At 40.2% G+C, this 121,896-nt stretch overlaps 1 protein-coding gene across 2 annotated transcripts; it reads right to left on the reverse strand.

Annotated features, from left to right (window-relative positions):
* Positions 1-27,389: 27,389 nt before the first annotated feature.
* Positions 27,390-120,674, reverse strand: UPF2 (UPF2 regulator of nonsense mediated mRNA decay). Of its 2 annotated transcripts, XM_068560160.1 has the most exons (22): positions 120,600-120,674; positions 115,332-115,708; positions 112,089-112,868; positions 101,141-101,301; positions 97,702-97,899; positions 97,069-97,218; positions 95,716-95,819; positions 90,827-90,912; positions 77,939-78,047; positions 69,712-69,825; positions 67,497-67,613; positions 62,898-63,083; positions 60,576-60,779; positions 59,577-59,852; positions 57,055-57,238; positions 51,667-51,806; positions 45,855-45,959; positions 45,448-45,546; positions 39,924-40,091; positions 35,398-35,539; positions 33,953-34,073; positions 27,390-28,655 (listed from the first exon to the last, which is right to left on the reverse strand). In XM_068560160.1, the coding sequence occupies exons 2-22, from the start codon at positions 115,688-115,690 to the stop codon at positions 28,646-28,648; spliced, it is 3,813 nt and encodes a 1,270-aa protein (XP_068416261.1). In that variant the 5' UTR covers positions 115,691-115,708; positions 120,600-120,674; the 3' UTR covers positions 27,390-28,645. The 2 variants fall into 2 exon arrangements, with proteins under 2 accessions (XP_068416261.1, XP_068416270.1); XM_068560169.1 differs by lacking the exon at positions 27,390-28,655 and having other exon boundaries at positions 33,949-34,073.
* Positions 120,675-121,896: the final 1,222 nt, after the last annotated feature.

A 121,896-nucleotide genomic window follows, 5' to 3' on the forward strand; every position in this document is an offset into this window, starting at 1 on the left:
CCAGCCATACCTGCTGATCCTCTAATGAACAAGCAGGCCTGGAGGGCGTGCCTGCTGGGCTGGCTGCCTCTGGGGGCCTCATTGTGAGTGGGTCCCAACAAGTCATCCTCTGAAACAGGACTTTGAACAAAACCCACCTCGGATTCACACTATTTCTGAAAAAGCATTTGGGAGAAATGCCTTGCTGGGGGTGGGAACAGTATGTATAGTGAAAATGAAAATGGCGCTTGGCCCAGCCCTGCCACTAACAAGCTATTCAACCCGGCCCAAGTCACCTACCACGTCTCCATTTCCTCATTGTATTAGTCAGGATAGATTAGGCTGTGCTGTGGTAACAAATAAACCCCATGATCTCAGTGGCTTAACAAAAGTTTCTTTACTCAAAGTCACTTTGTGGGCCAGGCATCCCTCCTTGTCACGTGGCTACAAAGTCAGGAACACTTGGTCTCCAGGGGCCCCGAGCAGGGAAGGAAGAGGCATCTGGAGGGTCTTGTCTGAAAGTGGCTGACATCACTCCACCACATCACCGACTGGACTCATCGCGGGCCGCACCCCACTGCGGAGGCCAGGAATGCAGCCCCTCCCCAGGAGGGGGAAGCGCACAGAGGGTGCCTTCACTGCTCAACCGTTAAATCCACGGATTCAGTCATCACATTTCGGGAGGGGCCCCTAATATGTGCCAGGCATTGCATCAAGTGTGGAGCTACAGAGATTTCCCTGTCCTTGTGAAGTTCAGAAGGCAAGACGCACAAAAGGATGCAGTGCTACAGTCCCACACAGGTTACTGTGGGGCGAGCAAAGAGGCACCTGGCCCAGCCTGGGCAAGGGGTGGGCAGCCGGTGCAGGCGAGGGTTCCAGGCCAACTCTGAAAAACCGTGTTTGCCGACATATACATATTTGTGTCTGTTACAAATTTAAGTGATGTAAAGGATGTATTAGCACACGATTTACAAATAATGCTTAAAATACACAATACAGGCTCACCTCGGAGATATCGTGGGTTCGGTTCCAGACCCCCAAAATAAAGCGCATGTGGCAATAAAGTGAGTCACACGATATTTTCGGTTTCCAAAAAAATATAGCACATATAAAAGTTATGTTTACACTATACTGTAATCTATTAAGTGTGCAACAGTGTTATGTCTTTAAAAAAATGCACATACCTTAATTTAAAAATACTGTATTGCTAGAAAGCGCTAACCATTATCTGAGCCTTCAGTGAGTCATACTCCTTCTGCAATAGTGACATCAAAGATCACTGATCGCAGGCCACCAGAACAGATATAATAACAATGAAAAAGCTTGAAATACCGCAAGAATTACCAAAATGTGACACAGAGACAGGAAGTGAGCAAATGCTGTTGGAAAAATGGCACCGATAGACTTGCTCGATGCAGGGTTGCCCCAAACCTTTATTCTGTAAAAAATGCAATATCTGCAAAGCACAATAAAATGAGGGCTGCCTGTACCCCACACTGTAAAGTCCACACAGCCACATGGTTCTCACAGGACGCACCCACTGATTTTTGCCAAGCCCTTGCATTCAACCGTGATTCGACAAATGGAATTGCATCCCCATCAGTTCTTTCCCCAATAAATGTATGGTCCTCAAATCTGACATGTGATCTGGTAAACAACGTCTCGCTTTCATATGAGTTATATTTATTAAACCGAAAACTTTATTGACCTGAGTAACTTCTTGGCTGAATCAGATAACTGTTCTCAAATGCTGGGAAACAGTCCCTCCGTTTTCTGTGTTATTCAAAAATGTCATGGCTATGGACACAGTAAGCTTTTCTTTTTTAATTAATTAATTGATTGATTGATTCATTATTTATTTATTTTTGGCTGCACAGGGTCTTATTTGCAGCACTCAGGATCTTCGTTCTGGCATGTGGGATTTTAGTTGCAGCATGCGGACTCTTAGTTGCAGCACGCGGACTTCTTAGTTGTGGCATGCAAACTCTTAGTTGCAGCATGCATGCAGGATCTAGTTCCCTGACCAGAAATCTAACCCAGGCCCCCTGCATTGGGAGCGTGGAGTCTTACCCACTGGACCACCAGGGAAGTCCCTGGACTCAATAAGCTTTTAAGTTTAATCGGTATTGTTAACATTTTCCTTCTTACGTCACCTTCTGAAGTATCGACAACCAACAAAACAATAATTCCAGCCCTGGTGTATAGCGCTGGCCAATGTGGATGGTGTAATTACTCCCACCGTGGACAATCTCCAGCTACCACCCTGACGTCATTGAAGACACAGTCGGAAAGAAATGCAGGAATCACTGAGCCTGTGGTATTACCACCAAACAGACAAAGTGGACATAAATATCATCAAAAGCATAGAAAACAGTAATGTAATCAGGGACTGATGAATTTAGAGTATTTATTACCTTGTTTAATTGTAAGTTCATATCATTTCACTTTAAGATGATGACAGGTGAGGACTTCCCTGGTGGTGCAGTGGTTAAGAATCCGCCTGCATTGGCAGGGGACACGGGTTCGATCCCTGGTCCGGGAAGATCCCACATGCCGCAGAGCAACTAAGCCCGTGTGCCACAACTACTGAGCCTGCGCTCTAGAGCCCACGAGCCACAACTACTGAAGCCTGCATGCCCAGAGCCCGTGCTCCGCAACAAGAGAAGCCACCGCAATGAGAAGCCCGTGCACCGCAACGAAGAGTAGCCCCCACTCGCTGCAACTAGAGAAAGCCTGTGCGCAGCAACAAAGACCCAATGCAGCCATAAATAAATAAATTAAAAAAAAAAAAAAAAAAGGATGATGACAGATGACCTGAAAAAATTCCTGAAAATCTAACAGTCAGTCCAGTCAACCAGGAGAAGCTGGCTGTGGCCCACGACCAGGAGCAGGTCAGGGAAGACAGGAGGTCTGCCTGAGCCGAGTGAAAGCAAGTGTTGCTGGTATTCCAGGAGGAAAAGGAAGGAAGACCATGCAGTCCTGGGGAGGGCATCAGTTGGGTCAGGGTGGTATGAGGTGACGGCACTGGGGCAGGGTGACCCCATAGCCTCGCCCACTGGAACCATCCCCTTTTACTTTCAAAAGTGTCTCGTGTGGGATGAAAATGATAACAGGTGAAGACCTGTAGCCCTTTCGGTCCCCATGTAACTGAGCAGGACCTTCTGGGGCCTTCCTGGGACAGACACCACCACCACCCCCCGCCACCATGCCTCTTGTTTGTAGAAAAACTTTAGCCTCCTAGGCCTTCCCCAAGTTCCAAAGGATAAATTTAATCAGAGAAGTGAGAAAATGCAGAAATAGAGGAAAAGAGTCAAGCAAGACAAAATAATAATAGTTTAGCGAACATCAAGGACCTTCAGTTCTTCCTCAAGGGCTATAGATAATATTCTGAGCCATATCCTTTGAGTAGTTTTACAGATACTGAAACCTCCACCAGGTGGAAGAAGTTAAATGTATGCTGCCCACAAGCACATAGACCTCAGACCAGATAGACCCAGAAGATTGATGATGGTGACTCCTGATAACCTCACCACCAACCACTCAGAAGAACGTCCATGAGCTGATCACACACCCACAACCCTCTCCCTCACCCTGTCTTCAAAAACTCCTCCCTGAAAGCCATCAGGGAATTCAGGCCTTTTGAGCATTAGCTGCCTGGACTCCCTGCTTGGTGCCTGCACTAAACGCTGCACTCTCCTTCCCCACAACCCGGTGTCAGTAGGTTGGCTTTGCTGCGCGCGGGTGATGGGGCCCAAGTTTGGTTCGGTAGCACCCAGAACCTCGGTTTGGAGCAGGAGTCAGCAAGGAAGGGCTGGTGGGCAGAGAAGCCAGGCTGGAGGAGAAAGCAGGAGGGAAGGAGATGGTGGTGGGGAGAGTGGAGGGCACGTGCTGGGGGGCTAGGATGACAAGTGAAGGTGCGGGGCTGGCACCTAGAGACAGTTTCTGTTCGGGAGGGGCTGAGCCCTGAGGCCCCCAGGGCTGGGCAGGCCGGCCTCCCCCAGGGGAACCCGAGCCCGCGTGCCTGTTACTCACTCTTGGTGTCACCAAGCCGGCTGAGAAAGAAGAAGGGTAAATGCAGGTGAAATTCAAGCGTTTGACCCCCAGCTTTCTGACAACAAGGGAGAGGTGGGCAGGACCAGGGGCAAAAGGGGTGCAAATGCCCCGCATGGTCGATCTCCCGTAGGCGGCTTGGAATTCCCAGGGCAGTGACTCTGAGGCTGCGTTTGTGGTTTTTTCCACAAGCCAGTTCATGTCCACCTCACTTTGTTCCCAGCCAGCAACCCTCCCAAGTGCCGAAAACGCTAACCCCTCCCAGGCCCTGCCGTGCTCTCATTTTCTCCCCCATGGAACAGGGGATGGCTGGCCCTTCCCTGGGGACAGAGACAGGAGGCAGCACAGGGCGCAGGCTGCAGCCTCCTGCTCCCCACCCCCTACTACCCGCCAGCAGTGAGCCCTGCGTGTGGCAGGATGTGGCCAAACTGCTCTCTGGGTGAGCAGTGCAGGACGGACGGTTCCGGAATCGAAATGCTCTGAAACCTTAAGAGTCTTTCAAACCTTCCCTAAATAAGGCAAAGAAGTTAGGGAACCATATTTGGCCTTGAAGCAACAGAGGAGGATCAAGGGCTCTTCAGGCTTTGGGACATGTGACTTGTGACTTTCATGGCAGCGTTTTACAAAAAGAGCTTAATGGGGCTTCCCTGGTGGCGCAGTGGTTGAGAATCTGCCTGCCAATGCAGGGGACACGGGTTCGAGCCCTGGTCTGGGAAGATCCCACACGCCACGGAGCAACTGGGCCCGTGAGCCACAACTACTGAGCCTGAGCATCTGGAGCCTCTGCTCCGCAACAAGAGAGGCCGCGATAGTGAGAGGCCTGCACACCGCGATGAAGAGTGGCCCCCACTCGCCGCAACTGGAGAAAGCCCTCACACAGAAACGAAGACCCAACACAGCCAAAAATAAAAATAATAAATAAATAATAAATAAAAAAATAAAAAAAAAAAAATAGAGCTTAATGGATGGATAATACATTGGAGTGCTGTTTGGGGACTCTCTCTGTGCCTTTCTCTGTGTAGATAGATGATAGACAGAGTAGATAGATAGATAGATAGATAGTTGTGATGGATGATGGATGGATGGGATGGATAGATAGAGTTCATAGACAGATAGACAATAGATAGATAGTTGTGATGGATGATGGATGAATGTGATGAATAGATAGATAGACAGACAGAGTTCACAGACAGATAGACAGATAGATAGATAGGCAGACAGAGTTCATATATACGGACGAACTTATTTAATCCTCACGTCAGCCCCGTGGGGTGAGGCAGGTACCACTGGAGCACGGCTAGGTAACTTCCGGAATCCCTCAGCTGGTAACTGTCAGAGCTGAGATTCGAGCCCAGGCAGGGTTGTTCTTCATGACACTGACTGCTTTCCCACCCAGCGTCCTGCGCTGGTCTTTTCTCACCCCCTGGGACTCACAGGAGCTGGAAGTCGTGATGCATGTGGCCTTGGACCCAGGGTAGGCCAGGTGGTGGAGCCCACAGTTTAGACAATCTGGGGGCCCCTCCTTAAGGCAAAGACTATGAAATGGTGATGACTAATCGCACAGGCTTTGGAAGTGGCCATGCCCGGGAGGGGCCCTGGGTTTTCAGCTCTGTTGGCCTCGTGTAAACGGGCCTCTGCCCTGGTGACCTCTGGGGCTGTCAGTCTCCGATTATCTGTGTGAGGGATTCCGGGATTCTTTCTGTCACTGGCACATTGTGTGTCTCTCTTCTGGGAAAGAGAAATGATAGCCCAGGAGGGGAAACCACACGGGGGTCTGAGGGAAAACCCCCAATCACCCGGCACCCCCTCAGCCCACTGCTGAGAGGAGCGCCGGAATCCGGGACCCTGGGTGGGGCCCCGTGTGTGGGCCGCTCTCAGCCATGCAGGCCCGACGCTGCTGGCACCGGCCTGCTTTCAAAAAGCATGAATAGCCAAGGGGAAGATGTGGAAAATTTCCTGCCAGACCTGAAGGTGGTGGGATCATTAAAATGTAACCCTCTCAAGGTCACGCGTGTGGCTTGAAGCCCAGAAGTAGGAGAGGACCAGGTTCTCTCCTGAAGGCTGTAAACGACTCTTCCTGTGAAGAGGAACAGACGGGGTCACAGGTGATCCAAGCCGGAAAGCCTCAGTCCCCAGGGAGTCCATGTGAGGGGTCATCTTTGGTTTCTAAGTCTCAGAAATCGTCACCCCGGCTAGAATGTTCTGTGCTACCAAAGGCTCTCCCTTCCCTCACAATGTCATCCAAGAGCCACAGGGTGGGGCTGAGCAAGGCTAGGTGTCTGTGCAGGTAGGGGGCACAACGCTGGTGAGGAGGAGGGCCACTGTGGGGTAGGTGGTCCAGCGCAGGGCCTCAGAGCCTGGGGGAGGTCGGGAGGGGGTGGCATCCTCGGGGGGAGCGGTGTTATGATGAGAGGCTGGTCACATAACGAGAGTGACCGAGGAGGTCGCTATGTTAAGGACAGTGGGAGCCAGCTCTCTCCCCATCTGAGAAGGTGCTGAGAAAACTAGAAGGAACCCTTTGGTGTCAGGTCGGAATCGGAGATACTGGTGTGCCCTTGAGGTATTCAAGTGATGTCGACAGAAGCAGGAATAAACACAGATGTAACTGTGTGCAGATGCACGTGTGTTTACACACACATATGTTCCTGAGCTCAGTCCACGGACACTGCAGTATCCACGAGTCCACGTGGCGCCCAGGCACCATCGGGAAAGAAAGAATGACTCATGACACTTGTTAGAGATGGGAGGTGAGCCACTCGCTCCTACAGTGGGGGATGAACAGACTCAACTCCACCTCCAACGAGGACCAGTGGCGGCTTATATCCCAGGAGCAGGGTGCGGGTCAGAGGACGGAACATCACTAAGGGGAAACGTCAGGGGTGTTCAGGCTACATCAGCTCAACACAACTCTTGCTGAAGGCAGACTGGGTGATAGGAAACCAGGTTAGGGATGAGGAATTTGATCACATAGTGAGGGTGGCCAGATACCAAGGGGGGCTATTTAGGTAAACTGACCTAGCACGGTTCTTGCTCAAACCGGATTCTCCAAGGACAAAGCGGGAAGCCCAAAGTCGAGCCCAGAGGAGAAGGCTCAGAGGAGCTTTGTCACCATTCATTCTTCACTAAAAAGCGTCAGGGGCTCCTGGGAGGAGTGGCCGGCTCCAGAGCTTGGGACTGGAAACCACAAGATGCGCCTAGAACATATGCTTGTGCCAGAAAGTGAGGAAGTGAGTGCTCAGAGAGTGATGGGGACATGTCAAAAAGACATAGAGGTCGGTTTGAACGGGCTCCCATGGACCAGATCTGGGATGATTTGAGCATCAGGATAAATAATGATAATAATGAGTCATAACCCACTGGATGAAATAGGAAACCACAAGTCCACGTGTATGTTAATTGATTAATTACATTAATGAGTTATATTTACCTGTATATTTAGAATTAATTATTAACCATAATTATTTGATGAGTAACTGGTTAGGTTACATAGTTTCAAAGTATTTCCCCACAAAACACTTAACAATTAGAAACGAAAACTAACATCAGTGGAGAAGCTCGGCAGACAGACCTTAATCAGGGGTCGGGTCGGTTCCATCAGTGATGGAACAAATGGAAAATCGTGCAGCAATGAGAACAGGTACCACTTCCGTTCCTACCAAGATTCAGACCCTGAATCTAAGCATGAGGCAATACCTGAAAACTCAAACTGAGGGACAGTCTATGAACAACTGAGTCTGTGATGCTCAAAAGCGTTGAGATCATGTAAATCAATAAAAGACTGAGGAACGCCTCCCAGGCAAGGAAATCAAAGAAATGCGACCACTAAATGGGACACAGGATCCTGTACTGGACCCTTTTGCTACAATGGACATTACTGGGAAGACTGGATGGTAGGAACAGGACAGACTGACTTCTTCATTTGATGGTGGTGTTGGAGGAGAATGTCCTTGTGTGTAGAAAATACACACTAAAGTATTCAGGGGTATGGCCATCATGTCAGCAGTTTATTCCCTAATGCTTCTGGGAACGTATCTATACCGTACTTGCCACTTTTCTGTAAAAGTGTGAGAGGTTGTTTCTAATGAATCAGTCTTCACAGAACTGCAGGTCTCAGAGATGGCAAGGAACTCAAGAGATCAGACAGTCTGGTCCTTTGCCTGGGGGCTGGAAGGGTTTCTTGCCACCGTTTCGCAGACAAGATGGTTGCGACAGAGCAGGTAGTGCGATGGGCCTTTGGTCGCTCATTCCATGAGTGGGGCTGGAGGAAGAGACAGTGGGGAGAAGAGCGTGGGGCGGCCACCCTGCACCTTTCCATGGAGCCCCGCTTCCACTCTGACCCTGCATTGCACCCTGGAGTCCTTTTCTGACCAGGAAATTGCCACATGGAAAGCAGGAAAGAAAAACATAATAGGAGTTAGGTGTGCACTTGATGGTCAGGGCTCAACCCAGACGGCTGGGGAACCTTCTGCCCGTTTTCAAGGTCCTCCCAGCAAGAAAAGCTCCCGCTGCAGCCCATGGGGGAGGGCTCCGGGGAGAAGAAATCCCTCAGGAAAAGCCTGCTCCGGGAGACAGGTGGATATTACCTACGAAAGGACAATGAGACAAAGACATTTATTTCAGGGGAGGCGTCTCTGGAAGAACCAGGCATGGAGACAGGAGGAGACACACGTGCTGTCCGACGGAGGCTGCCCGCGCCGCACTGGCCCTTGACCATGAGAGACCGTCCTGTCTGTGCCTGGAGGGGTCAGGCCCCACGAGACCGACTTCCCCTCACTGCACCCGGCCCACACGGAGCTGGACGCCAGAGTGCCGGGCTTGTCCTTCAGAAGGAGAAACAAGAAAAGCTGCTAAGGTCTCGTGGCTGGGATGTGATAGCACAGGCGGGCTGGCTCTAGAAACACAGATGTGACACCAGGCTGGAGATTCTTACAGCATTTTCCCCTAAAGTCAAACTACTTGAGACATCAAATCAAAGAGGGCAGTCATCTTTAGAAAAGACAATCTGCCTTAAGCTTGAATAGAGTTTTCCCAGGCAGATGCCTGGGGACAGCAGGGATACTGCCCTCGGAGGCCAGGCTGAGGGGACAGCTGCACACATGCCTGGCAGCTGCATCCCTGCCTTCGTTTTTTGGCTGAGCCACTTGGAGCATCCTTCTGTACGAGGGAGGCGCCATGTGGCCTCAGACACTGGGCATTCAGGACCCCTTTGGCAGAGGCCAGAGACGTGGGAACTCAGAGTCCTGTGTTTAAAAGCCCTGTGGCCTGGAGGGCGGTACAGCACGGCGGTGAACTATACGGGCTCTGGAGTCAGAACTCCTAGACTCCAGTCCCAGCTCCAGCGTTTATGAGCTTGGGCCTGTGGGGGGGGGGTCACCTGGTGTCTCTATGTCTGGGTTTCCCAGCTATAAAATGGAGATCACCATGCCTACGGGACGGGGCGGGAGAGCCACAGCGGGCTGGTCCTTGTGAGCACCAGCCACCCCTACTCCTCCACCTCTCAGGGCCTCCGCTTCCTCATGTGTGTAGGTGAGGAAACCGTTCCCACGCTGAGCAAGGGACATGGAGGGTGAATGTCTTGCATCTCTAGAAGGTTCTCTGTGTATGCGTGTTCTCCTTCGTTTCTCTTCTCTGCTTTCCTGGGTCTGGCTTCTCTACATATAGGAGGGAGACAAATGATTATCCCCACTTGCCCCCCAGAGAATTCACACCAGCTCTCAATCCAGAGATGGGTCTGCGAGGGCCTTACTGGTCTGTGGGGCTTTCCTGCCCTTTATGCTGTGTTGTGGCCAATCGTGACCCACATGACTGACAGAACGCAGCCAAGGACAGAGGGAGGTGGGAAGGGTGCCTAGTGCACGCTAGAATCAAAGGGTTTGGGTGGAGAGCAATAGCCCGGGAAGCCCTTCAGGCATCACGAGGAATGTCATCACCATCAGTCCTGGAGCCCACGGGTGCCGAGGGGCACTGAACGGAGGCACGCTGGGACACCAGGGGATTTCAGGAGGAAAGAGGGGGAATTCCAAAGGGTGACGCCAGTGCCCCCAAGGGCGAGGTCCATCCTTGCCCGGGTTCCAGAAAGCAGTCCTTAACAAAACACTACTGTGTCTATTTCCTTATTCACCCATCTCACCATCAGCGTGATTCATCTCATTCCTCCAACATCCACTGACATTACAACATTGGGAATCTTCAGAGCAATCTCACTGCAGCAAAAGTCATCAGAGAGCAAATATAAACTTTGGAAAACAGAAGCAGGTTCTCTCAAAAGTCAACTGCTGTGGCTTTGACTTTGAGACAGCTGGACTCTAGGGAACTTTCCCCCTTTAGAGATGCGGGGCATATGTGAGGCAGAGGATAGAGGCAGAAGGAGGACGGGGTCCGGGCTGCTGCAGAGCTGAGAGCCTTCACGCAGCCCCCCAACTCTCCCTGTCCAGCTCTTCTGTGTGACCTGCTGGTGGTGGCCCTCTTCCCCAATTTCCAAGCTTTCTCCTTTTTCTTTCATATTCTCAAGTCCACCTTCGTGCTCCTTGTAGTTTTATTTTGTCCTTGTAGCCTGCGCTCTCCAAGGTTTCATGAACAGTTTTCACCTGTGATTGCTCAGAGCTTTACACCTGGTGCAGTCATGTTTGTACTTCTTAAAACTTTTAAACCTTTAAGTAAACACGTGCTCAGAAACACAGGGCAATCTGGTGGATGCCCTAAAAGCTCTGTGTAAGGGTAACATGGGTTTTACACTTATACGAAGTCTAACCCTCATCTCAAAAATATTCTTTAAACGTACAGAGAAGCATGTAAGTCTCGTAGAGCAAGACTTACCAACCTGTCGACAAGATGGTAAATAACCAGGAGGGGCTGTCCTGTCATCACCGATGTTCCCACAGTCCATGGCTAGAGTAATCAGGTGGGAACTGTGCTCCTCCGAGCCGTGAGGAAACAAATTTAACTGCTGCATTTAACTACTGCAAATTTAACTACTGGAGAGTAGACTCTGTTTTGTCTTTAAAATCCAGGCAAATTTTTCCTACTCTATAACACACCTATGTTTATTTTCATAGATAATTGTTTTCTCATCGTCGAATAAAATGGATGTTCCAGGGAGGTGCAGCGGGTTATCCTCTGGCTTTGTCTGCCCACCCCCCGCCCCCCGGAACATCACCAGGTATCCCCAGGGATTCATGATCCCAGTTTCAGAAGCCCAAGACTGAGGCCATGTGGAGCTTGTTAAAAGGATAGAGAGAAAGGGGGGTGGCAGAGCACTGAAGGGCTGCCAGTCATTTACACTGTAGTCTAAATGCACTCCCCTTTCCAGAGGAGAAGTTTCAAGGTCAGGAAAGAGGAGCAAGGAAGAGAGGCCCAGGATGTGTAAGGGCAGCAGAAGGTACAAAGAGGAGGAAGGAAAGCTGGGATTAGCAAAGTCAGCCTTCACCTCTGCGTCTGGCCCAGGGCCAGCCCTGATCCTCTGACATCAGTGAGCAAGCATTTGTAGCATTTGTCACACACCTGCTGGCCCCAGAACATTCCATTCTGAGGCCCCTTGTCAGGAGAGGGCTGCATGGAAGCCCCAGGGAGACCAAGACCCGCTGGGACCTGGCTGGGAGTTCAGGCCACAGTACTGATCAGCCCGGGAGATCCTTTCAATCTCCAGGCACCTCTGGCTCCACATTAATTCTCAGCTTCTGGGCTGCCCAGGGCCCTGCCCTTAGGGAACAGGAGGCCCTGATATGGGGTGGCCAGACCCACCCAAAAGGTGACTTCCAGGCCAGGCCAGAAATGACATCATGCTCCCAGCGGTGAGAATTTACACTTAGGGCCCAGAGGATGGGTTGCCGGAATGTTCCCTGTGCTGTCTTCACTTCCGGCTGCTACACTGGCTGCCAGCTACACACCCAGTTCTCGGGGGTCTTGGGAAGGGGCTCGAGCTGAGATTAGAGCAGCCTGTCCCGTGCATCGCCGGGACCCCAGAAGCCCTTTCAGCTGAGGATGACTTTGGGCCTGTTGGGAAGGGAGGGGGCCTCCCTGACACCCCTTGGCTGAGTTTGTGACGGGAGAGGGCACGGAGTCCACTTATTCGAGCTGAGTTTATTGTTTAGGGCCAACAAGGATCCCTCGGAGGTAAGACTGTGCCATACAGTTTGAGCCTGGACCCCCTCACGTCCAAACGCAGACTCGCTGTCTTCACTGCTGAGTAAGCAGCGGGCATCTCGGCCTCGGGTGTGATTCCACCTCAGGTGGGCTGCGCGCTGACCAATACCCGGCAGGAGTTCCCAGGCTAAGGTCTGGACGTGGGTCACCTTAATTCCTTCTTGTGACAAACTTGTGCAGTAGTTCCTTTATTATCTCTGCTGAAGGATGAGGAAGCTGAAGGTTAGAGAGGCCAAGGTCCAAGGTCACAGAGCCAGCAAGTGACCGGGTAACACTGGGCACAAAACCCATCTTCTGATACCTGCTGCCCCCCACACCCAGTGCCCTGCAGGTGGGATGAGGAGGCTCCAGGGACACACAGGCTGGTGAGGCTGCGTCCCCACGTCCGAGGTCAACTGGCCAGGTCAGGGGCACCACGCAAATATCCTGTCCCCAGCTAGGTAGATGTAGGTCAACGGTTTACAAGAGCTCATTAGAAGGGGTTACAGCCTCCATCCCAGCAGCCCTGAGATCTAAGTGACACATAGAACAGGACCTGAGGGCCAAGGCGAGGTCACACCCTGCTCGTAGAGGCACCCTGACCCCAGTTAAAGGAGAGCCCTAGGATGGGAACAGATTCTGCCGCTTCAGCAGGAAGCAGGGCCTTCCTCCATCCACAGAGGCCCCTCTGGTCTTCAGTGCACTCATTTCTTTAGTAAACCAGGTGCCAGGGAACGAGGGCTACGTGCCCACTGACCGCTCTTCCCAAATCAACAGTCTCCACCCAGGGCTGCCTCCCAGGGCCGTGGGGCCAAGTGTTTGAAGCCGGAACTGAACCAAAACCTGGGTCCCGCCATCACTGGACGTGACACCCCCTCCCTCATTCCCCTCCCCTGCCCACTAAGGGTGGGCATGGCCAAAATAAAGCCAGCCAACCCCACCAGGCCCGGCGGTTCCTCCGCTGGCCAGCAGGTCCATAGGGGATGTGGCGGGGGGGTGGAGCATGGGCGCCACAGAGCATGGTTTTCTCCCAACACAGTAACAGGTGCCAAGAGGTGTGTGTTCTAAAAGTCTTGGAATCTCTTTATAGAGAAGGTGTGGTTTATGTTAGCTGTGGCTGCACAGGCTTGGGGGCGAGCGGGGACCTCAGCAGCAGACAGCAGCCCCCTCCTCCCCACCTCCACCCCACCACAGATGCCCTTCCTGACTCGTCCTTCTCCAGGGGGCTACGGCTTTATTACACGGAGCCAGAAAACATTGCGCACAGGTCGCAATAAGTCTGTACTAAGAGCAGGCCTCTCCAGAGACGGTGTTCTCCCACCACAAGTCAGGAGTGACAGCGCTCAGAGAGGCAAATGCTCTTTTTGTTACCCTACAGGGCAGGTCTCAGAATTCCCTATTTTCCTAAAAATGGCACTTGTGGGTCTGAAAGGGATTGCCCAAATTCATTTTTCAATGAAGACATCATTTTCTCAAAAAAAAAAAAAAGCCTTTTGGGTCTGGGTCAGTACAGAACGCTGTTATCAGGGGTGGGTTGTGGAGAGATTAAGAGAGAGAGAGGGAACTGACACAGAGCAAGCAGGCCAGGAGAGCAGAAGGTGGACAGGGAGAGGATGATGGGCCTCTCAGCCGGGCTGCGGCCGCTCCTCCCCTCCCCCAGCCCCAGCCTCAGCCCCTGACCTCGAGCCCAGCCGGCTTCCCACAGCTCCTCTGCTCCGGCCTGACCTTGCCCACCCAAATGCTGGCCCCGCCTGCAAACACAAACAAGGCCACTTATCTGCATTGCCTAACCAAGGTAAACAGCCCTGCAAGGGCCCAGGCCCTGCCCTCACCCCCAAGGTCGGGCTGCTGGGCCAAAGGTATGCAGAGGGAGATTTTTTTCCGTGACTATTTCCTGCTGGCAATACTTTTGGATTCAAGTGGTTTCGGTTGAGTAGTTCCCTAATTGTCATCAAAGAATCCTAAGTCTAGGAGGAGCTTGAAGCAGTTATAAGTCCGTTCCCCTGCCCCTCTGCCCAGCTTTCTGCCACTTTCAGAGGAAGAAGCCCCATAACTGCCACTGGCCATACTTGGCAATGACTCCCCACTTTTTCAAACAGGAAGCCTTTCTGAGGTCTGAGCTAAATCCTTCTGGTTTTGGGTGGGCCTATTCCCCTCTGCTCCTGTCTCACATAAACAGAGGGCTGGTTCCGGAGGGCACGCCTCCGCAGGCCTCACCACACACCCTCAACAGCTAGTAGACACTGTCCCTGCCCCCACACATCTGGAAGATGATGGGCCTGACTTCCGGTTCTGGCTATGCTGCCAGCCAACTGTGTGACCTTGAGCAAACCACTTAACCTCTCTTGAGCCTCAGTGTCCTCATGGGTTAAAATAAGGGGGCTGGACTAGAGGGTTTCTTAGGGCCTCTTACAAGTGATTTATGTCCCCCTAAATTCATGTGTGGAAGCCCCCAATGTGACCTTATTTGAAGATAGGGCCTTGAAGGAGGTAACCAAGGTGAAATGAGGTTGTTAGCATGGGGCCCTGATCCAACAGGGCTGGGATCCCTATAAGAAGAGGAAGAGACACTAGAGCACCCTCTCTCACTCCCACAGATGCACACAGGAAAGTCCGTGAGAGGGCGGCTGACTGCAAGCCGAGGAGAGAGGCCTCACCAGGGCCCGGCCCTGCCGACATCTTGACCCTGGACTTCCAGCCTCCAGAACTGTGAGAAACAAATGTCTGTGGGACTTGGTTATGGCAGCCCAGGCAGACAGGCCCTTCCCCTCTGCCATCCTGGAGTCAGTAAGATGGCTGGAACCCCAGTGGGAAACTCAGCAACTCCCAGTCCCTGCCTCTGGGGGTTACAGGGGCTCTGTCTTCGATGTCATCTCTGGCAGTGAGTTTCTGCTTCCACAGCGTTCTTTCAGGAGTAGATCTTTGCCATCTTTCACCTGCCCCCAGACACCACCCCAATCTCTTCACTAGTAAAGGCCTCCAGACCTCAGAGGGCTCCTCAGAGCCCATGAGGAGCTGAAGGGATGGGGTATCAGAGAGAGAGGGGGAGAGAGAGAGGGGGGGTGTGTGTGTGTCTGTGTAGGGGTGGTGACTCTGTTTGGCAGTGTCCCTCTCCTTGTGTCTTTTCTCTCCCTCGTCCCCACCTCCAGCTCACCTCTATGCCGAGCACTACTGCCATGTCCGTTTGGTGACCTCCTTCCCAACCTTGCTGGTTGCGTCTTTTGGCCCAAAGAGGCAACCAAGGCCTTTGGCTAACAGACACCCATCCTCTGGTTACGATCTTAAGTAACACTCCCTTGGTCCACAGCCGGCCACAGTGCTCTAAAGCCAGGTCTCTGGCTCCCGCAGCCCTGAGACCTCTCTGTGAAACTGAGCAGGACCCAGTGGAGCCCTCCCGGGTACAAAAACCCCTCCATGTACCCCGTTTCTTGTTTGTAGAAAAAGGCTTTAGTCTTCTAGGCCTTCCCTGAGTTCCAAAGAGCAAACACAAGCAGTTACTAATTAGGGAAGTGAGCGAATGCAGAAACAAAGGAAAAGCAGATAAGCAAGAAAAGTAATGACAAGAGTTCAGCTATGAAACAGAGTCCTAGTTCCTCCTCAAGGGATACACATAACAATCTGATGCACATCTTCAAGTTGTTCTGCAGAAACTAAGACACACCCAGCCCCCGCCCCCAACACACACACAAACATGCAGACCCCAGACTGGCCGGAACCAGAAGGCTGATGATTAAGATTCCTGAACCATCACTCTGTTACCCCGCCACCAACCAATCAGAAGAAAGCCCACAAGCCGCAACCCTCACCCCAAACGTCACCTTTAAAACCCCTCCCCTGAAAGCCATCAGGGAGTTCAGGTTTTCTGAGCATGAGCTGCCTGTTCTCCATGCTTGGAGTCTTGAAATAAAGGCTGTACTCTCCTTCACCACAACCCAGTGGTGAAGACTGGCTCTGCTGCACCCCAGGCAAGTGGACTCAAGTTCGGTTTGGTGCCATCTGGAGCACCTCTTGCATACCTGGAGCCCGAGCAGCCATAGCAGCATCTCCCTGCCTCCTGCAGGCCCCATTTAGCACCCTCTCCTCCACATCCACAGGTTCTCCTCTAGCCCGTCACAGCGACACCCCCAGCACCCCCTCTTCTGCCTCCTGGTGGAGGTCGTGGTCAGCTCCCCACATCACCAGAGCCCCGGGTGGTCCCCACTCGGCTGGCCCTTCCATTTCCCTCTCCTGCTCAGTGGGTTACAGCTCTGGGCTCTGGAGCGCAGCCGACTTGGCTTCATCCAGGCCCCATTAGCTGGATGACCTCAGGCAAGCCACCAACCTCTTCAAGCCTTGTTTCCTCATCCTTACAGAGAGGACCCCTCCCAGGGCTACTGGCCTGTGTAAAGAAAGCACTGAGCACAGTGCCTGGGCACATAAGCATCCACAGACTCCAGTCACGGTTACGGTCTCTGAGAGTGGGCCCTGTGCTGTGGCTGACCACACCCTACCCATTGGGAGACAATCCTCAGAGAGGTGGGGAGACACAGCCTGACCTTGGGCACCTGCCTAAGCTGGTTCTCCAACCTTCCCATCAGTTCTGAGAGCCATCTCAGAACTAGTCCCATCATAACCAAAGCTAGTCCCTATTGTTTGGTGACCAGGGACCCCACTGCACCTCTGGAGCCTCCGCTGGCTGAACACCACACCCCATCAGCCCCAGGCTCACAGCCGTGAAACACAAGCACCACACACTGCCCGTCTCCGGCTTTTGCTTGAGTGTCATCTCTGGCAGTGAGTTTCTGCTTCCACAGCGTTCTTTCAGGAGTAGATCTCCCTCTAACCGGGAGAGCCTAACTGGACTCTTCTTTATCCAAGTAACTCCCACTGCTCTTCAAAAGCTCTCAAGGGTCCCCTCCTCAGGAAGCCCCTCACCCACCCACTTCTTCTGTGCTCACATAGCACCTGCACACATAACACAGTTCATCAATCCCACTGGGATCCCTGCAGGGGAAAACTGGGTCTTCTCCATCCTTCCCCAGGGTCTGGAGCATAATATGTATCTAACAAATGTAAGCAGATGGTGGACAGATGTTGGGTAGATGCATAGATGGGTGGATAGATGGATGGGTGGGTGGGTGGATGGATACATGGGTGTATGACAAATCACTGTCCCTCTAGTTGCCCCTGCTCCGTCTCTCCACTGAGTAATTTCCGGGCTAATCTTCCTAACAGCCGGCTTGGTTCATTTCATGACCCAAATACCTTCAGAGGTTGTGCACTGCCTGCCAAATACAGTTCGAACTCCTCAGCCTGGAATCTGGCCCCCACCTACTTTTCCAGTTCTGCTCTCCTTCCCTCCCACTGTTCTCCAGCCAAATCATACCAGACGTTCTCTACACTCTTGCGACTCAGGGTGACCCTCTGACCCGCGCATCAGCCTCACCTGAGAACTTGTTAGAACTCTCAAGTCTTTTCCCAGACCCATGGAATCAGAATCTGAATTTTCACAAGACCTCAGGCGAGTCATGTGCATATGAGAGTTTGAGAATCACAGCTCTAGGATGTCCCCAAAGCTCCTGCCAGTCATCTGTCAAAATCCTTTACATCATTTAGGGTTCAGCTTGCCTATGCCCCCCCTACTGGTAACAACTCCCATCCCACTTGCCCTAACCACACCCCCCTACACACACACACACACACACACACACACACACGCTGTTTCCTTTCTCCGAAAGACCATAGCACTTGGTTTATGCCTCTCTCATCCCAGGGATCACATTGTTTCTAAAGTATAAGCATTTGAGACTCATCCCTCTGTTGTAAATTATAAGTGTCTGGTGAATAAGGACCTTGTTAGTCTATTTCATGCCATGCCATGACTCAAAAGATGCCTTGCACCTAGCAGGTATCAGACAAATGCATTAAATAAATGAATGGATTAATGAAGGTCAGGTTCCTAATATGGGATGAAGGTCTGCAGGATCCCCACTGGTGGTAGCTGCCCCAGGCATCCTGGGGCAAGAGTTTCAGGTGCTTGGTCCTGCCTTTCTTCCCTGGAACATTTGGGAGCCTCTCAGTTTGCCTGCCCCTGCCCCTCTGGAGTGACGGGGAGTGAAATGCAGCCTGTGAGGGCACAGGACCCTTAGAGGCCATCTGGCTGTCTCATTCATGGGTGTGGTGGGGAGGGAGAGGAGGTCGACCTTGTCAGGGAAGCATAGCTAAGCCTGCAACAGCATCAGCAGTGCTGAGCCCGTCCTCTTCAGCTGTCAGTTCCCGCACTGGAATGTTGGGACAAACTCACAGACTTCCTGACCTCAGTGAGCTCATCTTCCTCCCAACCCATTGCCTTGGGAAGCAGATGCCCTCACCCACCTCCCATCCCCCTCTCAGGACCCTGGTACTTGGTCAGTATGTGGTGCTCTCTGTATTATATTACACAGTTAAAAACAGAATGCTTTCTCCTAAGATGAGGAGCAAGGCAAGGATGTCCGCTCCCACCACTTCTACTGGTTACTATATCAGAGATTCCAGACAGTGCAATCAGGTAAGAAAAAGAAAAGACATCCAGATTGGAAAGCAAGAAGTCAAACTGTATTTGCAGATGACATGATCCTGTATAAGGAAAATCCTAAGGAATCCACTAAACAACTACTAGACCTAATTGGGTCAAACAACATCACAGGATACCAGACCAGTGTAAAAAAAACAGACTGCGTTTTCTAGATATTAGCAATAAAAAATCTGAAAACGATATTACAAAAACAATTCTATTCACAGTAGCTCAAAAATAATAACGCCAATTCCTATGGAAATCCCAGCAAGATATTTTTGTAGACAGAGACAAGCTTATTCTAAAATTTATATGCAAAGGAACTAGATTAGCTAACAAGCTTGACAAAGAATAAAGTGGGCGGAAATCACTCTACCTGATATCAAGGCTTACCATAGAGCTCACCAAACAGTAATACAGTGTGGTATTAGCGAGGCGACAGACCCAGAGATCAATGGAGCAGAATAGAGAACCCAGAAATAGACCCACACGGTAGGTTTTGTGGTTTTCTTGACAAAGGTGCAAAAGCTACCCAATAGAGAATGACAGCCTCTCCAACAAACGGCACTGGAGCAATTGATCATCCATAGGCTAAAAAAAATCCTAAACCTCACACCTTACACCAAAATTAACTCAAAATGGATCATGGATCTAATGTAAAACGTACAACTATCAAACTTTTAGGAAAGAAGGACAGCATAAAATCTTTGATATCTAGGGCTAGACAAAGAGTAGAGTTATCAGACATGATAACAAAAGAATCATTTATGCAAAAAAAAGATAAGTTGGATTTCATCAAAATTTGAAACTTTTGCTGAGCAAAAGACCCCTTTAAAAGGATGGAAGGCGTGCTACAGATGGGGAAAAATTATTTGGAAACCACATATCTGACTTATATCTAGAATCTGTAAAAGAATTTAAAGAATTCTCAAAACTCGAAAACACAAATGCAATAAATACACAAATGTTTGGCCCTGCTTCTAATTAAATTAGAAAGGCAGAAGACATGAACAGACATTTCACCAAAGAGGATATATGAATGGCAAACAAGCACATAAAAAGGTGCTTAACATCATTAGCCATTAGGGAAACGCGAATCATAACAAGGAGATACCAGTACACACTGATTATAGCAGGTAAAATTAAAAAAAAAAAAACAGTGATAAGACCAAATGCTGGCAGCAGTGTGGAGCAACTGGATCTCCCCTACATTGCTGGTGGGAACGGACAATCGTATAGTCACTCCAGAAAATAGTTTGGCAGTTGTTTCTTAAGAAACTAAACATGCACTTACCACATGATCCAGCAATTATACTCTTAGGCATTTATCCCAGAGAAGTGAAAACTTACGTCCATACAAAAAGCTGTACACATGCTAAATTATACACCTAAAAATGGTTACAGTGGTAAATTTTATGTATATTTTACCAAAATTTTTTTTAAAACTTGTACAGAAATATTCATAGAAGATTTATTCAGAATAGCCTCAAACTGGGAACAACCCAAACGTCCTTCAGTGGGTAAGTGGTTAAACTCTGGGACATCCATACATTAGGGTACCATTCATCAATAAGAAGGAACCACATGCACCGACTTGGGTGGATCTCAAGGGCATCATAGATCCATCATTGATCCATACTGTGCAGTTTCATTTACATAACACTCTCAAAATGACAAAACTACACAGATGAAACCAGGTTAGTTATTTCCAGGTATGATGACTAATTTTATGTGTCAACTTGACTGGGCTAAGGGATGCCCAGGTTGTTGGTGAGCCATTATTTCCGGGTGTGTCTGTGAGGGTGTCTCCAGAAGAGATGAACATTTGAATCAGTGGACTGAGTGAAGATCCTCCTCCCGCATGTGTGTGGGCATCTGCAAGTCCACTGAGGGCGTGAAGAGAACAACAATGTGGATGGAGGGGCACCTGCTCTCTCTGCTCGAGCTGGGACGTCCATCTTCTCTTGACCCCAGACATGGGTGCTCCTGGTTCTCGCCTTCTGACTCAGAGTGGGTCTCAGGCCTTCAGACTTGGGATGAACTGAAGAACTGACTTTCCTGCTTCTCCAGTTTGCAGATGGCAGACCGTGAGATATCTGGGCCTCCGTAATTACAGGAGCCTACTCCTATTATAAAATATCCCCATATACATTTCTTTTTATCCTTTTGGTTCTGTTTCTCTGAAGAACACTAATACACCAGGGGTCAAGGAGTAGCACACAGGAAGGAGTTCCTTTGTGGTGCTGGAACATTTCTGTATCTTGATGGTGGTGGAGTTACACAAATCTACACATGGAATCCCATTCTGTAGAAACACACACACACACGTGCTTGTGTAAAAACTTGTGGAAACTGAATGAGGTCTATAGTCTAGTTACCAGTATTGAACCAATGTCGGTTTCCTGGTTTTGATATTGTACCATCATCATATAAGATGTTACCCCTGGGGGAAGCTGGACCAAGGGTTTGCAGGACTCGACTATTTTTGCAACCTCTGGTGAGTCTGTAATTATTTCTAGATAGAAAGTTTGTAAGAAGTAAAATGGGATTAGGGATTCTGTAGTTATTTTAGAATTCCTCTCCCCGTAACACCCAGGGTGGCCTGGCTTTCATGCACTGGCTCTCCATGCTTGTTTGCAGGTTAGAGCAGCAGGCACGGGACACCGCGGGAGCTGGTGCAGAAACCCCAGTGGACCATGGAAGGGGCAGGACACCAAAGTCACACGTTGTTGGCTCTAGGGACCTCAATACACAGATCTTCTCTCCCACCCTCCGCCGCTCCTAAGGGAGTGACCAGATGGCTTCCTCCCGAGGGGGGCCGTGTGGGCCAATGGCACCTCCCAGTTCCTACCGCAGCGGGCGGTAGAGAGGAGGGAAAGAGAGGCCCAGGGTGGGTGAGGTCTGCCTGGCGCTGAGGCTGCGGGAAGCTGGGGGCTTGCAGAGGAGGCCCGGGCCTCTGGGAGGGCCAAGGGGAGGCTGCGGCCAGGCAGCCCCAGCCTGATCTGGGTGTGCAGCCACCAGCCCTGGCGCCTCGGGTCTCTCTCCAGAGTCTCTCAGAAACAATGCAAAGCAAACAAACAAAAGTCAGATTAAAAGGAAAGGAAAATCCAGGTCAGGCAGAACAGAGAGACATCCGTTTACAGTCGGCCCCATCCCACCAGTCTGCATGGGCCCGGCGGGAGGGTCCCCTCGCTCCTCACCCGGCCCAGGCCCAGGGCCTGCGCTCCAAAAGCACAGCTGGACAGCACTCCTGGAGAAGAGGCCCCGAGGCCCCCCTCCACTTGCCAAGGGCAACGTCACGGCCTCAGCTCTCTGGCCGAGCGAGACCTTTGCCTGCCCACCTGCAGACAAGGAAGTCTCCAGAAACCAGGTCCATTTAGCAGTGGCCATTTTCCCCGGCAGCCTGTGAAAACATCATGCAAACCCTCGAAGGGAGGTGGGTGGGAGCCTGCCGGCAGCTCCAGCTCCGTGAATGACAGCACCAGCTCCGTGAATGACTGACAGCACCTGGGGATGGGCCGCACCCACTCCCTCCCTCCCTCCCAGGCCCCACCACCACAACCGTGCAGGCCAGGACATCCTACCCGCTCCCACACCTACCCATCAGGCAGCCCTCTCCCCTCTACTTGGAAATCTGCCCCCTCTTTCGGCCACCACCCCATCGTCTCTTGGCCAGGCCCTGGCCATACCCTGCTCCCAGGTCTCCCCAGCTCTACTTTAGCCCCTACAATCTGACCTCCACTCAGCAGCCAGATGATCCTGTGAAGTCAGAGCAAATCAATCGTATCACACCCAGAAGAAAATCCACGTCTCCCTCTGGCTTACGAGTCCTCTCTGATACGGGCCCTGCCTCTCAAAGCTCTGCGTCCACCTCTCACTGGTTTTTCCTTCCATTCCTCAAGCAGGCCATGCTCGTTCCTCCCTCTCTGACCTCTTGTCTGGAATGTGTATCTTCCAGGGGCTGATCCTTGCCATCTTGGGGGGTCAATCTCGAGGGGCCACCAGTCACGGCACCTCACCCTGCACAGCACTTGGGCTGCAGTCCGGTGTCAGGAAAGCAGAGCCTGGGAAGACGGTTAGAGCACACGATGCTCATTAGGGAGCACGCTTGGGACCAACGGCCGTGGAGGGGAGCCAGCAGGACGGGCAGAGGGGCAAGGCGGCTGTGATGTGGGCTTAACGACAGCTGGACTGGCCCTTGGGTTGTCTGACTTGGGCCGAGGATGCCAGGCCTTCGTGCTCCTGCTCCATCAGCCCTTTCACGTGGGCTTCCGCAGGCCCCCCCTGCGCCTACAGCTAAGTCCGTCCCAGAAAAGGGCCTTCGGCATTGCAGTATCCATCTCAGCTGCTCTCATTTTGGTATTTTTCTTAATTTTTCATTCCGATGTGTCTCTCCCTCCAAGAATGGAAACTCCATAGAAGCAGGATTTGCCTCGTGTGTCACTGGGACGTCAGCCTAGCACGTGGTAGGTGCTGAGTGAATGCTTTACATTCACGACCACCCTGGAAAATTCATCATTTGATCCTCATTGCACAAATGACATCAGTGAGGCTTCGGTTAAGAAACTTACCCAAGAAGTGGCAGGAGCAGAACCCCGGGTCGCTCTGTGTGGCTCCCCCGCCAGCGCCGCCCACCTCACCAGAATCAAGGCAGGGGCAGCGCCATGATGGCCCGGGGCTGACATGGGAGGCTGCACATTCTGTGCATGGCTTAGAACAAGATTATAAATTACTGGGGGATTTGGGCCATTCCTTACAATCCCTCCTAGGCTCGGTGTTCAGTCAGTGGCCCCCATGCACACAGAAGTCATAGTGAACCAGCCCTACGTGCCCTTCTGCTACACACACAAGCAGGTGGTCAACCTGATTAAGCTGAGGACAACTCTGCTTCCTCTTTTCAAATCCGCTGCCTGTTCTGCTCTGTCCGCTTCTTCTCCATTGCCAATGCCCCCTCAAAGAAGCCTGGCAAAAAATCCCACCTTCAAGCACGGAAGTCCTGTTGCAGACACGGCAGGGGAGGTGTTTGGGAACGTGGCCACACACACTTCCTGGGGTGGAGCAGACTCCCTGGAATTCCCGTAGTTCGGGGGAAGCACGTGTTGAGCACCTCACAGGGTCCCCCAGTCCTAGCCTGGTACTCCTATCAAGGGGTTCTTTCTGCACGCCTCTTGCAGAACAGTCGCTGAGCACCACCCTCCAATTAACCTCATCCCCCTGCCAGGGGCAGGTGGGCAGGCAGAGGTCCCTTTGATGAAGCTCAAGGAAAGCATCTAAATTAAATCAGGGATGAGGGGACAGCAAGGTTTCCCAGAGGAGGAAGGCCAGTAGCACAGCCGGGCAGTAAGGAGCGGACATTTCTGGCAAAGGAAACGGCATATGCAAAGGTGTCATACTAACACTAGCCACCATCAGACAGACCCTTCCTATGTGCCACGTGATGAGCTAAGCACTTTACAGATACCATCACTTAATTTCACAGAATTTTTCACATTTCTTGTCTGTCTCCCCTACTAGAACATCAGTCCCACGGGGGCAGTGATTCTTTCCCCACCTCTGTATCCCCAGTGCCTGGTATACAGAATGGGGTCAATCAATCTTTCTCTTCTCATGGTCACCAAGTATTCATCTAAATGTTTAAATCCATGAATCTAATCAGACTGACTATACAGTATCAACAGGAAACCAAAGACAGGGTAATAGCATGAGCACTTGTACACATACATGCACACACTCAGCAGAATCTGAAATGCTTTCCCCAGTAACTATAAAACTAGAGCCGCTTCCAAGGAAACAAACATTTGAGTAATAATCCAACCATTTCCAAAGTTACTCCTCCAGAAAGAAGAATTTCTACTGAGATAACAGAAGATGGCTGACTGTCCCTTGTACTTCGTCCAAAGGTTTAAAAAAAAAAATTGCATATAAATAAAAATGCCAAAAACATGATTTTACTTATAGCATGCTAAATATTTTTAAATTGATTCTACCTCCATTCTGTTTTCATTCAAAACAAGTCTAGGGAAGAGCACTAGACAGAGCTGGGGCAGCTATACCCTGGTGCCAGCCACACAGAGTGAAAGAGATGCTTTAATGAGAGGTTGTACAGACAAAACATTTGGAGTTCTTTAAAATCCAAACTTTAGAAATAAACGTATAGCTATGTGGAAAACCTCATGTTTAAAATCTGAGAACCCCAATTATGGATAACTGAGTGTAGGAAGTGCCCCCCACCCCAGGTAATTCTTAAGGCTCCTGCTTGAGCAGCTATGGTTTCACAGAACCTGCCCCCTTGACCACAGATCCAAGGATGGACCAGCAGATCTGTGGGTATGCAGACTTCGCTGCACTGTCCATCAGGTTGTTTCTGTAGCTGCAAGATTTAAAACTCAGGAGCTGTTGGCAGCCAAGTTTACAATGAGCGTTATGGACTGAACTGTGTGCCCCGCCCCCTCAAAATTCATAGGTTGAAGGCCCAAGCCCCCATGTAACTGTATTTGAAGATGGAGCTTTTAAGGAGGTAACTAAGGTTAAATGGGATCAGAAGGGTGGGGCCCTAATCCAATAGGACTGGTGTCCTTATAAGAGGAAGAGACACCAGGGATGCAGAATAAAGGCCATGTGAGGGTGCCAGCTGCAAGCCAAGGAAGAGAAGCCTCACCAGAAGCAGTGCTTGGGCTTCCAGCCTCCAGAACTGTGAGGAATAAGTGTCTGCTGTTTAAGCTGCTGCTTTGTGGTATTCTGTTAAGGCACACCTGAGCAGACTACAAAGGAGCAGAACGCACACACACTGGAGGATCCTGATTGCATTTAGGTATCTTTAAAGCCCAACAATATTCTCATGTTGGTTTCAAACTTTAGGATCCTTACAATAATCTCCTGTGAGTTTAAGTGAATTCAAATTGGGTCTCTTTCATTTGCAACTAAATGAAAGAGGCTTCTGGATAGCTGGAGGTTTACCCCCATCCCCATCCAAGCACACAAAATTTTAAAACCATTTTAGAAGGGAACCTGAGATACATTTCATCTCTGCTTTTTATAAGAAGATACTTTGTCTTAAAAAAAAATTATCCCAGGTTTTCCATTATGAGTATTCCAAAGATATTCTATGATATGGCTGGAGTTATTAGGAAATCTGAGGTCTACACCTCTCTTTGCTGTTGGCCTCACCACTCTGGGCCTATTTCCTTTCTACAACAAGTTATTTCTGCTAATCACAAAAATTCTGATACCGCCAATGACTGATCTCACTACGCTGAACGTTAAGTCACCGCACTACTCAGGATGACTCCCCATCTGCAAACTGAGTGTTTCTTCCAGGACTAACATTCTACATGTTCCAGGATTACTACCCCACCAGGTCTCTCGGGGTCCTGTGCCATGTTCTCCTCTTTGGTATTGCCGTGTCCTGCTTATTTGGTTTGCCTTTTCTAGTCTGGCTCCTTGTTGGGCTCTTCCAGCTGCTGTGTGCTATCTGTCCAGCCCCTGGGTCTCACACGGGTCAGGTACTGTATGGGGTATGAGCTCACAGGGCCTGGGTGGCTCTCATAGGCAAGTGCAGAGACTCACCGGGAAAGTGACCCTTGGGCTGCCCAGAGGCCTTCTCAGCTTATTTGTTCCCCAAAAGGCATCAAAGGATCAAAGGGAGAAGTCTGACAGCAAACATTAGGTTTGTTCACATCTTTGCTTACCTTTGGTGGATCACAAGGTAGGGGAAAGAGGCCAAAAGACTGACCACATATGAGAATCAGTCTTCTCCAAAGGCCAGCAGGCTTTCCCCCTTATTTATGTTTTTAAATATAAGCAAGCTCCTTGGTGGTTAAAACAGAACCCATCTTACGTGTCACTAATCTTTCGGTCACCAGTAACCTCTCTCTGCTACAGAAATCTAACGGAATAAAGCACAGTGCTGCACACCATCTTATTTGGTCTACTTTCTTTATGGTTACACCCGCTAGTGACCTTGTTTCTTCTAGATGAAAGATGAAAAGTGAATGAAGGTGAATTATCACAGCTGATTTTCAGATATTCTCTGCCTTGTGCATGATACACAGCAGAATTACCCCTGGTTCCCTCTAACAATTTAAACTTGGAAACAATATAAACATGACAAAACTTGTAAACCATTCTCCTCAACACCGAATAGCAAGGAATAGTACACAGGTCAGCAAGGAAGATGGCGATGAGGGTTGGAAAATAGGGTTAAGAGAATTAAGTCGAGTTTTGAAACTTCCTTCACGCCTTCTGGATTGTCTCAGCCAGCCTTGGAATAAACACCTGGAAAGAAATTGAAAACGATGGTTCTCGCAATTCCCTTCTGAACCGCCTGCCTTACAGAGGGGTTTATCAGCCCTGCGGCACACACGTGGGTAAGATCATAAACACCACCCCAGGCTAGACTGTGCTGTGCCAGCATTTTCCATCATAACCAGCTTCAAGCCTGCTCTAAAAATGTTTATTCTATTGGACTCCACTGGCTACTTTTTTTACTGACCCCAAAGGTAAGCTAACTCAGGAACCCAGGAAAACAATGCAAATAACAGATGCTAAAGGGAGAGCAACAATACTAGTGAAATGCTAAAGAAATCGTCTTTGAGACTATTTTATAAAGAACAGTGATGACCGTGGAAGATACTGATTTACCCATTTAATAGGTTTCCAAAACCCAAACCAAATAAAACACAACCACACCAAATCTAAATTACAACACTTTATTGCAGCATCGGCAAAGGTCAGATTTCTGAAGCTGGTGAAGATCGGGCAGCATTTCCATGTGAAATGTTACAACTTTACAAGTTTTGTTTCTTATTTAATTCTACATGCAGAAACTGAAACATTGTAAAAGAAAAAATGCAAAATAGCTAGAAAAAAAGATGTAATCAAGTTGTAGCATACAGATGTGCTCTTCAACTAAATTTACTATGCCTATTGGAAAGCAAACAAAAGACAACTATCCTAATAAATTAACAGATTGCCAGAAACAGACTAAGAATGCTCATTTCTACTTAGTGGGGGGAAAACAAAACAAAATAAAAGAAAAACAAAAGCAAAATAAAAGCTCTACTGTTTCCATACTTTGTTTAGAGACAGAGGCTGTAAACCCATGAAGGTCAACAAAATCTCCGGATCCCCTTCTCGCTGTCCTTCGTCCATCTTCTGTGACATCTGCCTGGCACGCTGTCTGTTTTCAATGATACTTACAATGGGCTCAACTATCCCTGTTCTTAGGCTGGTGTCAGACTCCCCTAAGCCATCTGGGTACATGCTTTGTACACTAATCGTCTTCACATTTTCTTTTTACCCTAATAGGCAATGTTACATTACTGACTCTGATGGATAAAACTGATTTTTCTCCCTCATCCCTTGTTCCTCTTGAAACAAATTCCTAAACAAAAGCCTTCCTGGTGGATTATCTGGTATCTGGATATCTTTCATCATTTTGTTGTCCTGCATGTAAGTTTCCACTAGAAGATTTTACTGCTTGCTCTATACTTTGCTACTATAGTCCTGGAGCCCCCAAATGTATCTTCTTCCAACTTGGGATGTTCAATTCAGAGACACTGTAACTCAAATCAAGTTTAAACTCAAGTTCATTTCCCCCATACCATTACCATTACAACCGTTTCTTCTTCGGCTCAGTCATCTCACTGACGCTCTTCTTGGTGTAACTGCTCAGGAATCAAGTCAACCATCTCATTTCTTGACTGCATTCTCAAGAGAAGATGAACCCTCACGTGATTTCCATTACAAAAGGCCTTTTCTGCCTTATCTGGAAGCGTCGGCTTGTTCCGGTGTTGGCAGAGGCTGCTGTTTCTGCCTCATGGCCCCAGCCTGTCCCAGGTTTAGATTCGCAACTCTCTAGACCGACATGCTGAGATGTGTCCACTGCTCTCATTCAATTGCTGGAGGACTCCACTATCCACAACATCAGATACAGGACCTAATGAAATGACACGTGCTGCTGGATCAACGTCTCCTAGAGGCACAAACAGGGCAATGTTAAAGAACCAGGACTGAGGCCGACCCTCCAGCAAGAAAAGGCCCCTAAAAAAGGCCCCAGCCACTATTCACTGACGTCTGCAGACAAGTCAGTGCTTTTTAAAGAGCACACAAACTCCTACTGGACTAAGACACAACAGGGGCCAGAGGGGCACTAAAAAGAGCAATTCTGATGCTGATCAGAAGGGGGTGGTCCCAGTAGCTCTCCTGTAACTACTTTCTAAGATGCTGAAAATTCATGGTTTGTGTCATGGTTGAACGGTGTACCCTCCAAATTCACATGTTGAAGTCTAACCGCAGTACCTCAGAATGTGACCTTATTTGAAGATAGGGTCACTGCAGGTGTAATTTGTTAAGACGAGGCCGGACTGGAGTAGGATGGGCCCCTGATCTAGTGTGACTGCGTCCTCGTAACAGGAGGGAACCCGGACACAGACACACACCCTGGGAGAACGCCACGTGAAGATGAAGGCACGGGTCAGATGGTGCTGTGGAAGCCAGGGGAGGCCAAAGATTGCTCGCAAAGCACCAGAAGCCAGGAGGGAGCCTGGAGCGGATTCTCCTCTCAGCCTCAGAAGGAACCAACCCGGCCCTGACCTTGGATTTCGGCCTCCAGAAGTGTGAGGCAAACCGTTCTGTTGTTTAAGTCACAAAGTTTATCATGCTTTCTTTTGACAGCTCTAGCAAACTCATACAGTTTGTCTCTCACAAGGCAAGTTGCATGAGCAAGAAACTTTCAAAGAATAAAATGCAAATACGGAAAAGTCTATTTTCAGCTGGATACATCCGTAAGTCGTGCAGAACTGAACTGAACGGGAAAAGGTCAGTAAAAGAAGTATTCTCTGAGAGAAAGAAACAGTTTCTCCCCTGATGTCAAGACAAAGCAATGGTCTAAAACAGAATACTTTAGATAAACGCAATGAATGACAGGAAAAGCGTTCACAGTCTTTGATAAATAAGACACACTTATTATAACCCCTTGCTACTCAGAGTGTGGTCCACACTCCAGCAGCTTTGACATCACCTGGGAGCTTGTTAGAAACTAATCAGAACCAGCAGTTTAACAAGAGTCAGGATGGTTAAAATAGGTATTTTAAAGTTTGAGGAGCGCAGGTATAATCCACACAAATTTATAGCATATAAACCGTATTAATATTAACACTTGCCAAAGATGCTGAGTTTCACAGTTTATTCAACACTCACAGGGTAGAAGGCAACCCTGTCCTGCACTACAGAACACCTTGGTAACTGTGTTACTTAGAGTGCTACTGCCATTTTAACACATTATGAGCAAATGTTTATTCCTTGTTAGAGCATTCCTGCCCAGGGAGAAGGACTGAAATTTTAACTTACAGCCCTATTTCAATCCTGATTAGAAAATATAAAAATCATTATAATTAATGTCTGGGAGCCTTATCAAAATCTACAGGTAATAAAAACTTAAAACTGCTTTAATAACAGTTTCCAAGTAAATTTCCCTTTATCTGACATATAATGTCAACAATTTAATAACTTTTAAAAAAAAGTACTAGCCAAGTTAAGAGTCAAATTGAAAACAGTTTCTCAGACCTCACTCACAGAACCTCCCTCTGCCTCTTTCTACAGGACTTCAGCACGCAGACACCCGAGGACCACGGCTCTAGATGCACAGGTTCCTACTGAGTCTGGCCCAGCGTTAAAAATAGAAGAAAATAAAGAGGAGCCAAACTACCAAAAGACACCACCCCATCATCTAACATTCTTCCACATGACTACATTTCTTCACTTAAGTTTAAAAAATAGCAAAGAACATTTGGTACTTGAAAGGCTCAAAAACTCACTTTTACACATTTGCTTGTTCCTCTACAATGTTCATCCGAACCTGCATTTTAAGAGCACTGGCTTTGAGAAGACTATAAAACCATAAGACTTTACAGAGGGTCATTTTCAAGAGTGCTGGACAAGTTAGGATTTATTTTTCCAAGTCATTATTTTAGGAAGAGATTTAAAATAGGTAAAGCAAGTAGCTCAAGAGTTGGGAGTCTCACAAAATCAGGAAAACAAAAGGGAATGACGGTGCTAGGGAGCATAACACAGGAAGAAAGTTTATTAAATGACTAAGCATAGATTCTCTTGAAGTCCCTCTGTTCATTCAACAAATATTTACTGGGCATCTACTATGTACCAGGCACCAAGACCTATGGAGGAGATAAAATGGAAAGCAAGATAAGGCTTCATGTCTGCCCTGAGTCTTCAATCTCCTGGGGGATGGAGACAAGCTAGCAGGTGACGAAGCACAACAAGGTCTGGGGAAACACAGTGAGCCAGGGCAGCAATGTCAGGCTCCCGAGTTTCAAGGGGAGACCTGACGGAGGAGCAGGAGTTATCCGGGGAAGAGTCCGAAAGGGTTCCAAACAGAGGGAGGCAAAAAAGGGCATAACTAGAAGAGCTAAAAGACCAGCTGGGCGGAAGTAGGGGAAAAAACAGCAAGAGGTAAAGCCAGTAAGGGGAGTGCACCCCCATCATGCAGGGTCGTGTTAACCAAGTGAGGCGTTGGGACTTTATCCCACAAGCCATGAGGAGCCACTGAAGGGTTTAAGCACAAGAGCTCACTGCTGGTCAGATGGCAGGTTTGCACTTGAGAAAGAACACTGTGGGGAGAGCAGAGAGGATGCATTGGAAGGGGTTGAAATTGGAGACTGAGAAGCATATCTGGAGGCTGCAGGCAGTAATCCAGATGAGAGGTGACAGTAGCTTGATCTAGGATCTCCGTGGCGGAGGTGGAATAAACAGGGCCAGTGTGAGAAAGCCATTTACCAGTAGAATCAGAGTATTTGTTAATTAACTACACAGAGAGACTGATGGAGAGGGAAGAGTCAAAAACAAAACCTCCTTTTCTAGTTTGGACAACTGCGAGGGCAGAGCTTCCGTTCACTGGGCTAGAGAACAGAGGAGGGGAGAGGATAGGGAGGGGACACGCTGAAGTCGAAGTTCCCGGGAGACGTCTAGGTGGTTGTTCAGAAGACAGCAGGTGCACGGTCAGAAACCAGAGTGGAGGCTTGGGCTGGAGACCTGGCTGGTAACAGAGCCACGGGAGGGGACACCTCCTGCGAGAGCGCTCGGCGTAAGCGAGGAGGGCCAAGGACCAGCCTGAGGGGCACAGGTATTTCCAAGAGGAGGCAAGGCCACCCTGGAGTCAGGAGACAAGCAGAGGAGGCAGGGAGGGAAGAAAAAGACCAGAAAGGACAGCAGAGCCGCAGAGGTCATGGGAAGAGAGTGTGCCGACAGAAGAGGGGGGCCCACGTGCAGAGCGCTCCGAGACAGCCACCCAGATGGCTGAACGGAGCACTGAGGCGGCCCAGGCCAAGGCCAAGGTGTCAGGGAAGGGGCGGGGAGGCAGATGCACAGTGAGTGCGAGGTGAGAGACAGCCAGCGTGGCCAGTTCCAAGTCTGGCTGACTGCAGGGCTGGAGGGAGGGAAGGAAATCAGAAAGGTAACAAAGAACTTTGAAAAACGACCGAGTAACTGGTAGCAAACTAAGAAAGGCACATCTCTGTGTTCATATACACAACTATAGCAGCATGTTTAAGTTGATATATCTGCTTTCCCATATTTTTATTCCATACTCCTTGAGAAATGCTTGGTGCTTAGACTCTCCATCAATGATTTTTTAAATAAATACATGACTAGGGCAAAATTAGCTGTCAAGTACCTGGACCTGGTTTCTCAACTGGACTATAAGTCTGAGAGTAAAGTCTCTGTCTTCTACTTCTGAATTTTCCACAGTGCAGGACTGAACCCATGGAAGGTGCTGGATGAAATGTAAGCTGAGGGGAGCAAATCCTACTGCAAATAGTAATTATGTAGCAAATGTCATATTTATTGATTCTGTAAAGTCACCCAAACATTGAAAAATTAGGAAACGATGCTACAGTTACAATATCTAAACTGAGAAAGGATTAGGGATTAATAGAAACAATGCTGTTCAGAGATGTTAGGCTGCAATACGGCCGGTGAAGTTGATGAAAAATGTCAAGATAAGAAAGAGGGAGCAGACATTACCAAGAACACAATGGTATATATTTAAAGCTACTCTAAGAAAATGTAAAAGGAGAAAACTAAAATTTCCATGGCCTCTTTCTTAACCTAGCCGGTTCCACATCTTAGCACAATAAAAGGTATTATTAAAGGACTTTAATGAAGGTCGGGTAATTTAAAATAACCTAGTATCTTATGCCTATTGTACATCATTTGTCACGTGGATTTCTAAAAAAAAAAACAATTACACTCAATAGCTGTTAAAAAACAGATCCCTAAACTGTCAATGACAAACCAATTTCCTAAATTGCAATTTGATTAGAGTTGTCTGAGCATATCGTTCAAAGAAAAATGTTACCGGGAACACAAATATACTCAGTGAGTAAAGACACAGGCTGGAACATCTGCGTTTTCTCCAATGCTACTACTCTCCTCAGTGGACCATTTCTCTATCCCAGCACCTCTTTTCTACACCTGCTCGCCTGTCTCCAACAACAAGGTGACAACATTTGAGGGCTGCTGTAGAGCCTCAGTCTAAATACTAATACCCCAAGGAAGACCAGCAAGAGCACAAAGCCTATGTCACTTTTGATAATAACCCAAACACAAGACAGAAAACAAAGTTGATAGGTACGGGTCTTTAGATCAGATCCCAGCAAAACTTTCAACAACTTTAAAAAAAAGATGAGTGAGGTCTTAGGCAATATCTAAGAAGATATTAGGCAATATCTTCTATATGAAATACCTTACAGAGTTTTAATTATTTCACATTAAGTAACTCAAGTTTAAGAAGAACTGGCATAGATCCCAGTAGGATATTTTATGATTTAAAAACAAACAAACAAAATACCTCAAAACAAACTCAATCTGCATGACTGAAAGTCTAGTAACAGGTTTTGAGTTTTTGTAAACATTATGATTACATAACACTGGCTTGAGAGATTCTAACAGAAAGCCTGTGACTTCTCTCAAACTAATCTATAACTAGTCCTCAAAAGAGAAAACTAAAAAATCCAAAGAAGTCCACTCAGAAAAAGTGAAAGCCAAGATTGGTGTGGCTGAAATTAAGATTAAAAAAAAAAAAAAACAAACTATTTCATAAATATGTTTTCTTTACTCAAATATCTACAACTCAAAGACTTTTCTATTTTGCTAATCATTGGGCTTTGATCATTAGGTATAATCCAGAACTATCTAATTTGCTCACATGGACACCATGAAAAATAGCTAAGGCAGAAATAAGAGAGACCGTCCTACCTCCCACCAGTCTTAAAGATTAGATCTGCATTAGGTGCTCCCTTTGGATGTTGGTAACGAGGCCGCCGCTCCCGATTGGTGTTTGCTGGAGCCGGGCGCTGGGCAAGAGACTGCAGCATTTCTGGAATTAGGAGCAAACAGAAAAGGCATTTAACGTTGGTAAATGTACTCCCAAGAAGCAAATAAAACCCTATGGAGATGAAGTTTATTAGTACTGTCAGGTAGCTGACTAAAGAATAATAACCATTATATGGACTAAAATGATTAAGAAGTACAAGAAGAGCAATCAAGAGAGGAGACATGCTCTTGAGTATCATTTAACATCCAACGCTCCCTTTACAGTCAATGTGGCCATGACGTTAAGTGTCGTGAGGCAGTGAAACAGCGTAAGAAGCAGTTTAGTACAACAGCTATGGGCATGGCGTTTGGAGCCAGATAATATTAGCTCAAATCCCAGCTCTGCCACATACTAGCTATGCGACTTTTGGTTCAGTTTCCCGAAATGTAAAATGGGAATAATAATAAGCACTTATCTCATAGAATTGTTATGAGGATTAAGTGATTCAATAAAGTACATAAGTGTCCAGCCATAGTAAGCACTTACACTGAGTGTTACCTACCATTATTTATTATTAAGAACACTGGGTATCAACTGAATTGGAAGAGAAGATTCTAGAAGTGGGATTTAAAGATAGAAACCTGGGACTTCCCTGGCAGTCCAGTGGTTAAGACTCCACGCTTCCACTGTAGGAGGCACGGGTTCGATCCCTGGTCGGGGAACTAAGACCCCACATGCCACGAAGCGTGGTCAAAAAAAAAAAAAAATTAACAAAAAAAAAGATAGAAAACCAACTATTTATTTATACAACAATCTCTTGCACAAAAAGCAGTCTGTGAGTATAGCACTATACAGATAGCCATGTTATGGCTCTAAAATCTGGATGCCAGGGGAATGACAAAAGGCTGACTTATGAAGTGTCAGTGGACTCTATATGTAAAGTTCCAGTTAATCCAAGTGTGCTGGGTATGTCTGCATAAAACCGGAATCCTAACTTGATGCCCGCAAATCTGAAGGAACAGAGGGTCCTCGAGACCAGGATTCTCAAGTAGACAAAAGAAATGACATTTGTTGAATAATAATTTGCTTACAGTTGACTGGCAGCATGAGGCAATTAAAACTTGGTATTATATCACTTGCAAACATAGCTCTAACAGTATACAACCTAACTGAATTATGGGGGAAGCAAAATATGATGAAAATTACATTAGTGTTACTTTACAAAATAAGTGAGAGAAAAATAAAGACAGAATGGAATATAAAAAACAATCAACTTCTCAGGCTAAATATATACAAACATGACATGAAAAGGTGCAGAATAAAAACTTTGATGTTCTGTACTTTAAAAGCCCAAATTTCCACTTCCATCCTGAAAAAGATTTGATACCTTGATAATCTTCTTGTTCTTGCCGTTCATTGATATCTAGTGTGAGCTTTTTCATTCTCATCCTCTCTTCCTGTTCTGCCTGTTGCTGGTTCCAATGATTTGCAGCAAGTTGGGAAGACATGGGTACATTAAGGATCTTAAACTGAGAAAAAATAATAATAAAGAAATCACAAATGGCTTGAGAAAATCAGAGAAAAAAAAGATTTCAAATAAATTAGTAAGTAGAATTAAATGAGTTTAGAAAAATAATAATCTTTCCTTCCCTAATAAGTCAATAAAGACAGCATCATCTAAGAACGTAAACAGACAACAGTGTTACTCTACTGGAGACAAACCCATTAGGGCTGGATGGGAAGTGAAGCCATCAAGTTCAACCTCCAGGAAAAGCAGACGTTCCTCTTTTTTGCACCCTGTTTGGGAGCACACATCTAAGCAACAGGGGATCATTTTCCACTGTACAGGCCCTATTACATATGGCTAACTATCAGAAAGGGTTTTATACAGCAAGCTGTAATCTGCAGCCTTTTCATTTCTACCCTCTGGAATCAGTTCTGCCCTCCTGAACTATATACTCTAGTCCGCCTTCAGGCTTAACAGACCTTCATATTCCAAAGATAGCTGTGACACTGGAAAAGAGAAAGAGTTAAGCAATTGACTGACGAGATCTATTTCTCTATTATGGGGGAGAGTTCTTATCTACGGAATGGTTTGTTTTTAGCAGGATGTCCCTGTTTCAGGACTGTTAACAAGTATTAAACTATAATAAATATATTGTGCATTTGTTTAAAACAATCAAAAAGTTCTTGAAAACATTACATAATGGCTCTATTACATTAAGACTTTTGCTTTAATGATCAAAACATTTTATTTCAATTCATTATTCTAATTCACAGACATTTAAATATAGAAAGAAACTATCAACAGTATTATCCTTTCTTTTCAACTACTTACTTCATTGGTGCAAATTTTTCTTTTCCTACTGACTACAGAAGAAAGTTATTTCTGGGCACAAATCTGGTGCACAAAGAGATCTTTCATTTAAAAACTAAAGATTCCTATAAGGCTACACATTTCACATTTCTAAGAAAACCATTGCACCAGAAGGGCCAACGCCCAAAAGTCAAATAAAGAAATAAAAATCAGAACAAAATATACTTTCTTCTTCAGACCACAAAATAACAGTGATGTTTCTTCAAATAATGTTCCTAAAATTGAACATTTTCCAAAATTCCAAATAATGTTTATGAGTTGAAAATTTACTTAATAACCAAGTACTCTGAGCTCTCATTTCATGTTTGCTAACATTTTAAAAATAAAGTTCAATAAAAATGTTTCCTTAAACAAAATTTCACGTTTTAAGAAATAAGGACTCACTCCTCATTCTGAAGCTATATAGGTTACACACTATATAATCTATCCACTTTGAACCAAAAATATTTCTTCTAAAACACAGACATATGGTCCTATGTTGACCCATACAATTTAGAATTCAGGACAGCTGAAATGAATTTACTTTTCAAAGCTTCAAAGTTTCTGAAGGTAGGTTTTAATTTTATGCCTACACGTTCTGAAAAGATCAAATGGGGTGTGCAAATTCACAGGTATAGTGAATTTTCATGTGTGCCTCCGAAAAGGGAGGGATGAATGAAGAAAACTGATTATTTACTGTTGTGTAATTTGATCTTCACAGAAAGATATCCCTAAGGCTCCTTTTAAATAAGAAAAATCAAGGCTCAAGAAGTGTGCCAATGTAGTACAAATGTTCAGGAGCTGTACGGGAATAGGAACCAAGGCCTACTGAACTGACGTTGCCACGTACTGCCCTTCACAATTAAAAAAAAAACAACCTTCCTTTTTGTGCCAAGAAATCTGGTGATGAGGGGAGAGCGAGGGAGTGGAAAGGGGAAGCTGAGAGCTTTTAAAGAAAAAGAAAATGAATCAGACCTACAATGTGATGACTGAAATAGAAAAGTCTACTCAGAGTACTAAGTCATCCCTAGAAAAGAAGAGAAAAGCAAAAACTCTGGGCTTTGAGAATCCTGGTAACCATGGTGAACTAGCAGTTCCAAGTGCTGAGAAGAGCAGTTTTACAAAGATCTCACTCCAACACCAAGTTTAGGGTCTTGATCAAAAACAAACCCTTATTTTTCTAGGGACTGGGTGGAGGATGAGGGAGAGGGGAAATGTGAGGGCTCATCTCTGGCCTGAGGGTGAGAAAGGGGGGGAACTTTCCTAAAAACTTGATAACCCTAGAACCTGCGACGGAGGAAAGTCCTATTGACTAGAAAGGAATTAGTAAGACAGTGTCTGAAAAAGATACAGCAGTGCTCGGAATCGAAATCAAAGTTAACTATTTAAACATGACTCATGATGGAAACCCTGTTCCCAGCCCTCCATTCTGTGATCCTAACTGGTATTCAGTTTTCATATCTCAAGACTTATTTGCACTACAGCAAAATAATGGTATACTGTACAACTTTGATCTTTTGAGTAACAAGATATTACCTGACCAAAGCAGAGATAAAAAATTAAGGTAGGCATCATCTCCTGGAGGCTGTGCTGGGAGGGAGGAAACAGAGCATCCCTGCCCTCACAGAGAACACCTCATTCCCGGTCTTCTCCGGTCACTCCCGCAGCGGCTGTCTCCCTCTCATAGCCTCCTCCTCACCCGGTCTCTTCTATCTTCTTATCTTGCTTTATTTTCCAACACAGCACTGTCTCCAACCTGACATTATTTCTTTATTGTTGCCTCTCAATACTAGAATGAAAGCTCCCAAGAAAGGAAGGACTTGGTTGACTCCTGCATTTCTGCACATGGAACAGTGCCTGGTATGTGGCAAGTCAACAATAAGTATCTGTTAAATGACTATTTAAATGAATGGGGGAGCCAGGTGCTGAACCTGTCTGTGATAAGCTGTGGTAGCCACTGTATTTCATAGACACTTCCATTAATTATAAGATGCACCATTATTTTACATACCACTAAAACAGAAAAGAATGCTGTCAATTATCCCAAGAGTCCACCAACTCTAAGAGGCGGCTTGATTTCAGAAATATTAAAGTGTGGAATTTTTTTTACAGAACTGGTAATATATGATGTATCCTAGAGTTGTATCTGAGAGCCAGGCTCTATTTTCTTCAGGGCACTTTTCACTATCTGCAAATATATTATGCTGTCTCTCTCCCTCAGCTGGGTTGTGCATTCATGGGGCCAGGGGCTGCATCTTGTTCATCACTGTAGCCTCACACTTAGGATGGTATTTGGCACATAGTAGACAATTAATATTTGATGAGTGAATGTATGAATCAAAGTGATAGCTTAGTAGTCAGGGAAATGATTTTGAGGGCCATCTGTGAGATAAGGGAAAGAAGGAAGAGGTAATTTAAGGAGAATGGAGGAGAAGGATCAGGGGTCAGAAAACAATGATTTTTGTTTTTTTCCCAAGAGAAATCTTGGCAAGTGAGCATTTTCTTGAGATTATCTGCCCTCACTCTCCTTTCCTTTCCCACCCTGAGCTTACACATGAAATCCTTCTACTGAAAGTCAAGGTATTTATATCTTCTAACAAATACATATGATTTAAATTTTATTTTAATTTATTTATTTATCTGGCTGTGTCGGGTCTTCGTTGCGGCACACAGGATCTTCGGTGAGGCATGAGGGATCTTTCATTGTGGCACACGGGCTTCTCTCTAGTCGTGGCATGTGGATTTTTTCTCTTCTCTAGTTGTGGCACACAGGCTCCAGGGCTCGTGGGCTCTGTCGTTGTGGCGTGCGGGCTCCAGAGCACATGGGCTCTGTAGTTTGTGGCACGCAGGCTCTCTAGTTGAGGCGCTCGGGCTTAGTTGCTCCGCAGCATGTGGGATCTTAGTTCCCTGACCAGGGATTGAACCCGCGTCCCCTGCACTGCAAGGCAGATTCTTTACCTCTGGACCACCAGGGAAGTCCCTGATTTAAATTTTAAATGTCCTTTCCATTAAAAAATATCCATTCCATAGAAGTCAGATGTGTCATTTGTACACATAATAGATAAAATTATTTCTACCACTGAATATTTATTTATTTATTGGCTGTGTTGGGTCTTCGCTGTTGCATGCAGGCTTTCTCTAGTTGTGGCGAGCAGGGGCTACTCTTCGTTGCAGTGCGCGGGCTTCTCATTGAGGTGGCTTCTCTTGTTGCAGAGCATGGGCTCTAGGTATGTGGGCTTCAGTAGTTGCAGCACACAGGCTCAGTAGTTGTGGCCCGCGGGCTCTAGAGCGCAGGCTCAGTAGTTGTGGCACACGTGCTTAGTTGTTCCGCAGCATGTGGGATCTTCCTACACCAGGGCTCGAACCCGTGTCCCCTGCATTGGCAGGCGGATTCTTAACCACTGGACCACCAGGGAAGTCCCTATCACTGAATACTTTAAATGTTTCCAGTCTTTCCCCTTGTAAGCAAAAGAGAATTTAGAACCTATAAAACAAAGTTACTGCTTACACTTGATAACTAACAACCAACTGTGAATACACGGCAGACAGATTCTTACCTGCTGTTTATTGCCTTTTCTGGTTAACATGACAAACGGCATCGTATCTGCAGACTCTGCCTCTCCCTCCCCACCACCGAGTGGGGGCCCTTTCCTCAGCTGGCTTTTGAGATGCAAGGGAATGGCAACATCAAGTTGGTGCACTTTAACAGATTCGCCACTTCGTTGCTTAAAGACAGAAATGAAAAAATGTAAATAGCCCAATACATTGCAAACAATTCCTTCAGTGCTATATTTCTTAGAGCCAAGTCGTCCTTCTGAAACCACAGAGTCATCCCCCACCTCCAAACCCTTACACACGCCTTGGAAGAACCATATGATTTGGCTCCTATTGATGGCTCCAGCCTCTCCCAAGCTCAAACAAACAATGCTGTAGGTTCTCCTGTTTCCCTGTTCCTTGAGTGCACTTGTCCTCTCATTCACATTCACAGCACACATCTTCCTTTGTAGTTATCATAGGCCATAACTGCCTGCTTATCCATGAGATGTCCCACCTGACTGATGGGGTTCATCACTGAACCCTTTCCCTGGCATTCTATGGTGGTGCTTTACATACAGCAGGTGCCCAATTAATATTTAAGAGTGAATGGAATCTATTAATGTTCAGATTAACTTCCTGCTTATTAATATCAATTATTTTTTAGCATTCACACTGCATTTATCAACCAATTATTTAAACAAACCTTCACCAATGACTTACTACATGTTAGGCTTGGAGATACTAATATTAAAAAGACAGTCTCTACCCTCAAAGAGCTCATAAACTTGTTAAGTAAGAGAGAGAAATAAATTAATTACGATTCATCTGGGTTGTGTATAACGTGTGTTGGGGATGGAGTGACCCCATAAGCCTAGCTGAGAGTGGGTGGGTGCTGAGATTTCACAAAAGGTTGAATGAAAATGGGACATTTGAGAACATTAAGACTTCACATGACTTCTTCCAAGCAGATGGTAAAAGAGCAGTTTGAGGGATATGGAGGGAATTTAGGCAGGGGAGGAATAGGTGCAAAAGCAAGGATGTGAAACAGCAGTTGCATTTAGGGAACTGCAAATAATTTTCTAAGTCTGATGAATGGAGCACGAATGAGAAAAGAGCGGAACATGACTCTTCAAAGCTAAGAAGGTAATGCGGAAAGGCCATGAAGGTGTTAAAACTGCTTAACGCTATTTAAATAGTCTTTTGATATAGGTGCCATATATGCAAGAGACTTGCAAATCAAGCAAAATGGTAATAAAGGTGTAAGGTTTTATTGTTTTGATTTCTAAGTTCCAATTTCTTAGAATTTGCTTAAAGTTCTCCCAGGTTCATAAGATTTATAAAGACTTTTTATCAATACTTAAAATTTGAAAGAATCATGTTAGATGAATCTTGATTTGTAAATTATCTTTCTTTCCTGATTACAAAATTAACATACTCTCTTCGTAAACTATTTCAATACAAAAATATATTACCGGGCTTCCCTGGTGGCGCAGTGGTTAAGAATCCGCCTGCCAGGCAGGGGAAAATGGATTCGAGCCCTGGTCTGGGAAGATCGCACATGCCGCAGAGCAACTAAGCCTGTGCACCACAACTATTGAGCCTGCGCTCTAGAGCCCGCAAGCCACAACTACTGAGCCCGCGTGCCGAAACTACTGAAGCCCACGCGCCTACAGCCAGTGCTCCACAACAAGAGAAGCCACCGCAATGAGAAGCCCACGCACTGCAACGAAGAGTAGCCCCCGCTCGCTGCAACTAAAGAAAGCTTGTGCACAGCAAAGAGCCAACGCAGCCAAAAATAAAATTAATTAATTTATATATATATATATATATATATACACACACACACACATATTACCAAGTGCGTCCATACCAATCCCTCCAGCTACCTCCCTCAGCCCGACTCCAAGATGCAACAACTATTAACAATGGGTCATGTCCTTCCAGATTTTTTTCTTGCATATATATACATATATAAACATATACTATATACACATATAAACAGGAGCAACCATGATGCATATTATTCTATACTAAACATACATGTTTTTCTTCTTTTTGATTCAATATCTTGGGCATCTAGTTGAATATATATACAGAGCTAATTATAGGGGTGTGTCTTATTTATTTTATTGGTCCTCTATTGATAGACAGTTTAGACTTTTTTTCTATTACAATGTCACATCTTTGTGACATTATATTTAACTTCATGCACTTGAGAGACTATTATTAAGGGTACTTTTTTAGATCAAATGGCATGCCCATCTGACAGGTTTACCAAATTTTCTCTAAAAAACACTGGACTCATTTACACTTACCAAATATAGATGTTTGCCCACACTTAACCACAATAGATACTGTCAGTTTTTAAATCTTAATATCTGATGATCTGATAAAAAGGCCCTTCTTAGTTTGCTTATCTTTTGATTATCAGTGAGCTTTAGCACGATTTTGCATATTCTTTCCAACAACAACAAAATGAGTCATTCATCTTTTCTCGTTAGTTTGTACGATCTCTTTGGTATAGTAGAGATACTGACTCGTGTTGTGTCGGCTATAGACTTTTCTCCCCCCTGGTTTGTTATTTCTTAAAGGTTTTTATGGCATTCTGTGCTGGAAAGTAATGTAACAAATGGTTGATAAGAGACTACACCACTCACTACCCTTTCACCTTAAGCAAGTTTTTTTGTCTTTCCAAGCCTATTTCTTTAAGTGAAACATGGGAATATGAACGGCATCCAACAGCACTGTATGAAGAATAAATGTAAAGTCTTAATGCAGTGCTCAACAGTTTTCACAATTATTAAGATTTTTTGAGAGATTTGCAATTAATTCTGGTGTGGAAATAAAACAGAAATCCAGCTTTATTTTTATTGACCATTTGTTGAATACACCATTTTCCCTCAACTGATCTGAAATGTTAACTTCATCATGATTAAACTGCCATGTTCTGAGGTCTATTCTGGACTCTCCTCTGTTTGATTAATCTATCTATTCCTGCAACAACCTACTACTGTATGTTTAAAGTGTTTTAATATCTTGTATCTTGACTCACTCTTCATTTTCTACAAGTCTCCTAGCTATTCTGTTTGTTCTTACAGATGCTTTTAGAATAATTTTGTTAAGTTCACTCTGCATTCACGTCCCTGTTCTTCTCTCCCCCCGCCCCCACCCCATCCCCAAATGCCCCCCATGGGACAGAATTAGGACTGCATGAAATTTAAGGACCTGATTCATGAAGAGTCAATGTCTTCACGATACTGCATCTTCCTATGATTTTTAGCAAAAGGAAGACATCTGTACAACTGTTCGTTTGGGGTATTTGATAATGATTTAAAATCAGTGCCTAACAGAGGATGAAGTTTTCTCCAGTACATAAACACAAATGCAAAAATGTGAATTCAAAGTTTCCTCCTCTCTGATCACATCCTCCCATCCTTCCAGATCACTTCTTCAAGAGTGCTCAATAAGCAACAGTCACTAGACCACATCAAAAGCTCCCATTCCTCTGACTTCCTCAGCTGTTCTACCTCATTTCTAAATGCTGGGTTCCTCAGGGCTCAACCCAGAACCTGCTCCTCTTCTGTCTCCACACTCTACATCTGGGTGAGTCAGTTATTGCCATGGCTTTAAATATGCTCTAACAACTGCTCCGTTTATGTTTCTCTTCTGATCTCCAGACATTTCCACTGACACCTCACAGGCTCCTCAAACTTAACAAGTGGAACTCGGGCTCACTCTCCCGTTCCCTGTCAGAGACCAGCCAGTGGCCCAAAAGCTAAAAGACTTGAGTGTCGTCTTTGACTCCTTGGGCCCCACACACCGCTATCTAATCAAGCACCAAATAAATCCAGTTCATTCTACCTCCTTAACAGCTTTCAAATCCAGACTTCTGTCCATGTGCTCTGCCACTCTCCTAGACAGATGACCATCATCTCTCACCTGGGTTACCACCACAGCCTTCTAACCACCCCCCTGGTTAGTCTCCCTGCTTTTAGTCCTATCCCAGTCTGAACCAGCTCCTTAAAGGACCGGGCCACTCCCAATTACCTGTTCTCATGCTGTGACCCACCCACAGACCGTGTTCTATTAATACTGGCCTTTTTAAAGTTTTTTCAAACACAAGTTCTTTTCTGCTTCAGGACCTCTGACACACTGTTTTCACGTTACCCTAATTTTTCACCCAGATGACTCCTCTGTACCTGTCTTGTCTAAAAGTCATGCTCTCAGAGATGCCTTCTCTGATTATCTTATCTAAAGGAGGCCCTTCCTTTACTCTACCAAAGCATTCTTTTAGTTCCTTAGCACTTATAATTTGAAATTACATATTTGTGGTTAAATATCTACCTCCCCCAAAAAGTACATTCTCTGAGAGCAGGAACCAGGTCTGTTTTTATTTACTACTTTATACTAAGCCTGAACAGTGCTAGTCACACAGTAGGCCCAATAAATACTTGCTAGACAAATGAATGAATGAGTAAATCGCTACTGACTCATGTAAGATAGGAAAAACTTCTTTAAGGAGTAAACTGTTTATTACCTCATCAAAGGGATTATAATGATTATGTTTTATTTGATGATGTGTGCTCCTAAATGACGTGACTATAAGGTTTGTTTCATAAAGTAAGAGTTTTCTAGATGTATGAAGAAGCAAATTGGCCTGTACCGCTAATTTATACATTATCATAGCTTCTGACCTTATCGGCATCAATGAAAGTAAGATCCAGTATTTCTTCTCGAGAGGATTATTCCATCGGCATCTACTCCATAACATCCTCTATCTTAAAAATAACCCTCTTTTAACTCTGACCTTCTCTAGCTACATCCCCATTTCTCTTCCCTTTCTAGAAAACGTCTCAAGTCAGCTCTACCTGTATCCAGTATTTTCACTTCCTCCTTTTCCATTTCCCACTGAGCCCACACTCCATTGGGCTTTCACCTACCATTCCAACAAAAGCCCTCTTCTCAAGTCACCAAAGGTTAAAACAATAGCTATATATAGGGCTGAAGTAAACAGTCCATGGGATTTTCCCTCTAACTACAGAAAAACATAATTACCTAAATCACCGGGAAGATGGAGCTTTTTATAAAATCTAGTATCTTAATATCATGAATACATTAAACAATTAACATTTCTTTAAATATCAAATGACCAATTTCCTCTAGATATTTATATACAAGTTATTCAAATTACAAATCAAACTTAAGAATTTACTAAATTAAATTTCCCCAAATATTTATCTTCTGCAGTTTGACTCCTCAACAAACTGCAAGTGAGGGGTTTTAGAAATAGAGATATGACTTCAGAGAGAAAAGGCGGAGGGTGATACAATGAAGTCACTCTGTTCCAAGTCTTATTACATTTTTTCCATTCTATTTTCACAGAAATGTGGCAAATCAGGATGTGGGATGCCAGAAGTATTGGCAGCTTCAAACTGTCTAACTTAGAAAAAGCTGCTGCAGAGGTAAATGTTTAGGTAGGAAACACAATCAAATGTGCTGCAGTATTTTGTATGGAATATTTTGGATTAGAGCAACAGTTAATACCTGAAGATTTTCTAGCATCATTTTATCCAGAGCTTGAATGAAGTCTTCATCTTCTACACAAGGTACATGTTTGAGTCCACCTCCTTTAATCATTACCTCCTTATAAAAACAGAAGAGAAACAAGAATTCAGACCAGAAATTCTAACTGTAATATCTTGTATGGCAGAACCTTTTGTGCTGATAACTTTTTCAACATAACTCAAGGAATGAGTGAGCAATATAACATTATTATATATTCAAAGAACTTTTTAATAAAGAAAAGTATTTAGATAGGAAAACAAATTAAAAATGAATTTCCAAAGAAACATTATTTCAATTATCACAAAAACTAAAACTTCAGTGGCTAAAATTGAAATACTATGAAAATAATGCACAATTTCAAAAAGCGAATTTTCATCCATACGTACAGTATTTTCTTCATCAGTTTCATTCTCCTTATTTGAATCCGTGAGGTAATCTGTATTCTCTTCCTCTTCTTCCTCCCCTTCATCGTCATCATTATCAGAACCCTCCTGAAATTGTTTAACATTTGTAGAAGATTAAAACATTTTGAAAAACATTACTAATTTTACATGCCTTAAAATGATGTTAAAATTTCTGTATAATTGTTTATTATTCTCCGATTTCAGCCTTTTATGCAGTCTGGCTAGAATGGTAGGGCGAAGTCAGCTGGCAACATGTACTACATACCGGTAGTTGAAAACCCATTTCACATTTTCCACTGATCTAGTAATACAAAGATCCTTTGTAGAAACTCTTCCTTGAATTCCACAAGGAACGAGTTTCCTGAACCTTTTGTTATTTTTCTCCTCCCTAACTTGAGATTGATTTTCTCATAGTAGTTCTAATACCCATCTAACTCTGCAATGAAAGCTGACAATTCAAATTTAACATCGTTACCATTTGAAAGCAATGACACTACATTTTATAAAGCACCTCACTGTATAAAGCACCTCAGTTTAGAAAGTGCTCTCACAGCATTTTGTTTGCTCTACCTAATTCTGAAGAAGGATGGATAAGCTTTATGGTCCTCATTTTTATATGTGAAAAAACTAAGGCTCAGAAAAGTTAAGTGACTTGCCCAAGGACACGTGCTTTATTAAGCAGAAGAGATAGACATTCTGACTCCCCTTGCTGGTGGCTTTCAAGTACTACATCTCTCCATCCTCTCCTGTCAGTCCCCCCAGCATCCTCTTCTCTCAGCCAAAATTCCTTTTCAAACGGAAGATTGGGCAGAACTCCAGTGAATTTTCAAAGAGGCACAAAAAATCCAAAACTATAACCAAAACCAAAACCAAAAAAAAACAACCACACAGGGGCAGCATTCCATCTGAGTATCCTTCCAACACAATTCACTCCCACTCTGTTCCATAAAAGTTTTTTATAAAAAGACTACACTAAACCCAGCTGCTTCTCATTGTGCCAAGAGAAATAAAGTGAATGAGAAATAATTCCTAAGATAAAACAAATGATTTAAATTTGTTATAACACTTCTAGTATACACAGCAATTGATTTTAAAAATCCAAACAGTGCATTATTACTTACTATAGAAACATTTGAAAACTTTTAGAATTTCTGAAGTGGAAATAGTTGAGGAAAATACAGAAAGGCATTAACTTTTTTTTTCAAATGCATTAACCTTTTCTGACATAATTCTATAATTCAAATTTAAATTTGCAATAGAAATGCTCTTAAATTGGCCCTTGGAAAAAATTAAAAATTTCTTAACACTTGAAAGATGCTTCCTATTCAAAAACTAAGCTAAAACCCATTAACTCTTTTCTTTCACCATTTTTTATATTGCTCAGGCAAAATAAAACGGATTAACTTTTGAAATTAAAACGCTGAACAAGAATCTCCCTGTCCTAATCCCATGGTCATAATAACCTGTGAGGTGAGGAAGTCACCAGACCACATGAGCTGGTAAGGAAAGCAGGTGGTCAGCACAGCAGAAGTCAAACTGTCCAAGTTCAAATGCTGGCTTGCTAGGACCTGGGCCAAATTATTAACGTATCTGGGCCTTATTTATAACCTAACTCACAGGGTGCCAAGAGAAATGGTAATATGAACACAGTGACCATGCTCAATAAATATTATTGCTATTACAATAATAAATCTTGTACTTTCTCTAAAATGCTGCAGAAAATTAGAATTTTAGCAGAAGAACATTTACTTCATCTTTAAAGTTACTTTTAATTTACCCAGCTGATACTGAGAAGAAAATATTCTAGTTGTTATGTGCTAAGAATAATTTCAAAAGGCCATATGGAGCTTGGAAGAGTTGTGGACCAAGATGGAAAAGAAGAGTACAACTTTTCTGAAGAGTTCCACTCCAGCCCTGTTCTTTCTCAGTCAAGGCAAATATTTATAGAATATCCGACATTGTTCTTACTACTTTATAATCGACCCATCTTCTCTCTTTAAAAATGTTCGCCTCCCTATGTTTGGAGGGTACTGGTGGAAAAGGATGGTCTCGGGTGGGAGAGCAAACAATTCCAACTCCATTTCCTTAAAGTAAACCAACCATTCCCTTCAATTCTCCTCCCAGACAAGGCTCATGAGTCATCCTATTGAACATTTTGTTTTTCCACTTAGCAAGCACACATATATTATGTATAATATCCACTTCACAACCGGAAAAGAAATAGTTAAAAATGATACAATTTTAAAAATTATAAAGTTCACTTTTGAAAAGGAGAAAATGCATTTAGAGGAGAAAATATAATACATTACAACTATTCAAATGAGAAATTTATAGGAAAATGAGTCACTCTTTAATGTCACATTTACTGAGGATGTTTAATTTATTAGATTCTTTACCTAATTAGTGTGGTAGCAAAATCCAAAGACAGCCATAAGATTACTCTAAAAATACAAAATGGAAATACTCTCTCATTTCCTTTTGTTGTTATAAAGTACTTAATAAGCCAATTTAAATTATATAATTGAATGTTTCTACGACAAAGTCATTTTTTAAAAAAGCAATATAGGGACTTCCCTGGTGGCACAGTGGTTAAGAATCTGCCTGCCAGTGCAGGGACACGGGTTCGAGCCCTGGTCCGGGAAGATCGCACGTGCCGCAGAGCAACTAAGCCCATGTGCCACAACTACTGAGCCCGTGTGCCACAACTACTGAAGCCCACGCGCCTACAGCCCATGCTCCGCAACAAGAGAAGCCACTGTAATGAGAAGCCCACACACCGCAACAAAGAGTAGCCCCCGCTCGCCACAACTAGAGAAAGGCCGCGTGCAGCAACGAAGACACAACAAGGCCAAGAATTAATTAATTAATTAATTTTCTTTTTTTAAAAAAGCAATATAGCAATGTCCATCTCTTACACAGAAATCAATTATAGAAACATATTCCAGTCCTAAATTTTTATCAATTTATTTATATCTACTTTAGGGGAGTGGTCAGGTTGGAAAGAGAAAGTGCTGGCAATAGTGTATTGTATATTTGAAATTTGCTAAGAGTAAATCTTAAAAGTTCTCATCACACACAAAAAAACACATTTATAACTATGTGAGGTGATGGATGTTAACTAAACTTATGGTAATCATTTCCCTCTCTCTCTCTCTCTTTTTATATATATGTGTATATATATATATATCTCAAATCATTATGTTATATGTACACCTTAAACTAATAAAATGTTATATCAATTATATCTCAGTAAAACGGGGGGAAAAAAGTGGTAGCAAAATAACACAAAGGTGCATTTCTACTGCCTATAAATGCTAACCAATTATAAAAACCATACATTATTATTTATGCTGCACTTTTACACAATAATTCATTTTTAACTAACAGCAAAGCTATTTGCTATGTAGTCAAATCATACGAAATGTTCATTAATAGCTACAGACCTTCAGGGCTAAAAAAAAAAAGACTTAGGGATTTCTACTTCTAACTGTAGAAAATCTTAATTACCTTAAATTATTGGTCATTTTTTAAAATTAATTAATTAATTAATATTTATTTTTGGCTGTGTTGGGTCTTCGTTGCTGTGTGTGGGCTTTCTCTAGTTGCAGTGAGCGTTGTGGTGCACAGGCTTCTCATTGCAGTGGCATCTCTTGTTGCAGAGCACGGGCTCTAGGCACACGGGCTTCTGTTGTTGTGGCACGCAGGCTCAGCAGTTCTGGCTCGCGGGCTCTGGAGCACAGGCTCAGTAGTTGGGGCGCATGGGCTTAGTTGTTCCTTGGCATGTGGGATCTTCCCGGACCAGGGCTCAAACCCGTGTCCCCTGCACTGGCAGGCGGATTCTTAACCACTGCGCCACTAGGGAAGTCCCTATGGGTCATTTTTCTTTCGTGCTAAATGAAGCTTTTTAAAAATCCAGTTTATGAATCTCTCTTATGAATGCCTTAAATAATTTACATTCCTTTATACATTAAACAACCCATATCCTCTAAACATTTGTATTCTATTTACTCAAGTAAATCAAAACTTAAAAATTTAATAAATTCAATTTCCACAAAACACTTAAATATTGATTATAAACTTTTTCAATATTTAATTAAAATCATACTTCTAAATTATCACACTCTCCTAAATGCTTTTAGCACCCGAGGGACACAAAGAAACCATACACATGATATAATTATAAGCTTACAAGGTGAAAAAGTGCTAATTCCATGGTTTAAATTTTATATTCATCAGTATTTTATTGTTATTCTTATTCATCCTGCTTTTTATTTTCTTAACTTTCTAATTTAAATATATATTAATGTAGACAGCATAGCATAAGGAACCCTTACCCATTACACAACAATTATTAGCTAATGGTCACGTTATAGTTTCTTGTATATCCCTAACTCAAAGCCCAGTCTACTTCCAGGTTATGAAGCAAATCCCAGATACTCTATTGTTTTAGGTGGAATTTTTAAAACTTAAGCAGCTTTAGAAGAAAAAAGGAACGAATTAAAACTATTAGGTTGAATCATATGTGAAAATGACATTTTGGTAGGTCCGAAATGGTAGAACAGTCATTTCACATGGTTTGGCCTAACAGAGTCGTAAAAACAAAAGGGCACGCTGATGATTATGGTACATGATGATTTTCAGATTTCCTATACTATCAGATCTGGGAAAAAGCAAAGTTATTAACATCTAGTCTGCAATTTTTTCATAAAATCTACAGGTTAAAAAGTCCACACTCAAAAGTGAGATTAAGGGGACTTCCTGGTGACCCAGTGGTTAAGACTCTGTGCTCCCACCGCAGGGGGCACAGGTTCAATCCCTGGTTGGGGAACTTAGATCTCACATGCCACACGGTGTGGCCAAAAAAACAAAAGTGAGATTAAGATGCATAGCAGATCGGGACTTTCCCAGTGGCGCAGTGGTTAAGAATCTGCCTGCCAATGCGGGGGACACGGGTTCGAGCCCTGCTCCAGGAAGATTCCCACATGCCGTGGAGCAACTAAGCCCGTGCGCCACAACTACTGGGCCTGTGCCCTAGAGCCCGCAAGCCACAACTACTGAAGCCTGCGTGCCTAGAGCCCGTGCTCCACAACAAGAGAAGCCACTGCAATGAGAAGCCCGCGCACCGCAACAAAGAGTAGCCCCCGCTCGCTGCAACTAGAGAAAGCCTGCGCACAGCAACGAAGACCCAACGCAGCCATAATTAAATAAATAAAATTTTAAAAAAAGAAAAAAGATACATAGCAGATGAAACAATTTTTTGTCTTCAAATTGCTTATTAAATAAAAATCCTAACCATAATGATGGATACATGTCATTATACTTTTACCTAAACCCATACAAAGTACAACACCAAGAGTCAACTGTAATGTAAATGATGGACTTAGGGTGATTATGATGTGTTGCTATAGGTTCATCAGTTGTAACAAATGTCCCACTTTGGTGGGGGATGTTGATAATGGGGGGAGGTTGTGTGAGTAGGTACGAGCAGGTGACATATGGGAAATCTCTGTACCTTCCCCTTAATTTTGCTGTGAACCTAAAACTGCTCTAAAAAAGTGGTCTTAATAACAGTAATTTTTAAAAATCCTATGATCAGTATTTTCTTACTTGTAAAAGAAAAAAAAACCTCTTAATTAATCCAGCAGTTTTATAATAGATATATACTACTAGTTACATGTACTCTAATAAAACTAAAGAGGAAATCTTATTTTATACATTAAAGAAAGTCTTGGCTCATGTAATCAAAATACTCTTTTACAAATGTACCTATTTTGCTATAAATAAAAGTCATCACCTCTTCCTCTGGCTCATTCACTTCACTTTCATTTCCAGATTGTTCCTCTGTTTCAGCTCCTCCTTCTTCTTCTTCTTCATCCTCTTCAAGATTCTCTCCTTCTGTCATAGAATCTTTTGAGTCTTTGTCATTTACTAGGCCTTGAAGTGAGGAGAAAGTAGAAAAAAACAAAAAAAAAGATAAAGGCAAGTTTTCGACAGTGAGTATTACACCACTTAAAGTATGTATTAAGATAATTCAACAGCCATTTGCTCAGAATAAAATATGAACAGAATTTAAAGCTATTTTGAGAACCATTTAAAAAACTTCATTAGATCTTTATTTCAACAAAGGAGCACTGATACATTTCTTAACCACTAGCCAAAAAAAGAAAATTTTTCTTTCCCTTTCTCAGAGCTTCAAACTGTTTATCTCAGTCTCAGATGAACAAAGGCAAACAGTAGCAGCACATAAGGTGCAGCTTCAGCCACATACAATGCAACCGTGGTCACACTTTTTATCAAACGATATTTCAAGAATCTCTAAAAACTCAAGGATATAATAAAATTATATCGCTTTAATGGAGAAGTCACATTTGACTATCAATTTGAATGTCTGCAAATTAAGACTGAGGGAAGGAGGCAAAGCTATATGGTGACAGATCTAACAGCTGTGTCACCAAAGAGCTTGTTTTTTTCTTCAGTAACAGCGTGTTCCTCCAAAGGGAATTCCCTGGCTTGAATCTCTTTTCTCCTCCTCATGTTCATCCACATTTTGCTGCCTAGTCAACTCTTCTTTATTATCATTTGAGTTCCAAACTACTCTCTACTTTCAAGATGCACATACTATGGCCTCATCTGATCCGACTTTTCCCCACGCTCCCTAGTCCTAATCAAGCCTTTTCCTGTAGTTGGGGTAGACTCTTCTGTGTCACAAAGTACACTACCTTGCGTTCGTGATCATCAAATTGCTTCTCCATATAGAATATCGTTCAATATGCACTTTCAAATCCTATACATTCTTCAAATTCAGTCTAAGTTTCACTTCCTGCATAAACTCACTGAGTACTACTTTTCCTCCTACTTACTCTAAAGCACTTGGAGAATTGATCACAGCACTTTACATTTAAAGATACACCATGTAATGGTTTTTCTAATGATTTCAATACATGTTACATCAGATTGTAAGATCCTTGAGAACAAAAAACTTTTTTTATATATTCAAAACTCATTAGAGGCCATATATTGATAAATACACAGTAGGTGTTTAGTAAATACTTGTTTATTCACAGAATCTTAGACAATTAGAGCAGACAGAAACTTTAGTGACAATGTGATTTAACCCTTTCATTTTATGAGGTATACTGAAGCCCAGAAAGTTTGAATAACTAACACAACCAACAAAAACAAAAAATTACTCCAGTGTCTGAAGTCTAACCAATTAAGAACTGACAAAAACACAGATGTATAGAGTGATGAAAGTAGGTACATTCAAGTTTGGAAATTAAAAAAAAAAAAAAAATTGAGAAAAGATGGATAAAGCTCAGAGAGATCTGTTTTAAAAGAAAAATAATACTGAAGGAAAAAATTGCTTATCTCAGATTGAGATACCATTAACTTACTATTTTATTTATTTATTTATTTGGAATTTCAGAAGCAATATATTGGGCTTTTATGTTATCAAAGGCAAAAAATTAAAAGTCAGGACTATATAAATCTAAGCACTCTCAATAAAAATATCACAGTGCTGATAAACTCACATGGCCTAATATACCATTATACCTTTTTTATACCCACTTTAAAATACGTGTCATGGGAAGAACTCTAATGGATAAGTAGCTTTGTTTTGATAGCCGTACATCTAATTTGTAAGGAAAATACTACTATTTCTAACAAATTTCATTTGCATTGCAAGTTAGTTTCAAAAGCAGTTTATAAATATATTTTGCATTTGCTAAGCTGTAAAATAAACTGCTCAGTTGCTGACCTCTAGGACACTGTCAATCTAAAATAAACAATGCAGATAAAAATGTACAAAGGACATATGGTTAATAAAACGTAAAATCTAAACAGTAAAATATTTAAAATGTGGGTCAGAATTAAGTGTACTTGGGGATCAAAATCAAATACTGTTCTCTTGAATTTGAGCTGCTTGGTGCCTCAGTTTTCCTGCTCATAACAGACAGAGTAATAATTGTAATACTCCCTTTCAAATTATTTCTCTGCTCACTAGACATGCTGAGCATTTTCCCCACATACTTAATATGTCAGAAGGAGCACAGTCTTTGAATTCTGGCTCGACTGTTAACCTAGTATTTTGATTTGGGCTTTACGTAACTCACTTGTCAAATATGAACAACATTACCTTCCACTTTAATTTTGGCAAACTGGAAGTACTCAATAAAAATACGAACTCTTCCCTGCCCTCCCTCATTTGATTATGTTATGTTCATCTAACTATTGTGTATCAATTTGCCTGTGCTCTTTATGTAAGTGATAATAACCTGGCACAGAAATTATTTTCACTTCAATCTTAGTTACTTCTTTCATTGTACTAAAGTTTTAAACACCCAAATCTGCCAACATATGTGTGCTTTCTTGCATCATTTTAAAATTTAGGAAAATTACCACCTCTCCAAATATCTGATGATCAGATCTATTTTTAACTTTTAAAAAATAAATATTTAACTCCTCAATCCATCTGGAGTTTGATGACATAAGATGTGGCTCTATATCAGTTTTCCCCCCAAATGCTCACCTGTTGTTCTTATCCTATTTTTAAGATTCCTATTTTGTCATACACTAAATTGTTTTGTATTTAATTGGGGCAACTTCTGGGCTTTTATTTTATTCTACTGATTTTATTTTTAATTTATGAAATACACTGTTTTATAAGTAATTTATTCATATGACTTTTCTTTTTTCACTTTTATTCTTCCCATTTCTGTTCCTTTTATAATATTTTAATATAATCTAGAACTTCCAAACCAGAATTAAATTACATTGCCTATTACCATTTTGGTTTTGTTCTTAAAGTGTGTCTTACTAGAGAATGGACTTGAGGACATGGGGAGGGGGAAGGGTAAGCTCTGACAAAGTGAGAGAGTGGCATGGACATATATACACTACCAAACGTAAAATAGATAGCTAGTGGGAAGCAGCCGCATAGCACAGGGAGATCAGCTCAGTGCTTTGTGACCACCTAGAGGGGTGGGATAGGGAGGGTGGGAGGGAGGGAGATGCAAGAGGGAAGAGATATGGGAACATATATATATGTATAACTGTTCACTTTGTTATAAAGCAGAAACTAACACACCATTGTAAAGCAATTATACTCCAATAAAGATGTTAAAAAAAAAAAAAAACAGTGTGTCTTAGAGCCAATAATTCTCTCTATCCTGAGAAAACCAAGATACACACAAAAGTAACATAATAATGTTATTTATAGGGGTGCAAAATTAGAAATAACGTGTCAAACAACAGAATTAACACATTCATACAAAGGAAAATAGCCAGTTTTGTAAAAAATTACATATTTAGAAAAGTATTTCATGTCAGGAAGAAATTTCATAATATATTCGGTAGAAGAAAAAATCCAGTTATAGAACTGCAAACACGTGAAGAAATTTTTTTTAAATAGAAGAACATATATCAAAATGTTAACACATGACTCTCCGTGCATATGAAATATCAGTGATTTCTGCCTTCTTGGCATTTTTCAAAATTTCTGCCATGAACACTTCATTACTTTTAATAATAGTAAAATGGTTTTAAAAATATAAGAAAATGCTAACTATTAAGTTAGCATTGGGTAGCTATAAGATTGAAATGATAATGAATTTGCAAGTGCTTGAAAACAAAAAACTACCAAAAGCAAGATGCTATATTATCTTATGGTTTATCAACAGGAAACAGATTTAATATAGATTTATTCATGTATATCTTCTCTATGATATTTAGACTCTAAAACAGAAGGAAAATGGGACGACTTGGGAGCATATTGATTCTAGCTGCCACCATCCTTAGAGTGGCATTGGCAAATGGTGACCTATTTTTTTCCTTTCCATATTCTAAACAAGGACAGACTCCTCAAAAGAAGCCCGAAGTCCTTTAATCTACTCGTTGCTAGATAAAGGATAAAGCATACTGCTCTCTTTACTGCTACCAAACTGGGTATCCAACTAGTATTTCCTCATGCCCACTATACAGAGAGAGCCATTCATAAAAGTCTTTGGGAAACAAGGCTAACACTATTTCAAAGCATATAAAGTAAATGAAATAAGTACGTAGATAAATAAACACTCTACTTGAAACGATCATTTTATACAATTAGAAATCTGAAAAGGAAAAGAAAGTAGATAATTTGGGACAAAGTTCAAAGAACAAAAAGAATCACATATGCCTTTATGGGTTGAGAATTAGGAAAAGTGAATAGTTGCATAATCAGTAGCACCTTTCAAATAATGCTCAAATACATAACAGCAATCGAATTCTCCAAAAGAGGATTTACCTTGGAGAAAGAAACCCTATTAATATGCTGGATGTAATATGAAAAAATAGTTTTAGAGGAAAAGGATCACCAATGCCTTTGCCATGAAAAGTGGTTTTTCAGATATGCAACATAGTAAATTTATACAATCAGTATAACTGGTCACGGTAAGGGTCTCCTAATAAATAATCTCCTAATAAAATACCAGCTTCATAGGCTGAAACCATATGTCACTTTGAAATGACTACAATACAACATGCTAAGAACTATCAGCAAGCAAACCAGACTGGTAAGGCCCCACCCTGTTCCAGTTATTTCCACTGGCAAGGCTAGTCGGCTCCTACAGTCCTTTAGGGGAGCCATTCAAATGCTACCTCTTCTTCCAGAACAATCTCAGAAGGATACTGAGGAAGTAAAGTGACCAATCCTCCTGTAGCACGTTTCTCACATGTTCTCTAGTCTTTAGAAACAGAGACAACTCCCCCAGTGACTAGGATCTAAAATTTGGTGGGATACTTTCAAACTTCTAACTGGCACTCCCCTTATATAGTGTCAAGCCTGCACTGTCTTAGGAAATAGTGTTATTGAAAATATATACTGTATATGAGATGCTTTAATCAAAAGTAGGTTTTAAATTAGCAACCTAAAATTCTAAAATTAAGAGAGGCTGACAGGATTATATTTTTTCCATCATTATCATTTGCTTCAAGTTTTACATGACTGTTTTCCTCCAATTTGGGATTATTTAATGAAATCAAGAAGTAAGTCACCCAGGTCTTACCTAACACTATTATGTAACACTCAACATCGAAAAACAGAAAGTATACAAAAGTAAATGCTAACTGAAAACATTATAAAGCAAATTCTAGAAACGATCTGCCAAATACCATCTTTATTTTCTCTCTGTAATTAATTGCTTACCTAGTTTTATTAAGAATTCTCGTTCCAAGTCGTGTACCTGCCTGATGGATTCTTCCAGAGAATTACAGAGTTTGATCTTTGGTCTTAGCAGTTCTAGTGTGTCACTGATCATGTAATCTATGTCAATAGGAAATGGATGGTCTTTTGTCCAAACCTCCAAACTTTTCTTCCACCAAACATAACGCTGATAACAAATGAAAAATAAATTTAGCTATAAGAAATTAATAACAAAATATTTAAAATAATCTGTATCGTGACATCACCTAGTTATAACAACTAAGCTAAAGAGTTGTACAAGACACCTACCATTTTTATTAATGGTCAACAGCAATGATCCTAGCACATTTATTTCCCTCCATCTATATAGTTCCTAAGCCATCTGGTGACTTTAATTTAAATATATTTTTTATTGTTAACTGTCATAACCTTTTTTTAAAGGCAAGGAAAAATTATAAATAAATAAAACAGCAAATAAATTTTCAGGTACTGAAACCAGGCAGAAACTCCACTCCCAAATCCCAAATAGGGCTTAAATATTTAATTTTACAAAAACAACCAAATTCAAGGCAACGGTTTTGATAAATTATAATTATTTTCTCTATACTACCTGCTCTGATTTTTTTAAAGAGTCAAAAGTATCTGAAGATAGGGTTTTTGAATATATTAAAATCAGTAATCAACAAGCATTTATTGAACATCTACTGTGTATATGGCACCATTGAGATATTTTCCCTCGTCTCCTAGCTTGGCTCCTTCATTCTATTTTGTACTTGTAATTCTCAAGTTTAACTAAAAAGCACAACCCCTGAATTTACTTGTATATAAACAGGTGTTCCTCTGGGTGTTTAATCTTCCTGTCCAGTTTCTTCTAGGTCTTTGCTACTCAAAGTGTGGGAACTCAGAGCTTATTAGACATACAGAATCTGAGACGTCCCCTACCCTAGGCCAACTGAATCACAGTGTGCATCTTAACAATATAGCCAGGTGATGTGTGTACACACTGAAGTTTAGAAGCACTGCTGCAGGTGAGCCTTTCTATCTGCCTTACAATATGTAACTGGACACTGTGTTACAGGCAGCACACACTGACTGCATCTCCCAGGCCTCACTCACTTCTTACTCCCGTGCCCTAAGTATATCCCTGCTACACATTCCTGCTATTAATCAATGTGGAAAATACTTTTGTCTCTTTCTACTCCTGAATATTTCTGAGTGGCTCTTTTCTCTCTGCCAGTGATGTCAGAGTGAGTGCAAATAAGAACACTCTTCTGAAAGGGATCCTGCTTTAGATGCTGATAGTGATAACTGATATTCTGCAGCAAAACTTTGGTTTTAAATACAGGCAGTCTCCGACTTAAGGCATTTCTTACATGCAACAGAGAATCTGAGTCTCAAATCTTCAACACCCCTTCCCCATTTTTGGCTCATCAATTCAGAAAACAGGAGAGTAACAAGTTACCCTCTAAAGCAGAGATAAAGTAATAGGAGAAGGTTACAAACAGCTCTTCCCCAAGAGTAGTTACCCCCGCTTAACACCAGCTACTATGTGGATGTATTTTTGACACCTCAAAGTTGTAGTTTTAAATTTATTTTCTTTGTCAATGGGTAAATGAAAACAACATAACAGATTAGCTAGAAAGGAATGATCAAATAGAACTGAATGGTACCACTGGTACTTTCAGTAACATCTGGAGAATTTGATAGTGAGCTATTCCCCCTAACCAGTACTTGTAACATTGTATTTGATGGGAAATAATGATTAGGTTCCAGACAACCAAGCTACAGCTAACTTTTGGAACATGAACTGTAGAGAAGCTGTAGAACTGTCTCTGTATTTGTATCTGAATTTAATTTATACTGTACTTGCTCTAAACCACCAGTTTACAAAAGGAACTTAAGATACGGAAAGCACAACCCAAGAGTTTAGCAATGAATGAACAAATATTTCTTTCAGTGTTAATGATGGGTTTTTTTTTTTTAATTTAGAAACAAGAATTTTAGATATAAAACCACAACACAGATGAGTGAGAATATTATCAAATGTATAAATACTACAAGTAATTTGATTCATGAATTACTGTACCAAATACAAAATAATCCATACTATACCAAATTTATAAACTGCACCAAAATAATTCCCAAAATTAATGATCATCAATTATAAAACTTAATGTAATCAGAATGTTTATGATAGAATTCATCATACATATATTTTTTAAATTTTTCTTTCCTTTTTTTGGCCATGCCGTGTGGCATGCAGGATCTTAGTTCCCTGACCAGGGATCGAACCTGTGCCCCCTGCAGGAAGCACAGAGTCTTAACCACTGGACCGCCAGGGAAGTCCCCATATCATATATTTTAAAACCTCTAAAGCTAAGCATACTTGCAAGAAGAATAAATCTCACCTAACTATGAATATATCTTATACATAATATATGAATGCTACAGGGTTTCTTCTCTAATATTTTTGTAACACAAGCAATGCATTAAATGATGCCAACTGCTTATTTCAATTTATATACCTGAAAATACACAAGGAAGCAATCGAGTTTTCGTTTACTAGAACCTCTGTCAAAGTACTGGCCACAGGTATCCAAAATAGTGCACACTAGTCTAATCCTGAAAAGGTGCTCGGGAGGGTCCAGTGAACTTGGAGAGCCATCAGGGTTAACACCAAATGAAGTAAAAGAATAAAGAGTTCTAAAAATAACAGCCGATTCCACCATTCGGTAATTATAAAGTTCCCCTAAGAACTTGGCACTGCTGATACGTCTCTGATTAAATTTAGGTTGATTAACCTAAAGGGGGAAGAAAAAAAAAAGCAGATTTCCATTAAAGAATAGCAATGTGTTTGAGAAGAGGTAAAATTCCCCTGTGTCACTTGACAACATCACTCACTGAACAGAGAAAAAATAATGGGTTCTTTTCTTCCTTTCTAATAGGTAGTCACTTCTGGGTGTCCTTTTTCTCTCTCTAAGAAATGTCTACCATTAAAATGTTTTAATAAAAAGAACATGTTAAGTATTAAATTTAATATTAAGCTATTGTTAAATGAATTAATAGTTTATGAAACAGTTAAAATGTAATTCTCCCTATCAGCCCTCTGTAACTTATTTTCTCTGAAATCCATGAATTAAGGAAACAACAAGCATATAGAAAGAGGGAAATTCTTACAGAAATTCTTATCAAATGATTACCAATTCTCCTAATTAATAAATTTATGAATTCCTGTAACACGAATGACAATAGTAACCAGGAAATAATAAAAATTTACTATACTCTTCTAAAATAAGCTTAACTGGACTTGAAGAAAAGGCAAAAAATACTTCAGCATTAGCCTGAGAGAAGACTAGGAAATCTGACACAACAGGGTTTATTAAGAAATCACTATCTTCAAAAACGTAATAGTAAATGACACCATATGGGGAAAAGAGGGTTTTCAAATCCTTATTTTTCAGTAATAGGACTTTAAGGCTGTCTAAATTGTCCACAGATTCCAATTTGCTGCAGGTCTTTGTTACCTCCATTCCTAATCGAATATCTTCTAAAACTCCATCCACAACATGGATTCCAACATCCTCCTGGTAGAGCACTAGTCCTGCTAAGAGGTTGGCTACACAATGAATGCTGTTATATTTCACATTCCAGATGTTTATCATACAACAAATCACATAGTCTTTCACTTCTTGGTCCTGCCAAGGCAACTTTCGCATCTGTCTCAAAACCTAAATGAAGAGAATTTTGTTTAAATTACTAAGATAAGCACTAAGTAGTCCAAAATACCCTATAATACAAATATTTTATTATGATTGTACAGTCACAGAACTTTTGAAATGGAAAATACTTTAGAGATTCTCTACCAGCCTCTTCACTTTAGAGATAGGAAAAATAAGATTTTTCTAATTATTGGTAAAATTTATTCACATTTTCCCTTTATCTTTCCATAACGCCCGTAAATTTCCTAGCGTTTCCAGGACTTCAATCAAGCTAAGAGTATACACTCATACTCAGGTCACTGAAAGAAATACCCAAGATTTAACAAAAATAATGTTTTCTTTTGTGCATGATTTGATGTAAATAACCTCAGACACTTCTTTTTATAAATGAAAAATTTCCAATAAGGAAATAAACCCAAGGTCAACTGGTTAAAAGATCCCTTAAGATGGAGGACACAGGACTTCCCTGGTGGTCCAGTGGTTAAGACTTTGCCTTCCAGTGCATGGGGTACAGGTTTGATCGCTGGACGGGGAGCTAAGATCCCACATGCCTCGAGGCCAAAAAACCAAAACATAAAACAGAAGCAATATTGTAACAAATTCAATAAAGACTTAAAAAAAAAAATGGTCCACATCAAAAAAATCTTAAAAAAAAAAAAGATGGAGGACACAACAGCAAGACTGACATCACACAGTTTCCTTGGATGTAAAGGGGGGATGATAGGCACTTACTCCATAAGTCTGGTCTAAGGGTTAGACAAGTTAAAGTGCGTGAAGTACGTAGGAATGTGTCTGGCGCATTACAAGCACCCCATAAAAGTTAGCTATTACTTTCAAAATCTCTACTGGTAATGAGATAATCAGCAGAGATCTAGTCATCATCAAGTTCTTTCCGTTTTTATTCTGAAAGAAAATGGATACTGCTGGCAGAATGTAAAGCAGTCCTTTCATCTCTACTCTATACCCACAATCCACCTTTCAAGCACTTAATATGTTCTCATATCAGCTTCAATGGAAATGTTAATGTCATCTCAAATGCATAAGCATTCCATACTTTTCAAACTTTTAGCCAATTCTAAAACAGCTTTCAAATCCTGTTGTTTTAAACAACTACTGTCTCTGGATCCCTGAAGGTGGCTTCAACTTTCAAAGTTGCGCTCATTCGTCATCACCTTCTACCCCGCCCACCCATGACACATGTATTATTCCATGCCTCTTATCCTCCCCATAGGTTTCCTCTGTCCAGAAGTTAATTTGCTTCAATTTTTTTCCTGAAAAGAAAAAAGTTCCATACCATGTTGTTTCAACTTGTAGAGTTGACCAAGGAATGTTTACTCAACATGTCTTACTTAAAAGTGAAGATTCTAACAAGGTAACTACAATAATTAAGGTAACAGGTCGGTGGTTCTTAACCTTTTCTGGAAATTGACCCCTGCTGAGAATCTAAAGAAAGCTACAGACCCTCTTCCGGAAAAATACAGACAGGCCCAGAGATTCAAAATCATGAAGTTCCAGAGGATCACGGGCCTCTTAAAGCCTACTTAAGGTTAAGAACCCCTGTACTGAAAGCAAAATATTTAAAGGCAAATTCATTACAGAACATCAGAGACAAAGTAATAGTTTCAAATATACACACAGCATCAACATCAAATTTAGAAGAATTACCATTTTAATTAGAATAAGAAGTTACTATCATAAAAGGAAAATAAAACGTATGTCCCATACATTATGTATCATCATATGAATTCCTTCTTGTGATGACTTGTATGGAATCAATCATAATGGAACTTGGGATCTAATCCTACCTCTCCTAAACTCCACTGCTGGGACTTTAACAACTCTGCTTCAATTTCTCCATTTACAAAATGTGAATAATGCAAACTACTTACATTTCCTAACTATACTTTGTGGGGCACTGAAGCAATTGATAAACAAGCTGATCTAGGAAAACTGAAATATATGTCCCTGACCTAAAACAATTTGGTGCAGGGCTAGAAGGAAAGTGCACTGCAATCAGTACTATTATCATTAGGACGAAAAAGAATTAATTTGGTTGAATGTTATATAAGCTTAGCACTACCACAAATCTCAAGTTGACTGCTGTTCTACGATTTCATTAAGATTTACCTTCTCAGTGGTAACCTTGGAGAGATCCTTGTACAAAAGTTTCCGGACATATTCCTGGAGAGGAGGACGTTTCTTTTTCACTGTTTTTTCAGCTGGAGGTGGGTTGCAGTAGTAATATGCATTCTCCACCATTGTGACATATCTTGCATCGAGATGCATGGCTTGTTTCTTTCTCATCATTTGTTCCTAAAATAAAAAGTCTAGTCAAAATACTTTCATTCTAAGGTTTCTTTCTTCCTAACTAAAGTTCTACTCTCAGTGATAAGATTTCAAGATAAAGGGCTAGAAAAGGGAAAAAACAATTACTAGGTATTTCTAAGAGTATGCAAGCATACTAATTGTTATATCACTAATCATGTTTTTAGAACAAATTAGTCCATAACTGCTTGGTCTTAGGCCTTGTCCAATAAAATACTCAGAGAACTCTGTTACAAATATAACTTGACTTATAACTCTGCCAAACTATATGAATTCTACGTAAAACAAGGCTTATATACGAGTGACTGAAATTAAGGACCAACAATATAAATAAAGGGGTGAATGCCTCTGGCTGTTCCACACACAACAGCTGAGAATAACTTTACTCTGAGAGCCTGCGCCATCCAATGTTGTACCTGGTAAATCTGACATATCTCTACAGACAAGAAAACTAAAAGCCCCCAGTGTCACAACTTGTCCACAGCCCTCAGCATCAGCTCCAGGAGGTGATTAAAAACAGTCAATCATCATCTACTTCAGGATCCTCAACCTCAGCACTACTGCCGTTTTGGACGGGATAGTTCTTTGTCGGGGTGTGTGGGGGGAGGGTGCTCTGTGCACTGCAGGATGTTTTGCAGCAACGTTCACCTCTACCCACTAGACACCAGTTGAGAACCACGGACTGACCAGTTGAAGATCTTCAAACAGTACTCCTAGTTCTTAAAACAGCACCACACTAAGTATTAAGATTACTGAATTTATTCAGCCATTCAACATTTTACTTGGCACTTACTATGTGCCAGGCACTACGCTAGGTGCTGGAAGTCACCAGTGAACAAGACGGACGTGGCTCCTACCTTCATGAAGCCTAAGAGTCTGGCGTAGGAAGACAGAATAAACAAGCCAACAAATAAACTAACAACCTTTTAAATACTAATTGTGAATAGTGTTATGAAGGAAAATAACAAGGCCCTAAGATGGAGAGTAATGAGAGCCCACTTTAGTCAGGGTGGCTTAGGGACAGCCTCTCTGCAAAAGTGACATTTGAGTTGTGCTCAGAAGGATGACAAAAGGTTGAGAAGAGACACAGAGAGAGCACCTGAGGCAGAAGCAACAGCAAGACGAGAGGCAATGAGGAGAGAAGGCTCTGTTACAGGAACTACATGAAGGCCAGTGTGGCGCCAGCATGGAATGGCGTGAGATCAGCTCTAAGGAGTGAGGAGAGGCTCGGTGAGACCAGATTCTGCAGACCGTGGTAACAATGCTGGATTTGAAGCCTGTAGAAAAGCACTGAAGAGCTTCAAGCAGGTGTCTGGACTGGGGTGGCAGGTGGTGGCAGGTGGAGGCAAGACTTCAAGCTTTGGAAAGAAGGCTGTGTCTGCAAGCTCAGGGAGGGCAGGGGCTGCAGCATGTTCACTGCTGTAAACCCAGCACGTAAAACAGTGCCTGGCCTAGCACATGAGAGGCCTGCAATTAATGTTTATTAATATACAAAGTAATGAATGAATTTTTTAAAACACATTCAAATCTTTCCCATGGTCTGCCTTTCCATACACGTAAAACCATCGTATACTGGGGGGAAATTCTGCTCTTTCATAAGTTCAGTTATGGGTATACCAAGTTTCACAATTGTTTCTCTTGTCTATGAATCTGCTAAAGTATACAGGTTGTAGCCTAGCTCCTCTCCTGACATCTATTTTATAATTTGTGAATGCTTATTAAATGTTGACTCTTCCAGACAGAGAGAACAGTTCCATGTTTAACAGGGCTAGAGATAATGACCTCACCCTGTAAGTTCTTTGGACAAAACATAATGCAACACTTAACTTTTCATTTGTACATACATAACAGTTTTAAACCAAGACTAGTTTCAACCTGTTATGTAGACCACTTTAGAACCTTTTCCCCCAACACACACACCAAACAACTTTCTTTTTTCTTTTCTGATGTAGACCAATTTTAAAGTCTTCATTGAATTTGTTACAATATTGCTTCTGTTTTATATTTTGGTTGTTTTTGGTCTGGAGGCATGTGGGATCTTAGCTCCCACACCAGGGATGGAACCCACACCCCCTGCATTGGAAGGCGAAGTCTTAACCACTGGACCGCCCGGGAAGTCCCCACACCAAACTACTTTTAACATCAGCCAAGAATAATTTTAAATGCAAACCAGTTAAAAGGTTATATGTGTTCCCAAACAAATATGGATATATTTTAGATCATCCCATAAGCGTTCGTGTGCTTCAAACCAAACTCTCCATCTCTTCCCTCCTCCTACTCCCTCATCTCTGTGACTGGCACCATCATCCTCTCAGATGCTCATGCTGGAATCCGGGGTCTTATCTTAGGTCCCTTTCTCTTCCTCGTCCCTAGTATCTCACCATCACATCTCATCAGTTCTGCTTCCTAATATTCTTCATACAGCCAGTTATTATTCCCCATCCCCCCATCCTTACCATTTCTTCATTGTTTTCCCCGTAGGTTTTGAAAACAGCCGTTTCACTGTTCTGTCTACCTCTGGCCTCAGCCACCTCAGTTATCTCCTCCACACCGATCTTTCTAAAACCATAAATCTGATCATACCTATCCTACCTGCTTAACATCCTTCAATAGCTACTCTCTACCACTGCGGGAAAACCCTCGTTCCTTAGCACAGTGATCACACTCGGGGCTGTGCCTACGTCTCCAGTCTTACCTGCAGCCTCTTGACTCAGTGTATCTCTCTTCTCTGCCTTTGAGACTCAGGTTAGTCTCTAAAATAAACACCATTTTTTCCAGGAAACCTTTCCTGACATACCAAGACTAGATTAAGCGCCTCTTCTATCTATACACATAATACCCTATGCTGACCCACAGTATTATATTGCATCCCCCTCCCTGTGTTCCAATTGTCCATCTGTCTGAGTTATTAGACTGCAAATTCCATGAGGGCAGGAACTATCTTTCTCACTTTTACATCCCAAGGGTCTGACAGAAGAGTCAGACTCAATAAACACTCAATAAACACTGGGAAGCTGTTAGGGAAGATCTCTCCTGACTCATTCAGTCTGGCTTAAGTACTCCCTCCATGAGCCCATAAAATCCTCGGCATACCTCTCTCTGTTAAAGCACTTAAACGCTACACTGGAATTAGCACTAGATATGGACCACTTTGAGTATGGCAACTATGTTTCGTTTCTTTGTACTAACCACCCCCAACCAGCCATAACATCCCTGCAGAACTGAGTTCAGTGCCTAACACATAGGAGGAGCCCCAAAAGCGTTATATGATAAACAAGGCTCCTATCCAGAAAGCAAGACAATCAATGATAAAGGCTAGCTGCTTTCGCTACAAGAGGGGGAAAGATCCGCTGAGCGAAGAAAACCAGACGGGCAGGAAGAACTTTGGTTTCCAGCAATGGGATAAGCATCCACACCACCACAACTAGTAAACTTTCCCTAGCAAAAAGTAAACATAGAGGGTTCAATATTACAAATAAAATATAGACATTTTTAAAACCTAAGCTTTCTTGGCATCTCTATTACATTTTCATATGCAGTGTCTCATTTAACCTTACCAGCTTGAGCCAAAGAGGAGGAAGAATTTTTTCTGTGTTACAATAAAAATTTGAACTTGGAATGATTATTATATGAATAAGCCTAGAGAGAATGTGGATATAAAGTCCATGTGATGGCCTTCACATTAATATTTTTGTTTACTAGAAATACATTCCCATTTTTTTTCATTTTAAATATTGCCAGAGAAGTATTCAAGCTTACAACTAGATTCTAAAAAATAACACACCTAGAGAAAACGACACAATCAACACGTCCGTAAAAGCAACACTGATGTAATGACAGTCTCTTCCCGGGGAGTCCTAAACCAGGGCTAACACTGACACCCTCCCCCACCACACTCTCTCCCCTGCAAAGGCTGCAGTCGAATGCATGGGTATTACCAATAAGCGTATTAACTTAACTGCTTAATAAACTTGATGGCCATGCTGGCATCCTAATTAGCTTAAGAAATATCTTCTCCCCCAAGTTAATTTTTCAAGCTTATGTTTTATGTTTTCCAATTTAAAAAATTTAAGCTTTATAATTTATGTGCTTATGGCACAGTAACGATGTACCAAGAACACCCACAAAGAGGGCTCTAACACAATAGTATTTAGAGTACCTGCTCCTCTGCATCATTTGTAAAAAGTTATCTGGAGCTGAATTTAATCCCCCTTTACAATAGTGTGAACTCACTGGCAGTCAAATGAGAAAAATTCCTACAGCTCTCCAGGAACGGCTGGAGTTCTAGTTTAGGTAGAAGTGTTTAAATGGCAGAGCGAGATAAAAGGCACTCATCAAAATTTTTAACCCCTGGAGTAAATCAAGAACCTCAACCTCTTGCTAGGATCCTCAAGCCCTTACCAAAAGTACACTGGTCCTCAGGTGAGATTCTGGAGATCTGAAAAGAAATCTTCCACATGTTTCTAGTAGGGTACATGCCATTTCAATATGGTGATGGGAAAAGTCTGATAGAAGCATCTGTAAAAATAATAATGATGAAAAACCACAAACACAACATTTCAATCCTATTAGAGAAAGAAAACATTATGCACCTAATGTGTGCAACAAGTTTTAAAATGTCACTGTAAAAAGAAGAAAAGCTAAACACAACATTGTAAATCAACTATAATTCAATTTAAAAAAAAAACCCAGTCTACTTTAGATGCCAAGCTTCATCACTGGGTATCTTTGTGTTAGGCCATAGAATTTTATCTAAAAACTTCAGGATATTTAATGTCGTTCCTTTTAGATAGATATATGAAAACTAATTTATCAAAGCCCGTTTTATATTTATCAGGAGATGCTATGTATTTAAGCAAATGCCACAGACATAGCTAACATTTTCTAAATAGCTTTTTGGTTTTGGTTTATATGACATTTACCTTTAAACTTCTGACAACAAAAGCCTTACTGTATGAAATTTACAAACACATTACCACATTTTACTATTTATCCCCCCAATATTTTTCTGTGCACATTTTCTAAGCCAAAAAAGATTTACACATATCATTTAATAATTTGGTTTTCTTGGGCTAACATGAGTATTTTTCCACGTCCTTATTATCCTTCTATGGCATGATTTAAAGGGTGCATAGTACTTACAATATGAACTATACTAAAACTTAACTGATTCTTATTTATGGGACATCCAAATTGTTTACAATTTTTTGCTACTATAAACAATGGTGTGACATTCTTGCAGATAAATTTGTGCACGTTTATGATTATTTCCTTAAAACAAATGTACAGAAATGAACCTGTGTCAAATAAATGTATATTTTTCCTATATATATCAGTAATTAATATAAAGAAATATACTAATATGTCTAAGTTGTTCATGGCATGACTCCTTTCAATGACAGCGTTGAAGAAACTTTCACAACCTCTCTTAAAGTGCTGTCCAAAATTCCCCTAACGTACTTTGTAGTCTCCTGAGATGCTTCAAGTAGGTTTAGGAGACTTAACCCCTTGAATATTTACAACGATTATTAATATTTTAAATACTCTTAAGAAATCATGCAGTAAAGAAAGTTGTTTAACTCAGGGTTTTCCAAATGTATTTGAACCCATGAGAACCATTTTGTGTGACATACCTAGTGATATCTTAAAGAAATCAACCTGATAAAAAATTTGTTATTGTTAGTAATGACCAATTCCAAATGTAGAAGAATTATTTCATCTATGCTGCATCAGCTTTACCACACGAAACTAGTTACTAATGAATTTCTACCTTAATTCTATTGTGGACAAAAAAAAATAATCTGAATAATTTCAATTTTTTTGAACTTGCTGAGACCTTCTTTTTGGTTGATTTTGGTAAATCATCCATGTGCATTTGAAGAGGTTATAAATTCTGATCCTGTTGGGTATAGTGTCAATTAGATTAAGGTTGTTAACTGTGTTGTTCAATCCTGAATACACTTACTAATGTTGTCTGCCTATGCTTTCAGCTACTAAAAGGTGTTTTCAAGTCTCTCACTGTAATTGTGGATTTACTTCTCTTTCCTTGTCGATTTTTTGCTTTATGTATTCTAAAAATACAGTACTGGATGCATACTGATTCAGGAAGGTAACACACTTTCCTATTCAAAGGACCTCATCATCATTATGAACTATGTTTCTTTATTTCTAATAATGCTTTGTGCCTTAAAGCCTACTTTGTCTGATAATAATAAAACCAGGTGCTTTTATTTATTTATTTATTTTTAGTGCTTCCATGGTCTATTTCCCCCATCTTTTTATTTTAGGCTTCCTGGTGTTAATATTTAAGGGCATCTTCCTTGTAGTCAGCATATAATGTTGTTGTTTTAATCAAGTCTTACATTTGTAAGGCTTTTACTTAATGTATTTTGTCCTTCTACATTTCATGCAATTACTGTTATACTTGTATTTGTATCTACCATCTTATTATTTGTTCTCTATTTTGTTCATCTGTTTATTGTTCCTTTTTACTCCTTGTCTTCCTGTAGATTAATCAAATATTTCTTAATTACATCATTTCCCAGCATTTATAAACTGAAGCATTAAAACTTTAGATGTGTCTATTAAAAAATATTTCAAATGATTCACCACTAACCTTCAAACAATGCAGTGTATCATTTTTTGTGAACATCTTAAACTTAGTGAGTTCTCCAATAAAACGAACAGTTTTGTTCTTTGTTTCAATATTGATCTGGTCCTTTTTTCGTACCTACAAATTAAGAGAAGAGACATTGCTTAAATAATTAACACTTTGAAATCTGTGATAAGAATTGTTATTTTAATAAGACTGAATTCACTCTAGATATTTTAAATAAATTTGGGCATAATTTCTTGCCATATTCAAATTATCTTAAGTTAAAGCAAAATAAGCTCTGTGGAACACCAGTGCCAGGACATGCTTTGCAAAACTGTTTCATGGTCAAATAATTTGGGGAAACAATGCATTTCATCAGCCTTAAGAGGCTCTCAAATAAAGAAACCTGTTTAACTTAATTTAATTCAATGTTTCTCAAATTTATTTGGCAATATAAACCCCTCTTTTGAAATGGTAACAATGACTAGTTTGTTAAATTAATATTATAAGGAATACACTTTAGGAAATGCTGCTTTAAAAATAATAAACACCAAGAGCTCACTTAAGCAAAAATATTAAGGCTCAGTTAGTGTATTATAATTATGAACTATATACATTTTTTATTGTAAATTCATTAGTACAATGAAATTTCCAATACAATCACTATTTTTTATCAACAGTCACAGTCGTATATCAAAGTTCAAATCCTTTGCAAATATAAGCCCTCTACTTAGGCACACATTTCAAGCAATATTGAACATAACAAAATCCTATTACGACAGTACCATGTGAACAGACACGTCACGATAAATGTAACTGGATTTAACCTCAGAATTACATTTTCACCAGAAAACCAAACCTGTAGTCTAGAAGCCTTTTCTGTGAAAAACAATAACAATAATACGGTAGTGCTTTTAACTAGTTTAGTGTTCCTTATTTTTTCAGAGTACTATCCTATCTTATTTGTTCCACATAACAACACCCTGAGAAAGGAGCAAAAGCTGTATAATTCTGATTTAATAGTTAAAACAACAACAGTTGAAGAACACAAAGCTGTCAAATGACCTGACCAAGGATCAGTACCAAAACCCCAGACTCCAAACTTGTACTTGAGAATTCCACTGCTCTATCATGTGCTGGGATTCAAAATAAGTCCAAACCTCACCCGCACCTGGACAATTAGTAACAATCTTTTACGTAAGTATTAAACTTCTACATAGACAGCTTACAATTAATGGAATTTATCATCTTCCTTTTTAAGGACCTACTTTCTATAGCAAACAGAGGTAGGTGTTTAGACTTTTTAGATCTTCAGTGATAATTTTTGAACAAAACCATGCTTACTCACTTAAATCAGAGGAAATTAGAAACTCACTATAACTATATTTAATCTAAAGCATCAATAAAACTGCAACTAAAAATAAAATCACAAAAACTCAACTTACAGAACTTTAATCACGTCATTCAAGCAGACAAAATAGCTTTGAGATTAGAGACAAACAGAAAAAACTAGAACTAGACTCTACTTTAATTAGTCTATAAAACAAAGTAATATTGAATAAATTTGACTATTTATTCTAGCCTTGCAATTTAGCCTTCATAAAGGTGTTTTCACAAATAGGTGTTTGATAAGTACTGCATACAAAAAGCTCCTCTTGGGACTTCCCTGGTGGCACAGTGGTTAAGAATCTGCCTGCCAATGCAGGGGACACGGGTTCGAGCCCTGGTCCGGGAAGATCCCACATGCCGAGGAGCAACTAAGACCGTGCGCCACAACTACTGAGCCTGCAATCTAGAGCCCACGAGCCACAACTACTGAAGCCCGCACGCCTAGAGCCCATGCTCCACAACAAGAGAAGCCACCGCAATGAGAAGCCCACGCACCACAACGAAGAGTAGACCCCGCTCGCCGCAACTAGAGAAAGCCCGCGTGCAGCCACGAAGATCCAAGGCACCCAAAAATAAATAAATAAATTTATATATTAAAAAAAAAGCTCCTCTTTTAATTTATCTTATTTTGTGAACTCCGAGGCAAGTTTCACCTACACTCTAGATTAAGAGGGTAGACTCTGGACCAGATCTGCTAGGTTTAATTCCCAGCTTTATCACTTACTGTTACTTAAACTCTGTGCCTCAATTTCCTCATCTGTAAAATGGAACTAATGAAAGTAACCTATATCATACAGTTATGAGTCTTAATTAAGTGAACTGATACATACAAAGCACAATCAATAGTGACTCAGACCACGAAGAGTTCACTAAGTATTAGCCATTATTAATATTATCCACATTTGTACATTGTATCACTAATACATTGACACAAAATCAATGTTCACTGAGTGAACAAATTAATGAAAATGCTTAATGTTTATATACATATTGCAGTGACGTGAAAGACTAAAAGATCTACAGTCACAACACCTGAGGTCCTGTGGTCATTTCATGCCATTTGGGGTGGGGGTAGGGGTATATAATCTTGAACAATTCATATAAAACTCCCTGAACCTACTGGCTCACTTGGTAAAATAAGGATTAAAAACAAGGATGATGATGATGGGGCAGTAATGATGATAACTATACTTCACTTGATACTAAGCAATTAACGTCTAGGACAAAAGAGTATACAAACTTTAAAATGATGCTTGAGAAGTGTTTTAAATGATGCTGTAAAATACTTCTGAGTGAGAAATAAAAGTGGGAAATTGTACATAAAATACAAAAGCATCCATCAAAAACTACAGAAGAAAAAAAGTAAAGAAAACATACTAAAATATTAACAAGGTTTGCTTTAAGTGATGATATTATGAGGTTCCCCCTCCTTTCTTTCTTCTTTATATATTTTCTAAATCACCCACACTGAGCATGTATTTCTTTTACAGTTAAAGAAATGTAGAAATAGAAAAAGTATAAAGAAGCATTTGAAAAATGATATACTGAAGGCTGAATCTTTAGAGGGAGTAGGGCTGGGAAATACATATACATGTTTTTAAAAATCTCCCTGGGTGATTCTGGATGCACAAGCTCTTAACAACTGTGCTGTGGAGATCATACAATTTAGGTATTACTGAGCATCACAGTTTACAAAACACATAACATAGTGTATCATTCACAATTATTCCTAAATATTATTGAGGTTAAGGAGGTACAATCTAACTAACATGACAAGATTGTAGAATTTTTAAATGAAGTATTAGAAATCAATTATCTCACTCCCTCATTTTCAGATGAAAAAAACTGAAGGCTTTTCAAAAGACTGTGACATAAAAAACAGACTTATTCTGACTTCTCATTTAATATTTTCCAATCTCATTTGTTGACTCTTTAGGATCAAATGGTATGTCAAACACTTCTGCAAAAGTAAATACAGATGAATTAACAATGTAAAATTTTCTATATATTTTTAGTTCAATAATGTCTCAGATTTTACTTACATAATCAAATTTAGCAAAAATGCTGCTTACAACTCATTTATTAATAACAGCTGGAATTGAGATTACTCAAATAACTAAATTCATACACATTAATAAAAACTCTTCAGATATGTCAAGATACAAAAGTAAAAATTTCCAAGGCCTATCATTCATTATTCCCCTGGAGGAAGAACCCTTTGCCCCAAACCGGCCCCTCTATAACTTCACCCAAATATTATATTTTCTGTCCTCCATAATTTGTTCATTTTGTTTTACAGAAACATTCAATCATTCAACTAATTTTTTGGAAAATCCACTACACTCTAAACACTAAGTAGGCACTGGGTTTATAAATAAGTAAATTTGCCTTCAAAGAAACTTATTTATTTTATTCTAGGGACCACTGATCTCCAAATAGGGAGGGCAAGACTCTTGATCTACTGGGGTGTGGGGAAAAAGAAATGTTGAAACATCTATTTATGTTTTTGTTTTTTATCTCATACTTTTAAAGTTATTTTTGTATGTTTTATGATATACATAAAATATCTGGTAGAATTACAAATGCATATAATTTATAAATAAATATGCCTATACTGGGATATGTGGTCAACTTATTTTACCAACAGAGAGGCTTGATCAAAAAAGTTAGAAGATCACTGATTTCAAAAATGTCCATCAGTGAGGGTGATATGGCTATATTTAAATAAAAGTTGTCTTCTCCATTATTAAAGAAATAGGCCTTGCTAAAAATGTGGAGGACACACAAAACTAGAAAGGAAAAAAATTTCGCATAACCCCACTATCCAAAGACAGCCACTGGTAGCATACTGATATACAATTTTTTCTAGTCTTTACTTGCCAAGAATTTTAACATAACTATAAATTTATTATGTGTAAGATTTTAGAGCTTGCTTTTTTTCCCCTAAAAAAAGCACTTTCGTAGAGAATGGACTTGAGGACACGGGGAGGGGGAAGGGTCAGCTGGGATGAAGTGAGAGAGTGACATGGACATATATACACTACCAAATGTAAAATAGCTAGCTAGTGGGAAGCAGCTGCATAGCACAGGGAGATCAGCTCAGTGCTTTCTGACCACCTAGAGGGGTGGGATAGGAAGGATGGGGGGAGACGCAAGAGAGAGGAGATATGGGGATATATGTATATGTGTAGCTGATTCTCTTTGTTATAAAGCAGAAACTAACATACCACTGTAAAGCAATTATACTCCAATAAAAATGTTTAAAAAAAAAAGCACTTTCTCTATGATTTGAAAACTTTTTGGTAAACAAGACTTTCAATGGTTCTATATCATTTCAGCATTATGATTATATGACCATTTTCTTAATCCATTGTTGGACTTCTAGATTAGTTTCCTTTTTTTCCCTATTACAATTCATGATGTGAATAAAGCTTTCTGGGGTACTTAGAATTGTTTACTTGGGACAGATTCCCAGAGTTGTCCACTGTATGAATGCCTCTAAGGATCTTGAAACATGCTGCCAAATTCCTTCTCCAAATTCCAATCTCAAGTATATGTGATGGTTTCTCATTGTTATTACCTTCACTAACCTGTTAGTCAAATTAGCAAATCCGTTGCTTTAACTAGAATTTCTCTACCAGGTGAGATTTCATACTGTTTTGCTAAACAGCGTTATTTCTCAGGTGAGGTTCTTAAGCACGGGACAAATAGGATCAATTGTGACAATATGTTGGAGCTGGATAGAAGCCAGAGATGGGAAACCTGGTGAAACAGCTATACTCCTAATTCAAGCTACAGAGAGTGAAAGACAGCAGCACTGGGAATGAAGGAGAGACGCTAGCCTTGAGGAGGTGTTTTAGCAGATATATCAATAGAATTTGGCAAATTTGGCTCCCGAATGTCAGAGGGGTGAAAGTAGATGTACTTCCCTCAGTGATTAGATAAAATATATTGCAAATTTATAGGGAGAATATAGAAGCTGGTATAAGAAAGTGAAGGATAAAGACATTTTTGAGAAGAAAATGAGTTTTATGGATGTATTTAGCTAAAAGTACATGAGAACTTATTAAGCACCAGGAGAGAGGTTCTGGCAAGAGATATATACGTGAGGCTGCTGGGAAATAGATGCCACCTGAACCCCAGGTAAACTGTATTCCATCATAAAGGAGGGTGAAGGAAGAAAGTCTGGGGAAGGAACACCAACATATAAACTCAGCTGGAAAAAAGAGCAAAGGATATTGAGGAGAGCAGTCATAAGTGAGAAGCAGGAGAGAGTGGTGGTAGAGAAGAGGTAATTATTATTATAATGACATCTGTGTGATGAGCTTTATATGAATTATCTCGTTTAATCAGTAAGAACAATCACATTTAAAAAGATACAAATTGGGACTTCCCTGGTGGTGCAGTGAAGAAGAATCCGCCTGCCAATGCAGGGGACACAAGTTCGAGCCCTGGTCCGGGAAGATCCCACATGCCACTGAGAAACTAAGCCCATGCACCACAACTACTGAGCCTGCACTCTAGAGCCCGCGAGCCACAACTACTGAGGCCACGTGCCACAACTACTGAAGCCCTTGCGCCTAGAGCCTGTGCTCCGCAACGAGAAGCCACCGCAATGAGAAGCCCGCGCACCGCAACGAAGAGCAGCCCCCGCTCGCCGCAACTAGAGAAAGCCCACGCGCAGCAACGAAGACCCAACGCAGCCAAAAATAAATAAATAAATAAATTTATTAAAATACAAATTATCCCACTTAACAAGCCAGGAAATCAAGGTATGGAGCACTTAAGTAACTTGGCCAAAGTTACAATGCTAGTATGTGGTAGAGTCAGAATGAGTTTCCTAAAAGGCAGGGGAGTCCAGCAATTCAGAATCTGCAGGGACATCAACTAGGATGAGGCGATTAGGAGGACACTGGTGGTTTCTGCCAGGGCGCTATGATGGTAAAACAAAGGGTAAACGTCAGAAGTGCAAGAGACACGTATACTCTACAACATCAAACAAGAAGGAAATGAAAGAGGATGGGAGGAGAGGTGCAGTTGAGGAAAGTTTTCCTGTTTTTATTTTAAGGATGGGAGAGTGTTGAGCACATTTATTGCCTGATAAAAAGTCAATGGCAAAGTCTGCAGATTTGAGGGTGGGAAAGGCTAGACCCTGGAGGAAGCAGAGGTGATCGATGACATCAAGTGCCCTCTCTTCTCTCCCCTGAGAACAGCAGTTCCCAAATATACTCTGGAATCCTGATACTCTTCTAGTTGTAATGAAACCTTACAACAATAACAAAAATGCCAATTCCCTCAACTCTCACCCCAATTTTCAAAGATGGGATGGGAAGTACACATGAACAGAATTTTCTTAATTTTAGGTTTCTCACCAAAAGCACTAATTATGCTTGGTCCAGCAACTCATGTTTTGTTTGACTGTAGCTTTGGTGGAGGGGTGTACACATGTAACTCATACAATGCAGTCATACTGCCTGCTAGTAAAACAGTGTCTTGTCTGTATCTGTATGATGGGATTAAAATACCAACAATATGACTTCAGACACATCTGCCCCCGAACTAGCAGCATGTAAACAGTGCGTCTTTTGAGTGACTGTATATTCAGCCCCTTCCAGAAGGCTCACAGTGCTCATTACCCTATTAAAGCTTTGAGAATTCTTACCATAAAACAAAAGCAAAACGGTTTAACTTCCTGGATCTCAGTGTTTCCAAACTTCTCTAGACATAGAAACCTGTCCTTGATTAATATTATCTATGAAAGTCTGAAACACAAAAAAGCTGGCCCAGAAAAATCTTACCCACAAATCTCAGACTAACAAATTAACACCCATGGCAAGAAGCCTTTAGAGGCCATTCCACCCCTCACACAGACTTTTGCTTTCTCTGGACTCAAGGCACTGACTCTCCAACAATTCATTTGGCAATTAAGCATGCACTTCCTTATAATATCAAATTTATTTAGGGTTTAAATTTTTATTTCACTCTTGCTTTTATGAGTATTTATGCCTTATCTTCCCAATTACATCATGAGATTCCTGACCTCAGGAATTATGTCTGTTCTGGTGCTCAGCCATACTACCGATTTGTGTATAGCTAGTGCAGTGAAATGCATATTGAGCAGAGCAAACATTTATTTGCATTCCAAGCAACTTGCTATATAAAGCTAAATTTTACAAACACAATTTTTCCATGGGCATACATGAACACTTGCGTTTCATGTCTTTTCAAATTCTACCAATGTTCACTTTCAGTCAACGCTAAGGTATCCTTTTACTCCTTTCAAGCCTGTATCCACAAGATGGTGGGGTAACATGGGTTTGGGAGAACCACTCATGGGCACTCTATTAAGAATCTTTCTTCAAGCTAAAGATTCTTAAGGCAAGAATCAATAAAAACATGGTCTATGACAGCATTCACTGAGATCAAAGCATTTACGCAACTTCGTGTGCCCCAAACGTTGGACCCCCAACACCTAAATAGGCATCCTACAGGCACTGTGTGCCCTGACTTGTCATGGCCAATCCTACATTTCTTCTGGGAACACCAATGAGGCCTGCTGGCTCTCTTGACCTTGGAGAATGTTTTTACTTTACAAAAGCAAGAAGTGCAGAACCTACAATGGGAAAACAAGGTAGCAGCAAGAGCTCATCTCCAAATTGGAATAGCATTTATCAATTTCAAGCTTTGTTGAGTAGATTTACATTTTAAAAATTTAGAAGTCCATACATTCTGAACTGTTATACCACTATCAAGTTTCAAAATGTGCTTACCAATAAAATAATAATATTTTTAAACTAAAGAATCCTCACTCATAAGTGTGTATATATATATATTACAAAATAAATGCTTAAATACATACATGAAATCTGAAATCCCCCCTCAGCATGGAACAAAGATCCTCTGCTACATCAGACATGCAGGGATGCAATGTAGCAACCAATCTTGCATAAAATGGTAGCAAATCCAACCTGCAAAAGTTATATGTGATATGTGTAAAAGGAAAGGCACACCAGAAATAACTCATTTTAAAATTTAAACTTTCTCAGATATATTCACACATTAAATGATTATAAAAACTAATAATAATCATACAGACATGCCTATGTATTGCCATCATAATGAAGTATTTGGAAATTCAATTTGCCTTGTGAAAGTTTATTAATAATCTGGTATTTTCCATTCAGTACATTTACTGCACATCTGCAATTTTCATCAAGTACTCAATTTTGATAAAATATGAAATACCAAGCAAAGAAAACATGGCTTAAAGTTTTAATCACATAATTACTGAGTAAATAAACAAAGATAACTTAAACAGTATAAAACAATCCTTTTAAATCATTTCCTTCATTTATCCATGGATAAGTTATTTCAAAACCTCAATGTAAAGTAAAAGGGTAACCAATAACCAAAAGGGTATCTAAGAAGTCAAAAAAAAAAAAATCACAAAGCCCACACACTAACTTATTCTACCCATTATAGAACCCACTCAGATTCTCACACGGGGCTTCTCGATTCTTACTCAGGACAGTAAACGCAAATCTGCATTTCCTCATGCTGCTGTCCCCTTTCATCATCAGAGCACTTTCTCATCAAATTTGGATGCAACTCCAGATTCCAGCACTCCAGGCAGCCACTACTAATCAGAATCAACACACAAGCTAAAAATTTATTTTCCATTCCTGCCACAGACATTATTTTATAAAACTTGATTATCCAATGATTCAACACTCAGCAGACCAGACTCTGAAGATGAGAAGCCGTGAGGAACTAATATAAGCAGCTGCACTGACAGCAGCAAGTAATGAGAGCTGACAGGGAGGAAGTAAGCAAAAAACTAGAAAAATTCAAAGCAAGAGCTCAAAAACTACGACAACCCGAAGCCATTTAGAACAGACAAATAATTCTACAAGTCTTACATATCCCTGAATATATCACTATACTACAGAACATGAAAATGGTGTGATCATCAGAGAAAACTCTGCCTACCATGAAAGGCTGAGAATTAGACCTGGAAAACTCAGAAGGGACATAGTGAAGGAAGGAAGAATGGACATAAATTTGAAAGGTGGAGTCAAGGAGAGGAAAGTGCTCAAATTCATGCCTAAGGAGCCTCAAAATCTTTGTATTCCTCTTTGACCATTATAATTTCCTTTAAAACTTATCACGTATTTCTTCTTACCAATGTGCCAGGCCCTGTCCTAGGCATCCAATATCCATTATTTATCTTGTTGATCCTAATAACCACCCCATCAGGTAGACATTATAACCACCATTTCAGAAATAAGACTACAGAGGTTGAGAGAAGTCAAGAATATGGTGGCTCTGTAAAAGTACCTCAAAAAATTTTAAATGCATTATACCCTTCTTTAAAGAAATGAGAAGTACAGTCCGTTATGTAAAGAGCTGAATCAAAACATTTAGTGTTAAGCTTTATTTTAAATGTTTCTTTAAATTATTTTAAAAGTTTTATCAATTGAAGGTTAAGTTCCTGTCACACAGAAAATGCACACATGTGGGTCACATTACTCCTTGCTGATGTTACAAAAAAGAGGTATCCTGTAAGACACTCTCACAAATATGTAATAATTTTCCTAACGTCTGCTAGTGCAGGAAAAAAAAAAAAGCCTAGGGCAACTGCACACGTAATTTTCATGCATAATAGATGGATTCATACTAATACCAAATTTACTTTCTAAATTTTCAAATTTTAGTTAGAGTATTATATTTTAATATATTATATTTTAGTTGGAACATTAGCTTTTCCATATCCACTTTAGCAACAAATACTTTTTTTCTCAGTTCATGATCAATTACAAATATAGAACTTTAAACCTATGCCCCAGGTTCTACCCCTCCCAACTGCCACAACTACAGGTCAGAAAAATAAGACTCAAGAGTTGAGGTCATGGGATAACAAAGAGTAATGCATTGGGAGTCGGGAGGCTCAGGTTCTAATTCTCTCAAACAGCACTCTGTGACCTCATGAATTGACCTGACCTCATCTCCTACTATTCTGTCCAGTCTCACCAGACCCCCAGTAATCCTCAGAGCCTCAGCACTGGCTCTTCTCAGTAGCTGGAGTCCGCTTTCCCCAAATATCTCCGCCACTTACTCCCTCACAAAGGTCAAGTCTTAGTTCCAATGACACCCCCTCCATGAGACCCATTCTTAATACACCATTGAAACTGCAAATCCATCCCACCCCTAGCCCCTTACCCTGCACTATTATTTTTTAAAATAGAGTTTATCACCTTCTAACGTATATAATTTACTTACTTGTTCATAGGTGCTTGATAGATATTTCTTAGATACTGTCAGCTTTTATTCTAAAATATTCTTCATATTAATGAAGTATCATCCAATTTTTATAAGAATAATATTAAATTTGATCAAGTTTCATATTTTATCAAACAAGCACTAGTTTATCAAATATCTTTTTTTTAAATTAATTAATTTATTTATTTTTGGCTGAGTTGGGTCTTTGTTTCTGCGCGCGGGCTTCCCCTAGTTGCAGTGAGCGGGGGCTACTCTTTGTTGTGGTGCACGGGCTCGAGGCACGCAGGCTTCAGTAGTTGTGGCTGGCGGGCTCTAGAGTGCAGGCTCAGTAGTTGTGGCACACGGGCTTAGCTGCTGCTCAGCATGTGGGATCTTCCAGGACCAGGGCTTGAATCCATGTCCCCTGCATTGGCAGGCGGATTCTTAACCACTGCGCCACCAGGGAAGCCCTATCAAATATCTTTTATGCAGTCAATGGGATAATCATATAGTTTATTTTCCCTACTGCTGTTACATATATTAATAAGTTTCCTGTTTAAAGCAGCTTTTCATTCCTAAGATCAATCCTCTTTGATCATGCTGGATGTTTGTTTTTAATATACTATTAAATATAATTTGTTAGTGTTTTACTTAGAATTTTTTTTTTTTTCCCTGTGAGAGTGATTCTTTTTACTTTTTTTTTTAATTTAATTAATTAATTTATTTATTTTTGGCTGTGTTGGGTCTTCGTTTCTGTGCGAGGGCTTTCTCTAGTTGTGGCAAGCGGGGGCCACTCTTCATCGCGGTGCGCGGGCCTTTCACTGTTGTGGCCTCTCCCGTTGCGGGGCACAGGCTCCAGACGCGCAGGCTCAGTAGTTGTGGCTCACGGGCCTAGTAGCTCCGCGGCATGTGGGATCTTCCCAGATCAGGGCTCGAACCCGTGTCCCCTGCATTGGCAGGCAGATTCTCAACCACTGCGCCACCAGGGAAGCCCTACTTAGAATTTTTATATCGACATTAGAAAGTGAGACTGGTCCACACTTTTAACATCCTCGCTCTTTTTTTTGTTAGGATTTTGCCTATTTCTTCATATTATGAAATGGGAAGTTCTCCTTCCTATGCTCTGGAAAAAACGATACAGCAAAGAAATTACTCTGATAACTTTTTACATTTTCTTCCATAATCACTGGTCTATTTAATTTTGTCTTGATTGAATCAATTTTGAAAATGTGTATTTTTTCCAAAAAAATTACTTGTTTCACTGAGGTTTTCAAGTGGTTTTTTAAAACTTCTAGTATATCATCTGGCTTATTCTTAAACTTTTTAATGTTTTCTTTATATTTTCTAAATGGTTCTCTACCTGGATTTTTTTTTTTAAGAATTAGCTCCTGAGTTTACAAAATTAATATTAATCTTTATTGTCTTTTTCAATGTATTTTTCAATAAAATTTGAGATTATAACATGTAGAAGCAAAAAATTTTAACCAAACTATGTCATTTCCTTTTTTCTTCTTTTCCTGGGCAAGTCACCTATACTTTGCTTCATTTTTTTTATTCTTCCAATTGGCTCAATCTAGTGATACTTCAAAGCTTTTTCCCAGCCCCAAAAGTAAGGTGGATAGAGCCACCCATTTTAAAGTAAAGCAGCCTGTGCTATCCATGCAGAGTAACATCAGTAAACTAAGAACACAGGTCAACACTTTCAGCTTCAACAGGAATTTAAAAATTAGTTTAAGGATCCCCGAGAAGATCTTAACTCTTTTAATTAAGCCTTTCCAGGGCTTCCCTGGTGGCGCAGTGGTTAGGAATCCGCCTGCCAATGCAGGGGACACGGGTTTGAGCCCTGGTCCGGGAAGATCCCACATGCCGCAGAGCGGCTAGGCCCGTGAGCCACAACTACTGAGCCTGCGTGTCTGGAGCCTGTGCTCCGCAACGGGAGAGGCCCACGCACCGCGATGAAGAGTGGCCCCTGCTCGCCGCAATTGGAGAAAGTCCTTGCACAGAAACGAAGACCCAACACAGCCAAAAATTAATTAATTAATTAATTAATTAAAATAAAATTAAAAAAAAAAGCCTTTCCAAGTAGTTAGTAATCCTAGTTTTTGTTTCTTTCATAATTGGTCATATGGAAGTAAAGCCAGATATTCCATTTTCTCACAATCCTCTACTAATAAACTCACCAAATCCTTCTCAAACTAAGAAATCCCTAAAATTCCTTTTTCCACTATACTTTTTACAATTAAATGGATAGTTGATACTAAATGTCATCCTGCCCCACTTAAATCTTCCAAGTTCTGTGAATGTTCATTCCTTACTTCACAAAATAAGATCTCCTATGATGCAAATAATACAAGAAATTATATATTTTTTCAATGTTAGTCCTATTTAAGTATGTTTCTGTCTTTTCCACCTTCCTACAAATGCAAGCCCAAAGGGAATGGAGTGCTAAATGCTATATCAATCACATGAAAGTTATAAAACACTTTAATCAACATAAAAAGCAAATTTCTGTGTTAAATTTTAAGCTAGATATATAATTTATTTCATTTGACTTTTCTAAAAGTGAACTAGAAAATAAACTTAGATCCTTCCTTTGAAAACTGAATTTTATAATCTTCAGAGAGTGATAATTATTTTTACCAACAATTAATGAGTGAACCATTTAAAAAGAATGTTTTTTTCTTAAATAATAATAAAACCTTGCTTATACTTTCAAGGTCTCCTAAATCACACATTTAAGTATCCTACAAGCAGTTAATGATCATCAAGTAAGTAAACATCCAGTTACTAACTACAAGTAAGAACAGGAAAGCAGGATAACATACTTTTGCTCCTGAGGGGGAAAAAAAAGGAATCTTAAAGGCTTTTATTTTGTAATCAATCAGCTTTCAAAAAAAAAAGTCCAGCTTTTTTCTGTCTCTTTAAAATCTAAAGAATTTAACTGTTGAAAGCTATTATTTCTGTGTTCAAAAATGTCTAGAAAAAAATTAATGTGAAAGAACACTGTTACTGTTCAATTAAAGAATACAAAGGTTTTTCTTCATAGGAAACACCAAAGCAGATGATGATTTTAAAAAGAGAAAATATAATAAAAGATTGGGATCATTTACTCTGAAATAGACAACCAAATGCTCCGATGACTTTTTCCACAACATTCACGTTCCCAATTCAACAGTGCCATCAAGTGGTACAACATGCTAACAGATTTCCCAAAACTCAGTTTCTCATTTTTTAGGAAGGGGAGGTCCAATTATAAAGTCTCTCACAAAAACTCCAGCAAACGCTCCTAAAAGCTGGAGCAGGAAAAGCTGTCCAAGACTTAAGTGAAGCACTTCACCTTTGAAGAATATTCTGTTTATATTAATGTAAAGAGATTCTGAACATACATCCATCTGCTAAAACATGGCAAAATCCATATGGCTTCAAAGTCACTAAAACCAATACCAGGTCCATCTATATTCAAAACAAGGAACTAAGAGATGCTTAAGTACGTTCCCTGATTCTGGCTGACTTTACACCTGAAAGTTTGCTTAGGTGAGGGAACCTCTGGAGGGGCTAGGAGTGTTCTCTATATTGATCTAGGTGTGGATATACACATATACTTAAGATGTAAGCACTTTATGTCATATGATCCAGCAATCCCACTGCTGGGCATACACCCAGACAAAACTATAATTTGAAAAGATACATGCATCCCTATGTTCATAGCAGCTTGTACAATAGCCAAGACATGGAAACAACCTAAATGTCCATGGACAGATGAATGGATAAAGAAGATGTGGTACATATATACAGTGGAATACTACTCGGCCATTTGCAGCAACATGGATGGACCTAGAGATTATCATACTAAGCGAAGTAAGTCAGACAGAGAAAGACAAATACCATATGATATCATATGTGGAATCTAAAATACAACACAAATGAATACATCTATGAAACAAAACACAAACAGGCTCACAGACACAGAGGACAGACCTGTGGTTGCCAAAGGTGAGGTCAGGTGGGGGAGGGAAGGGTTGGGAACTTGGGATTAGCAGATGCAAACTAGTATATATGGGATGGATAAACAACAAGGCCCTACTGTATAGCACAGGGAAATATCAATATCCTGTGATAAACCAGAATGGAAAATATGAAAAAGAATATATACATGTATAACTGAGTCACTTTGCTGTACAGCAGAAATTAACATTGTAAATCAACTATACTTCAATAAAATTTTTTTTAAAAGATGTAAGCACTTTATGTGAAATTTCAATTATATGTGTGGACAGTTATACTACAAATTAACTGTAGGATGATATATAAATATATAATTAAGGAGGTTTCTAGTAGATTTCTTTTCTGTGGATTCCTTCAAATTAACAGGCTAAGAGATATAATGCCAGCCTTTTGAGATTTTTTTTAAACTATGTATTTAATGAAGGAAGAACACAACTGAAAGTTAAAACAGTGATTCACATCAGATATTTAAGAACTGTAAAGATGGAATAAATCAATTTTTAAAACTTTTGTGCTGCAAATGATACCAAGAAAGTGAAAGACAACTCACAGAATGAAAGAAACCATCTGCAAATTATATCTGATAAGAGACGTGTACAAAGTATATATAAAGAACTCATACAACAATAATAAAAAGACAAATAAAACAACTTAAAAGGAGGTAAAAGATTTGAACAGTTTTCCAAAGAAGACATACAAATGGCCAATGAGCACATGAAAAAATGCTCAAAATAATTAGCCATTAGAGAAATGCAAATCAAAACCACAATGAGGTAAGATTCCACTACACACTAAGATGGCTATAATCAAAATGGGGACAATAACAAGTGTTGGTAAGGATATGGAGAAACTGGAACCTTCATACACTGCTGATGGGAATATAAAATGCAGCCACTGTGAAAAACAGTTTAGTGGTTACTAAAAATGTTAAACATAGTTACCCTAAAACACAGCAATTCCACTCATAGGTATATACCCAAGAGAACTGAAAACATAGACCACACAAAAACTTGTACACAAAGAGTCACAATAGCATATTCATAATAGCTAAAAAGTGGAAACAACTCAAATGTCCGTCAACTGACAAATGGGTAAACAAAATGTGTTACATATCTATACAATGAAATATTATTCAGCCTTAAAAAAGAAGGAAATTTTAATACATGCTATGATATGGATCAATCTCGAAAACCTACTAAGCGAAAGAAGTCAGGCACAAAAGGCCACATATTTTATGATTTCATTTATAGGAAATACCAGAATAGGTAAATCCATAGAGACTGAAAGTAGATTAGTGGTTTCTTAGGATAGGGGAGAGAGTGGGCAGGGAGGGAATGGAACTGCCTGCTAATAGATATAAGGTTTCTTTTAGGGGGACGAAAATGTTTTAAAATTTTATTGTTGTGATAGTTGAATATATTTAAAACACTGAACTGTATACTTCAAATGGGTGAACTGTATGGTTATGTGAATTATATTCCAATAAAGCTTGTTTTTTTTGTTTTCTGCTTTTTTTAAAGAAAAGAACTGTAAAAACCTTAAGAGTTATCGAGTTTAGTGCTTCCTAAACCAAACTATACAAACTAGGTAAGACAGCTTAAATTCTCTACCACATACACACACATATAAAACCTTCGGGTCCTCACAGTCATAGGCACTCAAGTAACTATTAAATGATTCATTCTGGTTTTTATAGTCGGCTCAGGCTGGAGGGGCTACACGGATAAAGGAGGGAATCCTGGCCATAGAGAAGAATAAAGACATTCACTAGGATCCATGTCCTTTGGGGGAAGGGGAGGGAGATGCCACACAAAGAGAGAGGTGCCCCTTTTTCCAAAAATGTTTGTGGAATGTTCATGAAAACTGACTACATAAAAGGCCGCAAGAAAATTTCAAAAAATTCCATAAAGCAAAAGTAACACAGTATTCTCTAATCACAGTGTAATAAAAATATGAATTATTAACCAAGCCAGAAAACAAAACAAAAAAGTCCCACTACCTGGAAATTTCAAAACTCTCTCAAATATCTCCTTAGGTAACAATGGAATAACAAACTGAAATTGGAGAATTTCCAGAAAACATAAAAATAGAAATCACCACATGTCAGAAGTAAGAGATACAGCTAAAACCAGGGTCAGAGGACAGCAATATATAATATTAAATGCCAAAAAAAGGAATAAAATGAATGAAAGAAACCAAAAAAAAAGAAAATAAAGATAAAATCCAAAAATAATGAGTAAGAAAACAGTAAAACAGTAGAATAAATACATAGACAATCTAGAGGCTGGGTTTTGTGTGTGTGTGTGTGTGTGTGTGTGTGTGTGTGTGTGTGTGTGAAAAAAACTAAAATGAATAAACCACTAGCTAACATAATGCAGAGGAGGAAGAAGAAAGGAAAGGTATTATACAACTACAGGATTGTTTGTAATGGCAAAGACTGGAAGTCCAAAGTGGTTAAATACAGTACATTCATAAAAAGAAACACTGCAGCTTTAAAAAGAACAAGAGAAATCTTTATGTATTGACATGAAAAGATTTCCAAGATATACTGTTAAGTGAAAACAGTAAAGTTCAGAACAATAGGTATAATAAGTTGCCCTTGTGTAAAAAAGCAGGAAATATAAGAATGTTTGCATGTTCTTGCACATGCAAAAGCAACTGTGGAATGATGCAAGAATCAAGACAGTGGTTTCCTACTGGGAGGAGTAGGAATTGGGTAGATGGGGAGACAAGGATAGGAAAGATATTTTTCAGCACCATGTTTTATACTTCAGTGTTTTGAGTCCTGTGAGTGCATTACTATTTTTTTAAATAAAATTTTAAATTTGCATATGACCAATATTAATTCATCAAATATTTTCAAGCCCTTACTGTGTATCAAACACTACACTTGATGTTGTAGATGTTCAAAATGAAAAGATCTAGTCCTCTTTTAAAGGGTCCATATTTTTACAGTTTCATAGGGATACAGGCACAAACCAACACTGACCCAATATGCCTAATGTAATGTGCCGAATTCTTTGTATGTATGAAGACATTAAGTCGAAAGTCTATTAAAGAGCACCTATATATACGTAAGGGAAATAAAGATGGTTGTTCAGAGAAGATAACTCTTATGCTAAGAGTTCAAGACTGGAGATTTTCCAGTGGAAAAATACAGGATATCCCAGATAGAGCAGAAAGCAGAGGCTTGGAAGCAGAGAACAAAGGGTATTCAAGAAATCATTACAGATCATGATTTTCCAAGAAGAGTGGCTAGAATGACGACTGAAGAAGCTGAAAAGAGGCTAGATGAGAAAGGGCATTGTAAATACCAGGTTACATAATTTTATCACCTTCTGTCTGTGAGGCATTGTGCTCAGCGCTGAGGATAAAGAAGTAAACGTGGCCTCCCTCCTGCAGCTTAGTCTAGACAACAATGTCCAGGGAAACCAAGAAACAGGTTTTTTCAGTAGTCTGATGCGTGACCCTTCCTGTCTCTGGTTCTGTTGCCTCTATCAGAAATGCTTTCTACGTTCCCTCTCCTCATCCATCCCTCACCTAGCTCATTCCTTTCTCAGGTCTCGGATTAAATGACCCTTGTTCCAGGCAGCCTTCTCTTACTGCCGAGACTAAGTCAATCAGTTCCCCGTGTTATATACTTCAAAGCATGCTGGGATTCTTCCTGTCAACTGCACTTAGAATTCTCTTTCTTCCTCTCGAAACTGTAAGCTGCATGAATACGAGTTGAATCTGTCTTGTTCACCACTGTATCTCCAGCACTAATCACAGTATAGAGTAGACCCTTAGTTAATGAATAAATTTTAGAACATAATTTAACCTTTCCTGATCACTCAGGCTGAATATAAGAAACCTAAATTATTATATTTATATATTTCAGGTATATAAGACTATGTGGTCTCTTCCTCATAGCTCCAAAAGGATATACATTTCAAGTACTTGTATCTTTATTTTTTTCTCTCCTCTCAAACCATAAATTGTCACTTCCTATTACTTTCAAGTCTGTTTCTAGAAGATTCCAACTACTTCTAATTTGCAGCTAACTGCTGAGCTAAGCACATAAATCCAGTTATAAAGAATGTAACTGGCATAAAACCAAGTAATAGTATATAGTTTTTCAGGAGTTTTCTCCGGGGTGGGGGAGTGGGAAGGAATGGGGATAAAGGGAGACAAGATGCTCTCTTATCAGTAAACTATTTAATATTACTGCATAATTTCTTTTGTTAACAAAGCCTTTTATTTTTGCTAAATTTGGTTCATTCTATGCTAGAAGTCCAGATAATTGTTACTACGTTTCTTCATTCAAAGAAACAGTTGAAAAGACAACTATGAAAGTAAACACTCCACTGTATAGGTAAAGAAAAGAATCACTTTAAAAAACTGGTCCAAAATATTAAGGAAAAAAATATTTGAGTTTGAAATTTTGAGTTTGAAAGTAGAATGTGTCTCACAATCAAAGGCTTAAAAGTAACTGGCAATATTCTTTTCTTTCTTAGTTGTACATGAAATAATGATGCACCTCATAACTGATGGCACCTAAGATTTGATGAAATGCAGTACATAATTTTACATAATAAAAATAATTCGGGCTTCCCTGGTGGCGCAGTGGTTAGGAATCCGCCTGCCAATGCAGGGCACACGGGTTCGTGCCCCGGTCCGGGAAGATCCCACATTGTTCATTTCAGACACTTGTGATTTGTTCCATGCAACCTTGCCAAACCATGATGATAAAGGTTTTGTTGCCATATTGAAAACGCTTATAATATGGCCGGCAACCAAAAGCATAAAATAGAAGATTTGCCATGTAAAGTGTGCACACATACGGATATAGGTTGGGAGTTGATCATGGAGAAATAAACATGGGGTCTCCTAAGTGACTGTTACTTGTGTATGATTTTTCCTCTATCACAAATCATACATTGTTATAATCATTTGATAATAAAGAGCTGGAGATTAAAAAAAAAAAAAAAAAAAGTGAGTGAACTTTTTTTTTTAATAACAATGATTTTAATTAAAGTAAAATACTAACTTGAATACTTTTTATTGAAACATTCTATTAAAATAAACATCATGTCCAAATACTTCCCAGAAATGAAAATGGCCCTACTCTGATGAATGGGGAAGTCTATAATCTTTGATATACATAATACTTTAGAATATTCAAGGTTAAATGATATAATTTAAACTATCTTTCAAGTATTCAAATTCTTAGTGACTAACGTCAGAACTATTCCATTAAAACTTCCTTTATTTCTAAAGAAAGATTATACAGATTTAAAGCGGCTGGGCCCGTGAGCCACAACTGCTGAGCCTGCGCGTCTGGAGCCTGTGCTCCGCAACAGGAGAGGCCGCGACGGTGAGAGGCCCGCGCACCGCGATGAAGAGTGGCCCCCACTTGCCACAACTGGAGAAGGCCCTCGCACAGAAACGAAGACCCAACACAGCCAAAAATAAATAAATAAATTTATTTTAAAAAAAAAAACTAATAATAATAATAATTCATCTATGATTTTCTCAATTAGATAATTCTGAATTATCTACTCACTATATTAGCACATTCCATCTCCCTTGTCCCACTAAAATGAAAAAACAAATGCTCATTAATGCTGCTGCTGACAGGAGATAAAAACCAATATAAAGGAAAAAAGTAGTGATTTGGTTTCACTGAGAAATGTTACCATTTAAGAGACCAATGAATGAACCAAATTAAAATTTTGCTTAAGAAATATTTAGTGAAGTCCCTCAGAATCCGTATCTTCTGGGGAAAGTATCTATCTTAGCTATGATCTATGTAATCATGATAATAGTTAACAAAATCCTTTAATTATTCACTGTTGAATAAACAGAAATGGATCTCCTCCAGGTTCCTAAGGTCAACAATCTATGACCTGTTGTGGTCCTAAAATATGCGGGTGAAGTAGGGGTTTTAATTTAGTGTAAGTTAGAGCATTAGAATTCTCTACCAGCATTATGAAACGGAATATGTTTCTTGAATTACCAGCAACATAATCACTAATGTGACTTCCAAGTCCAAACTAGCATAATTACAAAAAAAAAAACTTGAAATTTTTCATTTAAACACAACTCTTAAAAATTAGATACAATCAATTTAGTCTGATCTTTCCACAAAATAAAAACTCTCCAAAAAAAAGATATACCATTTATTATTTTTTCTCCTCAGAGGCAAAAGTGCAAACAAGTTGCTTCTAGCAATGATTAAGTTATTTAAGTTCCTATAATTCTTAAATTTTTTCTCTCAAAATAACAGGAAAGCATCAGAAGAAATATTCCCACTAGAGCTCATGAACAAAAATCAATGAGAAATAAGTTCTAGAAAATATGCTAACAACAATGATAATAAGTTCTGTTGACAAGGGATATTTTCTAAGAGATAATTAAATAAGAACTTAGACCTTACAATCATCATTGCAGGGTAAAAACACTAAGAAATTACTGTTGTTTTTTTTTTTTTTTTTTTACCTACCTTTGTCTGGGAACTATAAAGAGCGCCCGGACCAGCTTCTTCCTATTTGCTTTTGTGTTCATGTTCATGCAAAAATCCATTGCTGCCTATAGGAGAAAAAGCAAACTTTTTTCTTAAAAAAATATCCATTTAGCTACTGAAAGCAGAAACCCTGCATGCTACAATGGATTTCTAATAGTTCCTAAACAGTTCACAATGGTTTTAAGACACTAGTATTATAAGCATATCCCAAGCTTTAAAGATCACTAAGCTTAAACTCCTCTCTCATTTTATATCTCAAAATATATGTTTCATAAACTTTTTAATTGCAACCTAGTGTTAGAAACAGAACTTCAAGTGAGTAGATTGAAGACCCACCATGACATGTTTGGCAAATAACTATATGAAATGTGCAATCCATGCTTTTGATCTCATAAATCAATGTTAGTATCAGGAAAGTTTTCTGGTAAAATGTACAAAGTAACAAGAAGCCAGGAACCAAGAAAATTACTAATGCTAATAAGGATAACCAAAAAAGAATAAAGACCAACTATGTATGAGACACAGACACAGATTATCCCCAGAAACATGTAAGAGTTAAGTGCTTCAACACTGAGTAAAAATGTTTACTGTCAACAATCAGATCTGGTAACAAACTAAAGAAACCACATCACAGGACTACAATAAATATCCATAATTATTATTTAGTATAGCAATCCACTATTCTATATTTTAATAACAAAAATGTGTTCAATATTTCATCAATATGTCTAACATCTAATATAAGTGTAGAAGAAAAGCTACGAGAAGTGTATGTTCCGGGAAGCCATTAGAAAACAAAACTATGAGTAGTTGGTATTTTTTAAATACAGGTATATATATTTTTTAAACATTAAAGATTTTCAATATACATGGTTTAAGAAAATAAAAAGTTTAAGTTATACTTTAAAAAGAAAAAAACTATTATCAAATATCCTTTTGGGTATCTCAAGTATTTTCCTTCCATAGGTTCACATGATTATTTTATCATTAATCCCAGTCTTTAGGTAGATTTGAGAATCAGGTAACAAAGATCCTCAGATTTCCCTACAAAGGGTTTCAACTCTTCAACAATACACTCACTGAAACACCTCCCATTTGATTAAAACTTTTGCTGAAAAAATGACACAACTAATGGTGATTAGATTCAAACCCAGGAAACTAACTCACATTGAAAGTATTCACCAAGATTGAAACTGTCACTATTAGTCAAAAGTAAAACCAATGTAAATTTTTTCTTCTGCTTGTAAAGGGAGTATAATAAATTTCATTAAAGTTTATATTTTATAACATTAAAGCTTCTTACAGCTAATTAGAATAACAAAGAGAAAAGGTGAAAATATACTAAAGTTCCTTCAAGTAATTCACCCATATGAAACACTGAAAATTTCTGGACTAGTATAATAAAAATCCCAAAGGTCATGTACTCAGAAAAGAAAATTGGTTAACACTGGAAAACTTCACACACACACACACCCCCCCTCAAATCAACATTTTTTGAAAAATATAAAGAAAAAATTTTAATGGCTAATAATGGCCTATGTTTCAACATAAACTAGGAAACAAAAAATAAGATGTACTTCAATAACTATTTTAGAACATTATCCTTTAAAAGGCAATAAACACTTTTCCTACCACAATAACCAAAGGCCAGTTAGATGGAAAAAAACTACAATGCTCAAAACTCTGCAAAGATTAGGAGTTCGTAAAACATGTAAATGCCTGGTACACATAGTGGTGGCTCAATAAATATGTAGAATAAATGAATAAAAGACTACATGAAAACTGCCAGAATTAATAAATTTGAGGAAATTAAAAAGAAAAAAAAAGCTTCATATGTATATTAATTCTTAGATTTAACCAGCCCTGCCCTTTGGGGAGAAATGAAAGCAAAGGAATCACTGGGGTGGTGTCTGTCTGCCTGGGTTACAAGTGCTGCCTGACAACTCAACAAGCAGTTTTTGAAAACCTGTTTCAAAACGTTGTAAGTAAACGAAAGACAGTTCAACAATCATTTTTTATTTTTTTAAGTAAAAATAAACTCTTCTGATCATCAAATGCATGCAGAAATAAGCATCACCATGAATGACATTACCTGCAGAAGTCACCTAAAAGCAATCTTCACTTCGGGTTATCTATTGTTACATAAGTATTGAATTCAAAAGAATTCTTAGATTTTTCTATTTCTCAACTACTTTTCCCTCTTAAGCCATTTGGACCTCTGCCAATATAGATGGAAAAAATTCCTTTCATGAGGAAGCTGACTCCCAGGAGGAACCCACTGGGGTCCAACAGGGTAGGGTAAACTCCTATTTTCCATCTGAACCTCCAAGAGCTAACCCAGAATTTAACATATGGTCATTACTGAGCTGGGCACTGCAGGATACTTTCCAATACAGATTCACGTGAGATCTTCCCACTCAACTTTCAGGATAGCACTCAAAATGGCTGCAAGGGTGTGGCAGGCATGTCAAGGTATCTCTCATCCTGCTGATAGCCAGTGAATATATGAAAATTTAGCAGGGGAAAAAGTCAATCATATCCCAACCTTAGGAAAATAAGCAGTTGTTTAAAAGGTAGTCTCTGCTATATTCTAAGATGAAAGAAAAAAAGACACTATCTCTTCAGAAAACAGAAATAAATGCTGTAATTACTAAGTTTTTGAAAACTGTACATTGACCTAATTACTCCAAGAGGTGATTAGCCAATTTGGAATTTTTTTCAAGCCTATTTGATTATATGAATAGTTACTGAAACACATCTAAATTATTTGTAGAAGAGCTAAACAAGCTGAAAGTCAAAAAACAACTTGATGTCTGTAGTACTCTATAGGGAACCCTCAATACATTATGGGGAGAAAAAAGGATAAAGATTACATTACACCTTGACTTAAAAATGATTTAAAGCAATGATTTTCAAACTTTGGGTCTCAAGAGTCTTCTACACTCTTAAAAATTATTAAGGACCTGAAAGAACTTTGTTTTTGTGGGTTAATATGTTTATCAGCAGTTACTGTTTTAGAAGTTAAAACTGAGAAATTTTCAAAATATTAATTCACATAAAAATACCAATAAATCTATTAGTTGTTAACATTTTTTGGAAATTTTTTTTTAATGAAAAAAGAATTTAGTGACAGAAGAGTGGTACTCTTCTAGAAGATACCTTAAATACTCATATCTATAGATTCTCGTATCTATTTATGCACTCAATCTGTTGTGACATGTTGTTTTGGATGAAGTATATGAAGAAACTCCAGGGACTTCTCTGGTGGTGCAGTGGTTAAGAATCCGCCTACCAATCCAGGGGACACGGGTTCGAGCCCTGGTCCAGGAGGATCCCACATGCGGTGGAGCAGCTAAGCCCGTGCACCGCAACTACTGAGCCCGCATGCTGCAACTACTGAAGCCCGAGCACCTGGAGTCCGTGCTCCGCAACAAGCCCATGTGCAGCAACTAGAGAAAGCCTGCACACAGCAACAGAGACCCAATGCAGCCAAAAATAAATAAATAAAGTTATTAAAAAAAAAGAAAAAGAAAAAGAAACTCCAGTTTCACACACATATGTAGCTGGAAAGGGAGGCATATTTTAATATCATTTTCAGTAATTATAGATATTCTTTGATACTTCACCAAAACTTGACAAGTGGTAGTTTCTTAACCGTTAGTTGCAATGTGAAATCAATGCAATGTGTATCAACTTCTCATGCTCTGCTAGATTAAAATCCATTGGTCTATCTTGCACTGAGTGAATTTTTAATATCCAATCAAGATTTTGTTGACCTTATGTACTGGTAATTCAGAACAATGGTTCACTGAGCTATGCAGATCTTCCAAACACTTACATAGTATTTTTAAATTACATTATTTAACATCACCACTCAGCTTATCAGAAAAGTTTCACCAATAAAGCCTCTTCAGAAAAGAAGTGGGAAGATGTCAAGCTTATGGTGGTGGACATAAGTTTTCCAAAATTCTAATTTTTGCTGGAAACTCAAATTTGTCCACTGGCAATAAATACTTTTAGTTGTTTCCCTTGAAGTGAGAGGCTCACCTGTTCATGTTAGAAAAATGTCTGCTAAACACCCACATCTGAATAACCACAGTTTGTCCATCAGTTCTTTCAAGTAAAAACGGTATTCTATGTAAAAAGCAACTAGTTTAGCTTGCAACTCAATCACACAAGTGATTGAGGCAACCTTTTCTTGAGGCAACCTTGAGATAGTATATTGAGATAGCATATGTGCTTTACACGTCCTTCTTATTTTATCAAGTTAAAAGGAAGTGTACTCAAAGACTGAAATGAAACAAAATTACTCCAATTTTTATGGATTCATCAGAGATTCCTAAGTGAAAGGAGCATTGTTCTTTTAATTGCAAATGCACGGCAATGGCTACTAGTACATTCTGCTACCCATGCAGCTTGATTCGTGTTAAAATGCCAGCAGCTTTACCCATCATCACTTTTGCAAATGTCAAAAACAGTGAAAAAGTGGGGAAAAAAAATCCTAGTATTAGTATGGAAAGAGTTTTGACCTTACAGACCCCCTGTAAGTGCCTCAGAAGATACCAGGAATCTACAGAGCATACTTTAAGAACTTCTGGACTAACACAGTATTTCCCACACTGAGGAATCCCTATGTGAAGGGGAGAGGTGTCAAGCTAACAGGATTCTAGAGACAGTTCCACCCCCAAACACAACATCTACAAACTGGCTGCCACTGTATGTGTTTATTTTGAATTCCCATATTAGATTCCATTTGAAGAAATGGTTCATTCTACAGCCAAAACAGTCCAAAAACCATAGACGTTCCTAATTAGAGCTATCCTACAAGGTCTACGTGCTTGAGTGAAGTCACACAGAGGCAATCATACCTTGTCTATCAGATCACGGTTGACACAGTTGGGCAATTGCTGGAGAAAAGCATCTACTATGAGCTTGAGATGAGATCCAGTGCTGGCTTCTTCATCCTCTTGTTCTAATATGAAATTGGTTTTTAAACAGGTTTAAATATATATATATACATAGACAATATAAGAATAAAAACATCCAGTAAGAAGTTATCTGGGGCATAGATAATCTAGAGCACTTTTCTTACTCATGAAAAAATGAAGCATTTTTTGAGATATTACCCTAGAAAGTGTGGGTATCTTTAGAATCATAACCCTAAATCACTACTGTCTTTCAGATATCAACTATAAAAAGGCAAACTTTTACATGAGAAGTCACAAGTTGCGTGTAGTTTTATAGTAGATCTGCTATTTTTATCTGTCACGCATCCCTTCTCCCATGTCTTCAATTAACAGTACGATCATCGCTTGCCCTCGAAGGCAATCCATGGGATTCTGATGGGGAAGGGTGCTGCCCAAGCACAGACACCACCACTCCTCTCGGCCACAGGCAAGCAAGACACAGGACTAGCCAAGTCCTTCCATGAGGCTTATACACAGACAGTGGGAGAGAAGCCCTCTTTTCTTCTGATGTCACTAACTGGTTTGAGCCAAGGGTAGCCTCCAGCCATGCCTCCCTCCCTTCATGACATGGATAAACAGAATCTGCAGTAGGAAACAATGAAGCCCATAGAGAGAAAGGCAATACTGACAGAAGGTATCTTTCTAATAAAGAATCCTAACTAATAAAGAAACTTGACGGGAAGTATTCAGGAAATAATTAACAATGTGATATTTTTATTACTAAATATAAAACATTACTCAATTATAAAGACAGATAAAATTACATCAGATGAATTGATATACTAATTGTCTTGTTATCTCTCAACTTTCAAATATACTTATGTTAAGACTGTAAAGATTATATCAGAATTAAAATACATTAAGGACAATGCTAGCAAGTAGAGAAGTGTAAGAAATATCTATTAAGATTCAGATTATCACTAAAGTTGGACATGTAGTATTTCTGTTCCAAATCAAATTCCAAAAAAGTGATGGCCTAGAAACAACAGGAAAACAAGGAATAAAAGAGTAAAGACCCATATTCTCAGGCAAGGGCTTTGTGTAGAAACACTAATCCAAACTTGGGAATTCCCCGGCGGTCCCGTGGTTAGGACTCCGTGCTCTCACTGCCGAGGGCCCGGGTTCAATCGCTGGTCAGCGAACTAACATCCCACAAGTTGCAGAGCGTGGCCAAAAATAAATAAAATAAAACAGACGTTTTAAAAAAAAAAAAACAACTAGTCAAAAATTAAAATTTTTGGCAAAAGTGTTTACCTTGCTCATCAAGAAGTTTCTTTGTAAGATCTTCAGCTTCATCTCCACCCTCTAGCTCCAAAGTGTCATCATTAATCTCTAGGTTCTCCAACTCAAGCTCCAAATCATCAGGACTTGATACCTCCTTATTATCCTTAGGTTCCTTTGCCTCTGAAATCAAAGAATCAGTACCTCTGAATTAAAAGTCATATTGAAATCCTGCTGCAAAAAATACAAAGACTCACAAAATCTGCATCATTTGTCTTAGAATCTACATTTATACCTGGCAAGAAATTTGATATATTCAGATTTTTTAAAATACATTATGCTCATTGAGAACAAAGACCATAACTTCTTTGATTCTGTATGCCATCTGTTCACTGAAGAAATGAACAGATGGATGGATTGATGAATTGATGAATGGAGACATACATGGCATGAGGATCTGTGGTAAAGATGAGGGGAAGATAAAGCTGATTAGATAAAGTGGACTTAAATTAATTAAGATGTCCATATTATTCTGTCATTCATTTAATCTAGTGACTCAATGTTCGTATTACAAAACTAGTAAATAAAAAAAAATTTTTACAAATATTATTTTGAAACTAATTTTATAGCACTTTAATATAAAAAAATTTGTCCTCCAGCATTTACCTTTGTAATCATCCTTGTTGGACTCTTTATTCTGACAACTTTTTTCATTATCTTTAAACAAGATGGCTGGAACAAAAGCTTTCAAATCAATGAGGTTCTCATAAAAATTCCGAGCATCTTCATCTTCCCATATACCACCTTCCAAGTCATATTCTCCAGGTTTACCAGGTGTAAATATATCAATTCCAGGCCCATGCTCTACAATAAAATAAATCACAAGGAATTAAAGCCAATGAACCTTGAATGTTTTGATTAACAGACGCTTCTTCAATCCACAAGCACTCTGGACTGTTCATGTAACCATCTTTACCAGAAAATCACAAACTGTGTTTTAAGTAAAGCTCTAAACCAGGACAGACAAGAGGAAAACATAGGATAAAGATGCATTTCTCTTAAATGTTTTAGGCAACTGATATGAGATTAAGTAGCCATTTGATATATTAGGCCCACCTTCATAAAACCTAAAACCAATATAAGAAATATATAAGCCTGGTCATTCCTAAACATCCAACTTAAAGTCCCACCTCCCCTATGAAGCATTTTTTTAAGACTCGCAACCCTCTGTACAATTTATATCATAATTATCATCACAAGTTTATGGTTTATCTTACCATAAACCCTTAAAAGCAGCCTCTTTTGGTATTAACTTGGTATAAGACAGATTGCCATAAATGGTCAATTGATAAATAACTGGAAAGGAAGGGAAGGAATGATGAGGAAATATATAGATATTTCAGTAGAGAGTGGAAAACCATGTATAACACACACACACACACACACACACACACACACACACACAGTCTACCTTACATACAACTACACTTTCTTAAACTCACAACATTAAAAGTAACTAATTTCCTACTTCATGATCATGAGACCATTCATGATTATATCTATCCTCACTGTACATCTCTCCAAACTAGAGAATGATCCTGCAGATTAAAATTCACCCTGAGGGGTTCCTTGTTGGTGCAGGGGTTAAGAATCCTCCTGCCAATGCAGGAGACAAGGGTTCGAGCCCTGGTCCGGGAAGATCTCACATGCTGAGGAGCAACTAAGTCCGTGCGCCACAACTACTGAGCCTACGCTCTAAAGCCCGTGTGCCACAACTACTGAAGCCCGTACACCTAGAGACCATGCTCCGCAACAAGAGAAGCCACCGCAATGAGAAGCCCGTGCACGGCAAGGAAGAGTAGCCCCCGCTCGTCGCAACTAGAGAAAAGCCCACGAGCAGCAACGAAGACCCAATGCAGCCAAAAATTAATCAATTAATTAATTAATTTTTAAAAAAAGACTCTAACAGAGCAGAAACCAGAATTAAAAACAAAACAAAACAAAAAAATCCTGAGAGGGACTTCCCTGGTGGCGCAGTGGTTAAGAATCCGCCTGCCAATGCAGGAGACACGGGTTCAAGCCCTGGTCCGGGAAGATCCCACATGCTGTGGAGCAACTAAGCCTGTGCGCCACAACTACTAAGCCTGCGCTCTGGAGCCTGCGAGCCACAACTACTGAGCCCACGTGCCACAACTACTGAAGCCCGCGTGCCTAGAGCCCGTGCTCTGCAACAAGAGAAGCCACCGCAACGAGAAGCCCGCGCACCGCAACGAAGAGTAGCTCCCACTCCCCGCAACCAGAAAGCCCACGTGTAGCAACAAAGACCCAACGCAGTCAAAAATAAATAAATAAATAAATAAATTTATTTAAAATAAAAAATAAAAATGATGGCAGAACTTTGTCAACTTTGTTACACAGCATTTACATTTACATGGTATTATAAGTAATCTACATGATGATTTAAAGTATATGAGAGGATGTGTGCAGGTTATATGCAAATACTAAGCCATTTTATATGAGGGACTTGAGCATCGTTGGAGGTCCTGGAACCAATCCCCTGCAGATACCAAGGAAGGACCATAAATGTATTCACAGTATACAACGCGTATTTTCTTATTGAGGATGTAAAATACAAAATAACTTCTTGTATTATAAAAGGACACTTCATAAATATTTCACTTTTAAGATTTTTAAGTAAATAGGATTTTCAGATAGTTTTAAGATTAATAATGTATTAACATTTATCTACCGAAAGTAATTTTTCAAGTAGTTGGTGTGATATGTTAGAATAGTATATTAGGAGCCTTACCAAAAAGGAAGTTTAAAACACCTTCGAAATAATATGGAAAGTAACTCATCTTACAAAATGATAAACAATTTATCTTATAAAACTGCAAAGTAGGCTTTAGTTCTAAGTAACAATTTAAGATAATATACCATTCAAAACAACTAAATTATAAATAAAAATAAGCACAGAGGACTTCCCTGGTGACTCAGTGGTTAAGAATCTGCCTGCCAATGCAGGAGACACGGGTTCAAGCCCTGGCCTGGGAAGATCCCACATGCCGTGGAGCAACTGGGCCCGTGCGCCACAACTACTGAGCCTGTGCTCTAGAGCCCGTGAACCACAACTACTGAGCCCACGTGCCACAACTACTGAAGCCCGCGCGCCTAGAGCCCGTGCTCCATAACGAGAGAAGCCACCGCAATGAGAAGCCCGCGCACCTCAACGAAGAGTAGCCCCCGCTCGCCGCAACTAGAGAAAGCCCACATGCAGCAACGAAGACCCAACACAGCCAAAAATAAATAAATAAATAAATAAATTAAAAAAAAAAAAAAGCACAGAAATATTAGTATCCCAAATGTCCAATTCACCTTATTACCCATCCAAGATATAAAGTAAATCTTTCTGTAACTCCAACTATGGTTTAAGACAGGCCCCTGTTAGACACAATCTAAGGATATCTATTACAAAAGAACCTGAAGGGACTTCCCTGATGGGGCAGTGGTTAAGAATCCGCCTGCCAACGCAGGGGACACAGGTTCGAGCCCTGGTCCAGGAAGATCCCACATGCCACAGAGCAACTAAGCACGTGTACCACAACTACTGAGCCTGTGCTCTAGAGCCTGTGAGCCACAACTACTGAGCCCACGCGCTGCAACCTCTGAAGGCTGCGCACCTAGAGCCCGTGCTCCACAACAAGAGAAGCCACCGCGATGAGAAGCCTACGCACCACAATGAAGAGTAGCCCCTGCTCACTGCAACTAGAGAAAGCCCACGCACAGCAACGAAGACCCAATGCAGCCAAAAATTAAATAAATAAGTAAAGTTATTATTAAAAGGAAAGAACCTGAAGAAATTCATCATATCATCATATGAGTTAATTATTATTCTCTAAGTGCAAAGCCTTTTCCATTCAGAGAAGCATTTCAAGTAGATTTTCAATGTTCTTATTAGGTCTTAATACTACTTCTTCATTTAAAAAATTTTAAAGACATTTCAAAACATCCATTTTCAATATTACACATCTGAGAAGACTAAAGATATAAGTGATTAGTGCTTACTAAAAAAAAATCACAATGTTTGCTTTTAAGGATATCTTACCTTCTGGTGTTGGTTTGTCTTGAGGAAGATCTGGCATATTTTCATCCAAAAGGTCTGCTAAGGATTGAGAATTTGCCAGCAGCTTCTGATAAGACATAGCAAATTCCTCATACTGTTTATGTCTATCTTCGCTTAGCTCCCCTTTAGAATGTAGAATACGCCTATAAACAAATGATGAAATAATCTGATAATCTTATCAAAATAGATGGGATCATGTATTATTACATTGGGAATGTTCTATAAAATTTGACTTTATCACACAAGCTTATTAACACAATCTTATTTAACAACTTATTTTTAATACTTAACTTTCAAGACGTATCTGAAATTAAAACTTGTACATCAAATTCACCTGAACAATTAAAATTTTTTAAACAATTAAATTTTCACATTGGTTCTTCAGAAAACATGAAGTGTGATTAACAATTATGCTTGCAGAAATATAAAATTCAATAGTATGGGGGCTTCCCTGGTGGCGCAGTGGTTGAGAATCTGCCTGCCAATGCAGGGGACACGGGTTCGAGCCCTGGTCTGGGAAGATCCCACATGCCGCGGAGCAACTGGGCCCGTGAGCCACAACTACTGAGCCTGAGCGTCTGGAGCCTGTGCTCTGCAACAAGAGAGGCCACGACAGTGAGAGGCCCACGCACCGCAATGAAGAGTGGCCCCCGCTCGCTGGAACTAGACAAAGCCCTCGCACAGAAACGAAGACCCAACACAGCCAAAAATAAAATAAATAAAATAAATAAATAAATTTTAAAAAAAAACAGTATGCCACTAATTTTTAGTATTTTGTTACAGCCATATTCCCATCAGACATACAAGTTGGTTTTCAAAAACAGCACGTTATAGAAAGAATCAGTATCTTTAAACTTTCACAGTGATTTGATTCGAGATTATCTTGAAAAAGCCTACATCTTCTGTGTAGTCAATTCTCAAGCTACTGTGCAAGCACTCGTTATTTATCCATTTAACAAATATTAACTGAGCAAACCCACTTAATCAAGGCCAGGCTGCCCTGAGGAGCAGAGGACACAAGTACTCCTGCACTCTGCAAACAGTTCACTAATAAGCCACCCATAATTAGAAATGTAAAACTAATGAAAAATTTCAAATTGTATAAAGTAAAAATTTTACTGTAGTAGTTTAGATGGTTGAAATGTCTATAGCTGGACCCAATTTTTCTACAACTAAATATTTATGTAGTAGTGTAACATCTGAAATTTATCAACCTTAATACAAATACAATATGGATTTCAAAAAGTCAATTATAAATTGTAAATTAAGTCATTTTCAAAAGTAATATTTAAAAGTATTTTTTATTCCTTGTTTTGAGTTTCCTTATGAACAGTGAAGAAAATGAGTTAGAGAGTTTTTTGTGTGTTATCTCCTTAAAAGTTATAGAAAATGAAGTAGAAAATCCATGCCTACACTTATTTATCCCTGCTTATTCGGAACAATTTCCAAAGTTTCCCATCTTATCCCATTCTTATCCACAGAAACTTTTGTTTAAATGCTACAATATTCCAAATAGCAACATTTTCTATTTTTAGGAATAGCAGTTCCCATTTACAAGCACAAGATAGATCAATAAAAAGATCAATTATTATTCATTAAATCCAATTCTTTTTTTCCCCAAATCTGGCCTATTAGGATCTAAAGTGAGAATTTTTCACTCATTTTCTTGTGATTTAAATACACATTAGACAATATCGTTCTACAAATAGATAAGTAAAATGCCAAGATAGTTTAACCATAATAATCCAGGCTAAAAAGTATTCCTCTAACAACACTGTCACTAAAGAACAGTTTCTTTCTCTCTTCTAACATATATTTCAGACTAACTTTACAGGCAAGAACAAAGTTTCTTTCAGTAAGTTTTATGAAAGAATTTTTTTAATTAAAGCAAAAACCCAAGCATATAAAAATATTCAAGCCATGAAAGAAATGACTGACATTACTTTAAATGAGCTTGTTCGAACTTTTAATTAGAAGTCATGTCATTTTTGAAGTTAAAAAAGCCATTAAAATTAAATAATTTGAATAAGTAATACTCAAAGGCAGGCTACTCTAAAATGTTCTACAATTATTAGGAAAAATGTTAATTAATAAAAACTTGAGTTTATTCAGAAACAAATTATGTTAAAAGGGATAATAATAGTTCCAAGGGATTTCAAAACCTCTAATGACAACTAAGATGCAAAATTATTTCAGCTTGAAACGAAACTGGAAAATATCTCAAAATACCATGAACCTGGAACTTTATTTCTCTAACAAGTTGACATTCTGGTCATCTGAAGAACATACACCCAGTTTAGGTTATATAATATTCACTAAGGATTTATGACATACAAGCTGTAGCAAGGTGGTGACTATTTTATATCAGAACAGAAAATGAACTCTTTTTTCCAGTATCAACTTCATTTTCAAACTTTTGCCTGGGACTTTGCATGGGTAAATTAAAAGTGACTGAATTCTATGAGGGGTCCCTTTGTATGCATTCAATTCCTTTCCATTTCTCCTGGAACCAGTCAAAACTTTGAAGCTTCAGAGATATTCCTCGTCCTCCCAAAACCTCAATTCCACGATTAAACTTTTAACAGTACTAATTTACCTAACTACTTAATTTATACGTGTTTAGGTTATTGTTTAACGAGACTAGTGGGGGGGGGAGGGTTAGATTTTGGTTGACTGGTTTTCTAATCGAATCTTATACTACGCGCTCAGAAAGCAGTACAGGATACCAATGAAATGGCATTAGAAGAGTTCTGTTATACACAAAACTTATATAGTCATATGTACTTTTTCCTTACCATTTATTTAATATACATTTCCTAAACATCTGACTAATCCTACAGCATGTAATAAGACTATAGACTTCAAGCAAAGAAAGAACCCATCACAGGTACCTGAAAATTCAAAATCCCTAGTTATTTAGAGGTTCTAATGAAATTTAAATGAAACAGTTTCTAGTTAATGTACTATATAAGTCAGTTTTTATAAGTTTATGAAGTCCATATGGAAGTTTTTCAGTTTGATTAAATTTTAGACCTGTATGAGGGAACTATCACAGCACCTTTGACCAGAGTACCTTTTCTGTACATCAGTGTAAATCTCACCAAAATTTCTTATGAAAATTCCATGGGAATATATCACTAAACAAAATCAAGCTGAAGATATGATTCATCACATACCACTTTAATTACAATCTCTTCAGAAACACATCTATTACACAAAGCTGCTTTGAAGCCATTATTCTGAGACTGTCATAAACCAGAGGTCAGCAAACTTTTTCTGCAAAGCGCCAGATAATAATTATTTTAAGCTTTGCAGACCATATGGTCTTTGTTGCGACTACTCAACTCTGCTGATATAGCACAAAAGTAGCCACGGACAATATGTAAACAAATGAGTGTGACTATGTTCCAATAAAACTTTATTTATGGACACTGAAGTCTAAACATCATATAGTTTTACTATTTCACAAAATGTTCTTCGATTTTTTTGAACCATGTGAAAAGGTAAAGACCATTCTTAGCTCACCGGCTGTACAAAAACGAGTGGTGGGCCTAATCTGGCCTGCAGGCCATAGTTTGCCAATCCCTGTCATAACTGGAGATAACGGAGTATCACTGTTAAATATATTATAAACAAGTTCATTCTCTCTCCTGGTATCACTGAACGATAGGGAGGAAATGGTACCATAAAGATATGAAAAGTAAGCAATGAAAACAAAACTAATTCCAAGTCTTATTCACTGTAATAAAAAAATAAGAAAGTAGACCTCCTTCACCCAAAATATGAGCTATCACTATCTGGGAGGACCCCCTAAGGTACATCAATCCTTGATTTCTGGAGTGTTTTTTATATTACATTTAATATTAATTTAACTTAATATTGTAAAACTGACAGAAAATTTCAAATAGTCCATTCTGGAATCAAGCATTATATCTCATAAATAAGAAAAGCCACAGATGCCTCAAAAAATTCTAGTATTGAGACATTCGGTTTTCTTTTTTTCCATATTTTTCATTTTTATTGTTATTGCCTGACTTTCTTGCTATTTCTTTAATTTTGTACAGTGTTTATTCTGTTGTTTTGTATTGTTTTTAAAAATGAATTTTTAAAATAACCCATGAAAGTTTAAGAAGTTTAACATACAAATTTTCAAAATCATAAAAAGGCACAAAGAGAAATTCTCATTCAAAAACCTTTCTGAAGGATTGAGCAGGCAATATACTGTTAATGGTGAACTAACATTTATTGAATACTTACAATGTGCCAGATACTGTTATTAAATGCTTTTACACATATGAGTTCACTGCATTGTTCACATGTACCTCAAAGGTAGAGTGCTACTGTTATCCCATTTTACAGAAGAGAAAATCAAAGCACAGAGATGTGAGGTAACTTGCCCAAAGCTACAGAATGAGTAAATGACATCTAAAACTTGAACCCAAGCAGTCTGGCTCCAAAGTCCATTCTCATAACTACTGGATTATACTGCCTCTCAAATGAAATTAAAATTATCCACTTGGTACCTTATTTTGAATTAGGATGTCTCTCAAATGCATGTATCAAAGGCAAGCCTTCCCACATTGAGGTTCTTGTTTTATATTCTCTTTTGGGTCCTTCTTTTGTTTGGATTTGACTTTGTAAGTCCTCAGTAGCTAATGAGTTTACTAGACACCTTAAAAATAAGTACTAGGACTTCCCTGGTGGCGCAGTGGTTAAGAATCTGCCTGCCAATGCAAGGGACACAGGTTCGAGCCCTGGTCTGGGAAGATGCCACATGCCACGGAGCAACTAAGCCCGTTCGCCACAACTACTGAGCCTGAGCTCTAGAGCCCACAAGCTACAACTACTGAGCCACGGGCCACAACTACTGAAGCCTGCGCACCTAGAGCTCGTGCTCCGCAACAAGAGAAGCCACCACAATGAGAAGCCCGCGCACCACAACCAAGAGTAGCCCCCGCTCACCGCAACTAAAGAAAGCCCGCTCACAGCAACGAAGACCCAACACAGCCAAAAAAACCCAAAAAAAACAAAAAAGAGTAGCCCCCGTTCGCCACAACTAGAGAAAGCCCACGCACAGCAACAAAGACCCAACGCAGACAAAAATAATTAATTTTAAAAATATATAACATTAAAAATAATAATAATAAAAAAATAAGTACTAAATGCAGATGAAAATGAGTACTATGGAAGATGTGAAAAATACAGAATGAAAAGGTAGGAAAGAACCTGATTCTATCATTTGCTATCCAAGTCACACTGGGCAAGCTCTTTAATCCCTAAATCGGATCTATCACCTTCAAAATACAGGTATTTCTTTCAAGGGTACTGTGAGGATCAATTGGAATCATACATCTGATGCACTATATCAATGTAAAACAATATTTTCGTGGAAAAAAAAAAAATGCCAGAGCTCACTGTAGAAAATGCAAGAACTTCAATGCCAAGTATTATTTTGATCTTCTATTAGCCAAGTTAAAAAAGAAAAAAATCTTGAAAAGACCACAGAAAATCCATTTTAGCTTTTTTCTTATGCAGTCATGCAAAACAACATAGAACACATGGCCAAATCTTGAAAAAATAACCATGAAGCAGACCCATGAAAAACTACTAGGTTTCACTTTTCATCTCCTTTAGCGCTCTGTCAAATTCTCATGAGAACTTGAATTTTCTTGTGGTTTCATTTTAGAATTTGGTTATAGATGTTGTACAATCTTATATGAAAAGAGACTAGAGCAATAGTTAAGCATAACTGTACCCAAATATTTATTAACCAACTATGTCAAAGTCATTGACTCAGAATTAGAAAATATCTGGAAGGAGGTAACAATTTTGAAGCACTTATAAAATTGTTAAAGCCTCTGTAAGTCTAAAGCACAGTGATATAACATTTTAATAGTGCTTAAATATTACTACACAATTTATTAAACAATCTCCCTGTAAAGGCAAGGTACAACTTATCTGGAAAGAATGTGAAAGGTAAAAGCAACACTATTTAATTTCAGGTTGATGTGTTTTCAGGTTTCAACACTATTAAAGTAATGCCTCATGAATTTACAATAATAAAAGAAACCTCTGGTGGGGGAGGGGAGGGCGGTGATGAATTGGGAGATTGGGATTGACATATATACATTAATATGTATAAAATGGATAACTAATAAGAACCTGCTGTATAAAAAAATAAAATAAAATTCAAAAGTTCAAAAAAAAAAAAGAAACCTCCCTGGTTTTATTAACAAGGGAAAAGCCTACATTCTACCTCCATTTTTCTTCCTTACTAAACTTTAAATCATTTACTGCTGTTGGACTGAGCATGCAATCATGAAGGTCATAATTCACCAGTACTGAAAAGAGAAACATACCCCCACTCCCACCAACTAAGAAGAAAAAAAAAGAAATTAAGACACTTCAGAATTATTCAAGCAAGAATTCTGACTTAATATCTGAATTCATGATTTCACTATACTGCTAGAAATGAACTGTTACATAATTAACATTAAGTTACATCTAATAAAATTAAATCATTTATTCACCCAATTTTTATTAAATGCCAAAAAAATACTAGGTTATGTTACCTTAATGAGAATAATATCTCAAAGTACAAAGCATTTCAAGTATAAAGAGCACTGAACATAAAAAACAAAGCAAGAAGTAAAGCTATTAATTCTAAATTGGCAAATATTACTAAATGATCTTTTAAATGTGTAAATATTAATTTTCATTCCCCAGATCAAACACTTAACCAAATGCATTTTAAAAATAAGATTTTGTACTTAAAGTATGAAAAGCTTATAAATTCAAATTTATTAGAATTCACCCAACGCTAGGGTCAATTGTATTGCTGGCTGACAATTGTAAATCCCTCAGGGGGCTAGAAACAGAAGTAGCTATCTAAAATCTATCAGCCGAGATAACAGCTGAGATTCGATAGGTCTTATTCAGTCACCTTCTTCATTCATTCATTACAGTGTTTTTAAGAAAACACCAGAGATTTTATTACTCTATTTTTTTAAATTGGTTAAATAAATTTTTAAGTAAAGACTTTAATGAGTACAGACTAACACTTCACAACCCCTAAGCACAGTGCCATCTCCCAAGTTAATTAAAATGACCAAGAGCATTTATAATCCATAGACTGAAAATACAGTCACTTTTTTAAAACCATCATTATTGAGATATTGAATAAAGGCTTAAAGTATTTCAACTATGTACGAGCATTAAATACTCACTAGCTTGGCACTTAGATTTCTAGCATTATCATGCGTAAGAGAAACCTTACTGGGAAAAACGATTGCCTATGATTTATTCCTATGATACAGAAAAACTTCACAACACCTACTGGATAATGATTGGGAGGGAGAAACTTTTGGAAACTGGTCATTTTAACTGTAATGTACCCTCTTAGAAGTAAGGAGACTAACATTAGGCCAAGTAGGGACTCTGCACTAACCAATTCCTCATGTCTTCTTTGCTCAGTCAGGCATTTAAATCCTCACTACAGAGGCTGCTCAAGTTGAAGCTATCCTAAGGCATGAGTGACTTATTAAGCTATCTGCCAATTATCTTCTACATTGTGATTAAGATTCTCACATTCCCCCAAATTATTACATCTAATTGGACAGTCTCTGTGATAAAATAACTGCTACCATGCTAAGGTCAATTTACACTTAGTAAATAACCTCCTCTAATAACCAACCATAGTTAATAGTTCTGTATTAAAATGAGTAAGTTTCTAGGAAAAGGCCACAAAGCTGTGCTCTCAACACGAGATCCTGTTCAAAATTTTCTTGCGTGACTTTAATAACAAAAAAAAAAAGGTCTGCTTATCTAATCTAAATGTGACCAATGCATAAGTCCAATTAATAATATACACATCATTGGGACTTCCCTGGCGATCCAGTGGTTAGAACTCAGTGCTTTCACTGAAGTGGCCTGGGTTCGATTCCTTGTCGGGGAACTAAGATCCCACAAGCCACGCAGTGCAGCAAACACACACACACACACACACACACACACATCGATTATCATTAGGCTAACATAATATGCCAGAAGTATCTATATAAAGTTTCAAAGAGGTAAGTCTGTATTAGGTATAAAAAAATTATTTCACTAGTTCAAGGTGAAGAACTGGCTGGGCAGCAGTTCCTCTGAGAAATTAGTCTTTAGGTGTAACAAAGAGTCAAGACTGACAAGGCAGCTATAAAAACTAATGGAATTGTAGGTCATAAGCAGATAAGAAGGCATCCAAAACAGACGTCCTAAGAACAGTGAAGTGTCTGGAAATCATGTAGCATACTGAGGGAACCAGAGGTATTTAGCCTGGAGAAGATGAAAGGGAAACATCTTGGCAGTCTGCAAATATTTGAGACATCCTGGTGTAAAAGAAGAGACATGTCACATGCCAGTGTTTCTCAAACTATCTGCCATAAAGGAATAATTTTCTTTCCAATCACAGCACAGCTATAAAATACAGTGACAATATCATGGCAATGGAGAATTGCTATCAAAACGTCTAAATGCTTAGTCTAAAGTTTCTCAGCTTAATTCATTGTGAACAGGTAAATAGTTCATGGACCCCCACTCTGAGTAGCTTTATTCCGTCTGTATCAGAAAAAAGAAGTAAATCAAAGGGAACCATTATATGGGGCGTTAAACATCAGCTTGAATTCCTAGCAAATAGGTGTGTCCAACAGTGGAATGGCTCAGAGCACTAAGCTCGAGAAGTTTTCAGAAGGATAATTTGTCAGATAATCTATAAAATGGATTCCATTTTGCATTGGAAGGATGACCGGATTAAATCATTACAGACTCTCTACCCTATAAGCTTCTGTGAGGCCAATCAAAAACACACACACAAAACCCTTAAAGTAGCCAATAAAAAGTAATCAAAACATACTTTCAAAATCAGCTGTGATGTATTAGGTAGGACACACGGGAAATGGAAAAAGTAGAAAACTTGGGGAAAAAAAGAAAGAAAAAAAACAAAACCTTGGGGCTCCCCTGGTGGCGCAGTGGTTAAAATCCGCCTGCCAATGCAGGGGACAAAGGTTCGATCCCGGGTCCAAGAAGATCCCATATGCCACGGCGCAACTAAGCCCATGCTCCACAACTACTGAACCTGCACTCTAGAGCCCGCATGCCACAACTACTGAGCCCATGTGCCACAACTACTGAAGCCCACGCGCCTAGAGCCTGTGCTCCACAACAAGAGAAGCCACCACAATGAGAAGCCCGCGTACTGCAACGAAGAGTAGCCCCCACTTGCCGCAACTAGAAAAAGCCCGCGAGGAGCAACAAATACCCAACGCAGCCAAAAATAAAATAAATAAAATTTAAAAACGAAACGTTAAATATGTGAGAATTAATAGAGGACCCTACTTTCCTTTTTAACCCATTACTGGCTATACAAGTATATTCTGAAGTAGCCTCTTCAAAGTTTAAAACAGTCCTTGCTAGGGCTTCCCTGCTGGCACACTGGTTGAGAATCCGCCTGCCAATGCAGCGGACACGGGTTCAAGTCCTGGTCCGGGAAGATCCCACATGTCGTGGAGCAACTAAGCCCGTGCGCCACAACTACAGAGCCTGTGCTCTAGAGCCTGCGAGCCACAACTACTGAGCCCGTGAGCCACAAATACTGAGCCTGCGTGCTGCAACTACAGAGGCCCGTGTGCCTGGAGCCTGTGCTCCGCAACAAGAGAAGCCTCCACAATGAGAAGCCCACGCACCGCAACAAAGAGTAGCCCCCGCCTGCCGCAATTAGAGAAAGCCCGTGCGCAGCAACAAAGACCCAACACAGCCATAAATAAATTAATTAATTAATTTTTTTAAAAAAACAGTCCTCGCTATTCAAAAGCAAAAAAAGAGGATGCTTTTTTTTTAAGAAGCATTAAGGAGCACCACTGCCATCTTAAATTCTCACCTCTTAGTGATCTTCAGCCACCAAGGATTTATCCATATAGTCTCTGCACCTATCTTACCCCTGACCTAACTGAACTACTGGCATATACTATGGCAGTCTTTTCTGGTTGAGTCAATCACCTTCTAGTGGTAACTACTTAAACCAGTCAGTCCTCCCCAACTACAGGCTTATAGGAATAAGTGTTCTGACCCTTACATGCACTTTAAATAGCTGCAGAGTATCCAACCAAAGGCTACTGCTGTTGCCTCCTTTCTGTACCCCTTCAGCCCTCCTCCAAATCCAACCCTCCATAAAGTTGACCTAATACCCACCAACTGCATCAACTTTTAGCTTGTTGATGCCTTCTAGGTGCAGATGCTACACAGTAGTCTACAGTATCTTGTAACTGTCAAAGGTGGCCTAAATCAGGGACACACATTCCTTTAGAATTTTGAATGGATGTCCCCAGGAGAAAGACTCCCATAAATGCAGAGTTGCACTTGAAGAATTTTTTCACAGCTACTTTGGTACATTATTTGCCAAATTTGTAATCTAAAATATCACTGATAATGAATGACTTGTTCTCTTAAAAAGCGAGTATCAACAGTGACATCAATAAACTAAAATACAAAACAATGAAAGCAAACCTGTTATAGAGACGGAACAGCAAAACACACAGAAAAATAGCAGATAAGTTAAAGTGACAGAAAAAGAAAACTTATCCCTCAACATTAAGAAAACTTATCCCTCAACATTAAGGAGTTTTTTAAATGACAGGAAGAAAACAGATCCACAAAGTAAAAATCACCACATACTTGCCGGATTTCTTTTAAAAACAGAAACAAAATCTATCGAAGACTCACATTTAAACATGAGTACTTAGATTGTTACACTGTGAAATTTTCCTGGAATGTTAAGAAATCACCTGCAATGAGCCCTTTTCCAAAAGTTCTTTCAGTGGCATGAAGACTTAAAAATTTTTTAAGTATGAGCTCCAAAATAAATTCTCATTTCTGAGAAACATTTGAAAATCACCTGTTTTGTCTCTCAGTATTCTGTAGCTCCCTGTGGTCCCTTTTCAGGTGTTTGGTCAAAGACGTAAAGTATTCTTTTAAAAGATTCTGGAAAGGTTGCTGTTTCTCTGGACTAATTATCTCACTAGGAGGAAAACTCAAATTAAACTTCTCTGCAGCACTCTTTACTTTCCTTGGTACAAGTCCAGCAATATCATCTCCACAATGTCGACAAAAACTAATCACCACAGAAACATGGGTATGGGATTCCCGATCAGCATTAATAATATTTTTTAGCTGTTCATAGATTACGGAAAGACCTTCCTTGTCAGTGAAAATCCCAACTATTGTCAATTCTGCAATGAAACGCAAATCAGTTCTTAACTTGGTAATGTTAGGTGTTTTCTCTTCTTTCCTTGCTTCAAAATGTTTTTTCCAAACCTGAAGAAGTGATGGGGCAAAGTCGGCGTAACGCTGGTGAAAGAGAGAGCATAAGTGCACAGCACAATTCACATCAGATATTTTTAGCTTTGCTTCCACAATAGAAGCTACAGCCTCTGCAATGTACTTGCTTAAATTTAGGCCATTAAAATCATGGGACAAGGAGTCTCTCTGTTGTTCCGTAATAGTTTTTAGTTTCTTGACAAAAGCGGTATTTTTCTTCAAACTTGAGTCTAGTCGGCTAAAGAAATTTTCCTCTGGTCGGTTGTCTGGAGCATTTTGGTTTTTGCTACGAAGTTCCTTCCTTAACTGATGTCGTTCCCAAGCCTCCTGATGAAGCTGAAGGGATTCCTCTTTCTCTCTATATAAAAAACAAACAAACATGTAAGTACAATACCCTGTATGTTTTGAAGCATCACTGATGAATCCTATAAGAGTGAAAGCCAATGAAAAGGTGATCAGAAAAGCAACAGAATCCAAGAGGAACAAAAGATGCAAGAGGCCCTTTCACTACTTTAAAGACATCTGATTAATAACTTAAGATAATGAGAACCCATTCTACTGATAACACCAAAAGTGGCAGATTGGAGGATTCTGAATAACTAGATTAAAAATCATTCTGCCAACTGGCAAGCTAAATGGATAAAACACTTTTGTCAACTGTAACTCAATAAAGCTGAAAAAAATAAATAAATGGATAAAACACATGATGCTTAATATGAAAAAACATAAAGTAATACGTTTGGGAAAGATATAAAACCTAAAACAAATAAAAGCATTGGGAAAACAGAAAAACAAAAAATGTCCACAAAGAATATTTTAATTAAAGAATAAACATTATAAAAGAATGCATTAAAATGCTTTGAGATGTTAAGTACCATTTCGCCATACTTCAGCATTAAACAAACCTTTATTAATAAAAGTACTTGCTAGGTTTAGGTCTTAAAATTCAAGTGTAATTAAGAAAGCTTGTATAGGAACCAGAAGAACTATAGGATAAAAGCACTTTAATAAAAGGTTAACAGACTCAGTGTATTCTGAAAAGAATAATTAAAAACAAATCTACCTATGTTTCCACTAAAAAGATGGGACATGTTTAAACTGTAGAAGTAGTAAAATAACTTGGGCAGGAGTGGGAGAGTGGAGACAATCTGACTTTGAGGTTTCTGAGATACCAAAATATGTAACTTTAAAATATGAATTTCTAATAAAATAGATTTTCATCTTTCTGAGATAACCATCCCTGAGCTACCCTATAATTCTATGATTTTTCCACTAACAGCCACAATATGTTAACAGAGAGTTGCATCTACCACTGGGAACAGGGACATGTGAGTATCTCTTGGAAGCCTCCAGCCAGAGAAACACAAGATGAGCAGTGAGAGTACACGTTAAGAAAGCATAACTCATTACGTATATGCACTCAAGAACTCCATTATCATCTTTATTAGAAACACTTTGATATATAATGAATATACACACACACACACACACACACACTTAAGGTATTTATTTATTTATATTTATACATTTACAGGTGAAATAATGTGATGCTTTAAAATACTCCAAAGGAAAAAAATGCAAATTGTTGATGCTGGGTAGATGGGGAGGGGTGGTAGATCATTTCATTCTACTTTTTGCACCCTTGAATTTTTCCCAGTAAGAAGTTGGGGTTTTGGTTGCTGTTGTTTTTTTAAGCTCTTTGTATAGGAGGGGTGAGAGAACAAAACTTACAGTGAAATTAAATATCCTTGTGAATTGTTTTTTTTAAAACTAAAATAGAAAATAAGCAAGAAACTCTCAAGAATCATGGTTCTGAATATTCCAAAACAGGTCACTACTACTGCTTTTCAGACCCAAGGCTCCAGTTCCTCATTAAAAATAGAGGTACAAAAGAACTTTGGTAAGAAAGTAGGTAGCTGAGCTGTTCTAGAGATTCATGAAAATTCATGTTTACAAACAGCTTTTTAAATTATATATATGAAGGGAAGAGCTCCTGCACTATTCAACAACTGTCATTTCTGCTACATCCTGGTAGTCTTCCCATGAGGACTACCTCATTTTTCACCAGTTCATTATATCACTTGCACAGATTTACATGGTTAAGAATAGATTTAGATAAAGGGAAGAATGGGAGGCATTATGGAATTGTACTTAAGGACAAAGGTTTTAAAGTCAGCCCAGCATAGGTTCAAATCCCAGCTGCTCTACTGCTTACTGTGACCTTAGGCAAGTCATTTAACCTCTTGAAGCTTCATTTTATTAATCTGTAAAACGAGGATCACAAAGCTTACTTCATTAGACTGCCTTGAAGACATGTACTGATACAATCGTAGTGCCTGGCATATAATAAGAACTCAACAAATAGCAGCCATTTAGAACTGAAGATTTTCGGGAATTCCCTGGCATCCCAGTGGTTAGGGCTTGGCACTTTCACTGCCAGGGGCCGGGCTGGATCCCTGGTCAGGGAACTAAGATCCTGCAAGCCCCATGACGCGGCCAAAAAGAAAAAAACAAACTAAAGATTTTCAACTTAGAAAGATGGCATAAGGTACCATGAAAAAAAGCTTTTTTAAAAAACAAAAACAGCCCAGATTGCCCCACACCTCAAAAAATACTCGTTAAAGATGACTATTATTTAACTTAAAGAATGAAAGCACTGTAAGCATGCCGCTCAGTAAAACTAACAGAACAAGTAAATTAAGATACTCCCAACTCTCAAGAAACCGCACCCTGGACGTTTTATTTCAAATAATCACTGTTTTTCCAAAACATTCCAATCTTCCCATTCCTGCATATCAATAGTTAGAATAAACGTTCTTACTTCAACTGGGCAGCCTCTTCTTCCTGCTGACGTTTCGCCTGCTCTTCTTGCTTCTTTCTCTCTTCTTCATGCTTCTTTTTTTCTTCTTCCTCTTTTTTCTTTAATTCCTCCTCTGCCTTCACCTTTTCTTCTTCTTTTTTCTTGCGTTCCTTGTCTTCTTTTTTCCTCTTATCTTCTTCCAGTTTCTTCTTCTTATCTTCAGGGACCTTAATAACCTCCTTCTTGGCGGTAAGCTTGATCTCCTCTTTTGGTTTCTCCCTGCTGCTCACTGGCCGCCTTTCACTGCAGTCTTTTTCCTTGCTGTTTAGTAAAGATTCTTTTTCTTCCATACTTGCTGGCTTTTTACGCTCAGCTGGCATTATGTTACCCAGGACAATCTGTAAGAGTAAAAGAATGTCAGCATTGTAGACGCAGTGATGTTTTTTAGTGACGTGACACTATTTTGTTAAGCAGAACATATTAATGCAACTTGGCAATTGTGAGAGATTAAATAAAATGCATGCAAAACGAATACTATTTCAGTGATAAAATTCCATAGTCTATCATTATTAGTCATGCCTATGTCTAAGTATTTTTTTTCTTTTTACTTTTTATTAAGGAAATAATCAAACACAAACAGAAGTGGAGAGCACAACATAAGGAACTCCATGTAACCATTCCCTAGATTCAACCACTGTCAACTTCAAAACAACATATTTAATCATAAATACTTCGGTATGTATCTGAGAACATTCTGAATCAGTTTTACCCCCCACACTTCACAACCATTAAGAAATGCTGGTGACACTACTTCATACAATATTCAATACAAGTATCTAAGTGGGAGCATAAACGAGCTCTTGCCTCCTATGAAGACTCATAAATTTCACCTCATTGCTCTAACCTTATCAAACTTTCAAATACAAAAACTGTTAACGATCCCAAACTGGACTAGACCTTTCATCTCTTTATTAGTATCAGTCAAAATTAGTTTATAAATAAACATAATAATGATTATAAAAAACTGTATATTCTCTTCTATATCGGCCAATACAAGGGCCACCAGCCCAGGGTTTCTCAGCCTCAGGACACCTTGGGCAAGACAATTCTCTGGATGGGAGGAGGGGGACGCTATCCTGTGCACTGCACGAAGTTTAAACGCAGCATCCCTGCCTTCTATCCAGCAGATGCCAGTAGTATCTCCCCAGTTTTAAAAACCAAAAATTACTCTGGACATCACCAAACGTCCCCTGGGGGGAAAATCACCACCAGTTGAAAACCACTGCACTAGCCACATGTGGCTACTCACATTGTAAATTAATTAAAATTAAACAGAATTTGAAATTCAGTTCTCCAGTCACTATCAATATTTCAAGTGCTCAACTCCACATGTGGCTAGTGGGTACGGACAGTGCAGATATAGAACATTTTCATCATCACAGAAAATTCTTTTGGATAGCACTGGTCTATAGTACAGGCTCCATACAGTTAACCGGAAATAAACTCTGCAACAAAAAATGTATTCCCCAGCAAAATTCATGATTTTCTTTTCTAAAAATACATCTCTACTTAGAACTTAATGTCCTCATATAATTTCTTTTATGGACAGTACTTCATGTTTTAATTCCTAAATCATCTGAAAGTTGTACCCAAGAAAATCAAAATACTTTCCATTTAAGAAGTATAGAATTACTTAACTACCTAGTTGTTTTTTTTTACAAGCTAAAGACAAACACAGTACTCTTTATTTTCAAATATAGGTTTTAAATTACATCAATAAAAACTAGGTTAGCAAAGAAAACATTTGCAATAATATTTTATAAACACAAAGCATTTATTTCAGCCCTCTAATAAAATATTACCGCAGAAAGACAAACTAAGCCACCAGAAGCACTTTCAGTAATTTTTGGAGGCACATGTCATAGTCTGTACCTTCTCTCAGCCACCTCTTCCTTTCCCTTTTTCTGTTTTTACTCTTACTCTCCTCCACTTCCATGTTCTATGCATTTTTTTTGGACAATGACACCCAAAGGCTTTAGTTAACACCATTGGTGGAACTTGAACAAAAAAAGGCTGTTAATCCTGTTTAAACAATCATTAAAATATATAAGAGCATAACTACGTATTTATGTGGTAAGATACTGTTAATATTTATATTATCTGGGAAGTGTAGTTATCAATTTCTTGTGCAGCTTCAATTAAATAACCACCTTTGCCCCAAAACAAGCAAACTTTCAAAAGAGAGAATACTAAAGGCTACTACTCACTGGTACCAGAGTAAACATCTTACATACATTATCTCATTTGATACTAAAATCTTTATGAGGTGGGTATTACTTTCCCTATTTTATAAATGAGTAAATGGAGACCTGACCAAGTAACTTGACCAAGGCCTCCACAGCTAGTGACAGACTGGAATCTGAACTCATACTCCTAAAGTTATGAAGAACCTTTAGAATATGAAACTGTCAGCTGGAACACTTGACAACAGATACTGACTACAACAAATCAGAATTACACATCTCAAAGTAGAAAGAGTCCCTGATAATGGCTATGCAGTTTTCACATGATGTTTTAACTTCTGGCATATTCTATGCTAAAATATATGGGGACAGGTAATTCCTAGGTAACAAGATAATCTTACTTAGGAATATTTGTAATTCTATGCAAAAAATAATAATAATGTTTATACAGAATTTGTATTTTCTGTTGTAAAGCAGCAACAAGCAACATTTCAGCTGATACAAGGAAGTGTAGTTCTCAGGATATAAAAAAGAATGGCATCAAATTTTATAATTAATGTCTCATCTATGAAGATGAAATTAGATATTAAGTTCTGTTAAAACATTAAGAAATTCACTTGGAATCTGACAAATTCATAAAGGATCATCATTTATTAGCACAAGAGTCTCCCAAACTTTTGTGACTCTCCACAGTACTTAATTATTCAATAGATTTTTAAGTGCCTTCTATATCAAACTGTAGTAGTCATTCATGAATAAAATTCTGCTCTAAAGCATGGCAAAACAGATTCTCAGTAAGACCCTTAAGTCTTGGGAGTGGTATCTCCTTTGAATCATTTCATCCTTGTATTACAAACATATACCCAAAGTACACTTGGAACTAAATTTCAGTGAACAAAAAATACAATGGAAATCTAAAGGTTCATGTAAAGGGATCAATGCAATATGTGAAAGTAATATGAGCTTTAAAGTCAGTCAGACTTTTAAGTTTGCATCCCAACTCTGCAAACTGCTAGCTATGGAAACTCGGCAATTTAACTTCTCTGAGTCTATTCATCAATAAAATGGAACTGTTGCTACCTCTCTGGAATTACAGACTTCTTAAATTTCTAAACCAGTAGCAGCATGAGGGAGGTGTTCAACAAATGTTTATTCTCTTCCACAGAGAACACTGAAAAGTTCATCCTAAAATGAGAGATTTTTCGAGTTAGGAGTACTAGATTTTACCTACTCCAATTCTCAATCTTTACGTTGAGTGACCTGCCCTAGATTACACAACTAGTTTAGTGGCTGGGTTCAAACTCTGTGTCCAGGGCTCTTTTCCACTATACACCCTGACTCTAAGATTTAGAAAGACAAATAAAAGATATGAACAACATGATTCAGATCAGTATGCATTTGTACCACATCAAGTTTCAAAAATTGAACTGTGTTAAATTGTATTTAATGAAACGCTCGAATTTCTTTAAATTATTTTAATAAACTCATGCTTTAATAAACATCTATTTTACCTAAAATGTTTCACAAGTTTTTCAAATAAAAACTAAAACTTTTAAATAGATTCTATCTCAAAATAAGGTAAATATTAGCGACCTTTTAATTAGATATGATTAGCTCTTACAATGACTATAATTACATTCACATAGTCCTTAAAAGGAAGCCATGCTTTAAAACCACCTTCCTATCTCCCAAAATAGTGTCATGGCCCTTGGGCTGTATATTTTGTTTGGTTTTCTAAATATACTCTGAACTTCCAGAAAAAAGTAAAAACTACTTTACTGGCAAAACAGGTACTAGCAATGGCGTGTACGGGGAGAGTGCAGAGGAAGGGGTGTTTCCCTTTCAGAGATATTCCTTTGCAAACTACCATATGGACGATGTATGAAATCACAAAGAGACTGCTCTGAAAATGCTCCAGAGTAAGAGAGTGCTGTTTTTTCTTTTCATTCTGGGTTATTCATTCAAAATGTTCTAAGGGCAAAACCGCACAGGGGCATTACCTCCCAGTCTTCGACTTTAAAGAACGTCCTCAGTATAAAGGACTCTTTCAAAGCTTTTACAAATTTCACCAGAGTTCAAAAACGATTTTCTCGAGGAGTTGTACAGTTCTCATCAACACGCATCAACTCTGCTAAAGGAGCAAAGTGAGTGATAGTTTTCCTCAGGTCTGAGGCATCACTGCGTACAAGTCCCAAGGGAGCCAGAGAACTGACGGTTCGGTCCAGAGTGTCCCCTCAAGCCTGAAAGCTGGCTCTGCTTGGCCAACCTGGAGACCAAATACCCACGATCGTCCGGTTACTTCAACAGGGCCAACAAGAGAAGACCAGGAGGCCCGGCATGAAGGCAAAGTGAGGAATCACCAGCCCACGGGACTAAACAACAAAGTACACCCACTAATGCCTGCCCCAATACACCCAAACCCCTTCCCCTACACCCTCGTCTCCCACAACCCCCTGCTCTTGCTCCACACGCCTCTGCCCGACACGCTTCCCCGCCACAGCTCCCCTTCCCACGCGGGTCCACGGTCACCTTCGCGCACCATCCCTGCCCCAACCCGAACTTCGCACCCCACACTCCCTCACCAACGGAGCCCGACACGCTCCGGCCGGTCTCCCCGCTCTACATCCTCCCACACACGCACCCTCCCCACTTCCTCGCCCTCGCTTCCCTCCCGGCTCCCCGAGAGCTTTCCCCAACCTCCCCTCGCTCTCCTCCACACCCCCAAACCGCCGCAGCCCGTCACGGCGGGCTCCCCGCCTCCGACCCCGAGGCCCGGCCCGGGCATGTGGGGTAGGCACCCCCTCGACCGCCCCTCCTGCCTGCCCCAGGCCAGGAGCTCCCGCGTTGATGGGAGCCTCCGGAGGAGAGGGGTGTGAGGAGGACGACGCCGGACCCGCGGTCCGGCTCCTGCTCGCCACCCCCGGAGCGCTGGGGTGCGGAGGCGCCTCTTGGGTCCCCCAGGGAGTAGGAGTCCAGGCCGGTACCCCCCAGCCCCGCTTCCTCCCGGTCGTTGGCGCGGAGGGGAAGGAGGTTCCCCGGGACTCACCTCGAGCCTGTTGTCAACATTAGCCCCGGATTTCCCAGCACCAACTCCAGCGCTCTGGCTCTCCCCTCCCCTCCCCCCACCTAGCTCGCAGCCGAGGGCCCGCCTTCCCTCAGCTCCCCCTCCTCCCTCCGCCCGCCGGCCCTCCCGCCCGCCACTCACCAGCGCGGCCGGGCTGCGAGTGGGGGCGGGGCGGAGGGAGGTGGAAAGGAAGCAGCTATCCGTGCGATTGCCAAATCGAAAACAGCCCGGGGCTTCCTTCCGCCAGGATCCCCACGCGCTTAGCTTAGCTCCGGGGTGGAGAATCGCGAGTAAATACTCAGATAGGTGCCACACACATAGCGACTGCTTCAAATTGCCCGCTCAATGACAGGAGCGAATTTTTCAGACAGGCAGTCCTCAGGGCAGCCACAACCAGCACCTCTAGCCAGGACCTTAAGGGAGGGGAGGAATGTTCCGAGGACCGGAGGCAGGAAGTGGATTGGTCGCCAGGAAAGGGAAAGCGCCTGAATTGGAGGTGCGCAAGCGCAGGCACTGAGGTTGGGGGGGGGAAGGGGAGGAAAGCGAGAAAGGGGCGGGGCGGAGCTAACAGGAAGTGAGGAAGGGTGGTGGCACAGTAGGCGAGTTACGGATCGCCATTAGGGACAAATTTAGCCACGTGATTCTCATGGGAGTTTCCTGGAGCTAACGTAAGGAAGAGGTCTAAGAAGGGAAAGTTTGATTGGACTAATTCCTGGGGTGAGGTTAAAGATTTAGGAAGTTGAAAAGTGAAGAAGCTAAAGAATATGGCTGGTGAGGAAGGTACAAAGTGGTAAGGAACGGGTTTAGATTTAAGAAAGTCCCGTGGGGGAATTTCCAGAAGCAGTTTTAGGTGTTCGACCTAAAAGTACCCCAGGGTGAAGAAGAATCAGGGCTTTTTTCATACAGATCTTAGAAAGTACCCTGTTCTAGCAAGCAACTTTTTAAAATTACAGTGGAATGACCTCCTGGAATTATTGAATGAAATCACCAGGTTAAAAAATTGGCCAGTCTTGCCATTTCTTCTGAAATGTGAGACCAAGTCAACTTTAAAAAATGGCTCAGCTTATCTAAACAACTTATTTTTTTTTAAATTGATGAACTCGTGCATCTGGCCTCCGATTTTTATCAAAACGGTGCTAGGGTTTGCCAACAGAATCTGACTGGGTGTTAAGTACAGGCCGGCTTTGACTGGTCAGGAGCCAAAGGAACAAAAGTGCAGAACTGGTCTTGATTCTTGCTTGATGTGCGGCGCCCCGCCCACAAAATAAGCTACTAGCAA

Source organism: Eschrichtius robustus, chromosome 1 (genome assembly GCF_028021215.1).
Source record: "Eschrichtius robustus isolate mEscRob2 chromosome 1, mEscRob2.pri, whole genome shotgun sequence".
NCBI lineage: Eukaryota > Metazoa > Chordata > Mammalia > Artiodactyla > Eschrichtiidae > Eschrichtius > Eschrichtius robustus.

What these genes read in the sequence shown, in the direction of transcription:
- UPF2 (XM_068560160.1), bottom strand. Translation starts at nt 115,690, where the DNA reads ATGCCAGCTGAGCGTAAAAAGCCAGCAAGTATGGAAGAAAAAGAATCT. An exon ending in AAACTGATGAAGAAAATACT is followed by an intron (nt 45,547 to 45,854) that starts GTACGTATGGAT and finishes TGTTTTTATAAG; the next exon opens with GAGGTAATGATTAAAGGAGG. An exon ending in AGAACAAGAAGATTATCAAG is followed by an intron (nt 34,074 to 35,397) that starts GTATCAAATCTT and finishes TCCTAATTCCAG; the next exon opens with AAATGCTGCAGTCTCTTGCC.